The following is a 143,339-nucleotide window of genomic DNA, read 5'->3' as shown; positions in this document are numbered from 1 at the left end:
TGGGGAAGGATCCATGTCAGTTCACAAGCGAGTGTCTTTTAGCCTTGCCACAGACACAGATTTTTTCCTGTAACATACACCATTCCTTCTTTCTTCCTTTAGCCCAGGAGTGGGAAACTATGGCCCTTTTATGACTTGTGGGCTTCAACTCCCAGAATACCTGAGCCAGCCATGCTGAGCTGAGCCATGCTGGCTCAGGAATTCTGGGAGATGAAGTCCGCATGTCATAAAAGGGCCACAGTTCCCCAAGCCAGAAGGGAAGGACTTGAGAATCACATCGGGGTAATCTGTTGCTATCCTCCCCCACCCCTAATCAAAGTGAATGAAGTTGAATGAAGGAGAAAAACAGGCAAAGAGAAAAAGAGCAAAAAGCAGCAAAAAACTATCCAGAGAGACCTAAATGCAGGAAATATATAAGCTGCCACAGGAAGCTTGCCTAACATGGCACAATGGTATTCTCCACTCTGACAAGCAGCAGCAAAGGGACGGAGGAAAAAGGAAAATAAGTAGTGAAATTATATTATTTAGGAAGGAGGCTACAACATGAGACTGCCGGTTTTGCCAACAGGTGTGTTTCCTCCATTTTCAAGCGAGCAAGATCTTAAAAACGCACAAAGCAGGGGAGGGCTCTTCATTCAATCTGAGAACCCAACAAGTTAATATTAAATAGGAAGAGGAGATTCTCAGGCGCTCATAATCCCTTCACGTTCCTTCCAATCAACCAACCAAACACTTATGACATCCATTCTCTACGCTTTTCCTACTGCGGAAATAATATGGATAATACTGAAGAAATGAAAACGGATAGCATATCAAGACGGCAAGAGTTTCCAGTTAACACTGTGCACTGATAATGTTTTCCCCAGAATCATCTCCAATGGAAAAGGGAAAAAAACTATCTGGTAGTAGTAGTAGTTGTTGTTCTTGCTGCTTTTTTTTTTCTTTGAAAAACAAAATAAAACACAAAATCCTTTATTTTAAATGCTGCTCTGGAAAGTAACAACCTGAAACGCTGTCGATTTAAGATCTCCTGGTTTCCAGCAACCCCAAAAAATGCCAGAGGAAGCGTCCTTCTTTTTTAAGTCAACTCTATGGAAAAATATTCCCACCCCAATCTGGCACTGCACTTCCGAGAGGTAAATGATAGGCGAGGAGAGTTGTGGACAAATTTTAAAAAATAAAATAAAAGGGGAATGGGAAGAGTTTGTGGGGGGGGGAAATGTTTGACACAGATAAAACCACATCAGCTGCTGCCTCCAGTTATGAGGCTAGCAGTGAAAGAGGCCCCTTTTCTCCCCTATTCGGAGAATTCCGGGGTATGTCGATCACATCGTAAAAACAATGAAAATCCTGCACTGATTTCTACTATTATTTCTTTGCACATTCGTTATCTGGAAACCGGAGGGGAGATGGCCGCAGTTAGAGGAATCTGTGTGTCTGAAACCGAATTCTCCGAGGTCACATTCAGATCTACCGTGAGAATCTCATCTGGGATCAAGGGAAGGGGGTTTAAAAAAAAAAAGGAGGATTTGTCCATCCTCGTTCGTCAGCACTGACTGGCGCCACCGTGGTGGTCACTCCCACTCCGCAAGGAACCCCTGGGCGGCAGGGTTGGCGTTACCTCTGCACGTCCATGCTGTGTCCCCATTTTCGGAGGAGAATCTGCATGAGATCAAAGGTGGTGAAACTGATGCCCACGGCGATGGGACCCTTGACCCAGTTCATGCTGAGCCCTTTGTACAAGCCTCGGACGAGTCCCTCTTCCCGAATGATGTCCCTCATGGTGAGGAAGATAGACCCGTAGGAGTAGCCCAGCGCCCCTGCGGTCTGCATCCGTCGACGGACCACGTCCAGAGGGTAAGAGGCCGACTGCCCGATCAGGCCTGCACAAGCCCCAAACACAAGCCTTTCCAAGGGGTAGGGTTCTCTCCTCCCGCTGTGATCTGGAGAAGAGACAGAAAGAAAAGGAGGCAGGGTGGAGATGCTTAGAAAGACAACAAACAGATGCTTGTCTTTGTCTCTGTCTGTCTGTCTGTCTGTCTGTCTGTCATACCTAAGGCAGGACTAGAACTCACAGTCTCCTTGTTGTGGCTCCGACCCCCGAGCCCATTTTATCGGAGGAAGAAGGCTCCGAACATGAAGGAGAGGAGCCGGACAGGCCTCCCTCTCCAGGCCCCTCCTCTCTGGCAATGCCTCAGGTGTCTGCCGAGGGAGAGGAGATTGGCCAGGAGCCAGGTGTCTCCAATGACAGCGATGACGGTGATACGTCGTTCCTGGATCCACGCCAACGAAGGCGAGATAAACGTTTGCAGCAGATAAGGAAGCGTGCCAGGGATTAAGCTGAGTCACTGGACCACACCCCACAGGCTATATAAGAGAGTGTGGTGGCCATTTAGACTCTGATGGACAAAGCTAACTTCTGGCTAGTCACTTTGTACAACGCCTGAATCTGCTGAAGGTTTCTGTTTGAGCTGGACTGTTTTTGAAAACTGTGTGTATTTGTTGGTGTTTATCTGCTGGAGGAGAACTCCCTCTTCTTGAAGTAAAGCATTTGGCAGACAGTTATCGTATTGCTGCCAAGTTCCTGATAACGAACCTTGTGTGTGCCAAGTAATTCTTTAACCCCTGGCTGGCTGTTTGTGTGTGTGTGTGGGGACGGGGACAGAACACTCCTATAGTTTCCAGATTAGTGTCTTAACCACTAAACCCGTGATGGCGAACCTATGGCACACGTGACCGAAGTGGCACACGGAGCCCTGTCACCTCACACGTGTGGTGTTGCCCATTCCTCTTCCAGGTTTCTGGTGTGCATGTGCAAAGATCAGCTGGCCTGTTTGCATGTGGCAGTGCTAGAAACTAGAAGAGCTGGTTTTCCATTCTCCTACGTGAGCATGCGCGCCGTCCAGCTGATTGTCACGTGCGCACGCTCGTGAAACCCGGAAGAGTAGCTGGCTGAAACCGGAAGTTCAGTAGCTGAAACCGGAAGTTTATTTTCGGGAATGCGCATGCGCCCTGGGCAGCTCCTCCATTTTCGCGCATGCGCTTCTTTTTTGGCACTTGGTGCCGAAAAGATTTGCCATCACTGCCTTAGAATGTGCTTCTCCAGAAATAAAGAGCCAGCTTGGTTTAGTGCAGTGATGGCTAACCTTTTGGCCATCGCGTGCCAGAAGCGGGGGTGGGTCACGCGTGCGCGTGTCCACACCCATAATTCTATGCACCCCACCCCCTCACATGTGCACGCAACCCCCCCATGCTCTTCCCACCCCACCCCCCCACGCTCCTGGCACGCAATGGCCCAGTAGGCCAGTTTTTCCCACTAGGCTCCAGAGTCTTTCTAGGAGTCTGGGGAGGGCGAAAATGGCCTCCCCCACTTCCCCCGGAGGCCCTACGGAGTCCAAAAACGGCCTGTTTGCCAACTTCTGGTGAACCCAATGTTGTTAAATGAGACATTTTTTAAGTGAATTTTGCCCCATTTTACGACCTTTCTTGCCTCTGTTGTTGTTAGGTTAGTGTTATAGGTGTTAAGTGAATCTGGTTTTCCCATTCACTTTGCTTGTCGGAAGGTTGCAAAAAGTGAGCTTCCTATAATCTCCGCTGTCCTCACCACTCTCTGTATGGACTTTCTATCTGAGGCACTGTTGCCACCAAACAGTTTGTAAACACGCTCTCAATCGTGTCTCTGTAAAAAATGGCCAGGACAGAAGGAGAAAGATGTGCTGTCCTCATCCGACGCAGGAAATGCAAATGCTGGTTTGCATACTATGTTTTCATGTTTATGGGGATGCTGGGATGGCCATAAGTGCAAAGACTGGTTGTAAATCAATTTTTTTCCACTGCTGTTGTTAATTTTGAATGGACATTAAGACAAACGGTTGCAAGTTGAGGACTACGTGCATATATTAGTATCGGCTTGATTGTCCTTACCTGCATGCAGCTTCTTCAGTGTCTCATAAGTGAAAAAGCTCAATCCAGCATAAGGGATCACCCCTAAAATGGTAGGTGAGAAGCCCCTGTACAGGGTCTTCAATCCTTCCTCGTGAGATATCCGCATAAATACGTGAATTATGTTGCTGTACCTGCCAAGGAAAAATGGAATAGGTTGCATTGTGGACTAGAATCCTGACACCATCAAACAAAAGTTAGGAAGAAGTTTGCAGGGAGAATGTTAAGGCCGACTCGCTCTGCACTTTCGCTCACAGCCAGACAACAGAAACAAGGGAAGGTGGCAAAGGAATGATTGGGATGTATGGGAAGGAATTAAGGAATTCATGTGCACCGTCTATGGCCTGGGACAATCTCGACAATTCAAGGTCAAACGATGAGAAACTTTTGAGCCAAGCAGACTGTTTCCAAGGGGTGAAATGCTCCCGGTTCAGACCGGATCGCCCGATCTGGTAGCGATGGCGGCGGGTGGTTCGGAGAACCGGTAACAAAAATCCCTGAGCGCCCCACCACCACCACCATGCCCAGCTGAGCCGCACGATCATCAGAGGCTTTTTTTTAAAAAAAAATTTTGAAGCATTTTTTCTACAACCTCTTCCGAAAAAATGCTTTTAAAATTTTTTTTAAAAAAGCCTCTGATGATTGCGCGGCTCAACTGTGATCGTCAGAGGCTTTTCAAAGCATTTTTTTCTGCAACTTCTTTGGCCGAAGAGGTGGTAAAAAAAATGCTTTGAAAAGTCTCTGACGATCCCGATCCTGATCGGCAGAGGCTTTTCAAAGCATTAGAAAAAATGCTTTGAAAAGTTAAATAAAAAAAAAGTTGGCCACGCCCATCCAGTCACATTACCCCCACCACCCCCACCAAGCCACGCCCACAGAACCGGTAGTAACAAATTTTACATTTCACCCCTGCTGTTTCCCAAAGAGATGGCACTGGATTAGTGGACACACTGGACGGTGGGTGGCCCAGGGGGGAAAAGGGGGATTTTATCTATGCAGTTTTTCTCACTAAAAGTCAGGGCTGGCTTTGTTTTCTAGTGTGCCTATATGGATTTATCAGTAAAGTTATACTCTTGATAAAATAATGTCCTAGGACAGGGATGGTTAACCTTTTTGGTGCCAAGTGCCCAAAGTGCGCACCCGCTCACGCAAATGCGCATGCCGGAACTTCCAAAATACAATGCGAGTGCCCTCCGCACATGTGCCCCCCCTGCCAATTTTTGGTTGGTTCAGGAGGCTTTCCAGGCCCAAATCGGAGCGTGGGGGGGCCTTGCGCGGCATTCCTGTGCCCCGTTTGGCTTCCAGGTTGGTGCAGGAGGCCTTCCAGGCCCAAAATGAGGCACAGGGGGATACATGCACGCGCACCTTCCCCCAAAATACAATGCGAGCACCCCCACGCATGCGCTCCATCCCCCCTGCATCCGCGGCAGAGACCCAAAGACCAGCTAGCCGGCGGGAGGAGCGTGGCCATCAGTGGTGGGTTCCTTCCGGTTCAGCCTGGTTTGGCCGAGCCGGTAGCGGTGATGATATGACATCACCGAACCGGTTCTCTTTGTTCGGGAGGTGGGCCCTCCTGCCCCCCTGTTATTCTTACCTTTTATTCTATTCTATCTATTCGCTGCCTCCCAAGTCCCAGCTGATCAGCTAGAAGGAAAAAAACTGTTTAAATTCTTGCCGCGGGGCTTCAAAGGGCTGCCCTACAGCTGATCAGTGTTAAAAGGCAGTATGGTGGTAGACCAGGGCGCTCGAAAAACAAATGGGTAGACTGGTGCCTCCAAAAACAAATGAGTAGACTGGTGCCTCCAATAACAAATGAGTAGACCAGTGCCTCCAAAAACAAATGAGTAGACCGGTGCCTCCAAAAACAAATGAGTAGACCAGTGCCTCCAAAAACAAATGAGTAGACCGGTGCTTCCAAAAACAAATGAGTAGACCGGTGCCTCCAAAAACAAATGAGTAGACCAGTGCCTCCAAAAACAAATGAGTAGACCAGTGCCTCCAAAAACAAATGAGTAGACCGGTGCCTCCAAAAACAAATGAGTAGACCGGTGCTTCCAAAAACAAATGGGTAGAGCAGTGCCTCCAAAAACAAATGAGTAGACCGGTGCCTCCAAAAACAAATGGGTAGAGCAGTGCCTCCAAAAACAAATGGGTAGACCAGTGCCTCCAAAAACAAATGGGTAGACCAGTGCCTCCAAAAACAAATGAGTAGACCGGTGCCTCCAAAAACAAATGGGTAGAGCAGTGCCTCCAAAAACAAATGAGTAGACTGGTGCCTCCAATAACAAATGAGTAGACCGGTGCCTCCAAAAACAAATGAGTAGACCGGTGCCTCCAAAAACAAATGAGTAGACCGGTGCCTCCAAAAACAAATGAGTAGACCAGTGCCTCCAAAAACAAATGAGTAGACCAGTGCCTCCAAAAACAAATGAGTAGACCGGTGCCTCCAAAAACAAATGAGTAGACCGGTGCTTCCAAAAACAAATGGGTAGAGCAGTGCCTCCAAAAACAAATGAGTAGACCGGTGCCTCCAAAAACAAATGGGTAGAGCAGTGCCTCCAAAAACAAATGGGTAGACCAGTGCCTCCAAAAACAAATGGGTAGACCAGTGCCTCCAAAAACAAATGAGTAGACCGGTGCCTCCAAAAACAAATGGGTAGAGCAGTGCCTCCAAAAACAAATGAGTAGACTGGTGCCTCCAATAACAAATGAGTAGACCGGTGCCTCCAAAAACAAATGAGTAGACCGGTGCCTCCAAAAACAAATGAGTAGACCGGTGCCTCCAAAAACAAATGGGTAGAGCAGTGCCTCCAAAAACAAATGAGTAGACCGGTGCCTCCAAAAACAAATGAGTAGACCGGTGCCTCCAAAAACAAATGGGTAGAGCAGTGCCTCCAAAAACAAATGAGTAGACTGGTGCCTCCAATAACAAATGAGTAGACCGGTGCCTCCAATAACAAATGAGTAGACCGGTGCCTCCAAAAACAAATGAGTAGACCGGTGCCTCCAAAAACAAATGGGTAGAGCAGTGCCTCCAAAAACAAATGAGTAGACCGATGCCTCCAAAAACAAATGAGTAGACTGGTGCCTCCAAAAACAAATGGGTAGAGCAGTGCCTCCAAAAACAAATGAGTAGACTGGTGCCTCCAATAACAAATGAGTAGACCGGTGCCTCCAAAAACAAATGAGTAGACCGGTGCCTCCAAAAACAAATGAGTAGACCGGTGCCTCCAAAAACAAATGGGTAGAGCAGTGCCTCCAAAAACAAATGAGTAGACCGATGCCTCCAAAAACAAATGAGTAGACCGGTGCCTCCAAAAACAAATGGGTAGAGCAGTGCCTCCAAAAACAAATGAGTAGACCGATGCCTCCAAAAACAAATGAGTAGACTGGTGCCTCCAAAAACAAATGGGTAGAGCAGTGCCTCCAAAAACAAATGAGTAGACCGGTACAGCTCTGCAACCAGTTAAAAGCCTGGTAGACCAGTACCACTGCTAAATCCTAAAGAATTGTCACATGACCATCAAGCCATGCCCACAAAATAAGCCACTCCCACAGAACCGGTAGTAACAAAAATTTAGGACCCACCCCTGGTGGGCATGCGCGGTGGAGCTGGACTGGGGCGATGGCTGGCGTGCCCGCAGAGAGGTCTCTGTGTGCCACCTGTGGCACGCGTGCCATAGGTTCACCATCACAGTGATCTTCTTTTTCTGCATATGCCAATGGGACGGTTGACAGAGAAAGTCCTAAGGATCTATGGCTGTCCCAGGATATGTACCGCTATTTTAGGGAGTCTCCCAAGGGTGGGGAATTTAAATGTGTTGGCCATGTTTGTCATCTTCGTTTATATTGGGGTAGGCTGAATCTTTTGTGCGTACTCTCACAAGAGGTGGGGGATTGTGGTAAACCACAAAAGCATCCCTTATCCCGCCCTCCTGGGAATCCAGATTACATTCCACTACAGTCTTGTCAATTTTTTTTTTTTTTTGGGGTCACTGTGATTAGTAGATCCCCAAGGTATTTTATGGGTTCGCCAAAAGTAAACTATGCACAAGCAAACCATTTTATGGATGAATGCGTTATTGAACCAATTACAATCCTGGAGTGGAAGGATTTTTGTCATAACTTTGGCAAAACTTTCTTGGCTTCGAGAGTGATCAAAGCAAGTCTTCATTTGGATGAGGGTTTGTGCGCCAACCTGTAGGTTTTCAGGAACAATAATAGTTAAAGAATACACCTCACATGTCCCTGCCTAACTACTTACATTTCCTTCGGTGTTACTGCCATACGGGCACGGACCAGGTCCAGGGGGTATGTCAACATGGCAGCTGTGATCCCTGCCAGAGAGCCCGCGATAAATCTGGGCAGAGGGGTGAGCGCTCTAAAACAAAAGTAATATTTGAAAAGGAGAATTTCTTTGGTTGTTGGCTAACTACCCTGTTTTCCCCTAAAATAGCACCCAACCGGAAAATAAGTCCTAGCATGACTTTTCAGGCTGCTCATAATATAAGCCCTACCCCCCCAAAAATAAGCCCCCGTTAAGATTGTCAGCCAGATGGATGCATTTAGTACCGTATTTCCCCCAAAATAAGACCTAACCAGAAAATAAGCCCTAAAGTGTTATTTTGGAGCAAAAATTAAAACAAGACCCGGTTTTATTTTTGGGGAAACACGGTAGATCCTAAACATCTCTCAGACTGGGCAAAAGAGCTTCCAAACTGAACACTGTTCATTCCAAAACTCTGGCTGTGTTGCCTTGCCACAAAAGTACAGTTGGCAGGATTCCTACATCAGGCTAAGCAATGAATCAAGATTTATAAACCACAACGACCCAAGTCCATCCCCCTCTGAAGTCCTGTTGACGGTTCTCTGGCACAAATTTGCCTTGCGAGGAGTTCAGATTCTTGTGTAGAGGAAGCATGAAGTAAATCTGAACTCTTTTGAAAATTCTCCTGGTTCCTGGCTTCTGGCCCTTGACAGTGTCTTCCCCACATGCTCAGGTCGAGACTTTTAAGGGCCGAGCAGGGCCGGATTTTCCTATAGGCTAACTAGGCTTCAGCCTAGGGCCTCAAGATCAAGAGGGGCCTACATTCAAATTGTTAGTAAAATTAAAATTACACTTTCACTATAGGTGAAAGGGCCTCATAAGTGGAATAGCCTAGGGCCTCTTTTCATCTAAATCCGGCCCTGGGGCCGAGACTGAGTCAGATTGAGGCTCCATAGCAACTTACTTTCCCTGGAAGCCATAGTAGCTGCCCAAAAGGTGCTTATATTGCTCATGCGCGGAGAACTGGATGGCAGCGTAGGGGATCACCCGAACCATGGTGGCCGAGTTGCCTCGCCATAGGCTGAAGAAGCCTTCCCTGAGGTAGGTACGATAGATCAGCCGGTAGGCCTCCTAGGTAGAAGAGGGGCTGGATTAGATGCGACACAGTTGAAAGACAAAAGAGCTGTGAACCTTTTATGAGGGAATTTGGAGAGGGGAGGTTGGGGCTAGGGCAGGCAGGATGTAGGGCGTTTTCAGATTACAAACTCATGGGTGTCCCCTCAAAATGTTCCTGTTGATCCTAACCAAGCTTCCCACAGAATGGGTTGGTATCTGCCTTTCTTTCATTGATGGCAATACATGTGAGGCCCCCAGATGATGCAGAAACCGCAACAAGACTGTTGGGACCATGGTAAACCCAGAAACGCAGATGCCAAGACTGAGGGACCTTTCAGAAATAATTTGCTCCAGAAAGAATATGTCTCTGCTTTACTTCTTGCCCACAGTTCTCAAGAAGAGGAAGGAGGAGGAGGAGGAGGAGGAGGAGGAGGAGAAGGAGGAAGAGGAGGAGGAGGACAAGAAAAAGAAGCAGGAGGAGGAGGAGGAGGAAGAGGAGAAGAAGGCAAAGAAGAAGGAAGAAGAGAAGGAGGAGGAGGAGGAGGAGGAGAAGGAGGAGGAGAAGGAGAAGGAGGACGAGAAAAAGAAGCAGGAGGAGAAGGAGGAAGAGGAGAAGAAGGAGGAGGAGAAGAAGGAGGAGGAGAAGGAGGAGGAGAAGGAGAAGGAGGAGGAGGAGAAGGAGGAGGAGGAGAAGGAGGAGGAGAAAAAGAAGGAGGAGGAGGAGGAGGAGAAGAAGGAGGAGGAGAAGGAGGAGGAGGAGAAGGAGGAGGAGAAGGAGAAGGAAGAGGAGGAGAAAAAGAAGGAGGAGGAAGAAGAGGAGGAGAAGAAGAAGAAATATCTGACAATAAGTATTCCTTTAAACCACAGTGGAGAGAGAGAGAGAGAGCGTGTAAAACAGGAGAGTAGAACCCAGTGCCAGAGTCCAGCAGAAATATTGGGAACCATTGGGTTCCTTTCTTTTGATGGAAGAGGGGCAACTAAGCGAGAAGGAAAGATTTTTGCCCCAAAGACCCCTCAGATGCTACTATAGGATAAGTCAATGGCACACCCAACTATCTGCCTCCTTACACAGAACAAAGGCTACTTTTTCTCTGTGTTGGTGTTAGCAACCAGCTACACAGCCTCCTTATGAGGCTTGAGTTCCTCTTTGAATGTCTATTCTTTTGCTGGAATTTTGCCCCAGGATTATACTTCAATTGGCACATAGCAATAGCACTTAGACTTATATACCGCTTCATAGTGCTTTTACAGCCTTCTCTAAGCAATTTACAGAGTCAGCCTCTGGCCCTCCAACAATCCTGGTCCTCATTTTACCCACCTCGGAAGGATGGAAGGCTGAGTCAACCTTGAGCCGGTCAGACTCGAACTGCCAAACTGCTGGCAGCTGGCAGTCAGCAGAAGTAGCCTGCAGGGACTGCATTCTAACCACTGCGCCACCACGGCACATCCATGTGCCTACCATTTAAAAGTAGTTCTGTTTTGACTAATTTTCATTGGCTCTTAAGAGGTTAGAAGGAGGGACAAAGGAGAGGGGTGTTAAGGTGGTCTTTCGGGTGCGCTTCAAGGTGTTGGTCACCACCTTTAAAGCGCTCCATGGCATGGGACCTGGGTATTTGCAGGACCGCCTTCTGCCGCCGATAGCCTCCCACCCACCAGTACGCTCCCACAGAGAGGGACTCCTCAGGGTGCCGTCAGCCAGGCAATGTCGGCTGGCGACCCCCAGGGGGAGGGCCTTCTCTGTGGCAGCTCCTGCCCTCTGGAACTATTTGCCCCCGGAGATACGAAGGATATCGGATCTCCGGGTCTTTCGCCGTGCCCTAAAAACTTTTCTTTTCCATCAAGCAGGGCTGGCGTGAAAACCCCCCCCCCCTTTTTTTTTTTTAGTCTTTTTTAGCTTTTTAAATTGTCAAATGGTTTTTAGTTTTCAATGTTTTAAATTTTTGGGCCACAGTTATTTAATTCTTTTAATAATTTTAAATTTTGTATTGATATGTGTTTTAGTTCTGGCTGTGCACCGCCCTGAGTCCACTAGGAGAAGGGCGGGATATAAATTGAATAAATAATAATAATAATAATAATAATAAAGGTGAGAGCAACCCATGGGAGCAATTCAGTGAGATTAAATCCTTCCCTCAACCTGCAATGAAGCTTAGAAAAGAGAAGGAGGTTTCACTTTACCTTAGCAGAAAATCTATTCGACGACACTGAAAAGAGAGAGAGAAAAAAAAAAGAAGTCATACACACATCAGCACTGCAACTGAGAAATCTATGGGCAGACTAATCCATGCCACAAACCAGCATCTTTGCACTCAGGCAGTCTCTGGTTTGGGACACCCCAACCAAGGAAGAGAACCATCTTGGCTGCCTTTGCGAATTGGCACCTACTGTCTCAACAGGACCGCATTAGCCTGGAGGGAGGGATGGTGTAGGCCAGTGTTTCTCAACCTTGACAACTTTTAACATGTGTGGAGTTCAACTCCCAGAATGCTGGCTGGGGAATTCTGGGAATTGAAGCAGGGGTGGGCTTCAGATCCTTTAGCAACGGGTTCGCTGCCCCGTTGCTGGGTGGGTGTGGCCATGGTGGGCGTGGCTTAGTCAGCCGCCTGCACTATGGCGGGGTAGTGGTGACGTTTTTCACCCTCCCCAGGCTCCGGAGGCTTTCCTCGAGCCTCCAGGGGGGCAAAAACAGCTTTCCCTGGGGTCCAGAGGCCAGAAATAGGCCCGTTTCCGGACTTCCGGAACCTCCATTAGGCCTGTTTTTTGCCCTCCCAGACCCTCCACACGGCCCCTGCACTTACTTGGAATGATGAACGGGCCGCATGGAGACTCTTGGGAGGGGCAAGGTGGGGTGGGTATGGACAGCCAGGGGTGGCATTTGGGGGTTCTCCAAACTCCGGCAATCCTTGGCTAGAGGATTGCCCGAACCCTGCCGAACCCCCAGGAGCCCACCTGTGAACTGAAGTCCACACATCTTAAAGTTACCAAGGCTAAGTGTTGTGGCTCCGTTACCTGAGCCTGTATCATCAGCAGGAGAGGACTCCGAGAGTGAAGAAGAGGAGTTGGCAAGGCCTCCCTCTCCAGGACCCTCCTCTCTGGCAATGCCTTCGGTGTCCGCCAAAGGGCAAGAGATAGGGCCGGGGCCAAGCACGTCCACGCAGCCACAGATGGACAGTGATGAAGGTAATGAGTCTTGGCTGGATCCACGCCAGCGTCGCAGAGATAAGCGCGCGCAACAGAAGAAAAGGCGTGCCCGAGATTAGGCTGAGTCACTGGACCACACCCCACAGGATATAAAAGGGAGTGTGGTGGCCAGTCAAACCTTGTGACGAACAAAGCTGAAAGCTTCCACGCCATTCTGCATTGCCGGACTTTTGCTATAAGACTTAGCTGGATTATCTCTGGACTTGACTAACTCCGTAATTATTGAGCTGTTTCTTTTGATGTATCAGAAGTGGGGAGAAGTTATCTCTCCTCTTCATAAATAATAAACTCTTGGCAGGCAGCCACTAGGTTGTTGCCAAGTTCCGTTATCTTAAGGAAAAGGATTTTGCCGGCTGGTTTGGTCTTTAACTCTTGAACGTCTGTTGGTGTGTGTGCGTGTGGTTGGGGACAGAACACTAAGAAACATTGGTGTAGGCTGCAATAAGACCCAATCCTTAGCCCTGTGCTCTTCAACTTTTTTATTACGAGCCAAGATGAGAAGATGGAGGGACATGCTTATCAATGACGGGAGGAATTCAAATTTGTCTCTGTTCCACATTAATCAGAATCCCATCTCAAACAGTATGTCCAACTCTGGTTTCCATATTTTAAGGAGGAGTCAGACAACTAGAACAGATTGAGAGAATAGAAGAGATCAAAAACCAAGTCCTGCAAATAGATTGAAGGAAGTGAGAACATTTAGTCTTAAGAGGACATTCTTCAAATCCCTAAAAGGATGACATAAGAAGAGGTCTTTACTCCTTCTGTACCATCCCACAATGCAGGCTAGCGAATAATCGATTTAAGGTATAGGAAAGAAAGTTTTATCTGAATATTAGAAAAAAGAAACCAAAGAAGTGGATCCAAAGAAGACTGTGAAACAGGGGTGAGTTGCCCCCGGTTCGGACCCGGTAGTAGAACCGGCGGGAGGCTCCACCCACTGACCCGGACATCATCATAGGTGATCTGCGCATGTGTGATGTGATGCGAACCGGTAATAAAGGTAAGTAGAACCCATCCCTGCTGTGAATTATAAACTATCACCGCATGTCCAAAATAACAGGAAGCAACATTATTAGATATGCTCTAATGCAGGGGAACCATGCTGGCTCGGGAATTCTGGGAGTTGAAGTCTACAGGGTGGACCAAAGGGGCCAAGGTTCCCCACCTCGGCTCTCAAGCATTTGAATGAAGAATCTAAATGCCTTTAAAGAATATGCTGGCCTTGCTTCCACAAACCATTACACCTCAAATCTTCTTATTCCTGGCTTGTCAAAGGCCTTCTGCAAAGATGGTTGAACAAACTAATTACAAATTAGCCAGGATTTTAAAAAAAGAAAAAAGAAAAGCATGCAGACTTTCCAAATCCTGCCATTTAGTTTCATTATCAAGCCAGACTTCAGAGGCAGCAGTCAAATCTGGCTTCCAAGATGGTTAGAGCAATGACAAGCCAGGAATAAATGCGGTTGTTTGTCCAAATTTGGGTCCGTGCAGATCTACAGATTCCAAATCCCAGAATTCCTCAACCACCAGACTACCACTGAGAATTCTGGGAATTGAAGTCCATCCATCTACATCAGTGTTTTTCAAACTTGGCAACCTTAAGATGTGTGGACTTCAACTCCCAGAATTCCCTAGCCAGCATGATGGCTAGGGAATTATGGGAGTTGAAGTCCACACATCTTAAAGTTGTCAAATTTGAAAAACACTGACCTAGAGCAGGGGTGTCAAACTCGATTTAATTGAGGGCTGCATCAGGGTTGTGTTTAATCTCGGGGGCCAGGGTGGGTGTGGCCAGCTCGACGTCACTCATGTCGGGGGCGCCTGTGGTGGCCTGAGCACTTTGCCAATGAAAATGGGCTCCCGAGCTCTGTTTTCGGTTGCGACGGCCTCCTGCAACCCTCTGCCAGAGAATGCCTCCCAAGCTCCAATTTTGCTGGCAGAGGCACCACAGGCCGGTCCTTCGCTGTTTTCAGGGCGGTCCTGCGGGCCATATCTAAGCACCCCACAAGCCAGATCCGGCCACTGGGCCTTAAGTTTGACACCCCTGATCTACAGGAAACTGTTGTGGTCCGCCAGCAGCCTGTGGAGCTGGCAGCGGAGTCGGACAGCAATGAGGCTGAGGAAGAACATGGGCCAGTCCTGGAGGCTGGGGAAGGCCCGGATGAGGGCTCTGCGTCTGAGGCAGAGATGGGGCCAGGGACATCGGGGAGTGATGTGCGGACTTCGGAGCCTCCAGAGGCTGACAGTAGAGAGGCAGAGGAACAGGAGGAGCCTGTTCCTAGTGCACGTATGAGAAGAGCTGCCAGAAGGCAGGAGCAGATAAAGCAGAGAGGACGACTTGGGAGTAAGGCCAAGAGATGATTGGCCCCTCCCATAAGGCTTAAAAGACCAGCAATGGCTCTTGGCCTCTTTGCCGGAAAACAACGTTGAGAGAATTGCTTCTTGTTTCACTGTATTCATTTCTTGTCGGCGTCTTCTGCTTCTGAACTTTTGCCAAGAAAAGCCTTTGGCAGTTTGCCTAATTATCCCAAAGTCAGGTGATAAACTGTGGAAATGGTGTTTTGAAGAATTTGCTTTAATTTAGTTTGGACTATGCTGTTCTAATAAAGTCTGTTTGTTTTCGAACTGTTTATATTTAATACAACTACTTGGGCCTGGGTCACAACAGAAACTAGGATTGCTTCCATAAGTGAGAAAGATAGGGAGACTCCCCCATTTCTCCCCCCTACTCTCATGCCTACCTTGGAAAATGATTTTCGTCCTGTCCAACGGTGCCACGGCTGTTTTGGCCACAGCGCCAGCCAATGCCCCAGACACCAAGGAGTTGATCACACTTTTTCTCTCTTCAGGACTCTGGAAACAAAAAGCAGAACATTTTTAAGAGATCGAATCATGCAACAGAAAAAAATAGCAGCAGGGGCTTTTTCTCTCATAAGCAATGGTAGACAATTTTTTAAAATGGAAATAAGTGATAGGGTTTCCTTTGCGTTTACGCTGGTAAGAGAACTTCATGCAATATTTTCTAATGGGGGATACTTAATCATTTACACAAAGACTTCCCACTGGATTAATGAATTATAATGACACAGGCAAGTTTTGTTCAGCATGCTAAGCCACAAAATACCTAATCAAGGATAACCCAAACAAGCTTTGCATATGACATGAATGCAGCCAGTAAGTCTTCAACTGACCTGAGTCTGAGTCTTCAGCAGGATTGGGATGCACAACAACAACAACAAAAAAAGTGAGAACAAACTCAGAGAGTCATTCATATAGAACAGGGGTCTCCAAACTTGGCAACTTTAAGACTTGTGGACTTCAACTCCCAGAATTCCTTAGTCAGCTATGCTGGCTGGGGAATTCTGGGAATTGGAAGGCCACAAGTCTTAAAGTTGCTAAGGTTGGAGACCAGGGGTGAAATGTCAAATTTGTTACTACCGGTTCTGTGGGCGTGGCTTGGTGGGGGGGGGAATGTGACTGGGTGGGCATGGTCAACTTTTTTAAAAAAAAAAACTTTTCAAAGCATTTTTTCTAATGCTTTGAAAAGCCTCTGCCGATCAGGCAACTCAGCTGGGATCGTCAGAGGCTTTTCAAAGCATTTTTTTTACCACCTCTTCGGACAAGAGGTTGCAGAAAAAAATGCTTTCAAAAGCCTCTGACGATCCCAGCTGAGCCGCGCGATCATCAGAGGCTTTTTTGTTTTTACTTTTAAAAGCATTTTTTTTTGTCGGAAGAGGTTGTAGAAAAAATGCTTTTAAAAGTTAAAAAAAAAAGCCTCTGATGATCATGTGGCTCAGCTGGGCATGGTGGGGGGGGGGGGCCGCAGGGATTTTTGCTACCGGTTCTCCGAACCACCCGCCGCCATCTCTACCAGATCGGGTGGTCCAAACCAGGAGCATTTCACCCTTGTTGGAGACCCCAATGTAGAGTAAGTGTCAGATTCCAACTTGTTCCCATGTGATTCAACTCATAAGAGAGGAACAAGAGAAGAGGACATACAGGTAGGCCTTGACTTACAACAGTTCATTTAATGACCGTTGAAAATTACAATGGCACTGAAAAAAAGCCACTTATGATTGTTTTTCGTACTTAGGACCAATGAAGCGTCCCTATGGGTCACATGATAAAAATGTAGATACTTGGTAACTGATTCATATTTATGACAGTTGCAGTGTCCCCAGGTCCCGTGTTCACATTTTATAACCTTCCAACAAGCAAAGTCAGTGGGGAAGCCAGATTCATTTAATAACTGTGTTACTAACTTATCAACTGCAGTGATTCACTTAACAACTGTGGCAAGAAAGGTCATAAAATGGGGGCAAAACTCACTTAAGTAATGTCTCACTTAGCCACAGAAATGTTGGGCTCAATTGTGGTCATAAGTCGAGGACTACCTGTATAGGAGCTTTGGCTTTGGTAGTCTCTTTGTTCAGGAGCCATGTTCCATGTTGCAATGCTGCCTTTTGGATGTCAACACTATTAATTTCCACAAAGCCTTTTCAGTAATGAAAGCACTGAAACGTTTATTTCCCAAGGCATAAATTGCATAAAACACCTGTTTCTTTATGTGCTGTCTGTTAAGCAATGGTAATAAACCCTGCATATAGTATTAAGGGAGAAATACTGACTTTTTTATAAAAAAAAGTTATTTTGCTGCTACTTTTAAGCTTGTTGCTCATTTGACTTTTTACAAGGAATCCTTGAATTTACAATCACAATTGAGCACATAATTTCTGTTGCTAAGTGAGACATTTGTTAAATGAGTTTTGCCATATTTTACAACTTGCCTTTCCCATAGTTCTTACGCGAATCGCTGAAGTTGCTAGGCTACTAACACCATTGTGAAGTGAATCTGGCTTTCCCCATTGACTTTGCTTGTCAGAAGGTCGCAAAAGGTGGATCACAAGATCCTGGAGCACTGCAACTGTCATAAAGATGAGTCAATTGCCAAGGGTCTGAAATTTTGATCAGGTGACCATGGGGATGCTGCAATGGTCGTAAGTGTGAAAAACAGTCTTAAGTCAGTGATGGCAAACCTTTTCGGCACCGAGTGCCGAAAAGGGAGCACTGTGCGTGCTTGTCTGCGCCAAGACCAGGAACAGGAGGTGGGCGCGCAACAGAGAATGTACTTGCAGTTCAGTGGTGGGATTCAAAAACTTTTACTACCAGTTCTGTGGGCATGGCTTGGTGGGTGTGGCTTGCTGGGCATGGCAGGGGAAGGATATTGTAAAAACATTCATTCCCACCCCACTCTAGGGGAAGGTTACTGCAAAATCCCCATTTCCTCCTGATCAGCTGGGACTTGGGAGGCAGAGAATAGATGGGGGGGGGGCAATCCAGGGGTGGGTTCTCAAATTTTTTTTACTACTGGTTATGTGGGCGTGGCTTATTTTGTGGGCATGGCTTGATGGTCATGTGACAATTCTTTAGGATTTAGCAGAGGTACTGGTCTACCAGGCTTTCAACTGCTTGCAGAACTGTACCAGTCTACTCATTTGTTTTTGGAGGTACTGGTCTACTCATTTGCCTTTTAACACTGATCAGCTGTAGGGCGGCCCTTTGAAGCCCCGTGGCAAGAGTTTAAATAGTTTTTTTCCTTCTAGCCGATCAGCTGGGACTCGGGAGGCAGCAATAGATTGGGGGCGGGGCCAAATAAAAGGTAAGAATAACGCGGGGAGGGGGGGGCGGGAGGGCCCAGCTCCCGAACAAAGAGAACCGGTTCGGTGACGTCATATTGTCACCGCTACTGGTTTGGCCAAACCGGGAGGAACCCACCACTGGGCCAGTCAGAGGTGGTATTTACGGGTTCTCCGAACTACTCAAAATTTCTGCTACCAGTTCTGCAGAACTGGTCAGAACCTGCTGAATATCACACCTCTGTTGCAGTTTCTTCAGGATTCTTCTTCTTAACTGCGGTTTCTTATTCTTTACTCCTGGCAAGTCTTCAGATTACTGCTGCGCATTCACATGCACCGATCAGGTGGCGAAGCACGTGCTGGAAAATGTACTCTGGTTTCTGGCGTGCACTAGCCAGCAAGTCTTCAGGTTACTGCCATGCAGGCACTCGCGCCAATCAGTTGGCTGGCCAGCGCAGGTGCTCACGCTGGAAAATGGAAGACCAGTTCTTATGCAAGCACAAAGGCCAGCTGAACATCGTGCGCGCATGCATGCCAGAAACCCAGAAGAGGAACAGGTGCCGCCACACGTGCCAGGTGAGATGGCTCTGCATGCCATTTCGGGCATGCGCGCCATAGGTTCGCCATCATGGGTCTAAGTCATGTTTTCAGTGTCACTGTAACTTCGAATGGTTACCGAACAAATTGTTATAAGTCGAGGATTAGCTGCATTGTCTTGTTTCATGGCCAACTACCATTATGACACAGCAAGACACAAACTGCTCACCTCTGGAAGAATACGTCCATGGACTCTGATCTCCGCATCATTCTGTTTTAAGCCTACTTGACCTTCCACCGCTCTACCATTATCCATACCAAGCTCAGAAGCTAGCTAGGAAGAGAACTGAGCCTCCTGGGAAGAAGAAGAGGAGAGAAAGAAAACGTTAACATTCATTTTTCAAAATATGAAACTTTTAAAAAAAACCCAATCTGACTGATCTGTTTCAATTGCTCCATTTTTCACTGTCTCCTCCATCTGCTTATTTGCACTGTTAGCCCTCCGGTCTGTTTCCCCCCACCCTAAAAAAAGCACAATATTTATTAAATTTGCATAGTAACCCAAATGCATGTCTGAGTGGTAACAATTAAAAACAAAAGAAAAACAATACACTAAAACCATACAGGTAGTCCTCAGTTTACGGCCACAATTGAGCCCCAAATTGCTGTGTTGCTAAGTGAGACGTCTGTTAAATGAGTTTTGTCCCACGTTACAACCTTCCTTGCCACACTTGTTAGCTGAAGCGCTGCTGTGGTTCAGTTAGTCATATGGTTGTTAAGTGAATCTGGATTCCCCGTTGAGTTTGCTGGTCAGAGGGTCGTAAAAGGGAATCACATGACCTTGGGACATTGCAACCGTCATAAATAGGAGTCAGTTGCCAAGTGTCCGGATTTTGATTACAGGACACTGCAACGGTTGTAAGCGTGAAAAACACTTTATTCGGTGTAGTGTAACTTTGAATGGTCACTAAATGAACTGTTGTAAGTCGAGGACTACCTGTAATGTAAATTTAAGGAGAACTTTACATAATCATGGATGCAACCTAGCACACCTCAGGTTAGGTAGTTCTTTTTCGACCATTCACTTCTGTACTTGTAACTTGTTTTGCAACAAGGAATTTGACTGGAGAATTATCCCTTCTTCTGTATCCCTTTTTTTCATTCTAGTTTATTTCTGGCTATGAGGGATTTGGAATGAACAGCTGTCAGATTACAAATGTTCCTTTACGCCTTCCTCCATAAGGCAGGGCAAGGGAGAAATGTCTGGTAGGAATCTGTTAGGAAGTTCAAAGATAAGGAAAAAAAAACATAGCCAACCAAGCTAATTGCCCAACGTGACAAGTGACACTTGGGGGGAAGGGTTGTTGTCAGGGGTGAAATGTAAAGTTTGTTACTACCGGTTCTGTGGGCGTGGCTTGGTGGTGGTGGGTGTAATGTGACTGGGTGGGCGTGGCCAACTTTTTAAATTTTTTAAAACTTTTCAAAGCATTTTTTTCTAATGCTTTGAAAAGCCTCTGGCGATCAGGGAACTCAGCTGGGATCGTCAGAGATGCTCTTTAAAAAATGCCTCTGTGCCGATCAGGGAACTCAGCTGGGATCGTCAGAGGCTTTTCAAAGCATTTTTTTTAACCACCTCTTTGGCCGAAGAGGTTGCAGAAAAAAATGCTTTGAAAAGCCTCTGACGATCCCAGCTGAGCCGCGCGATCATCAGAGGCTTTTTTTTTTTTTTTTACTTTTAAAAGCATTTTTTCATCGGAAGGGGTTGTAGAAAAAATGCTTTTAAAAGTAAAAAAAAAAAAAGCCTCTGATGATCGTGCGGCTTAGCTGGGCAATGGGGGGGGGGGCGGCTGCGCAGGGATTTTTGCTACCGGTTCTCCGAACCACCCGCCGCCATCGCTACCGGATCGGGCGATCCGGTCTGAACCGGGAGCATTTCACCGCTGGTTGTTGCTGGTTTGAATTATGCTGAAACCACGCGAAAGAGTCAGAGTTGATTTTACACTAAGTGTGCTGAGACGATGTGCCCAATAAAGGAATTCTTTGAGGAAAACGAAAGCCTCGGAGTTCTGATTTACTTGGGCTGATAAGTCGGAGCCTTGACATGCCAAGCACCCACATTTTGATGATGTAATTGTGTGGATGCTATGAGGGTTACAAGTGTGAGGACCGGTTTTAAGCCACTTTTTTCATTTCGGATGGAGCTTCAAATGGTCGCTAAATGGTTGTAAGTCAAGGACTACCTGTATTCCAGGGGTGTCAAACTCAAGGCCTGTGGACCGGATCCGGCCTGTGGGGTGTTTAGATCTGGCTCACAGGGCCGCCCCGAAAACAGTGAAGAACCAGCCCGAGGTGTCTGTGCCAGTGAATATGGAGCTCGGGAGGACCACATGTGCCCCTCCCGAGCTCCATTTTTGCTGGCAGAGGATTGCAGGAGGCCGTCGCAGCCGAAAACAGAGCTTGGGAGCCCGTTTTCGCTGGCAAAGCGCTTGGACCGCCACAGGCGCCCCTGCCACGAGTGATGTCGAGCTGGCCACACCCACCCTGGCCATGCCCTCAGCAGCCACACACACACCCTGAAGTCAAACACAGCCCTGATGCGGCCCTCAATGAAATAGAGTTTGACACCTCTGCAGTGTATTCCCTCATTCATAACCAACAGTTCCCACATTCATAACCATTACGTTGGTGCTGGATCCATAAAGATAGATTTTCTCCAGGACAACCTGCTCCTTCAGGTTTTCCAAGGGCCTACCCATCACCATGGTAACCGAGTCCATTCACCTTGCGCTTCTTCTTCTTTTTCCTTCTACCTTTCCCAGCATTAGAAACTTCAGATAATGTGTCCAAAACATAATAATTAGAATAGAATAACAGAGTTGGAAGGGACCTTGGAGGTCTTCTAGTCCAACCCCCTGCCCAGGCACAACTTACACCTACACCACTTCAGACAAATGGTTATCCAACATCTTCTTAAAAGCTTCCAGTGTTGGAGCATCCACAACTTCTGGAGGCAAGTTGTTCCACTGATTAATTGTTCTAAGGAAATTTCTCCTTAGTTCTAAGTTGCTTCTCTCCTTGATTAGTTTCCACCCATTGCTTCTTGTCCTGCCCTCAGGTACTTTGGAGAACAGTTTGACTCCCTCTTCTTTGTGGCAGCCCCTGAGATACTGGAACACTGCCTGCATTTGATGCCTGCATCTAATCTTCAAGGAAAGGATATGGAAAGCCAAGGGAAATTTCTAACCATTTTTAAGGTTATCAAAGAATTCTCTCTGCCCTAAGGAGCAAAATGCTACAGGTAGTCCTTGACTTATGACCAGAACGGTGCCCAAAATGTCCGTTGCTACGCGAGACAGTTGTTAGGGGAGTTTTGCCCCATTTTACGACCTTTCTCGCCACAATTGTTAAGCGAATCCCTGCAGTTGTAAAGTTAGTCACACGGTTGTGAAGTGAATCTGGCTTCTGCATTGACTTTGCTTGTCAGAAGGTCGCAAAAAGGGATCACATGACCCCGGGATCAATAGTGGGTTCCTCCCGGTTCGGCCTGGTTCGGTCGAGCCGGTAGCGGTGACGATATGACATCACCGAACCGGTTCTCTTTGTTCAGGAGCTGGGCCCTCCCGCCCCCCCCTGCATTATTCTTACCTTTTATTTGGCCCCGCCCCCAATCTATTGCTGCCTTCCGAGTCCCAGCTGATCAGCTAGAAGGGAAAAAACTGTTTAAACTCTTGCCGCAGGGCTTCAAAAGGCCGCCCTACAGCTGATCAATGGTAAAAGGCAGTGTGGTGGTAGACCGGTGCCTCCAAAAACAAATGAGTAGACCGGTGCCTGCAAAAATAAATGGGTAGACCGGTACAGTTCTGCAAGCAGTTAAAAGCCTGGTAGACCAGTACCTCTGCTAAATCCTAAAGAATTGTCACATGACCATCAAGCCACACCCACAAAATAAGCCACACCCACAGAACCGGTAGTAAAAAATTTTAGAACCCACCCCTGCCTGCGACATAGCGACTATATTGCATATGAACCAGTTACCAAATATCTAAATTTTGATCTCGCGACCATGGGGATGCTACAATGGTTGTAAGTGTGAATAATGGTTGTAAGTCACTTTTTTCAATGCTGTTGTTACTTCGAACAATCACTATTTGTATGTTGAGGACTAGCTACACACACTTACCTCAACAGATCTTCCTCCTAAACCGGGCACTGGGAATGCTACCCGATCTACCAAAACAAAGCCCTTTAAATCAGTGATCTCCAACCTTGGCAACTTTAAGACTTGCGGACTTCAACTCCCAGAGTTCCTCAGCCAGCAAAGCTGGCTGAGGAATTCTGGGAGTTGAAGTCCGCAAGTCTTAAAGTTGCCAAGGTTGGAGACCCCTGCTTTAAATCAACCTCTGCCAAGGGAAGAAGAGAAATTTGGGTGAGAGTTGAATGCCCCTCAGAAATGAAAGACCAGCCCCACTGGCTTTTAAATTGTTTGCTGTTAATTTATTTCCCCTGTACTGTTTACTCCATAACAGGCAGGATATATATATATATATATATTTAACGTTTGTATTACATGTATTTTTATCGTTCGCTGTTCACTGCCCTGAGTCCCTCAGGAATAGGGCGGTATATAAAATAAATAAATAAATAAATAAATAAATAAACAAACAAACAAACAAACAAACAAACAAATAAAAAATAAATAAATAAATAAATAAATAAATAAATAAATAAATAAATAAATGAAGATAATAATTTAATGCATACAGAAAGTCCTAGATTTACAACATTTTAATTAATGGCCATGCAAAGTTACGTCATCGGAAAAAAGTGACTTATGACCAATTTTCCGACTTATGACTGTCGCAGCATCCCCACGGTCACATGATCAAAATTCAGAGACTTGGCAAATTACTCCTAATTAAGACGGTTGCAGTGTCCCGAGATAATGTGATTTACCTTTAGTGACTTTCTGACAAACGAAGTCAATGGGGGAAGCCAGATTTACTTCACAACCGTGTTACTAACTTAACAACTGCAGGCGATTCACTTAACAACTGCGGTGAGAAAGGTCGTAAAATGGGGCAAAACTCACTTAACAAATGTCTTGCTTAGCAAGATAAATGCTTTTGGGCTGGATTGTGGTCATAAGTCGAGGACTACCTGTATCATACATTAATGATTCCTTCCTATCCCAGAAGACAGGCACCTCCCAATAATTCAAGATGAAGAAACAAAATGTGAAAGCAAGCATAGGAATTTTTTAAAAATAAAATAAACATACCTTCCTTGCTTGAATGCAGCTTTGTACTGAGAGGTTTTTCAACCAACTTCTCCAAAGCGGAACCCCTCGTAAATCGCTCAGTGGTTTGACAAATCAACAAAGCGGCTCTTGTTACTTGAAGCTGGGCCAGTCCAAGTGGAGATTATAGAAGCTGTTTGTCTACGTCGGCCTGTCCCAGTGAGATTAGGCAAGCACTCCTGACCTAAAAAATAAAGTAACCCAAGAAGGCAGCTGCAATTAAACTTCAGAGGAAGGGTGGGAGGGGGCTGTTTAAATAGTGGTGTCTTAACAGCCCTTCCTTTAAATTGTATATTTTTGGTATTCTCTTCGTACGCACCCAAACTCTGCTGAATTTGCTCCTATCAGACAAAATAGGACTTTCATTCTCAGGTTTTGCACACGAAAATAATTTGGAAGTTTGGCCAGTCTAGAGAAAAGAAGGACTGGGGGGGATGGGACATGATAGCAGTATTTCAGTATTTGAGAGGTTGCCACAAAGAAGAGGGGGTCAACTTATTTTCCAAAGCACCAGAGAGGACAGGACAAGAAACAATGGATGGAGACTAATGCAGGAGAGAAGCAACCTGGAATTAAGGAGAAACTTCCTAACAGGGATGACAATTAACCAGTGGAAGAGATTGCCTTCAGAAGTTGTGGGTGCTTCATCACTGGAGGTTTTGAAGAAGAGACTGGATAGCCGTTTGTCTGAAATGGTATAGGGCAGGGGTGGGTTCTAACCGGCTTTACTACCGGTTCTCTTTGTGCGCGCGCTTTGCGCGCAATTGCCTTTTCGGTCGCGCGCTTTGCGTGTGATCACTGCACTCATGCTCACTTCGCTCACCTGCGCACCAAACTTGCACTTTGCGCAAGCACGTTGCGAATCTGCCCAGATGAGGTGTGGCAATCCGCTCTGCCGCACCTCTCAGCTGGGCGAAAAAAGAAGAAATATAAGGTCGGAATAGCGCGGGGGCGGGAGGGCCCAGCTCCCGAAGAAAGAGAACCGGTTCGGTGACATAATAGCATCACCGCTACTGGCTCGGCCGAACCGGGCCGAACCGGGAGCAACCCACCACTGGTATAGGGCCGTGGTGGCGAACCTATGGCATGCGTGCCACAGGTGGCACGCAGAGCCCTCTCTGTGGGCACGTGAGCCATCGCCCCAGCTCAGCTCTGCCACGCATGTGTGTATGCCGCCCGCCTGCTGGTCTTCAGGTCTCTGCCGCGCATGCGCGGGGGACAAGGTGAATGTGGAGGGGTTGCATGTGCATGCATGGGGCGGGGCACATGAGAAGGCCATGTGTGTATGCACAGGGGGTGGGTTCATGCGGGGGTCCGCGTGAGCATGTGTGGGGTGGGGCCACAGGGAAGACCATAAGCAGGACAAATACATGTAGTCCTCAACTTACGACCACAATTGAGCCCAAAATTTCTGTTGTTAAATGAGGCATTTGTTAAGTGAGCATTCCCCCATTTTATGACCTGTCTCGCCACAGTTGTTAAGTGAACCACTGCAGTTGTTAAGTTAGTAACACAGTGGTGGAGTGAATCTGGCTTCCCCATTGACTTTGCATGTCAGAAGGTCTCAAAAAGTGATTATATGACTCTGGGGACACAGCAAACGTCATAAATATGAACCAGTTGCCAAACATCTGAATTTCAATCACATGACTATAACTAAAGTCGTCACTATGAGAAAGGTCATAAGTCACTTTTTTCAGTGCCGTTGTAACCTTGAATGGTCACTAAATGAACTGTTGTAAGTTGAGGACTATCTATATACCATAACAGTACTCCTTAATTCAGTGTTTTTCAAACTTGGCAACTTTAAAGATGTACAGGTAGTCTCGACTTATGACCACAATTGGAATCGGAATTTCTGCCTTAAGCCAGTGTGGTCGTAAGTCAATTTTATTCCATTTTACCACGGTCGTAAAGCAATTCACTACACTCATTAAGTGAACCGTGTGGTTGTTAAGCGAAACCAGCTTTCTCAATTGATATATTTTGCAGGAAAACCAGTTGGGAAGGTTGCAAATCATGATCACATGACCACTGGGAGAAGGCTGCAACCAGTTGTAAGTGCAAGCTGGTTGCCAAGGGCTTGAACTGGGATCAAGTGACCGTAGGGGGTGTACGAGTCATATTTGCAAGGACAGGTTGTAATTTAATTTTTTTTGCTGCAACTATGAACCGCCATTAAACAAACGATTGTAAGTCCAGGACTAATTGTAAGGACTTGCTAGGAGCATGGCTAGGGAATTCTGGGATTTGAAGTCCACAAATGTCCATTCTGTCCACAAAGTCCATGCTGGCTGGGGAATTCTGGGAGTCGAAGTCCACAAATATATGGACTGCAGTAGATATTCACTTTGGTTTACAACCAGGTAATTTCCAATTCTCATTCTGATTTTTCTATCTACTATTACAAAAGAGGCCTTCTGGAAGATGCTGGCACAAAAATATAGTTTTGCAGCCATCCTGATGTCATCAAGCCTTTCATTATACAATGAACATCTTAATATATAAAGAATTAGTTGTTTCATTCCATTTTGTCAAGTTGCTGTTGAATTCTGACACTTCCTTCCAAGGCTGCCATTAGTGTTATTTAAACGTCCAATGCATTCCTGAAAGCTGACAACATAAGTTATTATCTCTTGCTATTTCTTGAAGAAAAAAAGCAGCGGCATGAGATGCTGAAAATAGAAAACGTTTTGAGTTTTGTTTCAAAGATCCAGATCCAAAATCAATGGAGTGACACTATTTACTGTCAAATGACAATATTTATTGTCATTTGACTCTTATTTCTCTAACCTGAGTTAGTTGGCTGTCAACCAGCTGTCTTCTTTAGGATAAAGAATGCCCTACCAGGAAAACAGCTGAGATATTTCCGCCCAACAATTTGTCGATAAAGTCATCCAGTGTCAGACCTTCCAAGCAGGCCAGGTCAGGAAGGCCTGGCCACCAAAAATATCAGGAAAACTGACAGTGTTTCCTCTTCCCTCCTTCTTATACCAAAGAGAATCAAGTTGGGGCAATCTTGAGTTTCCTTCTCACTTTTTCTTGTTTGTCCAGAACATAGGCCCAAGGTACAGAAGGATCTTGACAGACTTGAACATTGGGCGCTATCTAACAAAATGAAATTCAGTGGAGAAAAAAGTAAGGTTCTACATTTAGGGGTGGGCTTCAAAAATTTTAGCAAGGGGTTCTCTGCCTGGTTGCTGGGTGGGCATGACCATGGTGGGCATGGCCTAGTCGGCCTCCTGCACCACAGCGGGAGGGGAGCATTATTGCCCTCCCCAGGCTCTGGAGGCTTTCCTTGAGCCTCTGGGAGGGCAAAAACGCTCTCCCCAGGCTCCGGAGGCCCTCTGGAGGCCTTCCTGAACTTCTGGCAGACCCGTTTTTTGCCCTCCCCAAGTCTCCTCACGCGCCCTGCACTTACCTGCATCTAAAACGGGCTGCGTAGGAACTCCTGGGAGGGGCAGAGTGGGGTAGGAGGAGCCAGCCAGGAGCGGGATTTGGGGGTTCTCTGAACTGCACAGAATCTTAGCTAGAGGTTCTCCCGAACCCCTGCGAACACCCAGCAGCCCACCCGTGCATTTAGGCAAGAAAAACCAAATGCACAGGTACAGTATAGGTGTTACCTCCCTCAATAGTAGTAACTGTGAGAGGGATCATGGATTCCTAGTGGACAATCACATAAATATGAGCCAGCAATGTGCTGCAGCTGCCAAAAAAGCCAACGCAGTCCTAGGCTGCATTAACAGAGGTATAGAATCAAGATCATGTGAAGTGTTAAGACTGCTTTATAATGCCTTGGTAAAACCACACTTGTAATACTGCATTCAGTTTTGATTGCCATGTTATAAAAAATATATTGAGACTCTAGAAAGAGTGCAGAGAAGAGCAACAAAGACGATTAGGGGATTAATCGTCCCCTAATACCTATACCTCTCTGCCGATCAGGCAACTCAGCTGGGATCTGAAAAAATGCTTTATTTATTTATTTGTTTGTTTGTTTGTTCAATTTATATGCCGCCCTTCTCCGAAGACTCAGGGCGGCTTACAATGCACTTATAGCAATAGCCTTCATTCTTTTTGAATATACCTGCTTATTAGGGCTTTTGGCCCCCCCATAAGCGGTGTTTCTACAAAGTCAGCTTATTGCCCCCACAATCCGGGTCCTCAATTTACCTACCTCGGAAGGATGGAAGGCTGAAAAGTTTAACTTTGAAAAGTTAAAAAAAAAAAAAAAAGTTGGCCACGCCCACCCAGTCACATTACCCACCCACCCACCCCCATCAAGCCACGCCCACAGAACCGGTAGTAACAAATTTTACATTTCACCCCTGCCATGGCCCAGTCACTTTCTCTCAGCCCTAAAGAGGAAACAGTGACAATCCACTTCTGAAAAGCTTTGCCAAGAAAACCGCAGGGACTTACTTCTCCGGGCAGCCTCTGAGAATCAAACATTCGACTGAACGGAAGGTTTAAATACAAAAGTGTCTTTAAACATTGTCAGTAGCCCAGAGTTATGAATTTGAGATGGGCTGCCATGTAAATTGAGATAATAAACAGGCTGCCTGAAATTGCCGAGGACAGAAGGAAAACAGATTAATGTGGCTACGAGGAAGAGCCTCAGTAGAATTAGTTCTGTTCAGATTTTTGATGTGCTGGTTTTACTGCAAAGGTTTTCTTGCCTATCGACGCACATAAAAGCCATATTTCCTTTGCTCAGCTTCATCTGTTAAATGGCCTACATTTTGGGACTGTTTGTAAGTATTCTTAGGAAATAGCATATAGGTCATAACATGCAAAGGCAATTAAAAGAAGGTAGGATAGAAACAAACAAAAAAAAAAAAACAGAGGAAGAGAAAAATTAAATGTATTTCACAGCAAATCTTATCTTACACCCAAGTGGCCTCATCAACCTACTGGCAAAACGGACTTGGCTTGTTTCCAGATCCATTTTTTAAAAAAAAAATCAAATCAATCATCATGCCTCCATTGCAAATTCATAAAGCAACACATCATCTTCTACTTGTAAATCCTTCACTTTTAATTCGGTATATTCTTCTTAGGTATGTATATAGGGCAGTGATGGCGAACCTTTTTGCCGTCACGTGCCAAAAGCGAGGGGAGTGCGGAGAGGTCGCGCACACGTGTGCCCACACCCACAATTCAATGCGCCTCACCCCCCTGCGCATGCGTGCGTGACCCCCCTGTGCTCCAACTGCTTTTGGCATGGTGGGCCTGCCCAAGGCTGCAGAGCTTTTCTAGGAGCCTGGGGAGGGCGAAAACAGCCTTCCCCACCCTCCCGGAGGCCAGAAATGGCCCGTTTCCCAACTTCCGGTGGAACAGAAAATGATGTTTTTTGCCCTCCCCAGGCTCCAGAGCCTTTCTAGGAGCCTGGGGAGGGAGAAAACGGCTTTCCCTAAGGCCTGAAAATCAGCTGGCCAGTGCGCGCATGCGCGCTGGAGCTGAGCTAGGGCAACGCTCGTGTGCCCACAGATATGGTTCCATGTGCCACCTGTGGCACGTATGCCATAGGTTCACCATCCTGGATATAGGGACTCGGTTGCAGAGGAAAAGCCACAAGAAGTAGCCACGGCAAATAATTCCCTGAAGTTACCAGCCATCAAGAAATTGCTACATCTGCAAAAGGGATAAATATTCAGTGGCAGGACTTACAAAACATTCCGGGAAAAATTTGCTAGCCAGTGTAAACAGAGGTGTGCAACTCTTACTGGGTTAAGAATTACTCCAAATAGTTGAATTTGAAAAAGCAGGTACACATAGACCTCACCTAGTGACCATTCAAAGTTACAACACATGCATCAAAAGCTACTTATGACCTGATTCTGGAGTTCCGATGGCTACACAGGCCCCCCAAGATCATATGATTGCATTTCGGGTGCTTGACAACCAGCTCACTTTTATAACCGATTTATGACTTTTCAGCCAATTTCCGTCAAAAGACACTCAGTTACATTGATTTGCTTAATAACATCAGCATTCGCTTAACAACTGCAATGTTCTCTTAGTGGCCACTACAAAAGAATTAATGAAATCAGGTCCAGTTACGTGGCTGCCTTGACTTGATCATCATGACTTATGATAGAAATTCCAGGCTCCGTTACAGTCACAAATCAAGGACTACTTGTACAAGCCACATAAAAGTGGTTGGAGAACCCAAAGCTACAGTTGCAAGAAAAAGTATGTGAACCCCTTTGGGATTACGTGGAGTTTTGCATGAATTGGTCATAAAATGTGCTCTGATCTTCATCTAAGTCACAACAATAGAAAAACACAATCTGCTTAAAATAATACTACACAAACATTAGATGTTGCCATGGTTTAATTGAACATAACATGTAAACATTCACAGGGCAGGGAGGAAAAAGTATGTGAACCTTTGGACTTAATAACTGGTTGACCCTCCTTTGGCAGCAATAACCTCAACCAAACGTTTCCTGTAGTTGCAGATCAGACCTGCACAACGATCTGGAGTAATTTTGGACCACTCCTCTTCACAAAACTGTTTCAAGTGTAGCAATATTCTTGGGATGTCTGGTGGGAATCGCTCTCTTAAGGTCATGCCACAGCATTTCAATCGGGTTGAGGTCAGGACTCTGACTGGGCCACTCCAGAAGGCGTATTCTGTGCTGTTGAAGCCATTTTTTTTGTTGAATTACTTGTATGCTTTGGGTCATTGTCCTGTTGCATCACCCATCCTCTGCAGAGCTTCAGTTGGCGGACAGATGGTCGTACGTTCTCCTGCAAAATGTCTTGATAAACTCTGGAATTCATTTTCCCATCAATGACAACAATCCGTCCAGGCCCTGAGGCAGCAAAGCAGCCCCAAACCATGATGCTCCCTCCGCCATGTTTTACAGTGGGGATGAGGTTTTGATGTTGGTGTGCTGTGCCTTTTTTTCTCCACACATATTGTGTGTTCTTCCCAAACAACTCAATTTTGGTTTCATCTGTCCACAGTATATTTTGCCAGTAGTGCTGTGGAACATCCAGGTGCTCTTTTGCAAACTTCAAACGTGCTGCAATATGTTTTTTGGACAGCAATGGCTTACTCCGTGGTGTCCTCCCATGTACTCCATTCTTGTTTAATTTTTTCCTTATTGTAGATGTGTCAACAAAAATGTTAGCATGTGCCAGAGATTTCTGTAGGTCTTTAGCTGACACTCTAGGATTCTTCTTTACCTCATGAAGCATTCTGCGCTGTGCTCTTGCAGTCATTTTTACAGGACGACCACGCCTAGGGAGAGTAGCAACAGTGCTAAACTTTCTCCATTTGTAGATAGTCTGTCTTACCGTGGACACATAAACATCAAGGTTTTGGAGATACTTTTGTAACCCTTTCCAGCTTCATGCAAGTCAACAATTCTTGATCGTAGGTCTTCTGAGAGCTCTTTTCTGCAAGGCATGGTTCACATCAGACAGTGCTTCTTGAAACCAGTAAACCCAAAACAAGTGTGTGATTTTAAAGGGCAGGACAGCTGTCAGCAACACATCCAATATCATCACACTGATTGGAGTCATCAAGGTTGGCTCACTCCTGGCTCCAATTAGCTCTTGGAGAAGTCATTAGGCTAGGGGCTCACATACTTTTTCCTCCCTGCACTGTGAATGTTTACATGTTATGTTCAATTAAACCATGGCAACATCTAATGTTTGTGTAGTATTATTTTAAGCAGACTGTGTTTTTCTATTGTTGTGACTTAGATGAAGTTCAGAGCACATTTTATGACCAATTCATGCAAAACTCCACGTAATCCCAAAGGGGTTCACATACTTTTTCTTGCAACTGTAAGCTAATTAACATTATTACTTTTAATTCACTGCTAAAATTTAACATATATGCATACATGCATAATACATACATACATATTTTAGCGACCCCCAAATTTTCTATTTTCCCTTGTATGTACGTCCAAAACTCAGAAATAAGGGAAGCAGCAGATGGAAGACTTGCTGTTCCACAATCTGGAGAGACATAAGGTGTTACACTGTGCATCTGGTGATTTGCTGATTGTATAACTATACTGCAGGTAGTCCTCGACTTATGACCACGATTGAGCCCAACATTTCTGTTGTTAAGTGAGACATTTGTTAAGTGAGTTTTGCCCCATTGTATGACCTTTCTTGCCACAGTTGTTAAGTGAATCCCTGCAATTGTAAAGTTAGTAGCATGGTTTTTAAGTCAATCTGGCTTCCCCATTGACTTTGCTTGTCAGAAGGTTGCAAAGGGAGAATCCCATGATCCCAGGACACTGTGACCATCATAAATATGAGTCAACTGCCAAGTGTCTGAATTTTGACCACATAACTTATGGGGATACTGCAACTGTCATTAACTGTTGTAAGTCGTGGACTACCTGTATAACTTAATCCTGAATGGAAAGACAAATACAGGTAGTCCTCACTTAACAACTGGGACCAACAACTCTGTTGCCAAGCGATGTGATTGTTAAGCCAAACGTCACATGACCACAACTTTTCAATTTTACTTCTGCCTTCTCCATTGACTCAGCTTGCTTGATTTAGCTTGTAAAGCTTACAACATGCAAATGGTAATCACATGACTGCAGGACGCTGCGATGGACTTAGATGCGAGGACCAGTTGTAAAGTTACTTTTTTTTTAAAAAATTTTTTGATTTATATGCTGCCCTTCTCCGGAGACTCAGGGCGGCTTACAATGCGCTAAGCAATAGCCTTCATACTTTTGTATATTTATACAAAGTCAGCTTATTGCCCACACAAACTGGGTCCTCAATTTACCTACCTTAGAAAGGATGGAAGGCTGAGTCAACCTTGAGCCTGGTGAGATTCGAACTTACAGTAATTGCAGACAGCTGGTGTTAATCACAATGCTTTTAGTCTGCTGAGCCACCAGGCCCTACTGGTCCTACTGTAACTTTAAAATATTCATCAAGTGAGAATTGATGAACACTGACTGAATATTGATCGATCACCTGTGAGCGATCCAATAGAAAGCCATTCTTTTTGATTTCTGGCCAAAATCAACAGTCTAAAAATGATAAGTACCATAGCTCTTCTGAAATAATTCATCTTAGGTCGGTGATGGCGAATCTATGGCACGCGTGCCCAAAGTGGCACACGAAGCCATGTCGCTCAGCACGCATGGCCTTGCCTGTTTATCTTCTGGGTTTCTGGCACACATGCGTGGGCGATAATCAGCTGTCCTTCACGCGCGCGACAGTGCCGAAAACCAGTGTGTGCATGTACGTCTGCTAGCTGATTGTCGGGTGCGCATGCACACTAGACCCCAGAGGTTTGGCTTTTCTGGAGCGTGATCCATTCGCACACACGGCAGTGCTGAAACCCGGCCTGTGCATGCATGCCGGCCAGCTGATCATTGGCCGCGCATGCACACTAGAATCCGAGGTTTGGCTTTCCTGGAGTGTGGCCCCGACGAGCACGTGCGCGCGATATTTCTGCACCTTTTCAGCACCCAGTGTCGAAAAGGTTCGCCATCACTGTCCAAGGCAATTATTACAATGGATTGTTTATCACACTAATACATGATTTGCCATTAGTATAGAATAATATGGCTTCCAGTAAGAGAAAATCATGGCTTCCTGTCATAGGTGAAGATACAACAGGTTGAAACTGAGTCTTGTATAACTGGAGGGGGGGAAGGCCGTCCGTAGGCAAGTTACCTCAGACAATTCCAGGCTAGCAGGGAAGGGGAAGAGATACACCACAAACAAATCTTTTTCTCTGAGTGATGACACTTGTCATCACTCAGAGAAAAAGATTTGTTTGTTTTCAAACTTGTTCGGCAGGTTAACTGAAAAGCAACTCACCTGACCTGGATAATTCACCTTCGATTTGCTAATACCATATTACACAAATACACAAACCAGAGGCAAAGGGCAACAAAATATTCTGCTATAAAATAATGCAATGGTAAAAAGGATACTGGGGAAGAATCACAGGGATGAAGAAGCTGCAGTAAGAGAGATATTGAAGAGCTTTGCCTGAACATGTTTTCATGCTTCGACAGTTAAAGTTCTTACCCCGAAAGTCTTCTAATGTTACTTAAAACTATGGATAGAACATAGGTTTGGGGAATGTTTCTTCCTTGTTTTGCTAAATTTTTTTACTTTATCAAAAAAAGAGCCCAGCACTAAACACAATAGTCCTCGACTTATGACCATAATTGAGCCTGGAGTTAAGGTTATAAGTCATTAAGGTTATATGACATTATAAGGGGTCATTAAGCGGGTCATCATGTGACCACACCTGATTTTACAACAATTTTTGCAGCAGTTATTAAGTGAACATGGCGGTAAAACGAATGCCACGGATGTTAAGCAAACCCATTATCTGCAATGGGCATTTTTTGCTGGAAACCAGAAGTAAACAGTTTCTGGCAAAAAAATGTTGTAATTTTTGGTTGTGTGACCATGGGACACTGCAAACAGTTGTAATTGTTGCTCAGTGCCCAGAATAGAATTAATGAATGCGCCATGGGTGACACACGGTCACTGGAACTTCGAATCTCCGTCGTAAGTATATTTTTGGTGTCTGTTGAAACTTCAAGCAGTCGCTAAGTAACCAGTCTTAAGTCAAGGACTACCTGTAAGCTCCTAACAGTACAGCCAAACTACACCCCAGAAACCATTCAATGAATGATTCCCATCTACACAAACCATTGTGAGCATCATATTAGGGACTGCCTCTAAATAAATAAAAACTCCCTGTAGTCCCTATTTGGGATACAGTCAGGGCAACTGGATGGAGCCGAGTCTTTACTGGCCGGATGCCCTTCCTGATGCCTACTCGGAGTTCTCAGCAGATGTTTTTTGTCTGTGCTCTAGGAGATAAAGGTCTCTCACTACCTAGGATTGAACTCTCAACCTTTCATAGTGAACTTTCATCACTAGGCTACCACGCTGCACAGGGACTGCCTCTAAATGCTCTTCTAAAAAGCACAGTGCAGAGCAAAAGCAACACCTTATTACAATCTCATATTTATGCATCAATCTGATAACGGCAAATGACAAGACTTGCAGAAGACAGATTACACTTACACCAGCTGAGACATAGATTCTAGGATAAAATTGAGCACAGAAACAGAATGGCCTGACACATTCTTCAAATCAGCTCAGAACATCAAAGAGGAAAGGTTATTTATATTTCACTACTAGTTGCAGAAAACCTACCAATTTACTATGGATCCGTGATGGCGAACCTATGGCACACGTGTGCCTGAAGTGGCACGCGGAGCCATGTCGCCTGGCACACACGGCGTCGCCTGTCCCTCTTCCGGGTTTCTGGTGCGCATGCGCGTGTGATGATCAGCTGGCCTTTTTGCATGCGGCAGTGCTGGAAACTGGAAGAGCTGGTCTTTCGTTTTCCTATATGAACATGTGTGCCAGCCAGCTGATCGTCTTGCATGCATGCGCGCCAGAAACCCGGAAGAGTAGCTGGCTGAAACTGGAAGTTCATTTTTGGGCACGCCATGCATCTTAACCAGTAGTGGGTTTCAAATCCCGTCGCTACCAGTTCGCTCGTGGACAACGCGCTCGCACGCAACACTTCTGCGCATGTGCAGAGATGTCCGGGCGAGTGGGCGGAGCCTCCTGCCACCGCCGCTATCGGTTCCCCTGATCCGGTGCGAACCGGTAGCAACCCACCACTGATCTTAACGTTCCCGAGATTGAAAAACACTGCCGTAGATTGCCATAAAATCCTGGTGAACTTCATGCTATCTCAGATTTTCAAGAAAAAAAGAACGTTTCTGCAATCATAAATAGATATTGCTTTATACCTAACAGCCTGCAGGCTCTGACATCACAATCTTTCGGTCTATACTACAGCTCAGGTTTGAGTAAATCCAGCAACCTAGAATTGAAAAGAGCCATTTAGGCCACTGTTTTTTGTTTTTTTTTTCAAATTTGGCAACTTTAGAATATGTGGACTTCAAGTCTCAGAATTCCCCAACATGGGGAATTCCCCAACATGGGGAATTCTGGTAGTTGAAGTCCACATACTTTAAACTTGCCAGTTTGAAAGCCACCGATCTAAACTTTGAATCCAATACATTGCTCAGATGAGTAACCCAAATTCAAGAATCCTTAGCAGATGGTTCTACCCTTCGCCTGAATACTTCCAGTGAAAGTAAGCCCACTCTCTATGATTCATTGGTTCCACTGCCAACATGCTCTTCCTGTTTTTTTTCAAACCATCAATTTCTATAACTTGGGATCCCAGTTCTGAATCCTATACTTTAGAATGAGAAAGAATAAATTTTCATCTTTTTTTGGGGGGGGGGGTGTCAAATATTTTTCAAATACAGGTAGCCCTGGACTTACAACCGTTCGTTTAATAACTGTTTGAAGTTACAACGGCACTGAAGAAAGTGACTTATGACTGTTTTTCACACTTATGACCGCTGTAGCATCCCCATGGTCACATGGTCAAAATTCAGATGCTTGGCAACTGACTTATATTTATGATGGTTGCCGTGTTCGGGGTATATATGATCCCCTTTTATGAACTTTTGACCAGCAAACTCAACGGGGAAGCCAGATTCACTTCAAACAACTGTGTTGCTAACTTAACAACTGCAGTGCTTCACTTAACAACCGTGGCAAGAAAGGTCTTAAAACAGGGCACTTAACAACTGTCTCGCTTAGCAACAGAAATTTTGGCCTCAATAGTGGTTGTAAGTCAAGGAGTGCTTGTACCTCAAGGGAAAATGCATGTTTTGTGGGAGACTGCATCCTCGCTTTGCATCTGTTGAGTTGTTTGACCTGAAAGCAAATTAGTGAAAAAAAAATAAGGAGAAGGGTCTTTACACACTTCCTGTATTGTTTTTCACTACTATAAATGAATGTGTTTAAAAAACAAAAGACGACTATCCTATCCTTCACACTCTCTCTTGTGAGTCCCTCTCTTTAAAATGAGGTTTAGATAAAAGAAAAACTTTTCTATTCTTATAAACGTCTTAATATACTACTTCAACTTCAAATTCAATGAAAGTCTGTTAGCGTTCAGGGCCTACAGTAGTCTGTATCCAAGACGTGTTATCTTTATAATGGGACGTTCCAGGGGTGAAATCCAGCAGGATCTGACAGGTTCTGGAGAACTGGTAGCAGAAATTTTGAGTGGTTCGGAGAACCAGCAAATGCCACCTCTGGCTGGTCCCAGAGTGGGGTGGGAATGGAGATTTTGCAATATCCTTCCCCCAGGAGTGGGGAAGGAATGGGGATTTTGCAATATCCTTCCCCTGGAGTGGGGTGGGAATGGAGATTTTGCAGTATCCTTCCCCTGCCACGCCCACCAAGCCACGCCCACAGAACAGGCAGGAAAAAAAAATTGAATTCCACCACTGGGACGTTCTGCTAACCATTCAGTATTCTTTCAGCACACTATTGATATTTAGGGGCACATCCCTACGACAGAGGTGGGGAACTATGGCCCCTTTATGACTTGTGGACTTCAACTCCCAGAATTCATCAGCCAACATGGCTGGCTCAGGAATCCCGAGAGTTGAAGTCCACAAGTCATAAAAAGGCCATAGGTTTCCCCACTCCTGCCCTACGAGAATGAATTCAAAATTCCAACAATTTTACCCATCTTTTAAAATGCCATATGTAAACAATTATGTTGAAGAGAATGCCAGGGGATTGGTAAATATTGAAGGACTGGATTAGGTCCAAGTTAAGGTCTACCCTTAGCTATGGAAGTTCATTAAGTGAGCACGGGTCATGCACTAACTCTTAGTCTAATTAATTACTACATGGGGAAGTAATTGTGGGGGGGGGGGAGAATTGGGAGGAAAGAATTATATTTAAACTCACAGAATTCCTAATCAGTGGAAGACGGCACTAACTGAGGGTTGCCCCAAGGATCTAAAGCTTGGTTTAGAACAGGGGTGTCAAACTCAAGGCCCGGGGGCAGGATTTGGCCCACGGGGTGCTTAGATCTGGCCTGTGGGGCCACCCTGGAAACAGCAGAGGACTGGCCTGCGGTGCCTCTGTCAGCGAAAACGGAGCTCCTCTATTTTCACTGGCAGAGTTGCAGGAAGCCGTTGCAGCCAAAAACGGAGCTTGGGAGCCCGTTTTCTCTGGCAGACTGCTCGGGCCATGAGGAGTGTGCTATTCACAAAAAAGTGCTCCAGTTTGGTCTAGTACAGGGCTGTCAAACTCAAGGCCTGCAGGCCAGATCTGGCCCGTGGGGTGTTTAGAACTGGCCTGCGGGGCCACACTGGAGACAGTGAAGGACAAGCCCACGGCGCCTCTGTCAGCGAAAATGGAGCTCTGGAGGGCCACGCGCAGCCCTCCTGAACTCCGTTTTAACTAGCAGAAGGTTGCAGGAGGCCGTCACAGCCGAAAATGGAGCTTGGGAGCCCGTTTTCGCTGGTACAGCACTAAGGCCATCACATGCGCACCCAACACAAGTGAGGTCGAGCTGGCCAGGTCCACCCTGGGCCCCCCCGAGGTCAAACACAACCCTGATGCGGCCCTCAATGAAATCGAGTTTGACACTCTTGGTTTAGAACAATATTCCTCAACCTTAGCAACTTTCAGATTTACAGTTGCCAAGGGTGAAACACCCTGCTTTAGAATCAGTTTATCCACCCCATTCCTTAAGCAAACATGTTATTGTTCACAGATTTTTATTGTTCATGTTATTGCTGGTTCTCCACAGCACTGCAAGTGTCCCAAAGTTTTCTTTTAAAAAAAAAAAAAAATCAGAATTCAAATTCACCTGAGGAGATTAAAGGCAGGACTTGCTCTGCCCAGTATCTAGTAACCCCAGTCTTGGTTTTAACCTGGTTACATAGGAGTTACACAACGTGAAGGTGGGAGGGAACTCAGATAAAGATCAACACAGGAATAAAGAAATCCAAGCACGTGAATAAATGAAGTACCAAATTATTTATGTCCCACCTTTATTATTTTTACAAGGTGGTGAATATATCCCACACACCTTCCTTCTCCTATTTTCCCCACAACAACAACCCTGTGGAGGTGGGTTGGGCTGAGAGAGAGGGACTGGCGCATAATTTCTCAAGAAGCTTTCGTGCCTAAGGCAAGCCTAGAACTCTCATTTTTCCTAGAATGATTGGCCTAAAGTCATCCAGCGCCTTTTATGCCCATGGCAGGACTAGAAGTCCAAGTCTCCCGATGATTGGCCCAAAGTCACCCAACTGGTTTTCACGGCTAAGGCAGGACTTGAACTCACAGTCTCCCACTTTTTAGCCTGGTGTCTTAACTACTAGACCAGGAATGTCAAACTCGATTTCATTGAGGGCCACATCAGTGTTGTGTTTGACCTCAGGGGCCGGGGTGCACATGGCCAGGGTAGGCATGGCCAGCTCAACGTCACCCGTGTCGGGGATGCCTGTGGTGGCCTGAGCATTTTGTCAGCGAAAATGGGTTCACGAGCTCCATTTTCGGCTGTGACGGCTTCCTGCAACCCTCTGCTGGGGAAAATGGAGCTCAGGAGGGCTGTGCGCGGCCCTCCTGAGCTCCATTTTTGCTGGCAGGGGCACCGCAGGCTGGTCCTTCGCTGCCTCCAGTGTGGCCCCACGGGCCAGATCTAAGCACCCCAAGGGCCAGATGCAGCCTGCAGGCTTTGAGTTTGATAGCTCTGCACTAAACCAAACTGCAGCACTTTGCTTTTTTGTGGATAGCATACTAGCTTGGAAGAAGAGTGTCCTGCCTTCATTCCGCTTAGAAGGGGATGCAGGCCTGAGCTGGTAAGTATTTCTGTAGATGAGTAATTTTTGCAAGCTCATTTTCAACATTAGTTACACATTCTGGTAAATATTCAATACGATCTGTAATTTTTTTTTTTCTTACATGCTGGAATTCTTGCAGAGAGTCCAGCTGCTAAATGCTCCAGTTGGCACCTCTTTTCCCACCCCAACCCAAATTTTTGCTAGTTGAGAAAATTTTTCCATTTCACCTCTCAGTGTGGAAATAACCTTTGCTTCCACAACATCTATATAAACTTTCAGGACAAGAACAGTTTGTTTGACATTCGAATCGTTTGAAAGTTTTGGGAAGAGGTATGTAGAAATCGCTCCCCGAGAATCAACAACTGAAAGCAATCAAAAGGCACAGAACAGTCGCACCTAGAAAACAGGAAAGATAAATAAACCTTCCTGAAGTCAGGAACACAAAAAGAATTAACCTGGTATGGTTACGAAATCAATGCCTAAACCAGACAAGCCAACATGGTAATAAAGAAAACTGAGAATGAACTGAAAAGGGGAGAAGTAAGCCTTTTCAATAGCTGCAATTCCTAGAAAAGATAAGTGTAAATTCCTATATATAGTTCTTGTCAGTCAGTTCATCAGAAGTGCAATTTATACCCTCTGGATGTTTATTAGAATCCGCTTTTCATCACTCCGGTTTACAACGGGAAAGCTAGACAGTACAGGTAATCCACAACTAACCACAGTTAATTTAGTGACCATTCAAAGTTACAAAGAACTGAAAAATGTGACTTATGACTGTTTTTCACATGACCATTGCAACATCCCCATGGTCACCTGATCAAAATTAAGACACTTGGCAACTGACACATATTTATGACGGTTGCAGTGTCCCAGCGTCACGTGATCCTTTTTTGCAACCTTCTGACAAGCAAAGTCAATGGGGAAGCCACATTCACTTAACAACCGTGTTGCTAACTTTACAATTGTAGTGATTCACTTAAGAACTGTGGTAAGAAGGGTCATAAAATGGGGCAAAATTCACTAAATGTCCTTCTTACTTGGCAACAGAAATTTTGAGCTCAATTGTAGTTGTAAATCAAGGACTACCTGTACATCAAATGGATTGGCAATTATCAGTGATTTAACTAAGGCTTAATTAATGCTCTTGCTAGATCTTATATTTGAGGCTGATTTTAACTCTGTTATTATAATACTGTTATTGTAATACTGGTGAGTCAATACAAAACACTTGCATCTACCTCTATTAGTTGTTTGGCTGTATTGTTTAAATTATTAAAAGGAACTGTTTTAAATTATCAGTGAGCTAATTATTAGAGAAATAATGGGATTTTCTTTCCTGACTAGATAGAAATTGGCTGGGAATGCTCAAGATCTGGATTTCCCACAACAAGCAATACAGGTAGTCCTCGACTTATGACCACAATTGAGCCAAACAATTCTGTTGCTAAGTAAAACATTTGTTAAATAAATCTTGTCCCATTTTACGGCCTTTCTTACCACATTTACTAAGTGTACCACTGCAGTTAGGGACATGGTTAAGTGAATCTGGTTTCCCCCTTGACTTTGCTTCTCAGAAATTTGCAAAAGCTGATCACATGACCCCATGCGAGCCAGTTGCCAAGCATCTGAATTTTGATCACATGGCCACAGGGATGCTGCAACAGTCATTAAGTGTGAAAAATGGGTCACAAGTCACTTTTTTCAGTCGGATTGCAACTTTGAATGGTCACTAAATGAACGGTGGTAAGTCGAGGACTACCAGTAGTAGAATTAGTGGAATGTTGCAATGCGGCTCAACAAGTTAATTCATAATTCAGATGCGAAAGGCAAATTAATTCAAAACACTGCTCAAAAATTGTGTTCATCATCGTGCAGCTAAGCATATTTTGCTCTCAGTTTGTCCCATGAACAATACAAGAAGACTAAGAGTTTAGTCAGGTCTAACTACCCCACCTCTGTGAAAATCAAAGCCTTTAAAATAACCTGTTTCTACTGAATACAATTGCGGGAGAGATATAAAACATTGTACAAGAGGAAAACAATGTTTCAGAATGTTACCCATGTAGGAATAATTTTTAAAACATCTGCAGATTCTCAGTATTGAAAATCTAAACCATGCAACCAAAATGCACACGACAACAGAAAAGTTTCCCAGAAGGTTTTAAACCTCTGTAGCTAATTAAAACATATCGTTTTCAAGCATTGTTGACTGAGGCTTATATCAATGTCAGTCATGAAGACTTCCTTGACAGCCAAATCACCAACAACAATCTGAAAATTAAACACAAGGATTTCTGCAGAAAATAAAAATTGCATTTGTGTGTGTCAACCCCTAAACCTAGCAAGTTAGATTTTTATCACATGCCAACTAAAGTCAAAGTCGTAACACCAGAGCTTCATCAGCTGATTCAGCTACCAGCTTTATCTCCAACAATAGAGGGAATAGCATTCCTTATCTTCTCTACGCTTAAGAAAGTACATACATACACACCCCTGTCACACTGTGACAGAAAAGAAGAAAAATGTCTAGGCCAATGCAAGATAGCCTGAAGAGGGAGATGGGAAAGGAGGAAATTTTCCCTAAATTTGATTTGTCGCAGCCCCATTTTACTAAGCTCCGTTGTACCCTAACCTCTTTTCTGAAATACAGGAAGGTGCTTTATACCAGGGGTCTCCAACCTTGGCAACTTTAAGACTTATGGACTTCAACTCCCAGAATTCCTCAGCCAGCTTTGTCAAGGTTGGAGACCCCTGTTTTATACAAGTGGCCACTCATGCAGCTGTTTTTTATGGTTGGCAATAACTCTCAGCATTACCAATGGGAGCTAACGGCCCTAGCTAAAAGAAAGTTTTACAAAAAACACCAGGGCTGCGGCTGCTGTATTCATGTATTCTTTGCCGTTCTTTTCAGCAGCCAAAAAACCAATTTTCACTGAATAACCATTGGTCTTTCTATTCCAGTGCTGCAGGCTCCGATTGGTGTAAATTTTATCTTTGACAGAGGGAAGGGAGGATACCAGAATTACTAAGAGCAAACCTGTACAAATAAAAACCGATGTTTCACCAACTGAATACACGGTATCTTTTCCTGCCTTAAAAACAGAAAATTCAAACGGTTTCACATGGATGGAGGGAAGGGGAGAGACATAGAGAGAAGAGAAGGAAAAACTTATTCCAAATTTGTAGGCTTCATTCTTGGTTTGTCAAGTCAAGATTCCCCTATCAACAGGTTTAAGAGAGCCCCAAGCCTCTTTCTCACTATTCTGAGATAACTGGGACAACTTTATTCACTATTCGCTTCTTCCAATCGTTATGACAATAATTCATCCAAAAATAATTTCAATAAAATAAAAAAAAAGTCAGCATGATGTAAAGATTAATCACCTCTGAAGCTCACTGTGATCAAACTAGCTACTCTTATTCACCCTAACTTCAGATGATCGATTCAAAAAATGAAATACTGAACTCTTCTGAGGGAAAAAAAAAAACAGAGAGAAGGGAAGCTACAGATAAGAATACTTCTGTTCACAAAATACCACTGAAGGATAGACTAATTCTCCACTGAGGGGGGTATACTAATATGGATTTTAGGAGTGGTGGTGAATTGCAACACTGAAAAAGAAAGCCAATATAATAGGATTCCACCAAAACTTACAAAAGCAGTTGTTTTAATTTTATGTACTTCAACAACCACTTTCTTAAAACTATGTGGAAAGTGCTATACAGTGTGTTATTATTTATTTATTTTACAGAATTTATATGCCCCCCTTCTCCCGAAGGACTCAGGGCGGCGAACACAGGTTAAAAACATACAATAATAAAACCCCACTAAAACCAGATTAAAATAATAAATAATAAAAACCCTAGGATCAGAATCAGCCCATTCATTGGAATAACCAAGTCTTCAGGCCTTGACGGAAGGAGCGGAGATCCGGGGCTGTCCGGAGCTCGGTGGGTAGTTCGTTCCAGAGGGTAGGGGCGCCTACGGAGAACGCCCTACCCCTGGGCGTCGCCAGATAGCATTGCCTGGTCTACGGTACCCTGAGGAGAGCAACCCTATGGGAGCGGACAGGACGGTGGGAAGCAGGGTTAGTGCAGATTTCTCTATTTAGGGATTGGGGTACTTTCTTTATCCTCAAATGTTTGGAGCGGGTGCTTTTAAAAAAATGACAGGAAGATTAACCATCTTTCCCGACTCAATCTTCCAGCTGTTCTTCTAAACAAGAGGTCAATTAACCTTAAGCTTTTCCCAACCACAAAGAATGGGGAATTAAACTTTGATCCTTCATCTCCTTCTCAAATGAATGCGGTCAGATTTAAGCTTTTCAACCCTCTATCCCTTCAACTAAGGGAGGAGCTAACCTGCAGCCTCCACTGGTTTTTTAGCCAAAGGAACAAGACAATAGAAACCCTTTTAATTCTTAACCCCCACACAAAACCCCATTAAGAAGGGAAAGAGGTGGGAAGGACCCCACATTTTAAACATTTGTTGTCATCCCCCCACCTTTCAAATCAAGTATACTAAGTCAAGAAGGAAAGAGGGGAAGTTATCTATTGCACTGCAGTTCAACAAGTTCATTCCTTCTCTGCCTTATTTTTGGGGTGCGTGTGAAAGAAGATACAGGATAATTGTCCCCCTAATTTAGTTATATATTGTTTAGATTGAACTCTCTATCCTGGATGGGAATGTGGGGCATAAGGAAAGTGGCTTGTTGCAGACACAAAGGTCAACTTTCAACAACACATACAGCAAAACACACAAGTTTAGAAACCATAAATTCAAGCCCCCTTCCCCAACTCAACTCAAGAGGAGGAAAAAGAGGGGAGCAATTCACCTTCAGCCTTGACCCCCTTCCTCTCTCAAGGCAGAGGAGTGACTATTAACCCTTTCTCTAACTGGTAAATACGAAGAAGGGAGAAACTCAAAAGCTCTCCGCCATGCTATCAGATGAAGCAATATTTGAATTAAAACCACCGGCATATTAGAACCAGGGGGTACATTTTGCTTTTCTCCCCCTCCATATCTTTTGGACCCCTCCTCTAAAAAGAAGGAAGAGAAGAATTTGAGCCCCCCTTTAAATCCAAGGGGGGAGGTGATGATCCCTCTATAGTCCCCTCCTTGTCAAGGGATGGGGGTGGGGGGCAATTCAGCCTTTATTTTCACCCCTAGTCTCTTTGGGAAGCAGGGAAATTAGCCTTTATTCTCTCTCATCTGATCCAAGTAAGTCTGAAGGTTTCCCTTCCCTTTTAGGAGAGTACAAATTAGCCACTGTCACATCAAGACGGGGTGGGGTGGGGGATTTGGCTTTTAAGTTACATGCCTCCCCCCCCCACCCCCAGGCACAGCTTAGCAGTCTTGAAGTCCCCCATTTCTGTAGAATGAGAATGACTTTAAAAACTTCCCTTCCCACTTGCCTTAATATCACCCCCCCCAAACTTGTCCCTAAAGAGGGGAGAAACACTCAGACGACCCCCCTCTCATTTATTTATTTATTTATTTATTTTGGAGGAAAGGGGAGCAACTGCATATCGCACATGCGCACTCACCCCTCCCTTCAGGTGCGCTCGATCTTCCAGCTGCTGTCGCCACTGTCGTCTAGCCTCGTCTAGCCTCGTCCCTCCGGGACACGCCCCTTATGCTCTCCTCTTGGCCAATCAGCGCGGCCCGTTTCAAAAAGAGGCGGAGGAGGGAGGGGGACGAGGAGCGAGGCGAAAACTAAGGGGAAGGAGGAAGGTCATCGCAGAGGAGGAGGGAGCTTCGGTTTGCGTGATTGGCTGCTGCTCTCGCCAATAGCGATAGAGAAAACTGATGCGGGCGGGTAGGGAAAGAAGGCTCAGAGCAGTCCTGGAGGAAGGTGCTCAACCGGGGTGGGCGGGGTTTGGTGATGGGAGGCCACGCCTACAGGAAGATGGGAGGTGCGTAAATTAGATGTCTGGTATTTTGTTTTGTTATGCCTTTTTATCACTCTAATTTAAATCTGTGTGTATGTATGTGTATACACTCACACATATATTAATGAATTAAGTATTGAGTTAATTTATGCATTGTTTAAGCTTTATTTGACGTTATTAATGCGTTGGTACTCATTACGAAAACACTTAACATCAGAATATAGTGTGGCATGATAAATAATTTCACTAGGCATTTTACAAAGTAAATCCATATCTTGCCCAATAATTGAGTATCACTAATAAAATAGTATACATTTGTAATTAGACATGACACCACATATATGCATATATATATGTGTGTGATGTGATTTCACTGAGCTATGGCTGCAAACTGGATTACGTAGGAAAATACCCGGTTGAAAAAAAATACACACAAAACCTACGATAAAAGAAGAAAGCATACATATATACATATATACATATATATACATGCATACACATACATACATACATACACACACACACATTTGTGATATTGTCAAGGCCATTTATTGATTAGCTTTTTACCCTGCCTTTATTTTTAGTGGATACAAGATGGCATACAAACTCCTGCCTTGTTATTTCTCCACAATAACAATCCTGTGAGGTAGGTTGGAGAGAGAGGGGGAGGGAGGGAGAGAGGGAGGGAGGGAGAGGGGGGAGGGAGGGAGAGGGAGGGAGGGAGAGAGAGGAGAAAGAGACAAGAGAGACTAGTTCAAAGTCTCTGCTGGCTTTTATGTTTAGGAGTGAACTAGAACTCACAATAGCCTGTAAATCTACACAAAATTGTGTGCAATGGTACTATTTATGTATTTATTAGATGTATATGCCCTCCATCTCACTCTGTGTTAATATATTCCTGTAAATGCTGGACCATCTGGCTGAATTAAAAAAAAAATGATGTCTTTGAATTGTTGTGATAGACAAAATTGTTGAGAATATCTTAGACCAATAGTCATTCAATACAAGATAAAATAGTTGGAAGCATTAATATAAAACCTCAATCTTAAATATTTTGGATGCATAATGTGCAGGCAGGAGTCATTAGAGAACATCCTGATGTTTGGAAAAATCAGGCAGTCCAGACACAATAACGAAATGCAAAGGCAACACACTGGCAATATATTGTCAAGGCTGTTATTTTCATGGTGACATTAAAACCATACCAATGTGGTGCTGTAGAAAATTGTATCAGAAATCATTACACAAATATATAAGATTAGAAATATTGTGATAACATCATCTTGTGTTTCACATTACCTCAGGATTATACTGACTGGGTGTGGATGCTGCTCCCTGAACCACAAGAATTAATAATTCATTATAGATGTAGAAAAACGGGCTGATGACTGGAAACACTTAAGAATAAAGCTATTATGGACTGAGGCGAGAATCGATGGATCCTGACGCTTGAAATTATTAAAGGCAACTGAAAAAGAGGTAAATCAAAGTTTAGATATTTTCACTGGTGTCACAGGATATTGTGTAGGTCAGGGGTGAAATGCTCCCCGTTTGGACTGGATCTCCGGTAGCGATGGCAGCGGGTGGTTTGGAGAACCAGTAGCAAAAATCCCTGCCCCCCCCATGCCCAGCTGAGCCACGCGATCATCAGAGGCTTTTTTTTTTTTACTTTTAAAAGCATTTTTTCTACAACCTCTTCAGCCGAAAAAATGCTTTTAAAAGTTAAAAAAAAAAAAGTTGGCCACACCCACCCAGTCACATTACACCCCCCCAAGCCACACCCACAGAACCGGTAGTAACAAATTTTACATTTCACCACTGGTAGGTGCTTACAAACACCTTCCTGTAACCAAGAACTGATAAACCAGTAAATTGTGACTAACAAATAATCCTGGCAAATTATTATCCATTAACTCACAGAAATAACTGAGCCATAAGTACCCACATGTTGTCAAGCACACACAAGTTTGGATCATGTGACTATAGGGATGCTACAACAATTCCAAGTTTGAGGACCAATTGCAAGTCACTTTTTCTCAGTGCTGTTATAACTTCAAAAGATCATTAAATGAATGATTATAAATTCAAAATTACCCGTAGTAGTTTCAGAGTATCATGCCCTTCAGTGGTGGGTTCCTCCTGGTTCGGCCCGGTTCTCCCGAGCCGGTAGAGGTGACGATATGACGTCACCGAACCGGTTCTGCTAGTCAGAACAATCAACCAATGGAACAGAAGTTGCCTTTAGAAGTTATGGGAGCTTCATCACTGGAAGCTTTCAAGAAGACACTGGACTGCCATCTGTCAGAAATGGTGTAGGGTCTCCTGCTTGGCCGGCGGTTTGGACTAGATGACCTACAAGGTCCCTTCCAACCCTTTTAATCTGATAATCTGTTATTAAACATTCTCCCTTCGGAGATTACAATCATCCCAACCCTTTTAGCCTTTTGTAAGGCCCTTAAAACCCTGCCTATCTTCCTGTGTCTGGGGTACTGAATGTGTTAAGGGCCCCATTTTCTCGGTTATATTGCTAACTGGTCAAGTATCCTGCCCCTGTGCATATTTAATCTGGATGTTTTTAATGTTTAAAATGTTTTTAGTATTTTTAATTGTAATGTAGTTTTTGAATTGTAAGCCACCCAGCGTCATTGACTGAGATGGCTGACTATAGAAATAATAAAATAAAATAAAATAAAATAAAATAAAATAAAATAATAAAATTAAAATAAAATAAAATAAAATAAAATAAAATAAAATAAAATAAAATAAAATAAAATAAAATAAAATAAATAAATGTGTAACATGTTTTCCCATGCTTGAATGACCTTTGCTTTTACTCAAGCAAGTCAGTTATTTAGGATTACACAATACATTGGACCTTAAACCAATGGATTCCCTGAATGCTACATTACATTAACTTAGCTCATTTTGTATGTTTAATGATTAAGATGTTGGCCTATGATTGGAGACATGGAGGCTTGGTCAGTTTCCTGGATGATTTTAGGACAGTCCCTGTCCTAAATGGCCAAAGGGCCAGGAGGATGTGATGATAGGGGTGCTGGTTTAATATCAAGGAAAACCGATTTCCAGCTCACCCTTAGCTATGGAATATCGCTGGATGATTTTGGATCAGTCACCCTCTCCATCCAAACTATTTCACAATCCTTGTGCAGGAAGAATTGGAGCAGGGAGTACTGAGCATAGCTCTGCCTGGATAAATATATTATTATATACCATAAAAGTATAATTATGTGTGTCATGCAACCCCATCAAATTGGGTCGATTGAATAAGTTATGTTTATACATGCTGTGCCCTGGGAATCACACGTTGCTTTAACACAAGTTGGGCCAAACATGATTTCTTCAACCCTGGATTATTGAGAAAAGCGCAATTTGTTGAGATTACCTCAGGGGTGAAATGCTCCCGGTTCGGACCAGATCACCCGATCCGGTAGCGATGGCGGCAGGTGGTTTGGAGAACCGGTAGCAAAAATCCCTGTGCCCCCCCACCATGCCCAGCTGAACCGCACGATCATCAGAGGTTTTTTTTTACTTTTAAAAGCATTTTTTCTACAACTTCTTTCGATGAAAAAATGCTTTTAAAAGTAAAAAAAAAAAGCCTCTGATGATCACGTGGCTCAGCTGGGATCATCAGAGGCTTTTCAGAGCATTTTTTTCTGCAACCTCTTGGCCAAAGAGGTGGTTAAAAAAATGCTTTGAAAAGTCTCTGACGTTCCCAGCTGAGTTCCCTGATTGGCAGAGAGGCATTTTTTAAAGAGCCTCTCTGACAATCCCAGCTGAGTTGCCTGATCGGCAGAAAGGCTTTTCAAAGTATTAGAAAAAATGCTTTGAAAAGTTTTTTTTAAAAAAAAGTTGGCCACGCCCACCCAATCACATTACCCCCACCATCAAGCCATGCCCACAGAACCGGTAGTAACAGATTTTACATTTCACCCCTGGATTACCTAACATGCTAAACTGTGAATTTAACAGAAGGAAAGGTACTGAAGACATGAGCAAAACAAGAGGTAGAAATTAGAAGATAAAAGTTTATTGTTATGTAAAAGTAAATGATGAAAGATAATTATTACATATAAGCAAGCATTACTATTACTATGACTATTATGACTTACCGCTTAGGGGGGGCCGAAAGCCCTACTAAGCAGGTATATACAAAAGTATCCGGAGTCTCCGGAGAAAGGCGGCATATAAATTGAACCAACAAATAAATAAATAAATTACTAACATGACTATTGTTATTTTGTAAATGTAAATGGACTCAGACAATATACTGTTGACTAAGCACTTTTGTATAATAACGGAAAAATGTATAAATAATTTTTAAAAAAGACATGAGAAAAACACAGCATATGGAATTTTTTCAACCACTCTCTCTCTCTCAGCCCCATTCAACTCAGAGGGTTGTTGTGGAGAAAACAGGAGGAGGAAGGTGTGTTAGATATGTCTGCCACCTTGAGTTAGGATGGAGGAGTGGGGAAAAATGGAAACTGGAGTAAAACCCTAAACACAGTTGTAGTCACGTGATTTTTCCACTCAGTGACCAAGACTACTAATCTCAATAGTAGTCGCTAAATGAGAACTACCTGTATGTATAACACGGAACAGAATGTGAATGGAATCTCTACAAACGATAAGAGCAATTAGTTCACTAAAACAAGATCTGAAATAACTCTCCTCCATTATTCCTTCAATTCTAGATAAGTGCTTAGATTTGCAACTGAGCTATATAACTCAGTCTTTCTCAGATCTGTTGAGATTGCTGACTAGGAATTCTGACGTTATCGTCCAAATGTTCCTGGAATGCACCAGACTAGGAAAGACAGCTATTATTAGAACCATTACCCGTTATTGACGCCGTTTCCTGATTGCCAGTTGGTGCCCTCCACCTATTCTTGAGTTGGCAGAAAGTTAGACCAACAAGAACTGTGGTGTCCCCACTGCCAGTCCCTATCCTGCCTTATCACTGCAGACATTTGGGTTCCCTCCTTATTAATTTAACTACTGCAGTGATTTAATAACAGATTAACAACGGTGGCAAGAAAGGTCGTAAAATGGGGCAAAAACTCACTTAACAAATGTCTCGCTTAGCAACATAAATTTTGGACTTAATTATGGTTGTAAGTTGAGGACTATCTATAGTATCAACCTTGTAAATTCTCAAGACTCTCTTTTCCACTATATATTCAAGATGGACTGTGATTAATATACATAGATGTGTTTTGAGAGTGATGCATCAGAATTTCATTTTAATGTATGCCTTTATGTATAAAGGAAAATGACAATAAAGGTTAATTCTATTCCTATTTCTATTTCTATTTCTGTTTCTGTTTCTGTTTCTATTTCTATTTCTATTTCTATTTCTATTTCTATTTCTATTTCTATTCTATTCTATTCTATTCTATTCTATTCTATTCTATTCTATTCTATTCTATTCTATTCTATTCACCGAGGTGGTACAGTGGTTAAAGTGCAGCATTGCAGGCTACTTCAGCTGACTGCTAGCCGCAGTTCGGCAGTTCAAATCTCACTGGCTCAAGGTTGACTCAGCCTTCCATCCTTCCGAGGTGGGTAAAATGAGGACCCTGATTGTTGGGGGCAATATGCTGATTCTAAGCCACTTAGAGAGGCCTGTAAAAGCACTATAAAGCAATATATAGGTCTAAGTGCTATTGCTATTCTATTCTATTCTATTGTGATACACTTGTGTCCTGTTCAGGTGCAACTGGAAAAGATATTGAAGAAATATGAAGGCTTTTCATCTCTGCTGGCTATGCAGGTTTCTATGGTGACTCCATCAGGTATGGATTCTTGGCTAGTGAATCAATCTAGAGCCTGTCTGTGACACCAATCTAGAACTTTGTCTTACTCTTCAGTTGGGAGCCCAGCCTAAGTCAACAGTAGGTGGTGGCTTGGCTTTGATGGGCCAGAATCTAACAGTGGGGATCCCATGGAAAGGGGGTAAAACAAGCAAACGAATCCCGCCACGAAAGACAAAGAAGAGAAGTAATCATATCATTTCAAAAACGCTAGGAAAAATCCAGGGATTGTGTAGAAAATTATGGCTGGGAAATTGGTAAGGAAATATCTTTTTGCAAACGTAATTGAAAGTTGTTCCCTTTCTCCTTTCAAAACTCTTCTTGAAGCTCCACCTAATTTGTTTGGCCTTGATCCCAAGCCCAGCTGAAGCCAGACTAGATTTGTAGACTCCCTATCTTTTCTTCTCTGCCATCTTCCATCTTGTTGATTTACCTATGACACTACCTAGAAAGTGTCATTGTCTAGGTGCTACCTTCCTTAAATTTATTTCTTTTATCCCTTCTTTTATTTCTTTTATTTATTTATTTCATCAAGCATGTATTAGATAACAGATATAAGTATAGACATAATTATGAATAAATAAGATGGATACAAATAAAAGGGACATTGGTGCGCTTATGCACGCCCCTTTATTTAATTTAATGGAAGCAGGGGTGAAATTCAGCAGGTTCTGATAGGTTCTGGAGAGCCGGTAGCGGAAATTTTGAGTTGTTTGGAGAACTGGCAAATACCACCTCTGGCTGGCCCCAGAGTGGGGTGGGAATGGAGATTTTGCAATATCTTTCTCCCAGGAGTGGGGAGGGAATGGGGATTTTGCAGTATCCTTCCCCTGTCACGCCCACCAAGTCACGCCCACCAAGCCACGCCCACAGAACCCGTAGTAAAAAAAATTGAATTCCACCACTGAATGGAAGGTGAATGGATGTAGGACCACATCCTGAAACTTCAGACTTCCAATTCAGGACTGGAAGGCTTTAGAATAATTTTTTTCCTCTGAAAAAGAAAGGCATTGAGTTCCACCTTAAAGATGGATCATGTTCAACCACAGTTGAGCTCAAAATTAATGTTGTTAAGCGAGACATTTGTTAAGTGAGTTTTGCCCTTATTACGACCTTTCTTGACACAGTTGTTCAGTGAATCACTCCAGTTAAGTTAGTATCACGGTTGTTAAGTGAATCTGGTTTTCCCATTGACTTTGCTTGTCAGAATTCACAACAGGGGATCACATGACCCCGGGACCCTGTAACCGTCATAAATACATGCCAGTTGCCAAGCATCTGAATTTTGATCATGGGACCATGGGACTGCTGCAATGGTCATAAGCGTGAAAAATGGCCCATAACTCACTTTTTTCAATGATGTTGTAACTTTGAGCGGTCACTAAATGAACTGTTATAAGTCGAGGACTACCTGTATGGAATGCCTTTTAATGTCTGAAGCAGATCAAGTAAAAACTCTTGTTTCCACATAAGATTAATGTCAGGGGTGAAATGTAAAATTTGTTACTACCGGTTCTGTGGGCGTGGCTTGGTGGGGGGGGGTGTAATGTGACTAGGTGGGCGTGGCCAACCTTTTTTTTAAAAACTTTTCAAAGCATTTTTTCTAATGCTTTGAAAAGCCTCTGCTGATCAGGCAACTCAGCTGGGATCGTCAGAGAGGCTTTTTAAAAAATGCCTCTCTGACAATCAGGCAACTCAGCTGGGATCATCAGAGACTTTTCAAAGCATTTTTTTTACCACCTCTTTGGCCAAGAGGTTGCAGAAAAAAATGCTTTGAAAAGTCTCTGACGATCCCAGCTGAGCCGCACGATCATCAGAGGCTTTTTTTTTTTACTTTTAAAAGCATTTTTTCGTCGGAAGAGGTTGTAGAAAAAATGCTTTTAAAAGTAAAAAAAAAAAAACCTCTGATGATCGTGCGGCTCAGCTGGACATGGTAAGGGGGGGGGCGCAGGGATTTTTGCTACCGGTTCTCCGAACCACCCGCCGCCATCGCTACCGGATCAGGCGATCCGGTCCGAACTGGGAGCATTTCACCCCTGATTATTGTGCTGAAGAACTAACAAATCCCATTTTCAGTTTTCTCCCAAATGCCTAACAACCTCTCAAATTTGCCTGATCACGGATCACTAGCAACGGTAGAATCAGATCCCAAATGTCATTCAAAGATTCCGTGAACATAATCTTTAGCATGCTGCTGACATAGCCTTTTCCTCTGTATCTTCCCCACAGTTTCCTGAAACGTATATCGGCGATTCCGAGGAAGCGTGTAGAAAAAATCTGTCTGGAAAGAAGCATTACATCCCCCAAAGAGACATCAAGTCTGCAAGCCTCTTGAGCTTTGATAACATATCTCATGACAGTGAAAATTTGGTGGATTCTGGAGAACTCAAGGAGGTACAGCAGAGGACAAGGATCACAGGGGGATGGAGTTGCATAGGCAGCCACTTTGAGGGGAATGCAGGTAGTCCTCGACTTACAACAGTTCGTTTAGCGACTGTTCAAACTTACAACGGCACTGAAAAAAAATTATGACCGCTTTTCACACATAAGACCTTTGCAGCATCTCCATGGTGTTGTGACCTAGGTTCACTGAGTCATTAAAACACACGAGTAGTCCCAAAAAACTCTTTTATTGCAACATTATTGTGAATTACATTCATTCACAGCTGAGTCCCAATTAGTTGCAAAAAGTCCTTCGGGAGAAGGATAATGGGATAATCACCAACCTTTATCTCCTTTGACATGCTGCCAAAGACCTACTTAGCAAAGCCACATGGAGTCCAGAATCAAACAGAGATGCCGACTGGGAACAGAATTAACAACGTTGCTTTCCTGCAAAGGCCCCACGTGCCTTTGATGCTCTTTTAAGCCTTATGGGAGGGGCCAATCATCTCCAGGCCTTACTCCTGAGTCGTCCCTTTTGTTTTAACTGTTTGTGCCTTGTGGCAGCTCTGCACATGTGCGCACTAGGAACAGGCTCCTCCTGTTCCTCTGCCTCTCTGCTATCCGACTCTGGAGGCTCCGGAGTCTCTGCATCACTCCCAGATGGCCCTGGCCCCATCTCTGCCTCCGACACAGAGCCCTCCCCAGACTCCAGGACTGGCCCATGTTCCTCCTCAGCCTCCTCCGCTGTCCGATTCCGCTGTCAACTCTGTAGACTGCTGGCGGACCACAACACATGGTCATGTAATCGAACTTCAGACGCTGGTTCATATATATGACGGTTGCAGTGTCCCAGGATCATGTTATCATCTTTTGCCACCTTCTGACAAACAAAGTCAATGGGGAAGCCGGACTCACTTCACAACCCCTGTTCCTAACCTAACAACTGCCATGATTCACTTAACAAACGTAAAAGGGGGAAATTCACTTAACAAATGTCTCACTTAGCAACATTGTGAACAGGTCGTAAGTGTGAAAAATGGTCATAAGTCACTTTTTCCAGTCCCGTTGCAACTTTGAACGGTCACTAAATGAACTGTCGTAAGTCAAGAACTATCTTGTAGGATGAAGCCAAAGATCTATCGACATGCCAAATCTCTCTTAATTTCTATGCAATGGTATTTTCTAGGATTCAATAAACACCCTAAAACAAAAGGTTGGTTGCTCATTGTAAGTAAGCCATGAAGAATAAATGAACAGTAGTTTAGCATGTTCTGTGGAATGCAGCTAGTATTTAAGAGCTTTGGTGGAATAGAGCTGCATGCTGAACTCTGCATTAAGCACTGACTCATGATAATCACGTATCTCAAGGATAGCATCAGAGGTGGGATTCAGCAGGTTCTGACCAGTTCTGGAGAACCAGTAGTGGAAGTTTTGAATAGTTCGGAGAACTGGTAAATACCACCTCTGACTGGCCCCGCCCCTGTCCTCTGCCTTCCGAGTCCCAGCTGATCGGGAGGAAATGGGGATTTTGCAGTATCCTTCCCCTGGAGTGGGGTGTTGTGGCCCATCAGCGGCCTGTGCAGATTATAGCTGATTCCGACAACGAGGAGGCTGGTGTACTGCACCAGCAGCCTGTGCAGCTGGCGCTCAAGTCGGACAGTGAGGAGGCTGGAGAAGATGTGGTGCCAGAGGCAGGGATTCAGCCAGGGCCTTCAGAACCTCCAGAAGCTCCTTTAAGTGAAGAGGACGAAGAGGAGGAGCCTCTTCTCAATGCACGGGCGCGCAGAACTGCCAAAAGGCAGGAGTGGCTCCTCAGGAGGAGGTCTCCTCGAGAGTAAGGCTTGGGGCTAATTGGTCATTCCCTTAGCCTATTTAAGGAGGAATGCCGATTGCAGCAAGTTGTAGGGAACAACTTTAGTTCACTCTCCTTTGGATTCTCTGCAAAATTGCTTCTGGACTTTCTGCCAACTCTAGTAAGACTGTGATTACCTTATCTTAGAATTCTGGTAGGCTGTTAAGACAGTTTATTAACAGCCTTTGGTTGATAAAGATTGGATTATTTGAGTAAAATAAGCTTTGTATAGAGTTTGTGTGTGCTGCGTTCTTTGGGGTCCGTAGCTGGGGCAGAACATGGGGTGGGAATATAGATTTTACAGTATCCTTTCCCTGCCATGCCCACCAAGCCACGCCCACCATGTCACGCCCACAGAACTGGTAGTAAAAAATGTTGAATCCCACCACTGGACCACATGTAATCATCACAGTATAAAACATGGATTTCCTCAGATTTGGATCTTTCTATCTGGCAAGTCATTGCCACTATCAATTCTCCATCGGTGTAATTGGAGTGTTTGTCAAACTTAAATCACAGTTTGTTGGCAAGCCTACCGTAGTTAATCGTAGCCTGGCTTTGTTGGCTTTGGGAAGTGTAGCCATTAATCAGAATCGAGCAGTTAATCAAATCCAGAGTTTCTGAACCTCTTGTGCTGGCTGTGCTGGAGGAGTGGGCAAGACAGAGACATCTAACTATCAAAATAGTCGACACACAAATATACAACTAAAGCCACAATTGATTGGTGGCTTTTTTGTTTGCTATCATTCTTGCAAATTTTCTAATTGGTTTTAACATTTTTGTTAAATGTTAATTTAACAAAATTAACATTTTGTTAATTTTGTTAAATTAACATTTAACAAAAATTAATTTTTGTTTTAATTTTTCTTTATATAGCAATAGCACTTAGACTTATATACCGCTTCACAGTGCTTTACAGCCCTCTCTAAGCAGTTAACAGAGACAGCATATTGTCCCCAACAATCTGGGTCCTCATTTTACCCACCTCGGAAGGATGGAAAGCTGAGTCAACCTTGAGCCTGGTGGGATTTGATCTGCCAAACTGCTGGCAGCCGATGATCAGCAGAAGTAGCCTGCAATACTTCACTCTAACCCCTGCTCCATATAGCCCTGTACAGTGAGCTACTGAGAATCATTGGGATTGTGGCAGGGCAGAAATGGAATACAAGTAGTCCTCAACTTACAACAGTTCATTTAGTGATGGTCCAAAGTTACAACGGCACTGAAAAAATTGACTTATGACCATTTTTCATACTTATGACTGTTGTAGCATCCCTATGGTCATGTGATCAAAATTCGGACACTTGGCAACTGGCAGGTATTTATGATGGTTGAAATTTCTCAGAGTCATGTGATGATCCTTGGCGACCTTCTAACATGGAAAGTCAATGGGGAAACCAGATTCACTTAATGACCATGTTACTAACTTAACAGCTGCCATGATTCACTTAACAAATGTGGCAAGAAAGGTAGTAAAATGGGACAAAACTCACTTAACAACTGTCTCACTTAGCAACATAAATTTTGGGCTCAACTGTAAGTTAAGGACTACCTGTACATATATAAACATACATACATACATACATATCTACATACATACATACTGTACTCAGGGAAAATTACTTATAATTTCACACATTCATAAATGTGTTTGTTAAGATATTCTTGGCTCATAACCGATGTTATGGGTTATTGAGCAGAGTACCCCTTGAGTATGCACATGAAAGCGGCTGAGAGTGAATAAACACAGTTAATATACTGACACACTGAGTTGTGGTAGTCTTTTACTTTTTAGAAAAAAGTAAAGCAAAGTCCAATAACAATCCAAGTCATACACAGATAAGGCGATACTTAAAATATCAATTCAGGGATATTCCAAGTACAAAGTCTTCTTACCAGTTGTTGTCATTACACAATAAAACAGTTCTTCTTGAGTTTCAAACAGGAACAAGTTCAGTATTAAAACATTCAATAAATAGTAGAAAACAACAAGTAGCAATGATCAAACAACGATCATACAGAAAGAACAGGTAGAGAGTAACAGCAAATAAGCAGATAAAATGGTGTAGTGTTCACAAGCCATGATTCAGGCTTCCCCTTAAGTACATTGGCTATAGAGCTTAGCCAATCAGGATACAGGATAATGCAATACAGTCTTAAAGCAATATAATACCTTTTGACAAACATTTATTGATAGTTTATATATTGCCTGACCAACTAGTTAGACAATAGCCATTTCCTAACAGTGTTGTTCTTTCTTTATTTTTTAATCTTTTTTCTCTATTCTTATTTTCTCTTTTTTATTCTTTTTATCCCCCCTGTGTCTACCAGCAATTGACTTCTGAAGGAATTCCCCACAATGAAGAGGTGTATGTTGGCAAAGACAAAGAGACAGAGCAAGTGCCCAGTAGTTATCAGAAGGAAGAACAGGAAGGAACTCAAGAGCAACAGAAATCACAATATACCAATTTGCTTGATTTTAGATGGGTAAGTGACAGCTCTTTCTTGCGGGGTGGGGGGGGGGGAGTGGACTTAAGTGTCCAGCAGAAGCTATGATGACAGACATCATAAATGTCTGTCATCATAATACCATCAGGCAAAGTATACTCTTTGTATAATGTAAACAATGTTGTCATGATATGCATGATGTCACTTGACCAGCGGTGAAATCCTCTGAAGTCTGCTACCGGTTCTGTGAGTCTGGTACCGAGCACGCACTTTGCGCGCATGCATGGTTTAGGTGCGCCCGCGCAGCGCTAAAAAAAGAAACATTTTGAAGCCTTCCGAGTCTGCAAAGAACAGTGGGGGGGGGATCCGCTGTGTCATGCGATTTAGATTAGCTAGAAAGCAGGAAATCCGACGATTCTAGCTAATATAAATCTCACGTCACAGCTGATCGTCGCCCAGCTGATCATCGAAAATACTGGGCAGCGCTAAAAAAGGAACATTTTGAAGCCTTCCGAGTCTGCAAAGGTAAGTAGAACAGCGGGGGGGGGGTGGAATCTGCTGTGCCATGTGATTTAGATTAGCTAGAAAGAAGGAAATCTGACAATTCTAGCTAATATAAATCTCACGTCACAGCTGATCGTCGCCTAGCTGATCATCGAAAATACTGGTTTGCCCGAACCAGTAGCATTTTTTATTACCGGTTCAGGAGAACCGGTCCGAACCGATAGCATTTCACCCCTGCACTTGACCCTTGAGAATGTCCAGAGTGGTAGGGGTCAAAAAAGTCAAGATCGAGACGTTTATGGCTTTCTTGTTTTACCAAGAACTACTAGTCACGACAGTTAAGGGTGGCTTCCAAGCTCATGAGATGCTATCATAGGTCTAATTAGAAGAGAACTTGTTCCTTCAAGCTTGGTTTTGAGGTTTCCCTTTGATCAACTGATTACCTATTATCAGAATCAAATAAAAGCAAGTGCTACATGGACTTTTTGGTCAGATAAAGCACCTCCTGAGGTTATCTTATGAGAACAAAAGTAGACCATTCGTGCATGAGAAGAGTCTCTTGAAATTAGTAAATGCTGAAGTCATAGAACACAGGAAAGAGATCGCTATTTTTTCCTGTCTAGCTGAGCTCAGAAGCATCTGAACAGCTCAGGTTGGAAGCGAGAAAATAGGGTATCTATTTGACCTGATTTGGTGGGGTTGTTCCCAAGGTTAGGATCATGAGACTATCTTGGTGGTATCTTAATCACTTCTATTCCTGAATGTTCTCCATACATGTAGTTCTCGATTTACGACTGTAATTGAGCCCAGATTTTTCGTTGCTAAGTGAGAAATTTGTTAAGTGAGTTTTGCCCCATTTTACGACTTTTCTTGCCACATTTGTTAAGTCAGTCATGGCAGTTGTTATATTAGTAACATGGTTGTGAATCTGGCTTCCCTGTTGACTTTGCTTGTCAGAAGGTCGCAAAAGGGGATCCCGGGGACATTGCAACCGTCATAAATATGAATCAGTTGTCAGGCATCCGGATGTAAATCATGTGACCATGGGGTTGCTACAATGATCCTAAGTGTGAAAAATGGTCATAAGTCACTTTTTTTCAGTGCCTTTGTAACTCTGAACAGTCTCTAAATCAGAGGTGTCAAACTCAAGGTGCTTAAATCTGGCCCGCAGGGCCGGCCTGGAAATTTCGAAGGACCAGGCTGCAGTGCCTCTGCCGGCTGAAACAGCCCATGGGGGGCCCCTGTGCGGCCTGTTTTCAGCCACCCCAGCCTCCAGGAGCACTCTGCCAGCTAAAAAAGGGTTGCACGGAGGCCTTCTGGGGCCTCCGTGTGGCCCATTTTTGGCAGGCAGAGTGCTGCTGGAGGCTGGGGAGGCCGAAAATGGGCCATGTGGGGGCCTCCTGGGGGGCGTTTTTGGCTGGCAGAGTGCTTCTGGAGGCCAGGGAGGCCGAAAATGGACTGTGCATAGGCCGCACAGGGCCTCCACATGGCCCATTTTTGGCCAGCAGAGTGCTTCTGGAGGCCGGGGTGTACTGTGTGAAGAAAAAAGATAAGGGAAAAAGCACATATTGAGTCAAACGCCCACTCTGGCCATGCGCACCATGACCATGACCACGACGATGTCCACACCCACCTACCCACCCTCCACCCCAGGCCCTCCAAAATCAAACATAACCCTGATGCGGCCCTCAGTGAAATCGAGTTTGACACCCCTGCTCTAAATAAACTGTTGTAAGTCGAGATTGCCTGTATAGTATTTATTTTTTTAAAAAGTATTATTCGTCCTGCAGCTACAGGAGAAGGAGGAGGAAGAGGCATCTCACCAGGATGACTCTAGTAGCATGCTGGAGGATCTTAACAGCCAAGGGCTATTTGCGAAACATTCATCCTGTGATGTTCAGGAAGGGCTTTGGCCTCCACCTGGGGACAATACTGAAGAACATCTGGAGACCAGAGTGAATGAGGTAAGAAACGTATCCCTGTTTATGGACTTCTCAGCTACAAGATGTCAGCAGTGATTACTAATATGAACACGCTAGGTAACATGCACTCAGCCCATGTTTCACTTAGCAACAGAAATGTTGGGCTCCATGGTCGTAAGTTCAGAATTACCTGTACTTCTAAGGTGCCTTAGTTTGCATGTTGGACCTGTAAACCTATTCAGATCAAAGGGCAAATAATTATTCCCATGCCAACAATTTCCAATTTAGCTGACCTACCCAAAGTCAGATGGAGTTATAATGGTCCGAGTCAAATAATATTTATTTAAAACAAGGTGTCTTTCTTTCAGGTATCTTTGTTAGATAGTTTTGAATCTGATGGAAAACTCCTGACAAACGCCAATCTTTCCAAGTCCAGCTGCCTGGACAGCAGTTCCGTGGACCACGAGGGCTACTATCTGTGTGATGAGGAAGCCCTTTTAAAAGAATCCAGTGCTTCCACCGGCTATTATCCCTGCTATCGAACGTATGTGGAGTTCCCCCGGTACCAGCCTTCCAACACAAGTGACCTCAGGGAGCAGAAAGGAAGTCCCTGTGATGCCAGTGTCCAATGCGATGGATGTCTGGAGGAAGAAGCTATCAGCAGAGACAAAAAAGTAGTGGAACTTAATAATAACTTCAAAGAGCTTAAGGTATCAGTGGCTGTCCAGGATTCTCCCCACGGTAAACCAACTGGGGGCTCCAGGCCTGGATCTGGTGGGAGAAAGCTGGAAGGACCTGGAGGGAGGCGTTTGAGGCCATCCAGCAGTGATCAAGAGTCAGGTAGCGCTCGGAAGGAACCAGAGGGAATTCTGAAGCCCCGCACCCCAGGGAGCTCCCCATACAAGTCGAGTGCAAGGCTCAAAACCTCCAAAGAGCCACCAGCCTCAATACCACGGAACAACCTCCTGCTGCCCACAGCCAACATCAGCAGGAAATCTCCCCAGAAACGGAAGCACAGAAGCGGCCAAGCAGATGAGAAGGAGCAAGCCACTGTTATGGAACTAAAGCCACTGCTCCAAGACCAGCGCTCACTGCCCCCGAGTCCGGAGGCCAAGGCGGGATCTCCAGGAATCCGCTGCTATCGCACAGAGCAATCAGGGGAGAATAGCCAGGTCCGTATGAACCTCAGGGAGCCAAACGTAGTGGAGCCTTGGTAGTACAGTGGTCTAAAGCACCCTGTTATTAAGAACAGCTGCCTGCAATTACTGCAGGTTCGAATCTCGCCAAGGCTCAAGGTTGACTCAGCCTTCCATCCTTTCTAAGGTAGGTAAATTGAGGACCCAGTTGTGGGGGCAATAATATAAATATACAAAAGAATGAAGGCTATTGCTTAGCGCATTGTAAGCCGCCCTGAGTCTCCGGAGAAGGGCGGCATATAAATCAAATTTAAAAAAAACAAACAAAAACGTAGAGATTCTGGAAGGGGGTCTAGTAAGTTTAATTGATGCCTGGCATTTAACAGATAAACAGAGTTGGAAGGGACCTTGGAGGTCTTCTAGTCCAACCCCATGCACAAGCAGGAGGCCCTATACCCGTGATGGCGAACCTATGGCATGCGTGCCCGAAGTGGCCCGTGGAGCCCTGTCGCCTGGCACGCGTGGCATTGCCCGTTCCTCTTCCAGGTTTCTGCCGTGCATGTGCAAAGATCAGCTGGCCTTTTTGCATGCGGCAGTGCCAGAAACTAGAAGAGCTGGTCTTCCCTTTTCCTGCGTGAGCATGTGCACTGGCCAACTGATCGTCGTGTGCGCATCTGCGCCAGAAACCCAGAAGAGTAGCTGAAACCGGAAGTTCAGTAGCTGAAACCGGAAGTTTATTTTCGGGCACGCGCATGCACCCTGGGCAGCTCCTCCATTTTCGCACGTGCGTTCCCTTTTCGGCACCAAGTGCCGAAAAGGTTTGCCATCACTGCCCCATACCATTTCAGATAAATGGTTGTCAAATCTCTTCTTAAAAACCTCCAGTGTTGGAGCACCCACAGCTTCTGTAGGCAATCCGTTCCACTGATTAATAGTTTTGTTTTGTTTTTTTAATTTGATTTATATGCCGCCCTTCTCCGGGGACTCAGGGCGGCTTACAATGCGTTAAGCAAAAGCCTTCATACTTTTGTATATTTATACAAAGTCAGCTTATTGCCCCCACAATCTGGGTCCTCAATTTACCTACCTTAGAAAGGATGGAAGGCTGAGTCAACCTTGAGCCTGGTGGGATTCGAACTTACAGTAATTGCAGGCAGCTGGTGTTAATCAGGACATTTCTCCTTATTTCTAGGTTGGTTCTCTCCTTGATTAGTTTCCATCCATTGCTTCTTGTCCTGCCTTCAGGTGCTCCTTGGAAAATAAGTTGACCCCTTCTTCTTTGTGGCAGCCACTCAAATATTGGAACACTGCAATCATGTCACCCCTAGTCCTTTTCACTGGACTAGACATAGCCAATTCCTGCAACCGTTCGTCATATATTTCAGCCTCCATTTCCCTAATCATCTTTGTTACTCTTCTCTGCACTCTTTGCAGAGTCTCAACATCTTATTTTTATTGTGGTGACTAAAACTGGATGCAGTATTCCAAGTATGGCCTTACCAAGGCATTATAAAGTGGTATTAGCACTTCACGTGATCTTGAGTCTATCCTTCTGTTAATTCAGCCTAGGACTGCTTTGGCTTTTTTGGCAGCTGCAGCACACGGCTGGCTCCTATTTAAGTGATTGTCCACTAGGACTCCAAGATCCCTCTCACAGTTACTACTATTGAGCCAGGTACCACCTATACTATACCTGTGCATTTGGTTTTTCTTGCCTAAATGTAGAACTTTTTTCATCATTGAATTTCATTTTGTTAGAAAGCACCCAATGTTCAAGTCTGTCAAGATCCTTCTGTATCTTAAGCCTATCTTCTGGAGCAGGGCTGTCGAACTCGCTGCCCACGGGCTGGATGCATCACATGCTGGCCACACCCACGCCTGGTTTAGCAAAGGAGGAAAAAGTTGCGATATATCACGTGATGATGCTGTGACGACACGAGTTTGACACCCCTGTTCTGGAGTGTTGGCTATTCTTGCCAGCTTGGTGTTGTCCTGATAACATTGTGAAAATCTTTGAAGACCAGGCTCTTTTCCCAGGTCTTGGCTAGGATAAATATTGAGGGTTTTCCCCCCCCCTTCTATTATATAGTCTGTTTTCTGGATGTATAGTTCTTTTTTGCTTAGTGTAATAATCCTGTCTTACTTTTAATTGTAGCTTGCCCTGAGTCATACATGTATTTATTTAGAAGACAGCTAAGAAAAATGTTCATTTCCTCATCCCACCTGTAAAGGATCAGTTTTTGCTTTTGTTTCATTCGGGATCTGTTGAGAAACTTTATATTGCTATCTCTAGACCCAGAACATCCAATTAGTGATGATGATGTTATCCCTTCAGTCGTGTTCAACTCTAGCAAGGAATTATGAAGCTTAGTTGGATGTACTTCTAGACCCAGAACATCCAACTAGCTTCACAATTCTTTCATGGAGTTGCCCTTTTCCGGAATTCCTTGAATAGAATAAGAATGAGAATAATTTTATTTCTATACCGCCCTTCTCCCGAAGGACTCAGGGCGGTGTACAGCCTATTAAAAGCACGAAGACAGACATCAATCAATTAAAAATAATTAAAATTATTAAATAATTTCGGCTCAGATTTAAAACCCCCAAAATTTAAAACACCCAATTTAAAATCATTACATTGATAGCCCGGCCTGGCGGAACAGTAGGGTCTTGAGGGCACAGCGAAATACACGGAGGTTGGAGATCTTACGCATTTCCGGGGGCAGTTCATTCCACAGGGCAGGGGCTCCCACAGAGAAGGCCCTCCCCCTGGGTGTCGCCAGCCGACATAACTTGGCCGATGGCACCCTGAGGAGACCCTCTCTGTGGGAGCGGACTGGCCTGTGGGAGGCTATTGGTGGCAGAAGTCGGTCTCGAAGTTACCCGGGTCCTATGCCATGGAGCGCTTTAAAGGTGGTGACCAACACCTTGAATCGCACCCGGAAGACCACTGGGAGCCAGTGCAGCTTGCGCAGGAGGGGTGTCACGTGGGCACAACGAGGTGCGCCCATAACCACCCGCTTGAGGAGAAAGTTGGAAGGAGGTTTCAGTGGAGAGGTGTAACAGATAGTCTTTGAAGAAAACCCACTGTTGTGTAGTTCATCTGTGAACACAGAAGTAGCTGTGGAAGTGCAGAGTCTAACTCTGGAAAGCCATTGTTACAATAGCAATGAGTGTTATTCTGTGATGCCCCTCATAGTTTTCCATCAGTTTTTTGGCGGCATCTGTCTTCAAAGTTGGTGCAGGCTTCATAACATACTGTGTGTCTCGCCAGTGGGTTCTGTCAGCTGATGAAGCATCTAGTTTCCCTGGCTGGGTATCAACAGTAATGTAGAGTTTCCTTCACAGCACATTTGTAGAATTTGGGTGGATGACCTTGAGGTCTTTGTCAGTGGTGGGTTGCTCCCGGTTCGCACCGGTTCGCAAGAACCGGTAGTAAAAATTTGTAGTAGTTCAGAGAACCGGTAATAACATTGGCTGGCCACGCCCCCGAACCGGTCCCCGACCCGGTTGCCGCTCGCTTACCCCGCCCACCTTATCAGAGGCTTTTTTTTTTTTACTTTTAAGAGCATTTTTCCTACAACCTCTTCGAAAAAATGCTTTTAAAAGTTAAAAAAAAAAAGCCTCTGATGATCGCACGACGAAGCTGGTATTGTCAGAGGCTTTTAAAAGCATTTTTTCCGAAGAGGTTGTAGGGAAAAAAAATGCCTTTAAAAGCCTCTGATGATATCAGCCGAGTTGCCTGATCGTCAGAGGCTTCTAAAAGCATTTTTTTCTGCAACCTCTTAAGGTTGTAGAAAAAAATGCTTTTAAAAGCAAAAAAAAAAAAAAGTTGGCCACGCCCACCCAGTCACATTATCCCCCCCACCAAGCCACACCCACAAAATAAGCCATGCCCACAGAACCAGTAGTAAAAAAATTTAGAACCCACCCCTGGTCTTTTTCTTATGTCCCCACCACAGAACAACTGGTGAGGCGGCCATCCATTCTGAGGCTGTGTCCCACCCATTTCATCTGGGCTCAAAGCTGGTGGACACCACACAATTGAGGTTGGAGACACGGTCTTGCCAAGAAATGCCATGGATGGAGCAGAAGACAGATTCGTGATTTTAATGGACGGATATTGAAAGTGGATTTTTCGTTGTCTTGCAGGTCCAACCTACAAAAGACAAAAAAAGCCCCAGCCCTCGGCAGCTGCCTCCTGCTGTGGCCTCCGCCATAGCAGCTGAGTCTCCCCTGAGTTCTGAAATGCCCCACACCGCTTCCTCCCGTCTCAGCTTCCACACCATCGTCTCCTGGGTCTGGAATATCTTCAAGAGACCACCATCGGCGCAACCGCAGCCTAGTACCAGCGGTGAAACGGAAATAGGAGGCAGCAGGCAGTCGCTGACCTCTCGGCTAAGATTGTGGCTCACTCAACGCAGCAGCCGCATTCACCCCAGGCCACCGTGATATCGGTCATCCATCTCTGGGGAGAGTCAGCTCCTTGGGGGATGTGAAATATTTTTCAGAAACTGATGGTTTCCATTAAAAACTTCTGCTTTCCTCTTTTGTGCCAAAAAGAGAGAGGGAGAGTGGAAAAAGTGGAATATATTTGCTGTCCCTGTGATGAAGGCACTGAAGGTTGGGTGTTGGTGGAGCGACCCGGCTACTTAATTGTTATGCTGCCCCACAAGGCAAAGAGGCTATAGCAATCTCAAAGGTGTTTTTTCAAAGGGCAACTGAATTGTTTTTTTCAAGAAGCTTCATTGGAAGCTCATTAGAGCTTCCTCAAGGAAAAAACAGTTCAATTGCCTTTTGAAAAAGCATCTTTGAGACAACTGTGGTCTAGATCAGGGGTCTCCAACCTTGGCAACTTTAAGACTTGTGGACTTCAACTCCCAGACTTGAACTCTGGGAGTTGAAGTCCACAAGTCTTAAAGTTGCCAAGGTGGGAGACCCCTAGTCTGGATGATTTAAGGATTTCCACAGATTAAAACAATGTTACTCAACCTCAGCAAGTTTAAGATCTGTGGACTTCAACTCCCAGAATTCCTCAGCCAACCATGTGGAAAAAAAAATCTGTCTGAGGAATTCTGGGAGTTGAAATCCACACATATTAAACTGAGGTTGAGAAACACTGGGCTACAGGAAGAGTCTAGTTGGGAAATTCTGGGAGTGCTTCTTCTTCCGTATCTAGTTCGAACTTTAAACTGCCAGAATGAAGCTATCTTCTTGGCTGTGTCGTTGGGTCAAAAATAAGTCATTATTGATATGTTTCTGGTAGTAGACAACATACCAGCAGATGTCTCTAGGATTTGAATTCTGGGAATTGAAGTCCACACATCTTAAACTTGGTGATGTTGAGATACATTGGACTACAGCAGGGGTGTCAAACTGGCGGCCTGCGATCCGGATGTGTCACGCGCAGGCCACGGCCATCCAGCTCCGCGAAGGGAAAAAACATCACGAAACGTCACATGATGCCAACGTGACGATGCGAGTTTTGACACCCGTGGGCCAGTGGTGGGTTTCAAATTTTTTTACTACCGGTTCTGTGGGTGTAGCTTGGGTGTGGCATGGTGGGCGTGGCAGGGGAAGGATACTGTAAAATCTCCATGCCCACCCCACTCCAGGGGAAGGTTACTGCAAAATCCCCATTTCCTCCCGATCAGCTGGGACTCGGAAGGCAGAGAATAGATGAGGTCAGGGCCAGTCAGAGATAGTATTTACCAGTTCCCCAAACTACTCAAACTTTCCGCTATTGGTTCTCCGAACTACTCAAAATTTCCACCATCGGTTCTCCAGAACTGGTCAGAACCTGCTGAAACCCACGTCTGCCATGGGCTACAGGAAGAGGAGAGGATCCTGTCTTTTTCAGGCTGAGGAACCTATCAAAGTACAAAAGGTGCTGCTTTCAAATGGTGGGTTTTGGTTTCTTTGAAGGCATAGCAAAATATGTACAGCATCATGTACCAGATTTGTCTTTTCTAGGTTTAAGGATCAAAGGCAGCAAACTGATATTTATTGGAAGTTATTCAGACTTCAGCAGTCCATCCGTTAATACAGACTGCCAGAACCTGGTGCCCTCCCAATTGTGATTAATTTCAAGGGTTTCTTTTGCTGGTGCAGCCAGAGTGTAAGGACCTGCCTCAGCTGTCTTCTCAGGGAAGCATGACTCTTGAAAGAAGTGGCATTTCAAAAGGAACTTTTACCAAGAGAAAGGGATTGAAGAGAAGCCAGGCGAAGTCTGAAAATTCCCGTGGGAAGCATTTTAAGCTAATTTTCTTGAATATTTCACTTTTTGGCAGTGATGGATGGCCTTTTGCAATGTCTGGAGGGAGCTAAGTTAGATGAATCACATTAAGAAATAGGTTAATTGACTTGATAGGACCATGAACAGTTGGGTAGCATTTATGGAAACATTCTTTAGAGAAATGTTTATCAAAACTGCATTGCATGCTACATTATTTTTTAAAAAAATCCCCCCTCTTCCTTTTACAAGAGAGCTCTGTTTTAAGATGGTGTTTGCTAGGATTAGGGCTGTGAAAAATATAGATTTGAAGAGGAGAGGCTAATTTAGAGTACATATGGGAAAACTCTGTAAACCACATGTTTTTCTAAGATTACACAACCACTACCCTTCAATTGCCTTTCAAACCCAGCTTTCAGCACAACCCACCATGTTTCATGTCTAAGAAAGGACTATTCATGGCTCAGAAATAATTTTTTACCTATATGTCAGGAGTGTCAAACTCAATATCATTGAGGGCCCCATCAGGGTTGTGTTTGACTTTGGGGACCTAGGGTGGGCATGGCCAGGGTAAGCATGGCCAGCTCAACATCATTCGTGTCGGGGGCGCCTGTGGTGGCCCAAGTACTCTGCCAGCGAAAACAGGCTCCCGAGCTCTGTTTTCAGCTGTGACAGCCTCCTGCAATCCTCTGCCAGCAAAAACGGAGCTAGAGAGGGCCACATGGAGTCTTCCCGAGCCCCGTTTTCATTGGCAGAGGCACTGCGGGCTGGTTCTTCACTATTTCCAGGGGGCCCCGTGGGACAGATCTGGCCCCCAGGCCTTGAGTTTGACCCCCTGCTATATGCGCGGAGGCTTGGGGAGGGTAAAAACGGGCCTACCAGAAGTTCGGGAAGGCTGGAAATGGGGCCATTTCCGGCCTCCAGAGGACATCTGGAGCCTGGGGAGCCTGTTTTGGCCCTCCTGGAGGCTCGAGGAAAGCCTCCAGAGCCTGGGGAGGGCAAAAACGCCCCCCACCCAATTGTGGTGCAGGAGGCTGACTAGGCCACACCCACCATGGCCACGCCCACCCAGCAACCAGGCAGAGAATGCCTTGCTAAAATTTTTGAAGCCCACCCGCTTCCCAGATAGAAAACATTTGGGGTTCTCAATTAGAAGGCAATGTTACCTGCTGAACCAATTTTTACAGAATGCCTCAGTAATTCCAGTGATAACATTTAATAAGGCCAAGAACATCTGGAAAGTCTTTTATGTATCTTCCTAATGGAGAAAAAGGTTGGTTTTATATCTTTCTAGGACTGACCTGCCCAATCTTTTTATCATCTGAAGTATGTCCTGCAGTCTATACAACCTATAGCTAGACTTTCTCATCGGATGCCCACAAGGCGTGATCAAAGAACTTCTTCCTCTTAAAATGCTACGAATCCCGTTTCCATGTTACCTTTATGAACAAGACAGCATATGGGTCCTACAGGCCTTCTCAGGTAATTAAAAAAAAGATTGGGAGATGCAACTCAACCATTTGCCCTTGCCGGGAGAAAGCATGAAGATATGATGGCAGAGACCATGCGCGACTAGAGAAGTGGAATAGGTGAAACGCCAGCAAGCAACTTCATAAATTTGCCTTCTGGTAAAAGGGCAATTTGGGATTAGCCATGTCCCCTGCCCTTTTATGTAGAAATGCCTTTGTAAGTGTCCATAATAAACCCAAAATTCCAGAACTAGACACTCCCCATTCAAAGATGACAAATATATCCCTTTGGAATCATCAAAAATTGCTAAAGGCTCTTCCTAGAAGCAGGTTAGCATTATCAGCCACGGGAAAGGAAAAGAACTAGAATCTTGACCCACTCGATTGTTTTGCATTATAGGTAGTCCACAATTCAGCCCAAAATTTCTGTTGCAAAGTGAGACATTAAGTGAATTTTGGCCCGTTTTATGACCTTTTTTTTGCCACAGTTGTTAAGTGAATCACTGCAGTTGTTAAATTAGTAATATGGTTGTGAAAGTGAATCTGGCTTTGCTTGTCAGAAGGTTGCAAAAGAGGATCACGACCCCGGGACACTGCAACCTTCATAAATATGAGTCAGCTGCCAAGCATCTGAATTTTAACCACTTGACCATCAATAAGCTGCAACAATCATAAGTGTGAAAAATGGTCATAAATCCCTTTTTTCAGTGCTGTTGTAACTTTGAATGGTTACTAAACGAACTCTTGTAAATCGAGGATTACCTGTACCTTCTTCATATGCTCTGGCATATCAAAACTGGAGCCAATTCCTTTACTTTAAGGATGAAAAGAAAGATAAATTACATACTTGAATGATGCTAGCAGACGTTGTGCAATTAACTACAGGCAGTCCTCGACATATGACCCAAATGGAGCCTGCCCATTATGGGCATATGTTGTGACACTTGCATATTGGGTTGGTCCATCAACCTGATTTTATAAACGTTTTTTGTGGTGGTCATAAAACAGCACGCTTGTTTTAAGCAATCGGTCACTATGGTGTGGTTTTGTTGAAAACTGGAGGTTGCTTCCAGTTTTCAACAAAACTGTCATAAAATGCAGTCATGTGACCAGAGAACACTGCAAATACCCATAAATGTTGTGTTGTTGAGTGCACAAAGTATGGTCATTTGACCTCAAACACCCCCCCCCAAAAAACCTATTAAAACTTCAGAACCAGGTCATAGCTCCCGTTTTGCAGGTCAGTTGTCATTTTGGACAGTTGCTAAGTGATTCGTCGTAAGACAAGGACCAGCTCTATGCTTACATACTGATTCCTGCAGGCCTCATTTCAGAAAAAAGATTACAGGAAATCTCCATGTCGAAGCCCTGGATCCTCCAGTTAAGGGGATCAGGCAAAGAGCCACTGGAAGAAAATGAACTGCCACAATAAACAATATTGACCTAGTTACAGCTGATGAAAGATACTTTCCTGTTTAAATCAGGCCTTTGATTAGAAGCACTGGGAAGATGATGATCTTTAGGAAAAGGAATATAATTCAATGTGATAGTCATTCTTTCCTTGCAGAATTGATTGATCCTGAATATCACTAATTCATGAGGATCAGAGAATAGGGAAGACCTTGAGAATCTAGGAAATCACTGTTGGGAGTTTGCAACATTGGGCTATAACAATCATTTCACCCGTCTATCTGGTTAAATAATGTCCAGAATGAAGTATATGTACAGTATATCACTCTAGTAGTTTATGAGCAAAAGAAAACAAACAAAAGCTAGGTCACAATAGAAGCAACCTGGCTACAAATAGGGTCATGTATATTTTTATATAACATATCTGGCAATTTTTGCACAGGCAACCCAAACTACATCAAGGAAAGTTAAAACATTTCCATTTGCATAAATTACACTGGTTTATTTAAACAGTCCCATTTTGGAGAACTAATTCATCCTGGATTTTAATAATCACAGGGAGAGGAAGGCAGAAAAAGGAAAAGAAAATAATTTTTTTTTAAAAAAGGTCATTCTTTTCGGACCTCTTGGAGCACACACCAACCACAGCCCTCGTGGGCTAGAAATCTGATTTAAATACATATTCAAAAGGAGTACAGATATTTACGAAGTGCACAATGCTAGGATCCCACACTGTTCAACCTCTCTTGCCCCTACCAGGTGACACTTTTACTATTATTAAAAAAAAAAATTGAGGGCAGGGAGGGAACAATTAAAGAGAAAAATAAAAAGGCAGCATGCATTGGTTGAACAGCATGACAACACATGGAAACAACTGGAATGGCTGAGGATAAAAAGTAGATCAGGACATTAGGCAGCACATTCAAACAAATGGAAGCATTATAGCAGGAAGCTGGTAAGCTTAACGGTTGTCATAGTAACGAAGGCCTAGTTGAGTAACAGAATCCTGCAGGGCAGGAGAGGGAAGTGTTCAGAGACATTAGCAAAACGTGGGTCCCACCACCTGCTCTTCCACCCTCTCTTTTGTTGCTAAAATCTTTTGAGACAATTTGTACAGACGCTAGAGTTTCGTACACGCACCGCAAGCGTCTCCCTTTCTTGAGCATGGCAGCATTGCTGCACGGCGGCATCGTTGGCACAGCACTGCCACCCTGCTTGGTTTTTTTTTTTGAGAGAAGGGCTGCTTCATGGACGCTACCAACAAAACACAGCAGAAAGGGAGCCTGAGCCAAGAAGCTGAACGCAAGAGAGTATGGAGTACGGGTTGCTCCTGCTGTAGCAACCAAGTCCTATCCAACTCCAGAAGCATCAATACACTCGTTTCCCCTCTCAACTGCTCAGTCTGGATTTATTCCAATCTTTTTGCTTCCCTCTCCTACTCCGCATCCACAGGTGCTGCCCAAATGGAAGGGTTTGAGACTTCAACGCGCCAGGCTTCCTTTCTGGCCAGTCCAGAGTTCCCGCAGCTCCACCTTGCAGCCCAGGTCCCTCAAGGCAGCTTTGGCCACGTCATCACAGTCCCGGTGGGCAGCCCGAGCTTCGGTGATCAAGTCCTCAGCTCCCATCTCCAGGATGGGCTGGGAGAAGTCCTGAGTATGCGAGACCAAGTTGCGAATCAGCATGCAAGCTTGCTTCTGGAGAGAAAAGGGAGGAGGAGGAAAAAGACAGATGTGATCATCCAGGACTAATCGAGCCTTATAATAAACTTTATTTTTTTAGAAAGCCAGTTTGGTCTCCTGGCTAAGGCACCTGGCTAGAAACTGGGAGGTCGTGAGTTCTAGTCCCTCCTTAAACATGAAAACCAGCTGAGTGACTTTGGGCTAGCCATGAGGAGAGTGTGTGTTCTAGTCTCACTATAGGCATGAAAGCTGGCTGGGTGATTTTGGGCCAATCACTAGGAAGCTGTGTGTTCTAATCCTGCCTTAGGCATGAAAGTTGGCCAGGTGACTTTGAGCCAATCACCAGAGGTTCGTGAGTTCTAGTTCTACTTTAGGCATGAACGTCGGCTGGGTGATTTGAGCCCAAGTCCCCCCCTCTCTCTTAGCCCAACCCCATCTCACAGGGATGTCGTCGTGGGGAAAAATAGGAGAAGGAAAGAGCATAAGCATAAATCTCTGATCTCCGTGTATTTCGCTGTACCCTCAAAACCTTGTTGTTCCGCCAGGCTGGGCTATCAAGGTAAAGATTTTAATTGGGTTTTAAAAATGGGATTTTAAATTTGGAGTTTTAAATTGAGCCTATCATTTAATAATTTTAATTTATTTCAAATTCTGTCTGTCTTTGTGCTTTTAATCAGGCTGTACACCGCCCTGAGTCCTCCGGGAGAGGGGTGGTATAGAAATAAAATAAATAAATAAATAATAAATAAATAAATAAGATATGATTGCCACCTTGAGTTGTTTGTAAGAAATACCGGTAATAAAGGTGGGATAAAAATAAAATAAATTTTATAACAGGGTAGAGGTTTTCCTCCAAGATTAGCCTCCCCCCCCCCCCCCCGCTAGGATCTTTTCAGCTTGGTGTTCTCCAAGTTAAGTTCAGGACAGTCAATCAATGTATATTATTACAGCCAGAAGGCCAAAGGATGTTTCCATGGCAAACGTGTTCTGTATTATTGCCAAGAAAATGGCATGGTTGTGTCCATGTAGTTACAAGGTCAAATATGTGCTGTCACTGCTCAGGCCTTGATAATGGACTGCAAGTCACCTGGGAATCTAGCTGTAGACTCTTGTCTAGCCCTGCTTTTTTTCTGCACTCCACTCCTCTGATTCTCCAAATCACTTCCCACCCTAAAAAAAAAAAAAAGTTTAAACCCTCTATATGTCTAATAGCAGAATTCTTGCAATGACCTGTTGTATAATTTCTGTTTTGGGCTCCTTTTCTTTTATGCTTCAACATTAAAGTCTAACCCTCTTAACAGAATAGAATAGAATAACAGAGTTGGAAGGGACCTTGGAGGACTTCTAGTCCAAACCCCTGCCCAGGCAGGAAACCGTACACCACTTCAGACAAATGGTTATCCAACATCTTCTTAAAAATTTCCAGTGTTGGGGCATTCACAACTTCTGCAGGCAAGTTGTTCCACTTATTAATTTTATTAATTCACTTATTAATTTTTTTAAAAAAAATTGATTTATATGCCGCCCTTCTCCGGAGACTCAGGGCGGCTTACAATGCGTTAAGCAATAGCCTTCATACTTTTGTATATTTATACAAAGTCAGCTTATTGCCCCCACAAACTGGGTCCTCATTTAACCTACCTTAGAAAGGATGGAAGGCTGAGTCAACCTTGAGCCTTGGAGAGATTCGAACCAGCAGTAATTGCAGCTGTGTTAATAACAGGGTGCTTAGACCACTGTACCATCAAGGCTCTAATTATTAATCTAGAGATCCACTAGAGCTTGACAACTTGTGGACTTCAACTCTCAGAATTCTCCAGCCAACATGGCTGGCTGAGGAATTCTGGGAGTTGAAGTTCACAAGTCTTCAAATTGCCAAGTTTGGGGACCCCTGCTCTAAAGGATCTATTGGTTTTGCTGCTGCCACAAAACTCTTTCCTGCTATGGATTTTTATTTTCATCCATTATTTCTTGTGTATGATGTAACATGACTTGGTGGAATTTAGAGAAGATACAGAACAGTACAATCCCTTACTAGAATTCTAGCTTTCATTAAGTAACGTTTAAAGAGTTGTATACAAGTTCCCTTACTATTACAGTTCAAGTTAACTTTCTTTAATATATTTATCAGTCTATCACCATGATGGCGAACCTATGGCACCAGTGCCACAGGTGGCACGCGGAGCCATATCTGTGGGCACGCAAGTGTTGCCTTAGCTCAGCTCCAGCATGCATGCGCACGCCAGCTGGAGAAACGGGCTGTTTCTGGCCTCCAGAGGGCCTCTGGGGAGGTGGGTAAGGCTGTTTTCACCCTTCCCAAGCTCCAAGAAAGCCTCTGGTGAAAAATGGGCCTACCGGGCCCACTGGGCCATCGCCTGCCAAAAGTGGGAGGAAGCACATACGCATGCGTGGGAGGGCAGGGCGCAGAGGGGTATTGAGTGTGGGCACGCGTACACGTGAAACCCCCGCCCTCCCCCCGCTTTTGGCACGCGACAGCAAAAAGGTTAGCCATCAGTGGTCTATCATCTTCACAGAGGCTACCCTGGGATTAGACTGCCAGCTTCTTTTAGATCTATTCTTTTATCCACACTGCCCAAATCCATCTCCCTGTCAGCACTTCAAACTACATTCGTTCCAGTGCTGACATAAGGAGGAGAAGAGGGGGCAGCTGGCAAGAGGACGCTTGACTTTTCACCTACTTATTTTCCCTGAAGATAATATCCCCTAGGAGATGAGATGGGAGGGGGGACATTCCTGGGAGCTGAAATAGTAGATATGGGGAGAGTGATTTGGAAGATGGCCAATGAGACGCAGAGAATTGGGGAACGGAAAGGGAAGGTTTGGGGTCAGGAAGTCAGTGTTGGCTACGACGTAGTAGGGAACAGATTGTCGTGCTTAATAAATGAAAGATTTCATCAGACTATTTGTTTGGAAATGCAATTTATTTGAGACGACACCGAAACACTCCCCTTGTTTCGTCCATCTCTTAACTATATAAACTGGCAGGAGGGGCCCCATATTGCAACAAATTAAGTCAGTGTTTCTCAATCTTGGTAACTTTAAGACATATGGATTTCAACTCCCAAAATTCTCCAGCCATCCATGGAATTTTGAGAGTGGGAAATTCAGGAATCCTAGGAGTTGAAAATGCATGTCTTAAAAGTTGCCCAGGTTGGGAAACACTTTTTAAATGATATTCATATATTTGACCATCACATTGGCTGAAATTAATTTCCCTGTAAGATCTTTTGTGATGCTTTTTTGAAGGGTTGCAAGATACACCAATTACCTTTTTAATATATTTTATATTTCCTTAGAGTAGGTACAGTACTGCTTTGGTATCACAAATAATGCCATCATATCATTAATCAACTAATTCCCACAATACTGTCAAATTATTTACTAAGACTGTATTAATATTATTCTCATCCTTCCTAGTACCTATTTCTTCTCGCTTATAACCATGTTGCTTGTATCTTTACAATTTATTGTTTTATTTGTTTCCTAGTATGATTTGATTGCTTATAGTAACCTATGACTATCACTGTTGTATCTTATGATTCTTGATGAATGTATTTTATTTTTCTTTATGTACACTGAGAGCATATGAACCAAAGACAAATTCCTTGTGTGTCCAATCAAGAATTCTATTCTATTCTATTCTATTCTATTCTATTCTATTCTATTCTATTCTATTCTATTCTATTCTATTCTATTCTATTCCATTCCATTCCATTCCATTCCATTCCATGTACTAGTTACAATCTGAACACTTAATTCATTTATTTATATTTCATATTTCTAGACTGCCCATCTTCAAGTAAACTTACAGTACTCTGAATTTTAATCACTCTTCTTCGATATATAATGCAGTCCCCGATGGGTTTTCAAATGTTATTAAACTTGATTTTTCCCACAAGTTTCAAATGGCTATGCTCAGAATTGTTTTCTTGCAGTCCAGGGGTTCATTTAAATAGAGTTCTTATTTTGTTCCCAGGCAACAGTAAGTATTTATATATTAAATCTTACTGACAGAACAAGGCCTCCAAGACTTCAGAATATAAGCTCAGCAAAATTTTTTTTTTTTTTTAAAATTAAAAATAGATTGACACATTGGTTTTGAAGAGAAAAAAATTCCAGTAAAATTGGCAGGGGAAGGACAGAGGTCTTGCAATTATCTAGTGCAGTGTTTCTCAACCTTGACAACTTTAAGATGAGTGGACTTCAAGTCCCAGAATTCCCCAGACAGCATTGACTACTGATCTAGTGATCAAGAATTAACTGGTGTTTCCTATTTCCTTTTGCAATCTCAAGCTATTTGCAGTCCTACATATCCATTCCCATGGGACAGTTCTGCCACGAGGCTTTCTCAGGTCAGGCTAATCAGAAAGGCTGCGCAGGTCTAACAGAAAGAAGATGAGAGGTCTAACAGAAAGAAGGCCTGGCCTTAACCAAAACCCATAAAAGTTATTTGGCAGCACACTGGAAATGGGAAAGGAAAAGAGAAATGCCTTTCATGGGAAAAACAGAAAGGCAGATATTTCTATGAGGGAAAAATAGAGACTGTTGCCATAGCTACAGATCAGTTCTATAGCATGATTTTTCTGTTTTGCCAAAGAAGCACTCCCTTTCTCTGTGTGTTTATCTATTATCTGTCTGTCTGTCTGTCTGTCTACCTACCTTCCTACATTCATTCATAATTCATAATTAATAATCTGTCTATCACTTTTTTCTGTGGTAGGTCATCCCTGGAAATAAAAAAGAAAGAATAATTCCTTTGGCCTTATAGTTTTAACAGGGAAATATTTATTTCAAAGGAAGAAAGAAAAGAAAAAAAAAAGAAAAGAAAAATCAATCTGTCTGTCTGTCTGTCCGTCCTATCTATCTATCTATCTATCTATCTATCTATCTATCTATCTATCTATCTACCTACCTACCTACCTACCTACCTACCTACCTACCTACCTATCTATCTTAATGGACTGGCTGAAAAGCATGAAAGGAGCTGTGGTCCCAATAGGAGAACAATGACATCACCTGCACGGCAACTTCTCTGGGGTGCGTCTTCATGGCCTGCAAAGCTGCCAAGGCTCCCCCGCCTTCCATGATGACTCGGCAGTTCTCTGGCTTGCGCAACGCTAGCATACACAATGCCGCACAACTCTGTTCACACACCTAACAGTAAGAACAAGTAGAGCCATTAGCAAAATCCTACCCAGCTTCCAAATACTGAAATATTCAATGTCTGAGCTCACACCCATGCTAAGCCAGGATCTTTTAAACCATGGATAGAAACAAGCTGGGATGGCCCTAAACTATGGGTGGGGTACTATGGCCCTTCTATGACTTGTGGACTTTAACTCACAAAACTTCTGAGTTGCTCCTGTTAGTTTTTCAGCAGATGAACTTTATGGCAATAGAGTAGAGTAGAGTAGAGTAGAGTAGAATAGAATAGAAATAGAAATAGAAATAGAGAATAGAATAATAACTTTGTCACTTTGAATCAGGGTGGATAAAAATCAATGATTTTTTTAAAAAAATCAAAAAAATCAGATTTTTTTGATTTAAATCAGATTTTTTTTATTTTTATCGAATTTATTTTAATAAAAAACTTTTGGAGTAAAAATCTATCGTAAGATAGTTTTCTATTTAAGATACATAAATAATTTAGTTTATTCAGCATGAAATGGAGCTTAATTATGTAGCATGAGGCTGTATATTCTGCAACACTGGGACTATCGGTGAGTCAACAGTGGGTCAAAGGAGTAGCAGAGATGACGGTTGCTCTTTAAAAATTATGATTTAAATCGAGTTGATTTAAATCAAGCCTTTTTACTGGTGATTTAAATCATGATTTAAATCGTGATTTAAATCAACTCGATTTAAATCAAATCCACCCTCCTGCTTTGAATGTACACTAATCGGCATTAAAATGAAAATCTGTTGCATACAGCTCTCAAAAGGTTGCCACCTCCAATATACACTACATAAACATGACAAAATAAATAAATAAATAAATAAATAAATATGTATATACCCACATATATTATATGAAACAAAGAAGCAACAGTCTAGTTTGGATGTATGCAAGCAAAACCTCCTACCAACACTAGCAGAGATGCCAAGTAAGGGAAGAGATCTAGCAGCAGCTAATTAGACCACCTAAAACAGAGCTACTTTCTCCAGGTACAAACACTCCCATGTTCTCAACCTACCTGTGGGTTGCCAAGATGGCGACTCATGGCCAAAATAATGAGATCAGTCCCTCCTGCATTGACAATGGCATCTTTTACATCATCGTTGCCTGCAATGGCCCGGATGGCACTGAGCACCTGTTTCACCAGTTCCTACAATTTGTAACAGAATGAGAAAGAGTCCTAAGGAACCCAGAATATGTATGAGAGTTTAAAAAAGAAAATAAACCAAGAGCTACAGATTTGCAATAGATAAAAGCCATCGCAAGATCCCTCCCTCCACCTTCAGTCTCTGATAAAAGTGAAATACTCAACAGAACAATCAAGAATGTGGATAGTCCTTTATTACTACCACTGAAAAAGCTATCTATAAATTATTCCTGTTTATATAAAGTCAGATGTGCAACTTGTGGGACACACATGAGAACTCCCTGCCCCTATTTTTTTTTTTTTTAATTAGATTTATATGCCGCCCTTCTCCGGAGACTCAGGGCGGCTTACAATGCGTTAAGCAATAGCCTTCATACTTTTGTATATTTTATACAAAGTCAGCTTATTGCCCCCACAAACTGGGTCCTCAATTTACCTACCTTAGAAAGGATGGAAGGCTGAGTCAACCTTGAGCCTGGGGAGATTCGAACTTGCAATAATTGCAGACAGCTGAATGTTAATAACAGGCTTTTAGTCTGTTGAGCTATCCAGGCTCCTGGTATAAATGACTTTTATATCAGAGGTAACCTCGGCCAATATTCTTTATTCCCCTCACCACTTCCAAAACAGACAGAAAATATGACAGACCAACAAAGACAAATTGGATCATTTCAAAAATACAGAGATGTAAACTAGTCAGTTAGTCAAGTTGTCCTTTAGGTAGGGCAAAATGAAAAGGTAAATGCACCAAAGCTTGAACCTATTCTCTTTAAAATGAACTTGTTCTAGATTGACTACAGTTGCCTATGGAGATTCTCAGTCATCCAGATCATGGTTGTCCCAAAGGTGCTTTTTCAAAAGGCAACTGGACCGCCTTGTTTTTCACTGAAGACGTTTCGCTTCTCGTCCCAGAAGCTTCTTTAGTTCAGCGCTTCGGAAGTGAAGAAGCTTCTTGAATGAGAAGCGAAACATCTTCAATGAAAAACAAGGAAGTCAAGTTGCCTCTTGAAAAAGCACCTTTTGAGATTAACTACAGTTGCGAAGATTCTTTTGGTTAGGGCAAATTTTGTTCGATATGCATTATTCATTCTTGATTCATGGCTTTTCTTGTGAACTTATCTAAATGGTTTCAGCCTTGCTGAAGGGGGTGATTGCTGACAGTTAGGGGCCTTGAAAACCATGACATCACTCGTTCCTGAGTCATAAGCAGAGTTTATTAAGCAGCATGAGGTATGAAGGATCCTCCTCTGTTTGAAGACATGGATAACTACTGTACTGACCATTAGTGTTCACTATGCTGGGCTAAAGGAAGGAAATAATCTGTTGCAGTCATGGTGTTTATTGCTATCTTAGTACCTGGTGGTCAATGCAGTCTGCCAACAGTGCCACTATGAAGTTTAAGCCTCCAAGGTCCATGATCTCCTGGCAAAATTCATTCCGAACTGACAAGCGTGCCAGAGTGGCACAAATTTCACTCAAAACACTACAGTCATCAGTGAAGGCTGAGGAGGTGAGAAAAAAGACAAAGCATCAGTACGGTTGCCTGTGCAGTACAGGTAGTCCTTGATTTATGGTAATAACAGAGCGTGTCCATCGTGGTTTAAGTTGTGACTGTTTTATAAAAAGAGTTGGACAAGTAACCGACCTGATTCAGAACGGTTTTTTTGTAGTTGTTATTAAGCATTTGTGATGGTTCTAAAGTGGCAGTCATTAAGCAAATCCTGCAGTTGTTAAGCAAAACCAATAGTTTTCACTATGAGTGTGGTTTTGCCAAAAACCAGAAGCAAACGGTAAGTTTGTGGCAAAACTGTTGTAACACATGGTCACATGATCGCAGGACATTGCAAACAGCCATAAATGCGGTTGTGTTGCCAAGTGCCCAATGTTCAGTCATGGACTGCAAGGGGGAAGAGGGTCATGACCCATCAGAACTTCAAATCCAGGTCGTTACGTAGCCCCATCAGAACTCTGCACCGTCACTGGGTGAGCAGTCATATGTTGAGGACTATCTGTACAGTACCACAGAAGTGACAATAAAGCATGGTGCATGAGAAGGGCTTCAGAATCCGGGTCCCTGAAGTGCTCATTAACAAATACAAATAAAAGTCATGCTTTTTTAGCACCCATGGCTTTAGCTACATGAAAACAAGTGGTAGCATTAAAAAAACTGATATGAATTAAATTTACGATATGAATTTATTTACGGGACCGCCTGCTACCACCAATAGCCTCCCATCGGCCGGTACGCTCTCATAGGGAGGAGCTCCTCTGGGTGCTGTCGGCCAAACAATGTCGACTGGCGACCCCCAGGGGAGGATCCCGGATTTATGCACCTTCCGTCACACTCTCAAGACTTTTTTATTCCATCAAGCCGGCCTGGCCTAAATCTTTCCCCTTTAAAATGTAAATTTTAATTTGTTTTTTAAATTATTGGGTGTTTTAAATTGTCTCGGCCAAATTGTTTAATTCGGTTTTATTCTGTTTTTAAATTTTGTATTTATGTGTTTTATTCTGTAGCTGTTCACCGCCCTGAGTCCTTCGGGAGTAGGGCGGTATACAAATCCAATAAATGAAATGAAAAATGAAATGAAATGGTGGTGTAGATCTGTCAAACAATATGGAGATAGAAAGCTAAATGTGCCCAACTAATAAAATTTCTCATGGCTTTGGGGGGGGGGGTCCGACAACAACAGCGAGGGGTCTTTGTCCGCTCAGCAACTTGCAAAAAGCAGTTTAATGTCAGGTGCCAAGGAACCAGAACGACACCGTGACATGATCAGAGTTACCTCTTTTTTTGCTGCTAACCTATTTAACAAGAATCTCACCGGATTGCTGCCTTCTCTTGGGGGCAGCCAGATAAGGGCTTCAGGAATTTGTCGGGGGTGGGTGGGTGGGGGAAGAGTCAGGTCTGCGTCTCTGCAAGGGCTCTTAGCTTTGCCAGCTTCCTCCCTTCTCCTCCCACCACAGCTGGAGATTACAGCACATTTAAGGGGGAGGGGGGAAAATCACACAGAAAGAGAAATAGTGGGTCTGTATTATGCAATTGACGTCCCTGTCCTGGAGCATAAAAAAACAGAGAGAGGGAAAGAGAGAGAGCGTGTCAGCAGGGATATGTTTTTACCTTTGGCTGCCTCTATCAGGATTCCCAAGCCGTTATGCTCAGTCACAATCATCCTGGCATGGTCATGGGCATGGCCAAAGGGCACCCGGATGTCATCATCAAAGGTCATGATGCGGAGCCCTGAACATGCCTCCCGGACCACATCTGCCCGGTCCCCGTGCCGGACTATAGCCTCAGATAGTAGGGTAAGGATGCCCCCTTTCACAAGATCCTGACGATTCTGCTCATGTTTCAGGCAAGCATATCGGATGCAACGGACTCCAGCTAAAGTGAGGTCAGCGTCATCTCGGCTCTCCTGCAGCACTCGCAGCAACAGCTCCTGCCCGGGCACATCGAGGAGGTCAGGTTGGCCATCCAGGAGGGCAGAAAGAGCTTGGAGGGCTTTTAAAAGGGAGCATCGTTCTTCCGATGCCAGCCGACAAGCAGCCAGGACCGCAGGATAGGCACCTTTCTGGGCAGCGAGGTAACGGATCGACAGCTCCTGCCTGCACTGCTTGGCAAAGTTCACCAAAGATTCATCCACCTTGCTCGAATCCGCATCGATGACGGCTTTCTGGAGACAGTCCAATATCTATAGAAGACAAAGGGGAAAAAAAGAGAGTGGAATCTTGCCTTATTCTCTGCACTGCATCTTCCTCCTCTTCGATTCTGCAGTCATTCGGAAAAACATCTAAAATCCTTTCCAGAATTGGAGGATGCACAGATGGCAGCGGCTTCAGTCCCTTCTGTTCATTTGCATCTTTTCTCTCCATGTTTTGCATGCTTCCTCACCACAATGCTCCTCTGTTTTCCTTTAAACCCTAGGATTTCTAAAGCAGCTTTTAAAATGTTCCATTATATGCCCTTTTTTAAAACTCTAGATATTGTTGCTTATTATTTTACTGATCTTACGCAAACAACTTTATGAGGTCTGTCAGAAAAAAGGTACTTGGTAATATTTTTCATAAATATATAAGCAACGTAGAACATCAGGTTAAAGAAGGCTAGCTCACAGACCTTCTACATTTTAAGGCAATTTATACCAAGATCTAGCTTCCAACGAGTCCCAAAGGTGCTTTTTTCAAGAGGCAACTGGACTTTCTGGTTTCTTTCCCAGAAACTCCAGCTGCCTCTTGAAAAAAGCACCTTCGGGACAGCCATGACCTGAATGACTGAAAATCTCCAGAGACATTTAGCTTCCAATGAGCAAGCAATAAATGAAAGAAAAGAGCCTTGGTAGTACAGTGGTCTAAAGCACCCTGTTATTAAGACCAGCTGCCTGCAATTACTGCAGGTTCGAATCTCTCCAGGCTCAAGGTTGACTCAGCCTTCCATCCTTTCTAAGGTAGGTAAATTGAGGACCCAGTTGTGGGGGCAATAAGCTGACTTTGTATAAATTGCTTATTTATACAAGGCTATTGCTTAGTGCATTGTAAGCCACCCTGAGTCTCCGGAGAAGGGCGGCATATAAATCAAATTTAAAAAAAAAAAACTGTATCCACAAGGCTATGTCTATGAGTCCCTAGAGCTACCTGGAAAACGAAAGGTGAGCTAATTACATCTATGTATTGGTTCTGATGGACAATCCCTGGCCTAGCCCTTTCCTGAAGAGCATCATCTCACTCACCTGTAAAACCATGTGCTTCAGTTCTTGACCATTCTCTGAAGCTGGATTGGGTACCTCCTTTACTATATTACTTAAATCTACACCTAAAGGAGAGAGAAAATGATGTATCAGCCTGAGTATTTCCAAAGCAATTCTCCTACTGTGCCCCTCTAATTGCATTGGATTTTAGGTCCCATAAGCTAGCCAAGATCCCAATCTGATCAAAGCTGTGCTGAAGACTGACCATGATGGGCAAAAGCTTTTTTTAAAATTAGGAAAACTTGTCCACCACCTAAAAAAAGTTCACTGAGGAATTTCTTGACAATTAAGATATTTGGTATTATCAATTACTGTAATAACTTATTTTCTTTTTGGGGTGACTATATGGACAAGGCAAATGACTTTTGTAAAATGGTGCTCAAATTATTCCAGCCGTTTGGGGAATGGCCATACTGTATTCACACAATAACATATTGATATACTGAGACTATGTTAACAATACTTATTTTAAGAATAAAAATTCAGATCATTTTCATACTGGGGATTATTTTTCCTGATTGCCATAAGCCACACCAATTTTCTTGGGAAGTCAAGTGACTGCTGGAACTAAGCTGCCTATGTCTAAAAAGATGACATTCCATGTAGGTCAATATTCCCATCCCCTTCATACCATACCTTGAGATTCAAACTGCTGGATGGCTTCATTCAATGCCTCTTCCGGCTCCATTCCAAACTCAATGATATTTTCCTGTACCACATCATCAAATGTCTCTTGGGAAATCCGCTTGGCTGTCATGTTGGCCTGCAGACAAGAAAGTTAGCTAGATATTTTATATAGAGGTATAATTTAAATTGTCTAACTTTGCTATAGGGAGGAAACCTATGGCAAAGTTAGACAGCATACTAACAAGCAGAGACATCACTCTGCCAACAAAAGTGCATATAGTCAAGGCTATGGTCTTCCCAGTTGCAATGTATGGCTGTGAAAGTTGGACCATAAGAAAGGCTGAGTGCCAAAGAATTGAGGCCTTTGAAGGATGGTGCTGGAGAATACACCTGCAAGTCCTTGGACTGCAAGGCAATCAAACCGGTCAGTCCTAGAGATCAACCCTGACTGCTCTTTAGAAGGCCAGATCCTAAAGATGAAACTCAAATACTTTGGCCACCTAATGAGAAGGAAGGACTCATTGGAGAAGAGCCTAATGCTGGGAATGATTGAGGGCAAAAGAACAAAGGGATGACAGAGAATGAGGTGGCTGGATGGAGTCAGTGAAGCAGTTGACGTGAGCTTAAATGGTCTCCGGGGGATGGTAGAGGACAGGAAGGCCTGGAGGAAAATTGTCTATGGGGTTGCGATGGGTCAGACACAACTTTGCAACTAATAACAACATAATTTTTAAAAAAGTAAAAGGAAACCTGGCATAATAAAGTAAATTAAGCCAGGAAAGTAGGAGCAGAGAAGTATGGATAGTTACTCCCCTCTCTCCCAAAAGCCAAAATTCAAGGCCATGCAATGCTGTAGGAAGAAAACAAACCTTATTTTTATACAAATCATAATGAATAAATGGAATTCCTCACCACAAGGTAAGGCAAGGGCCCTATCCTTTTAGAAATCAGAACATATTTATTGCAGATATTAGCAACTCTAGAATAATAGAAATTCCAGATACAGGGTCATAGCTCGGCTGTTGGGCGCAACAGAAGGGAACAGACAGACTCCATACCCAAGGTCCTTGGTACTCTCTAAGCTTGCTTTCTTGCAGACATCTCATTACCCAAATTAGGTATCATCAGTGCTAGTCCATAATCCATATTTAGCTACTGGAAACTATGATGGGTGGGAAGATACTGGACTAGATGACCTATAGGCAATCTTATGATTACCGTGAATTGAGAGGCCATTTATATTTTCCTAATAAATTAATAAAAATCTTTCTCATTTTTTTTTCAAGTATGGAAACTGAACATCTTCCCCAACTATAACATTTCCACAGTGTTCCTCCCTTGGTGTCTCATTGTCTCCAAAACTATGTCTACCACCTAATATGACAACACATAAATTCACACAACTTACTGGTTACTGAATTAACCCTTGTTTTTTTTTTTTGGATACACATAATAGACAAAAATAAACAAAATAAACAAAATAAACAAAAATAAACAAAAAATAAACAAAAAAGGTTAGTACTAGCCTAAATTACCATGCTAGGAATAATATTTATTTATTATATTTCTATACCGCCTTTCTCCCGTAGGACTCAAGGCGGTGTACAGCCAAGAAAAATATAGACACACAAACATCATAAAATTGCTAATTAAAATTATTACTTAGTTTGGCCAATTAAATAAAACCCAGAATTAGATAACATTTTAAAAAATCATTCACATGTTCATATGTTTAGCCCCGCCTGTTGGAACATCAGGGTCTTGAGGGCACGGCGGAAAGCACGGAGATCAGGGATATTCCGTATCTCCTGGGGCAGTTCATTCCAAAGGGTTGGAGCCCTCACAGAGAAGGCCCTCCCCCTGGGAGTCGCCAGTCGGCATAATTTGACTGACGGTACCCTGAGTAGTCCCTCCCTGTGAGAACGAACTGGTCGGTGGGAGGCTATTGGTGGCAAAAGATGGTCTCGTAGGTACCCAGGTCCTAAGCCATGGAGCGCTTTAAAGGTGATGACTAACACCTTGAATCGCACCCGGAAGACCACCGGGAGCCAGTGCAGCTCACGCAGGAGAGGTGTTACATGGGCACAACGATAACACCTTCTATAGAGGTGATTTCCATAAAAGAGGGATTGGGGGGGGGGGGGAGAGAAAGGGAGAGAACATGACATCATCATGACATCATCTTCAACCCTGCACCTGGTGGCGCAGCAGACTAATAGCCTGTTATTATCATTATCATTCAGCTGCCTGCAATTACTGCTAGTTCGAATCTCCCCAGGCTCAAGGTTGACTCAGCCTTCCATCCTTTCTAAGGTAGGTAAATTGAGGACCCAGTTTGTGGGGGCAATAAGCTGACTTTGTATAAATATACAAAAGTATGAAGGCTATTGCTTAACGCATTGTAAGCTGCCCTGAGTCTCCGGAGAAGGGCGGCATATAAATCAAATTTTTTAAAAAAACCAAACCCATCTAGTCATCCCCACTCATTGAGCACTTTGTTCCAAAAGCTCTACAGAAAAAGAATATGTTGACATCCTTCTTAAACGTTTTTTTTTGGGGGGGAAGCTATCATATTTAGGGTGGAGGGAACTGTTGCATAATGAGGAACTGCAACTGAGCTCTGCCTCTTGGCCCACAATTCTTAAATCTCTGGGCAGGGGATCAAAATATGCCTTTCCAGCCGTGTGTACAGGATAGGCAGATTCTACTTGAAGAAGACAGTTCCAGAAGCAGCGAAGGCCCAGCGTATGATCAATAAAAAATTGATTTTTTTCCCCCCACTGGTTTTGAATCTGGAAAAAAAAAGAAGACACGAGCGCAGTAAAAAGGAGCTGGGGACAGAGAAATATAAAATAAACACTTCTGAAAGTTAAATAATACAATGGAAGAGCTGGAAAGGAAACAAGTTTGGGTTCCTCACCTTATCTTTTTGCTGCAGTTTGATTTAATGGCTGCTAGTTGGGAAAAAGGCTGAGAAGGAGAAAGCCCAGAGCAGCTGATCTTTCATTTGAACGGAGGAGACAGGATCATGCTTGGGAGAGCACTGATTTCAGCTGATGCAAGGAAGCAAAGCACCTCTGTATTTCAACGCTGACCTCTGGCAACAGGGAATGGATTTTCTTTCGCGGAAACACAAAGATGCTTTTCTCCAGAATAGCCTCCCACAAAAAAAAAAAAAAGAAGGTGCAAGAGAAACAGGCTAAGCTATGCCAAAAGTGGGTTTGGCAGAATGCCCAAGGTGGTTATCCCTGTGAGAAGGACCATCCTGGAAATTTCCTCCCCCAAATATGGCTTAACGTCCACCATGCTACTAGCATTGCTAAACGATCTGTATTTCAGCACAACCATGATTTATAACACAGTCAAGGAAAGACATCCGTTTATACTACAAATTACAATGAAAAATTGTAATCCATCCATAAGCTGCTGTTCAAATGTATACTGCTTGCTGTAATGCTGAAGAAATACCAAACAAGACCTTTATGATTCGCTTCTAATTTTGCTGCCCCCACACATTTTCTGGACTTCAGATCTGCATTGCACTCATGAATACTGTGAATTAAGTACTTCTGTCCTGATCTTGTTGCATACATATGCTTTAAGGAAAAGCAGTCACATACCACAGAAACCAGTATTACATGTGTTATTCTTTACAACATTTTTACTATAAGCTATGGGAAATGCTGTAGTCTACTCACGCAAGGATGTAAGCATTACCACCATCGCCTGTCTTTGCAAATAGCCACTATTAATAATGCAGCTATTATTGTTTGCCTTACTGCATTTCATTTCTCTGACCTCACTTTTTATTATTCTTTTTTCCATTCACACATACACACTTATAGCAAGACATTTCATGCATCTGATAAGCTAGGCTGTAATCCTCATAAGACATTTGCCCCAAAGATATATGCTTATTTTTTTACAGATCACAGCAATCCACATTTATCTATTTGCAAAGATGACCCAGGTAAATTAAGCTACTTATAAATATTTGGGAATCAACCTTCATGAATGGAATTAAACGCTTCTGAAATTCACTGTGCGCCACTGACATGCTCAGAAAGACAAGGTCATCCCTCAGAATACAGTAGCTAAATGACAAGCTGTCAATATACCACCCTGACATTATTTTTTAAAACTGCTCTTGTTGTGTTCACACTCAGTTCTCCTCTCTGTGTACTGGATATTTATTTTATACAGTTTTTAAGAAGAGATTAGATAACCATTCCCTACTTGAGCAGGAAATTAGACTAGAATACCTCCAAGATCCCTTCCAACTGTTATTCTGATATTAAGTAAATGTAACATGAAAAACAGATATTCTAAAAAGCAGGTATTGTGTTTGATTGTGGCTTTGCAAATCAGCTCAGGTTCACCTTACTTCTCACTCCTCACTGCAGCTCCAGAAAAGACTGTTGCAGAGTGTTGGCGAGCCTCTAGAACTGGAGATATGCTATGGAATGTCATAATGTCATAAAAATACCTACTTTGCAATAATGGCAGCATATATTTGAAATATTAGCCTCTGCTTATTAAATGAAACCATTGTGGTTCCTTGCAATATTTAAAATACAACAAAATGCAGGAATGAATGGGAAACTGCAAAAATATACATCCCAGCTGTTAATTTCCTGAACGTTAGGCAAATGTTTTTCTGTAATGCATTGCTAGAGGAAAAGCAAGCATCACATCTTCTAATATTGCTACTGAGACCCTTCCTAAGTCTTATCTGAGTGAAGATTTGATTCCAAAGATAATTACTAAGCAATAAAAGTTTGTGATCTCCTATTTGTTAGAATTTAGATTTGTATCGCCTCCAAAGGAATGCTTAATCTAAACTGATCATGTACCATCAAGTCGCTATCGACTTTTAGCAACCAACACAGGTTCTCTCCATGATTTGCCTAAATAGCTGTAGTGTTTTTTTCCCCTAATCCAAACGTTGTATTGGTAAACGAACGATACTTTATTTTCATCCTACTGCTAGCTGTCAGAAATCTCACATACAATGCTGATTAATCCTTGACCACACAGGCTTACAAAAATCAAATTATGAAGTTTACATACACTACAAATCACTCTGTGGCCTAGGAAGCCATCGCCTCCCCAGGATCTTTTTTAAGATTCAGTGGAGGGTTCAAAACAGAGAAGACTCTGAGGTTGTTAGGGAAGATAAGGAGGGAAGGAGCCGAATTAGGTTTTCAAAAATAAAAAAGGGATGTACAGGTAGCCCTTGACTTACAACAATTCATTTAGTGACAGTTCAAAGTTACAGCGGCATTGAAAAAAGTGACTCACAACCATTCTTCACACTTACAACCATTGCAGCATCCCTTTCGGTGACGCGATTTACATTTGGATGTGCTTGACAACCGGTTCACACCGGGAGATACGGAAGATCCCGGATTTGCGCTCTTTCCGCTGTGCCCTCAAAACATTCTTATTCCAGCAGGCTGGTCTGGCCTAACCTCCCTTTTAAATTGTTTTGTTTTATAAATTGGGGTGTTTTAAATTTGTTTGCGGGCCAAAGTATTTAATGTATTTTTAAATGGTTTTTTAACGTTTGTACTATGTGTATTTTATCTCTTGGCTGTTCATCACCCTGAGTCCTTCAGGTGTAGGGCGGTATATAAATTGAGTTAACAACAACAACAACAACAACAACAACGGTTGCAGTGTCCCGCAGGTCATGTGATTCCCCCTCCCCTTTGTGACCTAGTCAATGGGATAGCCGGATTCACTTAACAGCTCAAGGTTGACTCAGCCTTCCATCCTTTCTAAGGTAGGTAAAATGAGGACCCAGTTTGTGGGGGCAATAAGCTGACTTTGTATAAATATACAAAAGGATGAAGGCTATTGCTTAGCACATTGTAAGCCGCCCTGAGTCTCCGGAGAAGGGCGGCATATAAATCAAATAAAAAAAACCAAAACTGCGTTACTAACTTAACAACCGCAAGTGATTCACTTAACAACCAGGACCAGAAAGGTCGCAAAGTGAGGCAAAAACTCACTTAACCCATTTCTCACTTAGTATATTAATTTAATTAATTCAATTTAATTTAATTAATTCGATGTATATGCCGCCCCTCTCCGAAGACTCAGGGTGGCTAAATTGGGGTGTGTGGGGGGGCTCCCTTGGGGTCGTAAATCGAGGACCACCTGCTGTAGATGTGGTGTGGTACCTCAAGGTCAGCAGCCCTCGAGGCTGGTAGGGAAAAAGAAGAAGCGAAATAATACAAGGCATGCAAACAGCATCCACCCTTTCCTCGTTTTTTGACGTTAAGCCTGTGGCTTATCACCATTCCGACTGGAATAAAGAACCCTGCCCAAGCACGCCTGCAAACGTTACGGTATTCCTTCCCGTTAGGGTCCTCTCGGAGGAATAGCAAAGGAGACCCCTCATCCTCCAGCCTCGCTTACCTGCTTACCTGCCCCTCGTCCTTGCTCGCCACAAACCCGGCGCTGATGCCAGGGAACCAAAAGCCGCCGGTGCGGGGAGAAAAAGAAAAAAAAAAAAAGACGCGTTAAGCGCAGCAACTGCGGCGGCGCGTTCTTTTTGGCCGCAGCTCGCCACCGTACAATTTAGGCCACGTGGTGCAAGGGAAAAAAAAAAGCGATTTCGCCAATGGCAGCGCAGGGAAAGGGGAATTTGAACTACGCATGCGTACGCTCAGCACGTTTCCTTCTACCCCCCCCCCCAGGGATTTTAAAGGAAGGTGGGGACGGACGTTAATGGAGGCCTCTCAGAACTGAACTGTAAAAAATAATAATAATAATAAAAAAAAAACCAAACCGGTGGACCTTTAGGAGACAGCGAACCTCTCTCTCTCTCTCTTTGCTGCCACCTAGTGGTTGTCCCAATTTTTGCAAGCCAGATATGATGGGCTTAAAGTTGTTAAAATTGACGAAATAACTGTGTTTGCACGTTGGAAAGCATCGGCTCCAATTTCTTTTTTAAAACGGGCTGAGGAAGATGACTTGATTTTTTTTTTTTTTTTAATGAAAGATTACCTTATTTTTCCCACCCACGGAGTTTCTCGGAATAAAAATTTTCCCCTCCGGTCAGTGCTTTGGCGCATGCGCATGGGAGCGGCGTCTTAACTCGCGAAGCCTTTTTTGCGCATGCGCTTATTGGAGAGAGAGAGCGCGCGTCACTTCGCAGCCATTAACGAGCGCCTCTTGTTTCGCGCGTGCGCACCAAGTCGAGCCTGAATTGAAGAAGGAAGGGGGGAGTTTATTTTTATATTTTTTTAAAATAAAAAAGGGCCCGGGCGAGTTAGAACAAACCTTGATCGATGCTATCTCCGCGTGCAAAAGAGAAAGTGCAAATCCGACGCCGCAGCAGAGAAGAAGCAGCTCCGGCGCGCGAGGAGGAGGAGGCCAGGCCGGCGCGAGGGTAGAGGGCGCTCGGCGCGTGCGCAGAAGGAACCAGCGGCTGGTTAATGGAGGTTGCTTTATGCTAGACGGAGGTTAGACGAGGCTGCTTCTCTACTTCCCCGTCGCTTGGTAAGCTGTTGGGGGGGGGGCGGTTTAAAGCAACAGCTGAAATCGGAGCTTTGAGGAGGAAATGGCAGAAAAAGCCTTCTTATTTTTCTCCCCCCCACCCCCACCCCCCCCCTTTCCAAAGAACCCCATTGGAGATCTCTTTAAATTCTGAAATTAATTCTCAGAAATTAGTTCTTTATTCAACCTTTTTTTTAGTTTTAAAAGCACAATTTCCATTTTTACAGCTTTCAGCCATCGGCAACAATTCCAAATCTCACAATTCCAATCTATGGCCTATCGTTTTATACATTATGTACATCTTTAAATCTATAGAGAGCAATTCCCGGATTGCTTATTTGTACCCTCTGACTATCATTAAGTGTTGTACCTTCTGATTCTTGATGAATGTATTTTATTCTCCTTATGTACATTGAGGGCATATGCACCAAAGACAAATTCCTTGTGTGTCCAATCACACTTGGTCAATAAAAAAATCCAATTCTAAATATATAGTATCTTTTACTATATTTTTGTTCTCCGTTAACATCAATTTAATCTATTCTTCATATATGTAGTATATTATTATTATTATTATTATTATTATTATTATTATTATTATTATTATTGGTTAATCTTTAGTGAGATTCACAGCCTTTGAGGCTGGTTAATAGCTCAGCAGCTCGAGTCCTAACCAAGGACCTAGGAACTGTTAAGGTATCGTCGGAGGATGTAAGCTGTTCCGAGTAAGGTGGTTTTTTGTAGAGTCAAAATGTTCAAGTCCGGCAAATTTAGAATTTCTAAATAGCCGGGTAGCCCTTTGGGTATTGCTCCAAGGGCTCCAATTACAATCGGGACAACACACAATTTCTTTTTCCACAGTCGCTCAACTTCAATTTGTAAGTCCCGGTACTTTGTGATTTTTTCTTGCTGCTTATCTTCAATTCGTGCATCACCAGGTATTGCAATGTCAATGAACCATACTTTTTTCTTTTCAACTATTGTTATGTCAGGTGTGTTGTGGACCAAGTGCCTGTCAGTCTGAATCCTAAAGTCCCACAAGATCTTGAGTTTCTCATTCTCTAAAACTTTCTCAACCTGATGTTCCCAGTGGTTTTTGCTGTACTCAAATCCAAACTTCTGGCACAATTTCCAGTGAATGATTTTAGCAACACGGTCATGGCGTTGTAGGTAGTCAGTTTGTGAAATTTTGCTGCACCCACTGATCAGGTGGTCATTATTATTATTATTATTATTATTATTATTATTATTTATTGAATTTCTATACCGCCCTTCTCCTGAAGGACTCACGGCGGTGAACAGAATAAGATTTATATTATTATATACATATAATAATTTTTTTTTATAAACAGTAAATAATAAATTGAGTCAACTTAGTGTATCTGCTGAGACCTTGGCATAGAATTTAGATGTTTATGCTAGCCCTGATTGTTGAAACAGAAAGGTCTTCAGGGCACGTAAAGTGCGAAGATCTGGGATTATTCGTATTCGTATTATTTTGTATATCTATATGTATTTACATATTCCTTTTATCCTTTAACAAGTTTTATCGTATTTATTTATTGATTGATTCGATTTATATGCCGCCCTTCTCCAGAGACTCAGGGCGGCTTACATTGCGTTAAGCAATACTTTTGTATATACCTGCTTAGTAGGGCTTTCGCCCGCCCCCCCCCAAGCAGTGTTCTTTTTTATACAAAGTCAGCTTATTGCCCCCACAATCTGGGTCCCCATTTTACTTACCTCGGAAGGATGGAAGGCTGAGTCAACCTTCCATTTATAAATATATATATATAATTTTCAATGTAACGTGCTTTCTGTCTCATCTTTATGCATCAATTTTACATCTCGTTTCAAGCCACATATTCCAACTCTTGTAATACACTGTGATTCCTCTCTGTCTTTAAGCTCCATGGTTAATTTATCCATTTCCTCACAATCGAGGACTTTTTTTTTTAATTATCATTGTGTTTGTTGGCATGTTTTTTTGTTTCCAATTCTGGGCAAATAAGATTCTTGCTGCTGTTGTCATATGGAATATAATATATTGAGCCCTTTTGTTTACATTTCCTTTTATATAATACCCAATAAGAACAAATCTGGCTTCATCTCAATTTTTTGTTCTGTGATTTCTTCTAACCATTTTTTAATTTTCATCCAATATTTCTGGGCTTTCCAGCAGGTTCACCATATGCGATAGAATGTCCCTTGTTGGTGGTTACATCGCCAACACTTTGGCGATCTATTGGGATACGTTTTGGCTAACCTTGCCAATGATAAAACATTTTATGAATATTCTCTTTATATGATGCCGACATCGTTAATTTATAATTTTTCTCCCATATTTTTTCCCAATATCCCAAATCTATATTATATCCAAAATTTTTGGCCCAGGATATCATCGTTTCTTTCACAGTTTCCTCCTCCATTTTGAATCTTAAAAGACAATTGTAAGTTTTAGAAATCATTTTTTCCTCTGTCTGAAGTGACATTATTATTAGCAGCGTTATCAGTCCCAGAATGCTTTTTTTTTTTTACTTTAATAAGAAGAAATTTACTGTAAAATTTAAAGTAATGGCATTTAATGTAGAATTTGGGATGCGGTGGGATTTGAACCTAACTGTCATTGTCTTGTATATTCTCTACATTGCTGAATTTTATAGCTTTGGGAAAAAAGAATTCCTGGCATTGATGTTATAATTATAAAGTTTAATCAATATTAAATTTCAGATGGGACTCAATAAAATCTGTTTAAGGGAAAAGCCTCTTTTCTAGGAACCCTGCTTCTTAATAAATATCGACTTAAAGTGCTACAGGGAGGGTGAGGAAATGGTATCTCCTCATACAGGATTATCAACCGACCAAGAAGAAAAAACAAAAAACCCAGCCTGGCCTGGCCTTCTGCTCCTCTCTCTGCCTTTGGGAGGATTTTTCAGAAAATGCTCTTTTACAAGTCTTCCAGTCGGTGGTTAGTTTGGAAGGATAAATATTTTTTTTTAAAAAAAAAGGTAGGGTCTGTTCGTGGGGAATTCAGTTGTTCTTAAAGGGGCCGAAAATTAGCCTACACAGGAAGTCCTCAGCTTGCAGCCATTCGTTTAGTGACCGTTCAAAGCTACAAAGGCACTGAAAAAAAAATAGGACTTATGACCGCGTTTCATACTTAACCACTTTTGCAGCATCCCCATGGGTCAAGTAATCAAAATGCAGACACTTGGCAACTGGTTCATATTTACGACCGATCGTGTGATCCCCCTTTTGCAACCTTCTCACAAACAAAGTCAGTGGGGAAGCCGGATTCACTTAACAACTGGGTTGCTAACTTTATCAACTGTAGCAATTCACTTAACGGCTGCGAGAAAGGTGGTAAAATGGGGCAAACTTCTCACTTAACAAATGTCTCACTTAACCACAGAAATTTTGGCCTCAGTTGTGGTTGTAAGTTGAGGACTATTTGTATTTAACATTTGTCTGGCTTTGTGGTTCTTCTCAGCGCCCGCCAATGTTTGCCTCTCACCATTGGACCTAACACCGGTGTCGATCTGAGAGGAAAATGTTTAAGGATATGGCTTTTTAAAGAAAGCTTTCTATTATATTGCAGATGCTCCTCCCCTCCAACCTAGCATCGGTTGGATGTACCGTATATAACCCTCATCACTTCTAGCATGCTTATTCATTCTTTCTTAAATTTCTTCTTTAGTTTCTTGGTAACATTGCTGAAGACTAATTTAGAATCTTTTTGAACAAGATTCTAAATTAGACAGTTTACATGGAGGACTGTCCCCTCCATGTAAACTGTTTTTGAACAGTTTGCATGGAAGGGACTTGTCCTCAGTCCCTGTTCACTTTCTCTGAAAAGAGACCTAATATATGTTGTGGGGGTAACTTTGCCGGTGAGAATATTTTTTTTAGCAAAGGGAGTGAACTTGAAATTGCAAAAAAATGAGAAATCTCACTTTCCCTGTTCACTTTCTCTGAATTTTGACAAAAGCCGGTACTTCTGTGGATCGATTAAATTTCAACGGCATTTTACTCAAGTCTAAATAAAAACGCCTTTCTGAAATACTGAAAGAAAGGATGTAAGAAAATGATGTGGTGACCTAGGACTCTCAAAAGGGGCTGCATGAAAACGTCCACATTCACAAATGATTTTTGCATGGTCAGGATTCAAAATACAATATAATTGTAATTGCTAATCTGACACCTAAACTAATCAAAGATTCAAAATACCCATGATATATATGATATATAGCGTGTCTGTTAAAAGTAAGGGTAAATGTCATTTTTAGTTGGAATACCTTATTCATGGCCATAGGAAAAGCCATTAATTAATAATTGAACTCTTATTATTTATATCCTTGAAAATAATATGACATTTGACCCTCTTTGTTAGTCATTGTTTTCATACATGAGGGTATGATATATCCTCTCTTTTCAATGCTGAGGTACTGAGAGAAGTACTGGCCCCAGGTCACCCAGCTGGCTTTGTGCCTAAGGCAGGGCTAGAACTCACAGTCTCCCAGTTTCTAGCCTGGTGCCTTCATCACTACACCAAGGTGGTTCTTAGTTGATCATCCGGGCTCAAAATCAGAAAAAGGAGCAGAGTGCCAGTGGTTCTTCTTTGACTTGGTCTGAGTCCCCAGTTCTGGAAGAATCATGATTTCAGAAAGCCAAGAAGTACATTGAGTTGATCTGCACATTAGAAATTTCTCTCCTTTGCTGTGGCAAGAAGCCTCATTTTTTCTCCCTTTCTTTGTAGTGGCAAGAATCTCTTTCCTCTTTCTGTCTTGCCTGTAATGAAACATCGTGTAAAGTAAATTGGTTCTTGATATGTTCCCACTTCTCTGAACTTGTTTTATGTGTCTGTTTCTGATTGAATTAAATGTGCTAAATGTTTAACCATTTATTATTTGATGGTCACATATTCAAATATTAATGTTATTGATGGGTTATTATTTTGGATTTCTGCAATTTATATGCTTGTTTAATATCCTGTAGTGTTATGGTCCTGACAGAATTGGTTCTGTGGGAAGCCTCAGTTTGTAACCCACATTGATCATGCTAAATATAATGGCATCATCAATCATACGACAATGACGTTATATTTAGCATGATCGAGGTGGGTTAAAAACTGAGGCTTCCCACAGAACCACATGTATAACATATATTCACAATTCTTGTGAGAAAATAATTTGGTTGCACTGGGATTTGGGGGGGGGGGAAATTAAATGCCTTTCTACATGTTTTCTTCCTCTAATCTTCCTCTACTGATCTTGATGCAGTCAAGAGCAATGTTACTGAATTTAGATTTAGAGTTCGCTCTAAGATAGATTGTTTATTCAGTGTAAACCAGAGCTCCTACAACTCTTACTTTTTATTCCATGTGGTTGATTCTTCCCACATAAAAAACAGCTCTGCTGAATTTAAGCAAGTCTGAACTTGAGTGGCTGATGATTTAGAAATCTTACTTAGATCTGTCTTTTGTGAAAGCTATAGGATAAAGAGATGTCACTGGTGAGCGCATATTCTTAACTTTCCTCACTTTTAGTTCCAGAGTTAAGATGGCCTCCCAACGGTTGACACGGGAGTCTTTCGATGCAATCATGCAGGTCAAGGCAAAACGATATCTGGACCGAAGTGATCCAATCGATGAGGCGCTTCATCAACTTAGAGGTAGCACTGATTGTACAAATTATTTATTTGCTAAATTTATTTGCCGCCTAACTCCTCATGGGACTACTCTAGAGAGCTTATAATAATAAAAAGGAAGAAAATAAAAGGAGTGGAAACAGAACCGAAGTAAAATAATAGAACCATAAAATAAATAATGAAAAAGGAACACAATGAGAACACATTGATATGATAACCAAAAAAATGGACACTTGTAAAATATAAAGTCTCCAAAAGCAAGGAAGGGAGGACAAAATAGAATTTAAGCCAGAATTATTTCTATTAGGCATTATAACAGGTGGCTATAGCAAAGGGTCAATATACCTAATACTATACATCCTGACAGCAGCAAGAATGGTTTATGCACAGCAATGGAAATGTGAAAACACCCTTTCAGAAAAGGAGATAATAAGGAAATACTAGTATGCGCAGTGATGGATAGATTAACGTTAGAATTAAAAAACAAAGAGTCAGAATATTATGACACATGGAACAGATTTTATCAATGGCTGGAAGCACGAAGTGGGAGTTGAAACACGAAAAAATTAGGCTAAGTAGACCCGGAATGAGATATTACATATGTATTAGAATGAATACGTTGGTCAAAAATAATTGTACAAGACTAGCACTGTGTAAGTAACATATATGTTATTTGTCTTTTATTTTGATTTTCATGGCAGATGAAACACCAGGATGGTCACACTGTTTGATATACTTATATGTAAATAATAAAAATATTTTTTAAAAAAAAAACCAAAAAGATGGAAGAGGTGGAGAGCAGAGCGCAAGAGGGAGGGAGGTGGAGTCTGCCACCAATTTAACAGCCACCTCCAGTATAGAATTCCTTCATCTGGTCTCCAGGCCAACTGGCAGAGTCAGGTCTTTTAGGCTCTTGTGGAAAGATAGGAGGGTGGGGGCAGGTTTTACCTTAGAGCAGGGGTGTCAAATTCAATTTTCATTGAAGGCCGCATCAGGGTTTTGTTTGACCTCGGAGGGCTGGTGTGGGTGTGGCCAGGATGGGCGTGGCCAGCTCGACATCACTCGTGTCGGGGGCACCTGTGGTGGCCTGAGTGCTTGCCAGCAGAAGTGGGCTCCCGAGCTCCGTTTTCGGCTGCCTTGGCCTCCTGCAACCCTCTGCCAGCAAAACCAGAGCTCGGGCGGGGCGCATGCATTTTCGCTGGCAGAAGCACCACAGGCCGGTCCTTGCTGTTTCCAGGGAGGCCCTACGGGCCAGATTCGGCCCCCAGGGCCTTGAGTTTGACACCCTTGCCTTAGAGGTAAGATATTCCAAGGGGTGAGCATTGCAGTAGAGAAGGCTCTTCTTCTGGGTCCTGATAGTTGGAGTTCTTTGACTGATGGGATTGGAAGTAGACCTTTCCAATCTTTATAAATCAACTATTGCCACGTATTTGAGACTTTGAGTAAAAGTGTGATCTTGCTCTCCTCCTGATTGTGCATTTTCATAGGCATCTTATTTATTCAGATTTATATAGCTGTCCATCTTACATGCACAAATACAGAAAGAGAAAAATGTGCGTATGAAAGAAAGAGACTCTGGCCAGTTTACAAACAAAATAAATTCAACAATTTAAGAATTAGAAAGCTGTATTAAAAATAGTACCCTGTTTCCCCCAAAATAAGACATCCCCTGATAATAAGCCCAATTGAGCTTTTGAGTGCATGGCAATAAGGCCAAGAGCTTATTTCAGGGTTCAAAAAAAAAATATAAGACGGTCTTATTTTTGGGGAAACACAGGTAATTACATAATACAGCCATAATCTCATTCACCAAGACAATCAGCACAGCCGCTGCACTGGCTCCACCCACACTCCCATGTCCCCTGTTGACAAAACCATGTCTTCAAGGCTTTGTGAAATGATTATTCCCCAGTAGCAACGGAATTCAGGTTTTTTTTTATCTGATGAAGTGATGCTGCTTTTACGTTTTTGTATAGCACTGTTTCACTGTCATGCAATAGTGATGCTTACTTACATTGTATGCAACTCAATCTCAACTCAGATTGTGGCTTTTACTGTGGCTTTTCTTTGCTGTTCTTTTGCCCTTTTTTAAAAACCTTCCTTAAATTCTGCTTAGCTGTTGTATATATACAAAATAACTTCAAGCCAGCTGTCAGTTTCCGAAGTTGAGTAAGGACTGTGAAGAAGGATCTGTCTTTTAATCTGTTATCTCCCTTTGAAGCCATTCAACATAGCCTACTGTAGAATTTTTAAAAAAACCTCTTCCTCAGTGTGTTTCCTATTTTAATTACCCCCCCCCCAAGAAAATATAAATTCCGAAGATATTTACCTCAAGAGGCTTCATGGAAACAACAAGAAGGGGGAGATGGAAGCATGTGTGCAATAGCATAATCTGATTTTTTTTTGGTAATTGGGAAACATGCCCACATTTTTTAAAGAAAGCATGCATTTTGAGAAGTAAGGAGAAGTGTTGGGTGGAGGTATTTTGGAGGCAATTTCAGATGCAAAAGACTCAGAGAAGGCGCTTGGGCTTGGTTAGTGGTAGAATGGGGCTAGATAGGAAAGTAAAAAAAAAAAATCGCCCTAGGAAAAAAGCAGTGACAAACCACCCCTATAAGAACCCCATCCATGTGGAACAGTCTGCCAGTGGAGATGAGAACTGCCCCCTTCGTTTTTGCTTTCCAGAAGGGTATTAAAATCAGCTTTGCTGGTTAGTCTGGGAGCCTGAGGGGACGCTCAGCACCCAAGGTGGCTGATGGGGTAAGAAGACCTCTTCCCCGTTCCCGTCAGTCTCTTGGCTTCTTAGTTTCAGTTTTAGTACAGTTTTTAATGATATTGTAATCTGTGTAGTTGTTAATGTTTCAATATTTTAATTATTTTTTTTACTTGCTTTATAACTTGTAAGCCTCTCAGAGTCACCTTGGAAGGGAGATGGATGGCATAAAAATTTAATAAATAAGAACTTTGGGGAATATGAGATGACAGAGTTAGGCAACTGGGGATCAGTCTAGACCAGTGTAACCTTTTAAGATGTGGATTTCAACTCCCAGAATGATCCAGCCAGTATGCTGGCTGGGGAATTTTGGGAGTTGAAGTCCATGCATCTTAAAGTTGCCATGGTTTGAGAAACACTGCTTTTGAACCTTATGGAAGAGGAAAGGTGATGAAAGGCATTGAAAGAAAACCAACATTTGCACAGAATTTAGAAGCAGACAAGGAACCAATTAAGGATAATTTAAGCAGTGACTTTAGCAGGTGGCAGCCTAAGTAATATATATTGTTGCCAGCAAAGCTATATGGAATAGTCCCTGAGGTTCCCAGGAATTGAATGTGACTCCAGGTAACTCTATGGAATTCAGTGAGACTTTGGTGTAATAATTCTTTCCATTTGTCAAAAAGACTCATCAGTGAAATGTGTGAAAGTGAAAACAACAAAAAATGTTCAATTTCAGCCACCCGCAGCTGTTACGGAAGACATAGATCTGAGTAGACTTTTTTGCTTAGTCATAAAGTATCCTGATTTACTAAACAGGTGGTTTTACCTTCATTGGGTAATATTTAATGTTCCAGTAGAATACAGAGCTGCATGATGTGGTGGCTCATCCTTTTTCAACTCTTCCAAATAGGGTGGTTGTATTAAAGTTCAGTACCTCTGTGAACAGCGGCTGTCTTTTGTTTCTTCATGCAGTTCACTCGCGGCCAGTCACACGGACCCAGTACAACGAGGAGGAGGAGGAATTTCAAGACGGTGGGAAGTTCATGCGGGGTGACTGGAGGAAAGATACTAGAAATGAATATTCACTGCCTTCCTATAGGTCCAGCACCCACGTCACAGAGGAGGAGGATTACTTTTCCAAAAGTAGCACCAAACTCTCCTCACGGACTCAGGACTACAGCCAGCTGTCTTCATACGAACAAGACTATAGAAATCCGTCTGCCGTGGAAAGAGATTATGCTGGTCCATCTTCCCGAGATCGGGACTATGACAAGGCTGCCTCACGGGAACAGAAATATAGCCACACTCCTATTCGAGACACTACCAGACGCCGTGAGACTGACTATGATTCGTCAGAACTGTTAGGGGACTTCAGATCAGCACGGCTTCTGGAAGAGAATTATAGGACGGCGTGTAGTCAGAATTATGATCTGGATCAGGGTCTCGAGACCGAGGGAGAATTCAGCTCCACTTTGAATGCTGGGAGGGGAAGAGCTCTCCAAGGGAAACGTGGGATGGCCACTAGAGGCCTGGTCAGAAGTAAGGAGGAGTTGGCTGCTCATCTCAAGAAATGGGCCACTAAAGCTTTGTCCCCAGCAGATGATCTTCTGTTAAATCCTCTAGGTCTCACCAAGCAAAGAACGATAACTTCTCCTCACCCCCAGCAAAGCCAAAGGCCGGCTCTGGCCACTCCGAAGGGACTACTGCTGCAAGAGGCAACTCTGAAACCTACAGGGTACATCCGGATCAAAGAGCCAGACTTGGGACTTCTAGATTCTTCTGATATTTTTGCAAATTTTGGGGTTGAAATAATCAAATGGGCTGGGTTCTATGAAATTAAGAACGACCCGGAGTACGCAGAACTTTTCCGTTTGCTCTTCACGTTAGAGACGGAGACCTGTGCCAAAATGCTGGCCTCGTTTAAGTGCTTACTGAAAACCGAGCACCAAGATTTCTGTATGAACAGCGTCAAGACGCTGCAACACCCGGCTCTGAGAACCCCTAAAGTGGACAGCCAGTTTCTGAATCTGCTGTTGGAGAAAAGGGTGATGGTGACCAAGAATAGTTTTTTTGAGGTCATTAAGCCTTTCGACCGGTATATGATGCGGCTCCAGGACTACCTGCTCAGGAGCACTACGCCTCTGCTGATGGCCTGTAATGCCTATGAGCTCAGAATCAAAACTAACAGCTTCAGTAATTCAGGGAAGATGGCCACCGCTTTTCAGACTACAATGTCCCTCTGCCGAAAATCCTTGGCCCTCCTGGGGCAAACATTCGCTCTGGCCTCTGCTTTCAGGCAGGAAAAAATCCTTGAGGCCCTCAGCGTCCAAGATTCGGCCCCTCCTCCTACCTTGTTTCCCAATTTTGATACCTCTGCCTTGTTTGGGAAAGAATATATAGAAACCTTGCAAAATTGGTTGGAGAAAAGTGGCTGCCAGATGCAGTTAAAGAGACCAGCTGTCAGTCCTCCAGCTCAGGGTCAGTGAAATGTCATGTAAATCACACTTAAAATTTAGTGTTAAGGAGATCTTTTTGGTATATGAGCAATTAGGAATGATGTTCTGCCTTTCATTTTATCTCTGTGAAAATACAGTAGGTTGAGGGACAAAGCCTATTTCAAAATGAGTGGAAATTAAAACTCAGATCTTCTCAGAAAACCTCAGAAATACACTACCACTGTGTGCTGGGAAGTAGCTGATAATCTCGGTGTACTGGGAAGTAGGTTAGCTGAGTAAACATGAGGGGAGGTCTAAAAAAATGTGACAAAATAAACTTATTGTTGAGGAATCCCCCCCCCCCCCGCAGTTCAAAATATGATTACATGGAGACTTCTCTTAACTTACTTGTTAAACGTACTATGCTATCCAGGAGTCTGTGCTGAAGAATGTATAAATAGCTGGATTATTTTTTTAAAAAAGACTAAAAAGATTAGTCAGGGAACATTCTAAGTAAAGTTTTTTGAGTCTCTGTAAGTACAAATGATAAGCTTTATATATTGAGGCTATGACCTGTGGCACAAAGTCAAACTCTTCTGTGCACTCATAACCCACCCATTTTTATGATACAGAGTTAAATGGAATACATAAAAACAGCCTTGCTCGCTTACCGTTGAGAATCGCAATGAGCACATTTTATTAGCAGGAAGACAATCAAGTTGCCATTTCAAATCGTTATTGTAACTTTTATTTATTTTTTTTCTTCCTTCCTTGTTTGGAACTTGTTTTTTATTTGCATAGCCCCACAACGTGCTGACAGGAAAGTCGTTGAGGCGATTGAAAAGCTAGTGAATGCGATGGTCTCTGGCGTGTTAACAGGGAAAGAGAAGGCTGAACTGAAACACAACCCGGAGTATTGGTATTTATCTCGCTTGTTTCTTGTCTTTGGACCCTTCAAAGTGCTTGGAGGCAATATCTAGCTCCAATTTTATCATGTCTTTGTGGTATTCTACAAGGTAAGTTAGAAAATTGTGGGGGCAATAAGCTGACTTTGTATAAATATACAAAAGAATGAAGGCTATTGCTTAACGCATTGTAAGCCGCCCTGAGTCTCCGGAGAAGGGTGGCATATAAATCAAAGTAAAAAAAAAATAAAAAAATGGCTGGTTTAAGATGCCCTGTTCTATTCAGGAACCCACTGATATATGAGTATGCTTAAATAAGCAAATAAATAGAGCTGGAACTTAGAACCCGAAGGCGTAGTTTTCAACTTGCTGATTGGGAAATTATAGGATGTGAAGTACATAGATCTTAAAAGTTGGCCAAGGTTGAGAAACACTGATTTTTGTAGTCACCCAATGAAAATGCTGTAGTTGGGGAACAATGAAGTCATTGTTGAACAATGACTCTGCTTTGTGACCATGTCTGCATCTGATAGCATTTTCTCGGAGGATTAATCGCTGTTAACTACTCATCTGAATTCAGGCAAATGCTAAGCCACAACTGGTGGTTTACCCTTTTACACAGCATGGGTCAGCATGTTGTGCATAGGTTGTTTCTCTTTCTTAAATCTAACAATCTTATTTTTGAGTGCTGCCTGCACTGTTAAGGAAACTGGCTTCAGGGAAATGAAGTCCCTGATCACCAAGGGTGATTTGTTTAAAAAAAAAAAAAAAAAGTGTCCTCTTGGGGAAGGCTAGTTGATGTGTCTACAGACCCGAGTAGTTGAAGGAGTTGTTCTCTGTCTCAAGTGGCAAATTTCTCTTTTGGGAAGTTACAAATTCTGATTGGAATTGTGAATTATACTGTTTTCCCTTGTTTGTGAAAAGTAAGAAGAATTGAAGCCACTGATATCTCCAAGGAGAGGGAGCTCCATAAAATGGAGGCTACCGCAAAATAGGTTTTATTCATGCCCATGTGCCTTGCAAGAAATGGGGCATTCTCAGTAGGTTTCAGATAGAACCAATTTGTTTTCATGGTATCTCAGCTACTTTTGTGCGAGGTAACTGTTGGTGTTACCTAGTTTGTTATAAAACATCTGTAAGAAAACAATCCAGCTCAGAGAGCACCAAGGACTCCACAGTTTTGAGATAGCAGAGGAGTCCATGCTTGATTATGAAGACCCTTAGATCAGGGGTGTCAAACTCAATTTCATTGAGGGCCGCATCAGGGTTGTGTTTGACCTTGGAGGGCTGGGGGGTGGGCATGGCCGGGGGTGGCGTGGCCATGGTGGGCATGACACAGGACTCGTGTCAGAGGCACCTGTGGTGGTCAAGTGCTAATGTAGGACTTCCCTGAGACCCTCCTTCACTCTCATTATAATCTCCCTCCCTTCCTTCCTTCCTTCTCCCCCCGCATCCCATTTTTGCTGGCAGAGAGCTGCAGGAGCACCCCCCCCAGCTCCATTTTCACTGGCAGAGGCACCGCAGGCCGGTCCTTTGCTGTTCAGGCCAGCCCCATGGATCCAGCCCACAGGCTTTGAGTTTGACACCCCTGCCTTAGATGAAAAAGCTGTGGTGGCGCAGTGCTTAGAATGCAGTATGGCAAGTTAACTCACTGTACACTGCCATCAGTTTTGATTCTGACCAGCTCAAGGTTGACTCAGCCTTCCATCCTTCTGAAGTTGGTAAAATGAGGACCCAGATTGTTGGGGGCAATAGCACCCAATAGCATCACTCTAAACCCGTGATGGCGAACCTATGGCACACGTGCCACAGGTGGGACGCGGAGCCATATTAGTGGGCACGCCAGCTCAGTTCTGAGGCGCATGCGTGCACCGGCCAGCTGATTTTCGGGCCTTCTGGGCACACCAGAAGTAGGAAAACGGGGGGGGGGGAGGCCCGTTTTTTTTTTCTTACCTGGCTCCAGATCCTCTCTCTGCATCTGGGAAGGGCGAAAACAGCCTTTCCCACTCCCTTGGAGGCCCTACGGAGGCTGAAAGGGCCCATTTCCCGACTCCCGGTGGGACAGGAAGTGACATTTTTTTCCTGTCTCCAGCCTCCAGAAACTCCTAGAGAGCTTCTGGAGGCTGGAGACAGCAAAAAATGTCACTTCCTGTCCCACCGAGAGTTGGGAAATGGGCCCTTTCGGCCTCCGTAGGGCCTCCAAGGGAGTGGGAAAGGCTGTTTTCGCCCTTCCCAGATGCAGAGAGAGGATGTGGAACCAGGTAAGAAAGAAAAATGGGCCTACCAGGCCATCATGTGCCAGGAGCGGGGGTGGGTGGGGTTGTGTGCTCATGTGCATGGGCACGTGCATGCTTGACCCTCCCCCGCCACCTCTCTCCTGGCACGTGATGGCAAAAAGGTTAGCCATCACTGCTCTAAACCATTGAGAGGGCTGTAAAGCGCTCAAGCGGTATATAAATCTAAGTGCTATTGCTGGATGAGCCTTTGGAGGACCGGTGAGAGTTTTCTTTCCATATACAAGTGAGAGAAGCAGGAACAGCAAAGAGCAATGAGGGAAAGTGTTTGCAACAGGAGGGACAGAAGGGGAAGGGGGCAGAAAGGAGAGGCAAAAGGTCCGGTTGGTGGGTGGGAATTTGGAGAACATTTTGCAGCTTTGTTTGAGTATTTTTCCATCATCTCATAAAACAGGTTTCTCCTTGATGAGGAAAGCCTCGAATACAAGTATTACAAGCTGAAGCTGAATGAGACAGAGAGGCTGATGTCTGCAGCCAAGGAAGAAGAAACCAAAGAGAAGAAGACCTCCGAGCGGCAAATCTCAGAAGCTGTGAGGATTCTTTTGTACAGGAGGAAAGTAGCAAGGATCAAGAAGAAGCTCTTTCAGAGGAGAAGGCCAGGGATCCTGCAAAGGGCTACGAGGGGCAGAAGAGGCAAGAAATCCACAACTGGGACCCAGACACTCTTATCTGCCGGGTCGGTGCTGAAGCAGCAAACAACATGCACACCGATGTCCAGTCCCAAAAGTGACAAATCCAGTGGTGATGAGGCAGAGGCGCTGTCTCTAAAAGAAACTTCAAGAGAAACGGACTTGCTGGGGCTTTCCGAAAATTCCCCGTCTTTGATGAGCCAATTCCCTGATGGTAGGTGAAACCAAAGAGGAGCAATGCTCTTAAGAAATGCCACAAACAATTTCAGTCAATGTTTCTCACATCTTGGCCACTTGAAGATGTGTGGACTTCAAATCCCAGAATTCCCCCAGCCAGCTAAGAATTCTGGGATTTGAAGGCCACACATCTTCATGGGGCCATGGTTGAGAAACACTGATTTAAGTGATTTTTCTGTCTAGTGCATACAGGGGTCTCAGGGTTATGTGTAGTTGCCAGCAGCTTTCAGTGTGATCCCAAGGCCTTCGGAAGTTCTTACAAATTGTCATCTTTAATGTGAGAAAATTGTGAAATAGAATTCTTGCATTAATGGCCATTTGCGACTTTCCATGGTCACATGGCTAAAAATTGTCAGTGTTTTTTAACCGGTTTCCCACAGTTACTTCCAGTTTCCAGCAAAAAAACACCCACTGAAGAAAATATGTTTATTTAATGACTGCAGCATTCACTTCATAAGACTCCTGGTCTAGACCATCTTCATTCTCCTCCAGCTGATGGTAGTTCTGTCAACAGAAGTATTTTCATGATAGCTGATAGTTGAAGTCCACAAGTCTTAAAGTTGCCAAGGTTGGGGACCCCTGCTTTGTAGAACATAACCCCAGAAATTCCGTTTAACATCAACGGCGATGGCCTCCCATGAGGAATTGGAAACATCCGCTGTTTTGCAGGCTGGGATATTTAGGGAGCTTGTTTTTCAAGGGGATGTGCCTTAGTAGGATGCCTTCTTATCGTTGTTGTTGTTATTGCTGATATTAATTTTGCTTGCATTTCATGGCTCGAGATCACATGCTGAGTGGGCCCCTTAAATAGTGAATGCATATAAAATAAATCAATGGCTTCCCTCTCAAGCCATTCAAGGATCCCGTATCAGGCTTGTGCTCCAGCAGTTTGATGTGTCCTCTTGACAGGCAGTGGAGGGAAATCGTGCCCCTCACTGACCCTGCAAAGCAGAGCAACCCAAGAGAACACGGCTGGAACATTTGCTCCTGTGTGGATTCTCCACTTAAGGTGGTGGAAGTGCTGGGCCGTTGGTCAAGTGTTTTATTGCCTCAGCAAAGGTTTGCCCAGCTTTCTTGGGCAGCATCTACAGCTCCACTGGGTAAAAGGACAGCATAGTTACCCTGTTTCCCCCAAAATAAGACATCCCCTGATAATAAGCCCAATCGGGCTTTTGAGCACATGGCAATAAGGCCAAGCGCTTATTTCAGGGTTCAAAAAAATATAAGACAGGGTCTTATTTTTGGGGAAACACGGTAAGTAGAGCCCTTTGCAGAATGCCTACAGAGCCAGTAGGGCAAATGCATTCAGCATTGCAGTTCACTATTGCTCTGATAGTGAAATACAGGTAGCCCTCAATTTATGACCTCAGTGGAGCCCCAATTATTTGTTGCTAAATGAGACATTTTGCCCCATTTTACGACCTTTCATTGTCACAGTTGTTAAGTGAATCATTGCAGTTGCTACGTTAGTAGCATGGTTGTTAAGATATCATTCACCTATGGCTTGAATGATAAATTATGATAATATTGTACGTTATAATGTTCAGCCAGTGATCTCTTCCCAAGAGGAAACACATCCAGCTAGGTATTAGTGCTAATATTATATTTATAAGCTGCTTAGAAGTTTTCACTTTCATTTTTACTGCTTGCCCTTCCTCCTCAATTTAGAGCCTGGTGGTACAGATGCATTTCTCTTCAAACAATCATACAGTTTGTAGTGTACATAGATTTGCAAAACAATAAGATAAAGGAATATTCCTGAACTTTGTTTTATGATTTATCTCATGGTTACTGTGAAATTGAGTGAATGCATCAGCGCAGTGCATGTTATCTCAGCTTGCAGAGCTTGGATTCATTGAATGAGCTTACAAAAAACATAAATATTGCAGAATATACAGCCTCATGCTACATAACTTAAGTTCCATTTCATGCTGAATAAACTAAATTATTAATGCATCTTAAATAGAAAACTATCTTTAGTTAGATTTTTACTCCAAAAGCATTATATTAAAATAAATTTGATTTAAATAAAAAAAAAATTCTATTTAAAATGTAAAATATCTGATTTTTAAAAAACCATTGATTTTTATCCACCCTGATACCAGGTCACATAAAATTAACTTGCCCACTAAAAAAGGGCCATATTTATTTATTATTTATTAAACATATGGCCACCCAACTCACACATAGGTGACTCCAATATTAAAAATCCACAATGTTCACAAGAGCACAAGAGCGAGGTGGAATATCCAGCGGTACTAAATGTAAGAGTGAAACTGCCAGTGTTCTTAAGTTACTAAGAATGCTTTCAGGAAATCATCAGGTAGGCCAGGTCTGAACCAATGAAGGGAGTGGCTAAAGGCCCGCCAGCATTCTGTACTTTTTTTCCTGTCAACTGATAATCCACAAATAATAATATATCTTCAAAACCAATTATACAGAACGTTTCCTAAATCGTTACTCCACTATTCATCTGAAGTAGAAATGTTAATGTCGTGTCTAATTAATTTTCATACTTCCTGCTGCTGTCAGTTGAATCACTCTGCAGTGACTTTGCTCACTTGTTCCATGTCACGGAGCTTCTTTCAGGATTGACTGTGCTCAAGAGAATAGCCTGCTGACTGCCTGCTGACTCCGCTTCAGATGATCATGTTATGCCCACATTTTCTTCTAGTAAACAGAGAATAGAATAGAATAGAATAGAATAGAATAGAATAGAATAGAATAGAATAGAATAGAATAGAATAGAATAGCAGAGTTGGAAGGGACCTTGGAGGTCTTCTAGTCCAACCCCCTGCTTAGGCAGGAAACCCTACACCACTTCAGACAAATGGTTGTCCAATCTCTTCTTAAAAACCTCCAGTGTTGGAGCATTCACAACTTCTGGAGGCAAGTCGTTCCACTGGTTAATTGTTCTAACTGTCAGGAAATTTCTAACTGTCCTTGACTCGTGACCAGTCAGTTAGTGACTATTCAAAGTGACAATGGACCCCCCAAAAAGCTATTACAACCTGATTTCAAGTTAGGATACCTCCTCCCCCCCCCACACACACATACATACATACATACATATATATGTCACAGTCATGCAATCACATTTTGAGGGCTTGGCAATCAGCTCACCTTTGCAGCATCCCATGATCATCTGAATAATTTTTTTTCTATTTTTTGCTGGTTTTGCTGTTTTTCTTGCAGCTTCCGGCACAAACATCCATTTGGTAAAAGGGATTCCCTTAATGACTGCCACAAACAATGTGGTAAAATCAGGTTGGGTCACATGGTGAAATGCTTTAACAACTGCAGTGTTTTACAACGATAACTCGGGGCTCACTTACAGTCATAAGTCATGGACCACTTGTACACAGTTGCGTTATGTACCTCCATTTTTTTTCCCTTTCAACTTGAAGAAATTGAGACAAAACCAGTCAGGCTGAAGTTGCCAGGCATAGAGTGAGTGACAGATGAATCTCCTCCACTTTCATGATTGTGATTAACCCACTAGATGCCCACAGAAGATGCAAAAAAGAGCAGGAGGTGTGGCGATCACAATTGCAGATGAGCTTTTGCTCTGTTACTGTTCAACCAGTTCAGCTGTTTGCCTTTTTTGTCCAAAACACATCTGGCTGCAGTAAGCAATCAGATGGTAGATCAGGGTTTGAATGATGTACCAAAACATACTGAAGGGATGATAGCCATAGTAATAGATTGTAGTTAAGATTACGGTTTGATTGATCGGGTGATAAATAGACTACAGTGGTACTGCATACCAAACCCTTTCATAGCTTGGTGTCTGGTGGAAATGCAGTCCACGTTTTCTGGTGCAGCTGTGCATTTAACATAATTTTTTTTTTAGAACCATTAGATTCTAATTGGCTCTCATTCTCAATCATCTCAACATAATTGTTAATCTGTTCTTTAGAAATTTACATTTATATTATTGGTGCACCATTTGAATCACATTTCTCCACATATTGTGGAAATGGGGAGCCACTGAATCTCGGAGAAATATTTTTTCCCCCAATAGCCTTGCACTAAGTGCGGAATAGGAATGGAATGGAATGGAATGGAATGGAATGGAATGGAATGGAATGGAATGGAATGGAATGGAATAGAATAGAATAGAATAGAATAGAATAGAATAGAATAGAATAGAATAGAATAGAATAGAATAGAATAGAATAGAATAGAATAGAATTCTTTATTGCCCAAGTGTGATTGGACACACAAGGAATTTGTCTTTGATGTATATGCTCTCAGCGTACATAAAGGGACAAGATACATTCGTCAAGAATCATAAGGCACAGCAATGATAGTCATAGGGTACAAATAAACAATCAAATCATATTAGGAAACAATATAAATCATAAGGATACAAGCAACAAAGTTACAGTCATGCAGTCATAAGTGGGAGGAGATGGGTGATAGGAACGATGAGAAGATTAATAGTAATGCAGACTTAATGAATAATTTGACAATGTTGAGGGAATTATTTGTTTAGCAGAGTGATGGCGTTGGGGAAAAAACTGTTCTTGTGTCTAGTTGTTCAGGTGTGCAGTGCTCTATAGCGTCGTTTTGAGGGTAGGAGTTGAAACAGTTTATGTCCAGGATGCGAGGGGTCTGTAAATACTTTCACAGCCCTCTTTTTGACTCCTGCAGTATACATGTCCTCAGTGGAAGGCAGGTTGGTTGGTAGTAATTTTTTTTTCTGCAGTTCTAATTATCCTCTGAAGTCTGTGTCTGTCTTGTTGGGTTGCAGAGCCAAAGCAGACTGTTATCGAGGTGCAGATGACAGATCAATAATTCCTCTGTAGAACTGGATCAGCAGCTCCTTGGGCAGTTTGAGCTTTCTGAGTTGGCGCAGAAAGAACATTCTTTCTTGTGCTTTTTTGATGACGTTTTTGATGTTAGGTGTCCATTTTAGATCTTGCGATATGATAGAACCTAGAAAGGTTCTAGGTTCTACTGTTGATACTGTGCTGTCTAGTATTGTAAGAGGTGGTAGTATGGGAGGGTTTCTCCTAAAGTCCACCACCATTTCTACGGTTTTGAGTGTGTTCAGTTCCAGATTGTTTCGGTTGCACCACAAGGACAAGATCCTGATGAAGGAAGAGTCACAGCTGAGTAGTACAGCAGAGGTTCTTCATGCAGGTTTTCCCAAACTCAGTCTTTGGCATTTTTTATATCAGGGAGTAACGATTAAAAACAGATGAATGTGATTTATTGATTTTGCCTTTTGCTGACATTCAAAATAAAACTCTGTTGACAGTGCCTCTACATGTACTGCTTCCTTGCAAAAAAAAACTTTTCTGGATGGTTTCTTTCTCTTGCCTTTCAGTGGACCCTAAAGTCATGGTAACCGCTCAGAAGCTGGCTGAATTTGTTGCTGAAGTTGGGCCGGAAATCGAGCAGTTCAGCATTGATAACAGTGCCGATAACCCAGACCTATTGTGAGTCCTTCGTTGTTTATCCCCCCTCCCCCTCAGTCTTGCTTGTCAATGAAAAATGCAAATGGGTAAGAGAAATACTTTGAAATTATTCAATAATAGTTTAGAGAATCGAGAGGTACTTGCTGTTTTTGCTGAAATCCTTTGCAAGACACTTGCAAAAGGATTGACCGCTGTCTCATTTTTCAGACTGGGAAGGGGAAACTGAGGTGGAGAGCAAGTCGTTTGCCTTATTTGATCAACATAGAGGTGGGATTTAATTTGCTGATCAGTTGTATTGCCACCACACTATAGCAATAGCACTTAGACTTATATACTGCTTCACAGTGCTTTACAGCCCTCTCTAAGCGGTTTACAGAGTCAGCATCTTGCCCCCAACAATCTGGGTCCTCATTTTACCAACCTTAGAAGAATGGGAGGCCGAGTCAAGCTTGAGCCAGTCAGAATTGAATTTCTGGCAGTGGGCAGAGTTAGCCTGCAATAGCGATAGCACTTAAACTTATATACCGCTTCGCAATGCTTTTACAGCCCTTTCTAAGCAGTTTACAGAGTCAGCCTATTGCCCCCAACAATCTGGATCCTCATTTTACCCATCTCGGAAGGATGGAAGGCTGAGTCAACCTTGAGCCTGGTGAGATTCGAACTGCCAAACTGCAGGCAGCCGGCAGTCAGCAGATTTAGCCTGCAATTCTGCATTCTAACCACTGTGCCACCACTGCTCCCTGTATTTACAAAAGTAGTAAATACAATTTTCTTTGATGTGAGGCCATCCATTTTTAAACCGTTGGGTCATAAGTTACTCGAGGGAGGAAGCTGAAACAATTTTTTGCAAAGCTGATCAGTTTGGTGCAGACAGGGCAACAGCTTGCAGTAGACGATTTGCTGAAATTTGGCTGCTTGGTTTCCACCCCATCTGGGGGCTGCAGATTAGAATCGAGGGCCTCATATACCTGCAAAGTGCAGATTTAGCACGCTTTATCAAGCCTAATTTAAGAGTTCTTTTAAGAAGAAAATTCTATGAGGAAGAAGGCTGCTTTGTCTGCCTTCCCCCCCAGTTCATTCCATTTTTCTTGGAGGAAAAGTGAAATGAACTTGTAATAATAAATAACACTGTCCTAACCCTCCCCCCCTCCGCCAACAGATTTCTGCAGGATCCAGAGAGTTCTGCCTTCAAGTTTTATCGCATGAAAGTCCACGAATTATGCCCCTCTATCAGCTTCAGTGGTGGGCAGGAATCTGGTGACCTCCATGAAAGGTCGGAACCAAAGGAAAGCGAATGGGGGAACCTGGAGGAAGAGGAGGAGGAGGAAGAAGACGAGGAAGAGGACGAGGAAGAAGACGCTCCCCAAGCTGAAATGGAAGATGAAGAGGGAGATGAAGAGGAGGAAGCTACAGGGCCAACCGAGGAGCCAGAAGAAGCCATGTTGGAAGAGGGGCTTATGAAAATAGAGCATTTAGAGGCAGCTGAAGAAGAAGGAGAGACCAGCAGCACAGCCGCGGGGGCCCTTTCAGAGGCACCGGCACAGGCAACCACGCACGGCGCCCCCTTCGGGCGCAAGAGAATGAGTAGCAAATCCCTGAAAGTGGGCTTGATCCCAGCATCAAAGAGAGTGTGTCTCATCGATGAACCAACAGGTGAGCTGGGAAAGTGTTTTGTGTGCTGCTGCTAGGCTATAGTGTCTTTGACCTTGTTCCCATATTGTGCCAAACTGTAAGTGTGAGGTCCTTGGTTAGGGTTAGGGTTAGGGTTAGGGTTAGGGTTAGGGTTAGGGTTAGGGTTATGAGCTCGGTTCATACAGATGTATCATTATCCAGCTGGGGTTATTACAGTGGTGGGTTCCAAATTTTTTTACTACCGGTTCTGTGGGCGTGGCTTGGTTGGTTGGCGTGGCTTGGTGGTTATGTGACTGTGGGCGTCGCTTGGTGGTCATGTGACAGTGGGCGTGGCCAACTCAATGTTACTCATGTTAAGGAGTGCCTCACCTGGCCCCTCCCCTCCCAGCCATTCCTTGTCACACCCAGCCTCAAGGTATCTATAGTTCTGTAAAAATGTTGTTCCCCTTTTTTCAACTTTATTATCTACATACTGTAGATGCACTTTCATAGACCACTGAAAGGAGGAAATGGCTCACGTGCTTTGCCCAAGAGTGTGATAGGCAACAGGCTTTTAAGGAGCTGCCAGAAAGAAGGGAGGGGGGCAATGTATTTTCCAAAGCACCAGAAGGCAAAACAAGTTTCTCTCAGTTTTAAGGAATGTCTCCGTGCACCCTCAGCAGGCCCCTCTCCTATGCCAAAGAACAAGACAATTAATACCCACGTGTTCTTCTCCAAGCATATCACCATAGGCATGGAAAGAAATTTCCACAAAGCATATAATCTAACTACATTGTAAAACTCAGTAATATACCCTAACTTAGATCGACATCCCGCTGCAACAGACAGATTCCTTCCTTTTGTCTTCCTAATTGGCCACTGATTGGTCCCCTATTAACCGCACAAAAGGTGTGTGGATTGTTCTTGTAGTTTGAGTTCCTGGGGAATTCCTGGGGAAAGGGGGTGGCATTTAAGAAAGAAAAAGGATTTATGAAGGATTTAGATCTTAATGCAGGAAGGATACAATTGATTTCATACATATGTTTTACATAGGTACATGTATTATAAATGCTTAACAAATAAATGCTTAAAAGGAAAATACTTTTATAGCAGCATAACATATATTATACAATAGAATAACAAGTTTATTACTATTTCCTTCATTACTATTTTATTTTTGAATTCCCTTATTCCCTACAAGGATAGTGTAAAATATTAACACATGATAAATAATGGGACAATTAAAAATAATAGCACAGTTTTCTCTCTCTCTCCCTTCCTTCCTTCCTTTCTTTTTCTTTTTCATCTCTCTATCTCCTTTCTTTCTTTCTTTCTTTCTTTCTTTCTTTCTTTCTTTCTTTCTTTCTTTCTTTTTCTTCCTTCCTTCCTCTTTCTTTCTTGTCTCTCTTTCTTTCTTTCTTTTTTTCTTTCTTGTATCTCTCTTTTCTCTCTGTCTCACACACACACACTTCCTCTTTCTTTCTCTTTCTTTGTCACTTTCTTTCTTCTCTCTCTCTCTCTCTCTCTCTCACACACACACACACACACACACACACACACACACACACAAACACTCTCTCAAACAGACACCTAGTCTGGGACGAAGTGATCTGGCGAGCTCCAGAGGAGCAGCAGCGGCGGGAGAAGGAAGAAAGTGTTGCGACGCCCAAGGCTGAGGGCGCGAGGCCCAAAAGGCGAGTGACCCTCGCCATGTCCCCTTGGCTTTTTGGCTGAGCACAGCGGGTCTCCCTCCCTCCACTGCCAATGTCGGCAAGGTAGATATTCCATGCGCTTCCTAAGGAAAGGCTGACAGTGGCGGGCCCTTTGGGGAGACACTGCAGCCACTGAGCTAGGGCTGAGAGGGGTGGCGGTGGCAGCAGGAGACGGTAGCAGTGGCCTCAGCAGGAGACAGTAATGGCGGGGAGGGCAAAACTGCCACCCCGTCCCCACTGCTGCTGCAAAAGGGGCTGCTTCAGGAGCTGCTGGCCAGCAAAAAGAGTGCTGTCCAGCCCAGCAAGCTTTGTAGCATGCGGCTGCTGTGAAGCTTACCGGGCTGCTCCCATCCTGTCCCACCCCCACTGCTGCTACAGAAGGGGCTGCTTCAGGAGCCACTAGCCAGCAAAAAGAGGGCTGCCCAGCCCGGCAAGCTTTGTAGCCACGTGACGTCCCCCGAAGCCGAGCGCAGCAGGCCCAAAAGGTGAGTGAGCCCTCACTATGTCCTCCTGAGGCGGCTCTTCAGCCGAGCACAGCGGGTCTCCCTCCTCCTGCCGCCAGCATTGACCTTAACTTCTAGATCTTCCACGCGCCTCTGGAGGAAAGGCAGTGGCGGCAGGAGATGATAGCGGCCGCCTCAGCAGGAGAGGTCAGTGGCGGCAGGGAGGGCAAAGCTGCCCCCACACCGTCCCCACCGCTGCTGCAAAAGGGGCTGCTTCAGGAGCCTAAAAGGGGGCTGTCCAGCCCAGCAAGCTTTGTAGCACACGGCTGCTGTGGAGCTTACCGGGCTGCCCCCATCCCGTCCTACCCCCACCACTGCTGCAAAGGGGGCTGCTTCAGGAGCTGCTGGCCAGCGAAAAGGGGGCTGCCTAGCCCAGCAAGCTTCGTAGCATGCGGCTGCTGTGAAGCTTACCGGGCTTCCCTCGTCCCGTCCGACCCCCACCGCTGCTGCAAAAGGGGCTACTTCAGGAGCCGCTGGCCTTCGAAAAGGGGGCTGCCCAGCCCAGCAAGCTTTGTAGCCATGTGACGTCCCCCAAAGCCGAGTGCGGCAGGCCCAAAAGGCGAGTGAGCCTCACTATGTCCCCCAGAGGCAGCTCTTCGGCCGAGCACAGCGGGTCTCCCTCCCCCTGTCGCCAGCATCGACCTTACCTTCTAGATCTTCCACACGCCTCTGGAGGAAAGGCGGTGGCGGCAGGAGACGGTAGGGCGGCCTCGGCAGGAGAGGGCAGTGGCAGTGAGGAGGGTGAAGCTGCCCCCACACCGCCCCCACCGCTGCTGCAAAAGGGGCTGCTTCAGGAGCCGCTGGCCAGCGAAAAGGGGGCTTTGTAGCATGCGGCTGCTGTGAAGCTTACCGGGCTGCCCCCATTTGTAGCCACGTGACATCTCCTGAAGCTGAGCATGGCAGGCCCAAAAGGTGAGTGAGCCTCACTATGTCCCCCCGAGGCGGCTCTTCAGCCGAGCACAGTGGGTCTCCCTCCCTCTGCCGCCAGCATCGACCTTACCTTCTAGATCTTCCACGCGCCTCCGGAAGAAAGGTGGTGGCGGCAGGAGACGGTAGTGGCAGCCTCGGCAGGAGAGGGCAGTGGCGGCCGGGAGGGTGGAGCCAGCGGCCCAGCAAGCTGAACGCTCCATCCCCCCCCACACCGCAGCTGCAATGGCGGTGGATTCAGGAGCTACTGGCAGGCGGGGAGGGGGCCACCCGAGCTGGCAAGCTTTGCAGCCATGGGAAAAGCTGTTGCTGTCGCCCCCATGTTCTTCACGCATGTGCATCCCATTGGACTTGTAAAGCAGTGGGATGCGTATGCGGGAAGAACAAGGCGCCAACGAACATGGCAGATGGGGCGAGTGAGCGGCAACCGGGGGACCGGTTCGGGGGCGTGGCCAGCCAGCCATTACTACCAGTTCTGCGACCGACAAAAAATTTTTACTACCAGTTCTCCCAAACCGGGAGTAACCCACCACTGGGTTATTACCATATTTTTCAGACTATAAAACACAGTGTAGTATAAGACGCACCAACATTTCGAAGAGGTAAACAAGAAAAAAAAACTTTTTGCCCTCCCCAGCCCCCAGGAGGACTCTGCAGGCCTCCCAAACCTTCTGCGCATCCCTTTTTTGCGGAAAACGGACCCCATTTTGGCCTCCCAAACCTCCCACGCATCATGCTTTTGCCCTCTCCAGCCCGCAGGAGCACTCTGCAGGCCTCCCAAACCCTCTGTGCATCCCGTTTTTGCGAAAAATGGGCCTGATTTGGCTAAAACGGGACGTGCGGGGTGGGATTTCAGGAGCCTAAAAATGGCTGTATTCAGTCTATAAGATGCACCAACATTTCCACCCTCTTTTAGGGGGTGAAAAAGTGTGTCTTATACTCCGTAAAGTACGGTACTTGGAACCCTGACACTAGCTAGACAACATGATCAGTGCTAGGAAGTTGGGGGAGGCAGGGTTTGCTAGCACCAACAACGTTACCTAGTCGGGTAATGAAACGTCTGAGAGAAAAAAATCAAGCTCAGAGATCACCAAGGATGCCACCGTTCAACCCTGGGCTACAAACATTCTCTTATATTGGTGCCTTGCGAATGGTTTGGGCCTTTGGGCCCACGGTCTAAACTTAGCAACCAATTTTGTGGCTTACTCAGTGTCAGGTTTCGATGTCATCTCAAATAAAATAAATTGCATTTCCAAATGAATAGTCTTTGACGAAATCTTTCATTTTATTAAGCATGACAATCTGTCCCCGATTGTGGCGTAGCCAACACTGACTTCCTGACCCCAAACCTTCCCTTTCCGTTCCCCAATTCTCTGCGTCTCATTGGCCCTCTTCCAAATCACTCTCCCCATATCTACTATTTCAGCTCCCAGGAATGTCCCCCCCTCCCATCTCATCTCCTAGGGGATATTATCTTCAGGGAAAATAAGTAGGTGAGAAGTCAAGCGTCCTCTTGCCAGCTGCCCCCTCTTCTCCTTCTTATGTCAGCACTAGAGTAAATGCAGGTTGAAGTGCTGACACTCAGTGTGTAAACCCAGTTTCTTTTAAATCATGAGCTGCATGCTTTCTAATTTCATTGCGAACGTACCAGTCTGTGCTGGTGTCAGGCAGAAGAAAGAGGAAAATCCTTGAAATTCTTCCAGAATTCCTAATTGCGACATGGGTGTGAGCGATAGGAAATTTGTACAGTGAGGTTCCTAACAGCGTATTGCTTGTTCATCCATTGGTTCGGTTCTGCAGTAAAATGTGCCCTTCTCTCCAAATCTCAGGGCTTATAAAACATTTTTCCACAATATTTTTTGCAGGGCTGCGCTTAGCCTCCATCTCTCTTGTTGAAGATGAGACAGGTGTCAGAAGCATTGGAAAACAGCTAGCAAATGGTGCAGTTAATTGCAGTTGGCAGTTCTGACTGATTTTGTGCTATATTCAGACTGGTTTTGCACAACACAGCTAATTGAACAAACGCAATCCATTAAATTCACCGAATTGTCCAAACAGGCTTTGGATTTGCAAAACTAGCGAAGGCAAAAAAAATATATATGTTTAAATGCTATATTTAAAAAAACTAATCAAACGTAGTATGTCCTGCAAATGTAGCCATTATAGCCGATCTGGTAATATTTATATATGGATCCAGCCTTATTTGAGGGTATGTGTTGCCTGTGAGTCTTCACCATATTGATTTGTGATGATTGCGAAACTTTAGCTGACTTAGCACCAGGAAGCCCACATTGAGGGGTCCTTGGTTTTTGCTCTCTGAGCTTGGTTGTTTCCTTGCAGAAATTTCACTACCCAAACTAGATAACCTCATCAGTGCTAGTGATATAACCTGGTTATAGGAGATGACAGGGCTGAGTCCAAGGGAGAGGTCAAAAGTGTCATCAGTCGTGAGTCCCTTCGCACCCACAAGTGTTCTAAATTCAGCCCACCTTGAATTGCTTTCTGTTCTCCTGCTAATTTCCCTTGACCGTTAGTGGTTCAGATTCTTGTAGGGAGCTTAAGCTTACAATAAATCTTTATACACATTTGAACTGCCTGGATTTCCTGATTTCCCTGGTACTTGACGCTAGTTTGGGTAATGAAACGCCTGCAAGAAAACAACCAAGCTCAGAGAGCACCAAGGATCCCTCATTTCAACCCTGAACTACAAATACAGGTAGTCCTCGACTTACAGCGGTTCATTTAGTGACCGTTCCAAAGTTACAGCGGCACTTTAAAAAACTGACTTATGACCGTTTTTCGCGCTTACAACTGTTGCAGCCTCCCCATGGTCACGTGATCAAAATTCAGACGCTTGGCAGCTGACTCATATTTATGACGGCTGCAGTGTCCCGAGGTCATGTGATCCCCTTTTGAGACCTTCTGACAAGCAAAGTCAGTGGGGAAGCCGGATCCATTTAACCATTGTGTTACCATGTTAACAACTTCACTGATCCACTTAACAACTGTGGCAAGAAAAGTCGTAGAATGGGGCAAAACTCACTTAACAAATGTCTTGGTTAGTAACAGGCATGATGGGTCCAATTATGGTCGTAAGTCGAGGACTACCTGTATTCTCCTTTATTGGAGTCCACATTGCATATAGTCACTTCAGACTAATACGTGCTGCCCTTTCAGATCATGTTGCCTCTGTCCCAAGAAGAAAAACAGATCTAGTAAGTGTCAAACTCAAAGCCTGCTGGCCACATCTGGTCCACGGGGCTGCCACGGAAACAGCAAAGGCCCGCAGTGCCTCTGCCAGCGAAAATGGGGCTTGGGAGGGTCGTGTGTGTGCCCCCCCCACCCCGAGCCCTGTTTTCATTGGCAGAGAGCTAGCAAAACTAACTAAAAACAAAAAAAAGGAGAAATATTTCCCCTTTTGCATTTGAGCATCCAAGAAGGGATAGGAAAGGAGAAAGGGAAAGAGGAAAGACAAAGAAAAAGAAGGAAAGAGGGGAAGGAAGATGAAAGGAGAATGAAGAGGGAAGGAAAAAGAAGAGAAGGAAGATTATAATGAGAGTGAGGAAGGGTCTGAGGGAAGTCCTGCCTTAGCACTTGGCCACCACAAGTGCCCCTGACACGCTTACCCCGGCCATGCCCCCTCCCCCCCTCGAGGTCAAACACAACCCTGATGCGGCCCTCAACGAAATCGAGTTTGACACCCTTGTAGTAAGTGATCTCTCAAATGTGTTAGGCTCTCGGCTGAGGTAAATTTCTGGTGGCCGTCGCAGCCATTTTTCTGGGTTGTTTGAAGTCCTGCACCACCTCAGCAATCAAACTGAGGGCAGGGATGCCACCCTGCAGCCAGCTCAACTACCTCTTCCGCAGGGTAGCACTGCTTAATGGCAACAGAGTCTTGCCGGTAACCAAGCCACAGAAACCTCCCCTCCCCTTCCCTGTCCAAAGAACGTGGCTGGTGTCAAATATGAAACATGAGCAGATTTCCGAGACAGGAACTTCCCCGTCCTCCTGGCTTCCATCCTCTTCCTAGGGTTCCTGAAAGCAGAATTATATTTCAGTGACGAAAAACAGGATCCTCAATTACATTGTAAATTGAGGCTATCCAGTGCTTCAGCACTACCTATTGTTAATCTAATGATACCTTGTTTGGAGGCCATCCGCCTCTGATGCTGGAGACAAGGGAGAACTGTTTCCATCATAGTCTGCCTCGGCTTCCTGAAAGCATCTCTCCGGACGCAGCAGTACTGATCTATATGGATTCCTGCTGTAAAGCCCCAAAGTGCAATTACGTGACAGTATTTATTTGACCTAGGATTGATTTTAGCCTCTAATTTTGCTTTTTAGTACATGATCCGGTGCGTATCTCTTATGACCGACCTCGTGGCTATCCTGCATATAAAAATAAGAAGGTGAGGCAAAAATGATTCTCTTTTAAGACTTGAGGTTTTTATATCATAATTTTTCTCCAAGTAATGCAAAACAGAATATTCTTCTTTTTAATCTTTGTTGCTACTCTGTCACCTGTGCTTGTATTTAACTTCAGCTGTCTACACAGTACCGTATTGGGTCACAAATTAGAATTTGCATGCTGGAATGTCTTCTGCATAGAACTAGTCCTTGACTTACGACTGCAATTGGGACCAGAATTTCTTTTGCTAAGCAGGACAGTTGTTAAATGAGACACACCCATGGTTCTTAAGTGAATCCATTTGTTCGTACCACAATGCAGTTACAATGGCACTGAAAAAAATGACATGCAACCAGTGCTTGCACTTACAACTATCACAGCATCCCAGTTACAATGCCGTTGTAACCTTGAACAGGTGCTAAACAAGTGGTTATAAGTCTACAGGTAGTCTCCGACTTACAACAGGTTCATTGTTCAAAGTTACAACAACACTGAAAAAAGTTATGACTTTTTTTCACAGTGATGACTTTTGCAGCATCCCCATGATAATGTGATCAAAATTCAGATGCTTGGCAGCTGGTTCGTACATTCTTACGACCATTGCTGTGTCTTTTGTGACCTTCTGACCATCAAAATGGGGAAGCCAGATTCATTAAACAACCGGGTTACTAACTTATCAACTGCGGCGATTCCCTTAACAACCGTGGCAGGAAAGGTCGTAAAATGGGGCAAAGCTCATTAGCAAACGTCCTCGCTTAACAACAGGCCTTTTGGGCTCAATCGTAAGTTGAGGACTACCTGTACTTGTGTATCCCTGCACAATTTCCCTGCACCCAAGTTAGTTGGCATGGAATAGTTAAAACTCCCAGTTATCACAGATCAACTTTCCAGTCCCCCGTCAGCATTAATAGTAGCTGTGTGTTCTGCCTGACAAGGAATGGCGGGTGAAGCAAACTCCCTAGAGTTGGAAGGAGACAGTTTAGCCTCGTTTCACAATTATTTATTTATGTATTTATTTATTGGTTCGATTTATATACCGCCCTACTCCGGAGACTCAGGGCAGCTTACAATGCGTTAAGCAATAGCCTTCATACTTTTGTATATACCTGCTTAGTAGGGCTTTCGGTTCCCCCCCCAAGCGGTGTTCTTTTTTATACAAAGTCAGCTTATTGCCCCCACAAACCGGGTCCTCATTTTACCTACCTCAAAAGGATGGAAGGCTGAGTCCACCTTGAGCCTGGTGAGATTTGAACTCGCAGTAATTGCAGGCAGCTGGCAGCTAAGTGCTACTTAACAGCACTTTAGTCCGCTGCGCCACCAAGGCTCCTAAATGTCCTCCTTCCTAGTTACATGAGGCCTGATTCTTAGTAACCTTTCATTGATCGCTTCATTGATCAATGTGCCTTGATAAATGAGGCACAGAAAGGGCACTTTGCCAATTCCTGGACAGTAAAAGTATACATTTCATTATCAGCAAAATAAAGCACTAATGTCTGGGTTTAAATTCAGCAGTCTTACAAAGGAAACACAAGCTATTTAAAGGCGCAAGGGAGGAAAACATTTTTACATCATTCTTTGGAATAGGATTTCTGGGACCCCTTAGCCTTTCTCAACCTTAGCAACTTTCAGATAGGTGGACTTCAACTCCCAGAATTCCCCAGCCAGCATGGCTGGCTGGGGAATTTTGGGAGTTGAAGGCTACTTACCTGAGAGTTGCCAAGATTGAGAAGCACTACTCCTGAGTTCTGCATTGTAGATCCTGGGAGTGTGTGTGTGTGTGTGTGTGTGTTATATTTCTATGCCACCACCTCGCTAAGCAACACTGGATGGCTTGCAATATAATATTAAAAACACTAAAAAACAATCAAAATTAGAATAAGAAGTTAAGAATGGAGGGGGAAAAAGGATGGGCGACCTGGAGGTGAGAATTTGCTGTACCCCATCAACCACTCCCAATATAGCAGGCCCTTTTTGAGGTTCCAGGCTACGTCAAGTTTATAAGCTCTTCTAGAAGGGCTGGAAAGTGGAGGTGGATCTCACCTCCGATGGGAGAATATTCCAGAGAGCGGGGGCCATAACAGGAAAGGCTCTTTTCAAAGGCTCTGCCAGCCGAAATTCTTTGGCTTGACGGGATCTGAAATAGGCACTTTCCGCTGGAACGAGTGGGGCAGGTTAGTCCTATCAGGATAAGGCAGTTCCTCAGATACCCAGGACCTGTTCAACAAAGGGTTTTAATGATAATGACCAACACTTTGAATTGGACCCAGAAGCAAACTGGCAACCAGTGCAGCTCCCGTAACAGTGGCATCACATGTGCCACCCGAGGGGTCTACAGAACTATAGAACTGTCCATACAGCTGCAATTTATACCAGTTGTAGCTACAAGGGTTGCCCCATGTAGAGAGCATTACAGTAATTCAACCCAGGAGTATTAAGTCACAAGCACTAAGATGGGGAACTTAGTTATCTCTTTAATTCGTTTAGTTAAGATTTATATGATTGCCCAACTCATGCAATAGCAACTCTGGGTAGCATACATCAATAAAATCAAAGGAAAACCCACATTATGTTCTGCCCCAGCTACGCACCCCAAAGAACGCAGCATACACAAAGTCCATACAAACCTTAGTTTACTAATTAAGGACTACCAATGAGCTTTCTTAGTAGTTGTCAAACACAAGTACAATTTAAATCAGTCTTTTCTGAACAAGGGCTGTTAATTTAACTTCATTAACAGCCGACAAGAATCCAAAGAATAATAACTCAATTCTGAGGCACAGTATTTCAGATAACCATAATCTTACTGTGGTTGGCAGAATGCCCAGAAGCAATTTGTAGGAAAACTGACAAGAGAGAAACGAGCCGAATCAAACGTTTCTGGAATCAAGACGCGAAGGAATATGAACTAAGTTGTTCCCTGCAAATTGCATCAGTCGTCGTCCTTCCTTAAATAGGCTAGGGGAGTGGCCAGTTAGCCCTAAGCCTTACTCTCGCGGAGACCTCCTCCTGAGGAGCCACTCCTGCCTTTTAATAGCTCTGCGCGCTCGTGCAGCAAGAAGAGGCTCTTCCTCTTCACTTATGGGAGCTTCTGGAGGTTCTGAAGGCCCTGGCTGAATCCCCACCTCTGGCACCACATCTTCTCCAGCCTCCTCATTGTCTGACTCGAGCGCCTGCTGCACAGGCTGCTGGCGCAGCACCACACCAGCCTCTTCGCTGTCAGAATCAGCTACTAACTGCACAGGCCACTGACGGGCCACAACACATTACAATTAAAAGTAAACAGTATCAGCAGGAGCAAAGCAAAAAAAAATAATAACATAGCATATAGTTGAGGGCCATCAGACATTTTCTTCACTTCCTAACCCTCACATCTGGGAGAAAGCCAAGTTTTTGAAACTTTCTAACAATTAACCAGGTTAAGACCAGCCAAACTTCAAGGAGAAGCTCAATAGAGACACGGCAGCAGAGAAGGCATCCCTCTGAAATTCCATCAGACAACATTGTTTCGGGGAAGGGACCAGAGATAATCCAGTCTTCAATTTACAGCTATTCATTTAGTGACCATTCGAAGTTACAATAGCAATGAAAAAAAGTTACTTGCAACTGGTCCTCATGCTTAATGACTGCTGCAGCATCCCCTTGGGCGTGTGATTGAAATTTGGCTGCTTGGCAACTGGCCTATATTTACGACGATTGCAACATTCCCTGGAATCGTGTGATCACCACTTGCAACCTTCCCAGACTGCTTCTAACAAGCAAAGTCAATGGGGGAAGCTGGATCTGTTTAATGACCATGCGATTCACCTCAACAACTACGGTGACTCGCTTAACAACCATAGTAAAAAAAGGTCGTAAAATCAGACACAACTCAATTTAACAATTGCTTTGCTTAACAACAGAAATTCTTGAGCCCCATTTGTGATCGTAAGTCGAGGACTACCTATGCTAAGTAGACCTTTGTAAATAAAAATACTGAATTTTTTCCAGAAGCTTATAGAAAGCTAATGCAGCTTATGAAGTCATGTTACGTGAGCCTACTACTATAGCGTACCAATAACTACCTGTACCTCTGCATTCTAGACAAATGACAGTTTCTGAATAGTCTTACTTGTTTATTAAATTTATATGACGCCTACCTCACCACTAAGTTGGCTTAAGTTACATAAGAGCTGACCAAGGAGATGAATTGCACAGGGGTGAGGTCATCATCTTATCCATCCACCATCTCCAGCAAGGAGTGCCCTCATTGGGACCCCCAAGCCAACCAACAAAACCAGGTTTAAGGCCTCTCCGAGAGGCCATGGTGGGAGCAGATCTCGCCCCTGATAGTAGAACGTTCCACAAGGCGGGGGCCACAACAGAAAAGGCTCTTGTCATCAACCCCGCCAGCCGAAATTTCTTAACCAATGGAGTCTGCAGAAAGTCCGTCCCACTGGAGCAAGGGGTGGCGAGTTAATCCCACTGGGGCAAGATGACTCCCTGGACCCATGCCATAAAGGCTTCTTCAAGCAGCCACATGTGGCGTGTATTGCAACAGTTCAGCCAATCGGTGGCTTAAGTTCTGAAAGGCTGATCCAGGCACAGGCACTGCAGATGCATAAGCTGGTATTGTACAAAGGCTTTCCTGGCTAACCCCTGTCCTTTGGAATGGACCTGGAGAGAGAAGGAGAAAACTCTGCAGCACCCTGAGTCTGACTTCCAGGTCCCTGAGGTAGTGCAGAAGAATACTGCGGTCAAAGGGGTTGAAAGCCATTGAGAGAGGAAGGAGGGCCAGGATGGATGCCTCCCAAGCTTGTCATCAATGTGCAACCAATATCTTCTCAATACTGTAGCCCGGCTTGACCGTTCCTTCTGGAGCTACAGGTTTTCTCAACAGCCTCTCCTAAAAAGGAAGGTTGGAGACAGGATGAAAATTGCCCAGCTCTTTTGGATCCAGTGATGACCTCCTGAGGGGGAAGGCAGATCACTTCTTTAGAATCGGCAGAACCAACGCCTCTCTCAAGGATGCACCACTCCCACAACCACTCCCTGGAGGACCTAATCGGCTCGGAGTAGCGTAGATCTCGAGGATGGGTGATCGCATTGACATCCCCAAGGACCTTGTCCACTTCTTTAGGACTGTCTCTAACTCATGGTGGGTAACCAAATAAGCCTGTGTCTCACTCGACCCCCTAGGACGTACATAGCCGGAATTCAACTCGGAGTGAATCCAAGCCACTTTATCTGCCAGATGCTGAAAGTACTCCTCACAGCACCTCTCCAGATGCTCTCCCGGCCTTTCCTTGCCCTCAGAGGGACTACGTCACCCTGAACAAGGCCACCAGCTAGCATTCAGCAAACACAATAAAAGTGGAGAAATTTTAGTTAACATTTCATCAATGTTATTGACACAAGGTAGTCCTTAAGGCAGGCTCTTTCCTGTGCTGGTCAAAGTTGCTTTTCGTCTGCCTCAGTGATGCTCTTGGCATCTCTTCTGCCTCTTTGTCATTTGGAGATCCCTTGGAGAACCTGGGGTGTAGGTGTGTGTCACTGGAATCCACAAGCAAAGAGTTTGCAGAGGCATATACTTCAACCCAGGGTCATCTTTACCCTCTCGTTCCAAGCAGCAATTTCTAATTGCCTCCTCTGACCACTGACATGGCCCTCCAAATCTATTTTTTAAAGAAAATTTAAGCAAAAAGAAGCTGTTACAGCACAAAGCACTAACTTGTAGAATAATCATGATTTCCAAGCATATCCTAGAGTTGTTCCTAAAGATGTAGAAAATTCATTGATCAGGAAATGGAATGTTTATTTCCCTCGATTTTGGGAGTGGTTGAGTAGTTTTGCAAAAGTAAATTCTCTGAACCCTAAAACCAAAGTTCATCTTGATCAAGTGGAATATTGGTCCATTCCTTATTCTCCAGAATGGTCAGTTTCAGAATTTTGTACATCCCTACATTGTTCTTAAGATTTATTTTTTTAGAAGATTAAAAAATGAAGAATGGCTGGAATTTTGGAGCTTTGTTTCTAAATATGCCCACCTGCCCCCAAAATAGAGAGAAAATCTGGAACTTGTGTACAGGTCATCCTCGATTTATGACGGTAATTGAGCCTGGAATTACAGTTGCAAGTCATGCTGGTCGTTAAGCAGATCACCATGTGATTTTAAGACCTTTTTTGCGGTGGCCACTAAGTGAATCATTACAGTTAAATGAATCCATTGTCTGCAATAGGGGTTTGTTTGTTTTTTGCCGGTCATCAAAAGTAAACACTGGTTTCCAGCAAAAAAACATTGTAAATCATGGTAACATGACCGCAAGTCGTTGCAAGTGGCTATAAATGCAGGCCTGTTGCTGAGTGCCAAAAATGTGATCACATGACCATGCAGGACGGGCCATCAAAAACTTTGATAAGTAGCCTTGGAGAGATCAGTTGTAAATTTGAATGGTCGCTAAGTGACTGGTCGTAAGTCGAGGAGTACCTGTACAGTGAGTTTCTAGGGAGGCTAAAGGGAAAGGATGTAAAGAGCATCATTGCAGATTTATCCTGAGGTAAGTTTATGTTTTAGGATGGACTACAACCATTGGTGGCCGATTTGATGAATATGTAAAGATCATGTCAGCCATCTTGTCTCGCCATCTGTCATATGATTTTAAAATGTCCCAATTTCCCCCCTCCCCCAAACATTGGGGATCTCTGCTTATGGTTGTGTTTAACATCTCCTTATTATGTTCCCCTCTGTTGAATCTTATTTTTATTTGTCAGCAACAGAAAACAAAGGATTTGGAATTCTATAATAAGAGACTAAATGAGAAGAACATTGGCTTCCAAATACTTCAAAAAATGGGTTGGCAAGAAGGGCGTGGCCTCGGGTTACATGGCAAAGGCATCCAGGAACCTGTCGACGTGTATGTATAAAGGGGGCAAGAGAAGCATTTAAGCACTCACGCATTTGGATTTGACTCTTTTCCAAATGCCCAGTTTCCACTTATTCCCTAGTATTAATTTTAAGCTTTTCCATTTGTTGCTGCTTCAATAGCTTTTGTAACTCGAGATGCAACAAATTCCAAGCTTCTTTGGAGTTTCTCTCCCAAGCTCAGGATAAAGGGAATTTTGATTGTCTTAATTAAATTTCCACCCACAAATAGTGGAAGGAACTGAATATATATTTTGCTATCTGCCTGTACAATTTTTAAAAAAAATATATCATCCCCTTATCCAATTTTTCTGTGATTGGTGATAGGATAGCACCAAGCATGGAATACCACCCTTCTATTTGTGTACTGTAGCCTAATGCAAAAAAGGAGAAAACAAAGATTTATTTTGCATCCCTGTTGTTCTATACAGGGTAACATCTAGAATGTTCCAAAGGGATTGATTTATTTCAGCTCAGAAAATATTTACTTACTTACTACATTTATATCATTTCCCATCCTCTGATCTACTCTGGGTAGCTCTAACAACATTTAAACTATAAAACCCAACACATTAAAACAAAAACGGCAAAAATGCTTGTTTTGCGTGCATAGAAGGATAGGCCAGAGCTGCGATGGCGAACCTGTGGCACACGTGCCAGAGGTAGCATGCAGAGCCCTTTCTCCTGGCATGTGCACCATCGCCCCAGATCAGATCTCTGTGGCGTCTCTTTCGTGAGCTTGTTTCCCTGCGAATAACGAAACAGAAGCCCACGAAAGAAAAAGATCTTATCTCTTGCCATGCTGCTGGTATTGGGATGCCCTGCCTCCCACTGGCAAGCTGGTCTATGGGTCTCTGCTGCGCATGAACGCATGCCCATGCATGCACGCATGTCCACGCACATTTGTACATGTCTGTGCACGCACTTGCTCACCTTTCAGTTTTGGCGTGCGCGCAGTTTGGGCACTCAGTGTCCAAAAGGTTCGCCATCACTGGGCCAGAGGCTATTTTGCCTGAATCACAACTCTTTGAATGTAGAATAAGATTATTTATTTACTTATTTCTTTATTTTAAATATTTGCACATCGCCTTAAGCACAGGAGGAAATAAAAAAACATATCCTGCTACTGGTAAAACACTTATTCCGCTAAACCAGTGGCCATCTCCAATTTTATTAAAGGCCAATGATAGATTGGAATAAGTCCTTAATGGCCTTCTGGAATGAGGGTTTAGGACAAATACGTCTTGTGGTGGTGCATTCCACAGTATGGAAGCTATTGCTGAAAAGATCTGCCATCAGACCAGCCAATTCCTATTTTTGTGTGCCTATTGCGCCAATCTGTAAGACTCGGAGTAATGAATGTCCCACGGTTCAGTTAAAAAAAAAACAAGGCCACAAATGCAACAATAATAAAAGTAAATGCATCCCAACCAACATTGCAATGTATCTCCACCAAACCTTGGAGCTATATTTATTATCTGTATCCTCAGAAGACAGTCCACACCCATAAAGGATCTCTGGAAGATCTAGTTTTGAAGTAGACCTCCAAAATGCTAGCAGGGAAGTTACTACTTTTCTCTCCTCGAGTAGACTCCTTCAGAGGGGATCAGATCCTGGGAAGAGGTGCTTTCAGGATCCCTGCTCTCGGGGGGGGGGGGTGTCGTCAAGACTTTGCAGCAAGCCCTCCAGCTTGATCTTGTTGAATGAACAGAGTTTACCTAGAAAAGCTAGACCTGTTAGATATCCAGGTTCTTATTCATGTAGCCTCATACCACACTTGAGGTAGCACCCTCGGCAGACTTCTAGATGATGAAGTTGGATGGGCAGAATCAGGTTTGATGAGGTAGTTTCTGATACATCCCCATGTTGCATCATATAGGGCAGTGATGACGAACCTTTTTCCCCTTGGGTGCCGAAAGCGTGGATGCACGCCGACACCCATAATGCAATGCCCACCCACAGGCTCTGCGCATGCGCGTGTGACTCCCCCCGTGCTCCCCCCCGCCCCGTGTATGTGCGTGCAACCCCCCCCACACATGCGCACACAATCCCCATTTTGGTGCTGGCATGCCTCCCTGATGCCTCCTGGACCCAAATACAGGGTACAGGAGGGGTGCCGCACCACCCACACACACACCCTTTTGATGCTAGCAGGCCTCCCTGAAGCCTCCTAGAACCAAAAATGGGGTGCACAGGGGGCGCTGCAGCCCCACCCCTGTGCATGTTTAAGGTTTATTCGGATTTATATACTGCCCTTCTCCCGAAGATGTGTGCACGTCTCCCGGCAGAGACCTGAAAACCAGCTGGCTGGCGGGAGGTGTGCAGGCATGCGCGGTGGAGCTGACCTGGGCGTCGGCTCGCGTGTTCGCCATCACGGATATAGGGCTTTATAAATAACAATCAGCACTTTGTCTTCAAAGGTAGCCACACACTGAGCATGCAGTACTCTGCAATAGTAGTGACCAGGATGTCAATCAACATCAGCAAAGTCACTGATCCAGTGTGTGCCCTCTTATGTATGTCAGACAAGCCCATGGGGACTCCGTAGCCCCAGCTGATATTTTTAATTTTATGCACCGGCATCTGCAACAGCCTGCCTCCAGGGCAGCCTTTCCCAGTAACTCCAATGGTTCTGCGTATAGTAATGTCCACTCTTCCTTCCCAAGCTGTACATCATGGCTGCTACGCTACTGAAACCCAAAGGGATAGATGTCCCACAGGGCTCCTCACGGTGCCCACCCAAATCTCAATCATATGTGCCAGGTTTGTAACTCCAAACTCCGTTCATCTAACTCCGTGTCAAGTCTTATTCCACACAGACCTGATGATTGAGACAAGGAACGTGACTATTCAGCCACCCAGGGCTGGGACAGCTGGCCTAGAAGGACCTGCGCTGGTGTGGAGGTTCTCCTTCTTGTGCATTAACCTCCTCCGTGCCACTGCTGTACCTTCTCTGCTTCAACCTCACTCCCAGAGAGCGAATATGAACCCATTTTCTACCTATCCTTGCCATATGCACCTCTTGCCAGCGTCCGCCACTATGCACGGGGCATTCCTGCAGGTCTAGCTGGACATCAAACACTCCAGTTTATACCTGCTGACCAGTCAATCTCACCTTTCACACATAAATTAGTATACAGTATATGAAATCCACTTCCTAATAAGGAACCGCTAAGACCACTCCCTCCCACACTGACAGGGCAAGCCGCTAGTATATATAATGGAAGTCAGCCCCCACTCCTTTGTGTCACTGATGATGTTACCTAGTTGGGTAATGAAATGTCTGGAAGAAAACAAAGCAGCTCAAAGAGCACCGAAGACACCCCCCACACACACTTTCTAACTAAATTCAGGATCCCTATTCTTATCTATCTACCACATCCACCATCTCCCAAAGCCCCTTCCCAAGCTAATGAGTGCTAACTGCTGAGGGCTCGAAGACATATTTCTTACCTTATGAACAAGATCCATAAATCCTTGGCAATCTGATTCTGATTCTTCCAGACCCTTCAGCTCCACCATGGCTTCTAGCGACCTTGATCTATTCTCCAGAGATTGTTCAGCATGGCTTTTATCATTTTCTCAGCCATTAGCCTGGGCAAGCCACTCCTTCCCTCCCTTCTCAGATCTCTGGTTCTGTTGCCATTTCTTTCACATATCTGGCCAGAGACCATGAGTTCATGAGCACAGACCTGAACTTCATAGACTGTTGCCTCACTTGTTTCCACATGCTCTGGCCATCGTGTTCGTTACTGATCTTTTGCAGCCCTCTGCCTAAAAAAACACCACAAACAAGGATTCCGGCAACTCCTGTTTCAGCTCTTTGACAGATCTCCATCATTGTCTATTGCTGGGTTTCCCAACCTTGGCAACTTTTAGGATGCGTGTATTTCAACTCCCAGAATTCCCCAGCCAGCCATGCCTTGGTCTGTTCCTACCAATCTGAGCCGTCCATTTACTCGCAACATCCTGCCCCTCCCCCCCAGACATTTTTCCAGTACAAACATCACCACTTAGCACTTTCATCCTTGTAGGTCTTCCCAGTTTTCCCTCTTGGTCTAACAGTCCGCTACTCCAAAGCAAAATCCTCAGGCACATAACTAAACAACAGCATTTAGTTATGTGCCTGAGCGTTTCCTAGCGTTTTCCCTCTAAACAGTGGCCAAGCTAAACTCTCTAACCCAGGAACCATCTTCAAACATTCTGGTTACCATACATAAGTTATTGAATTATATATTTTATATATAGACACAGGTGCACATCCCTGAATGAACACACATTACCTTTGTATGTGCACGTGTGTTGAGATTAGCAAGTAGCAAGATAGCTTTTTCTGGGTTATTGGTCTCTGCCTCTGATTCTTTAAAACAAACTGAGAAAACCATAGCACACGCTTGACTTGGGAACTATCAGAGGCCGCAGTCTTCTGAGAACCATTTCCCAGAAATCCAAGATCCTATTGTACTCTTGTTCCATTTGCATCATCAAATAGTCGTTATTTGAATAGGAGATTAGATTATAGGCTTTCTGGTCTATTTTAACAATGTGGTTCTTCTTACATCAGCATGAACTCTAGAGGTCGTGGTAATAATGTACTTGCGCTAAACTCAAGGTTTTACTTCCTTTGGAAATGTGCTTGAGGTGAAAGTGGCATTTATTGCCTCAGTGCTGGTCTTTTTGTGAAGAAGCATTTCTGTAATTCCCCATTTTTTCTCTCCCATATGCTCTTGAAGCCAATCTAATGTCCTTGGGTTGAATATTATTGTACTCTAGCTCAAGTACAGTATCTCCATGGTAAAGGATGTTGTATTTGGTATCTGAAGCAGGGGTGGGCTGCTGGGGGTTCGCAGGGGTTTGGGAGAACCTCTACCTAAGATTCTGTGCAGTTTGAAGAACCCTCAAATCCCACTCCTGGCTGGCCCCGCCCACCCACCTGCCCCTCCCAGGAGTCCCCACGGGGCCAGTTTTGGATGCAGGTAAGTGCAGGGCGCGCGTGGAGGCTTGGGGAGGGCGAAAAACAGGCCTACTGGAAGTTCAGGAAAGTTTCTGGCCTCCAGGGGGCCTCTGGAGCCTGGGGAGGCCGTTTTCGTCCTCCCGGAGGCTAGAGGAAAGCCTCTGGAGCCCGGGGAGGCCAAAAATGCCCCCCCTGCTGCTGTGGTGCAGGAGGCCGACTAGGCCACTTCCACCATGGCCATGCTTACCCAGCAACCAGGCAGAGAACCCCTTGCTAAAAATTTTGAACTCCACCCCTGATGAAGGATTGCAGTTCCTCAACTCTCAAAAGAGTGTCTTTGAAGTTGTCCAGTCTTCCTTCATTATGTATCCGATTCCTGCCATCTTTTCCCTTGCCTTACCTGATGCTAATATGTTCTTGGGTTTTTCTTTAACTTTCCATTACCTTGAAAGCATTTTTAATCTGTCTTCCGAATAAATGAGAAAGAAGTATCTGACTCCTCCTCCGTCCTTCAATCCTTTTGAAAATAGTAATTTAATCCCGAGCTGTATACTGTAGCTTCTGCTCACCACATACAAAGTCTCGGTGTCAGCCCACAGTAACTTCCAATTTTATAGCAAGAATTTGTAACTGAAATATAAATAACTGCCTTACAACACATTAGAGCATTGGTTCATCTAACTAGTTGTTTATTGGAAGGATGAGAGGTCCTGTATCTCTCCAGATGATGATGGACTCTTAATTTCTATTATTTCTGGTGTAATCTTGGCCTGGATTTAGAACCCAGCAACAGCTAGTGATTGTTAGTTGTGAAGTCATGTCCGATCCATCACGACCCCATGGACAACGTTCCTCCAGGCCTTTCTGTCCTCTACCATCCTCTGGACTCCATTTAAACTCACCGACTGCTTCAGTGACTCCATCCAACCACCTCGTTCTCTGCCATCTCGTTCTTCTTTTGCCCTCAAGCATTAGGCTCTTCTCCAGTGAGTCCTTCCTTCTCATTAGGTGGCCAAAGTATTTGAGTTTCATCTTTAGGATCTGGCCTTTGAAAGAGCAATCAGGGTTGATCTCTTCTAGGACTGACCGGTTTGATCGCTTTGCAGTTCAAGGGACTCGCAGGAGTCTTCTCTAGCACCATAGTTCAAAGGCCTCAATTCTTTGGCGCTCAACCTTTCTGATTAAACATCTGTAAATCTTGCTTTCTCAGGGCCTTTACAATTTATTTCTGGAAATGCTAAGGATTGAGATAGGGATTTTCCATGAGAAGTAGGTGACCATAAGCTCATCAGGGCATTAATAGATTGCCTCTGCTTTCCACACACAGGCCTGAATTTTTATATTCCAGTTTAAAAAATATCAGAGTTGTTAAAAAGACATCCAGAAAAACTGTCAGCCTGTCAGGACATTGTTGGGCTGGATGAATTAAGGATGTACAGATAGTCCTCGATTTACGTCCACAATTGCTGTTGTTAAGAGAGACATTTGTCAAGTGACTTTTACAACCTTTCTTCCCACAGTTATTAAGTGAATCGCTGCAGTTGTTAAATTAGGAACACGGTTGTTAAGTGAATCAGGCTTCCTCATTGACTTTCTTTGTCAGAAGTTTGCAAAAGGGGATCATATGACCCCGGTACACTGCAACCGTCACAAATATGAGTCAGTTGCCCAGGGTCTGAATTTTGATCACTGTAACGGTCTTAACTGTGAAATACGGTCTTAACTTGTAACTTTGAACTGTCACTAAACGAACTGTTATAAGTGGAGGACTACCGTATTTTTCAGACTAAAAGACACACTTTTTTGCCTCCCAAAAGGGGGCAAAAATGTCTGTTCTTCTTATAGACCGAATATTGCTGAAGCCCCGCCCACCCACCAACCATTTTTGGGCCTCCACATGCCTTGTTTTCGGGCCTTTTTTCAGCCTTTTTCAGGCCTTTTTTGGCCCATTTTTTAGTGTTTTTTTGGCCTGTTTTGGTGGCTTTTCTGCCTGTTTTTGGCCTGTTTTTTCTGAAAAAATGGGCCTCAAAAACAGGCCAAAAAAGCCCCTAAAATGGACCCAAAATGCCTCAAAAATGGGCTGAAAAAAGCCCCCAAAAAGGGCCAAAAAAAGCCTCGAATATGAGCCAAAAAAAAAAGCTCCAGAAACAGGCCAAAAAAAGACTGAAAAAGGCCCGAAAAAAGGTAGGCCAAAAATTTTGTTGTTGTTTTCCTCTTCTAAATTTAGGTACATTTTATAGTCCAGTGCGTCTTATACTCTGAAAAATACAGTACCTGTATTGGTATGTGGTAATTGAGTAGGTTCAACTGGGCATCCACAACTGTACAGTAGAGTAGGCCGTCTCCAACCTTAGCAACTTTAAGACTTGTGGACTTCAACTCCCAGAATTCCCCAGCCAGCCATACTGCAGTAATCTATCCTGTATGCACAAAGTTGCTAGATTTAATTCATCTCCTTCCTGTTGTTGTCAGAAACTAGTTGTTTACAAACTCTGTCCTTCAGATTACAGTAACCCCAAGATCCCTCAGCAACAAGATCACTGACAAAACTTTCTGAACCATGTCTGACTTCCCTACCAGTCTTTCTCTTTGTGCTGAAGTGGGTTCAGTGCCTTCTAAATAATCTCTGTAAAAGAAAGTATTGCTATTGTATGCCATGATGCGATAATTGAGCACTAGACAGAGGAGCTGAATTGTTTTGTTCCATGGCAGAATTGCCCATTTCCCTTTTGTATTTTTCTCTTTCGTCTCCTACTTTAGTAATCTTCCAGTACAGAGAGTCAGGAGGACTAATCGCTGCTGAATCTTTTCCAATTTACCATCATTCCCAAGGCACAGAACACCATAGCTTTAAATCTGGATACCTTTTGCTTTCATCTGAGCTGCCTTTTGATCCCATGTTTATGGAGATTCTCAGTTATCCAAGTCACCGTTGTCCCAAAGATGCTTTTTTGAAGACTTTCTGGTTTTTCTTTGAAGACATTTCGCTTCTCATCCAAGAAGCTTCTTCAGCTCTGACTGGATGGTGGGGAATGGAAGGATGTGGAAGGAGAAAATGGAAGGAGAGATACTTAGAACGGAAGAAACTTCTTTGGATGAGAAGCGAAACGTCTTCAAAGAAAAACCAGAAGGTCCAGTTGCCTCTTGAAAAAGCACCTTTGATCCCACATTGCATTAATCACCACCACCCAAATATTGGCAATGTTTTATTAATTTCTATATTATAAGTTAGAGCAGGGAGCCTCAGCCACTAGTTAAATGAGGCCAGTTTTCATGTTCTTCGCCACTAGGGGTGTCTAGGAAAAATTGCATTGCAGCCGTGGTCTCAGGATGGCAGTGCTCAACACAAGGAATCAACTGCATGTTTTCTGTTTCTTAAGATGCTGACCTACTTCAATGCATCCTTTCTGAGCAGCTTTCTCAAAATGATTTGGAAGTATTCCATATCTTCCTATGCTGCTCTGGCTTTTTTTTTATTCAAACCAGATCGAACCATTTTTTATTCTTGCTCTCTCTTGACCAGAGAGAATTGAATTGAATTGAATTTCATTTTTCATTTTATTTTCATTTTATTAAATTTGTATACCGCCCTACTCCCGAAGGACTCAGGGCGGTGAACAGGCACAAAATAAAACACATAAATACAAAAGTTAAAACATGATTAAAACCCAATTAAATAATTTTTGCCCGAGACAATTTAAAACTCCCAATAATTTAAAACGAATTAAAATTTGAGTTTAAAAATTTAAAAGAAGGGGGAAAAAATTAGGCCATGCCGGCCTGCTGGAATAGGAGTGTCTTCAAAGCACGGCGGAAAGTGCGCAGATTCGGGATCCTCTGTATCTCCGGGGGGAGCTCGTTCCAGATAGTAGGTGCCCCCACAGAGAAGGCCCTCCCACTAGGGGCTGCCATTCGACATTGTTTGGCTGACGGCACCTGGAGGAGCCCCTCTCTATGAGAGCATACCGGCCGGTGGGAGGCTGTTTGTGGTAGTAGGCGGTCCCGTAAGTAGCCAGGTCCTAAGCCATGGAGCGCTCTAAAGGTGGTAACCAAAACCTTGAAGCGCACCCGGAAGACCACCGGGAGCCAGTGCAGAATTGAATTGAATTGAATTCTTTATTGGCCAAATGTGATTGTCTTTGGTGCATATGCTCACAGTGTACATAAAAGAAAAGATACATTCGTCAAGAATCATAAGGTACAACACTTAATGATAGTCATAGGGAACAAATAAGCTGTCAAATCATATTAGGAAACAGTCAATGTAAATCTTAAGGATACCAGCAACAAGGTTACAGTCATACAGTCAAATAGGAGGAGATGGGTGATAGGAACGATGAGATTTAATAGTAATGCAGACGTAGTAACTAGTTTGACAGTGTTGAGGGAATTATTTGTTCCCTCAACACTGAGGGAGTGTTGAATGCCATCACAGAGTGATGCCGTTCAGGAAATCTAATCAGTAGGAGCTTCCAATTCTTCGTTTTCCATCTGCTTGGATTGCATCAAAGATGGAGATAGGACTGAGTGGAAGAACAGTCTATAGGCAGCAGACCTTCTATCTCACAATCCAAAAGGCTCGTGATGATAAGAATTAGTTTATCTGAAATCTCTCTTTGATTTGTGCAGTGCTTACCTCTTCCCATATGAAATTTGGCACAGTTGTTTCTCAATAAGTGGGCTAGGATTGTTTCAGCTTTCTGAAGGTCAGATCATGTACCTGAGCTTTTCTATTTTGTCCTCCTACTCTGCGAGTCCCTTAAATATCAAGACTGCTTCAATCCTAATGGACCATTCATCCATGTGAACTGATCCCTTTATGTAACCGCCAACCATGCGTAAGACACAGGTCAGAATCCCAGAGCTTTATAGCAGTACCAAAAAAAAAAATAATGCCGAATTGAATATTGCAAAGACAAAATGACCCCCAAATAGTCTGTTCCTGTTCACACCCAATACAAGTAGTCTTCAACATACGACCACAATGGAGCCCAAAATTGCTAAATGAGAAATCTGTTAAGTGAGTTTTGCCCCATTTTACGACTTTTTCTCACCACATTTGTTAAGTGAATCGCTGCAGTTCTTAAATTAGTAACATGGTTGTTAAGTGAATCTACTTCCCCATTGACTTTGCTTGTCAGAAGGTTGCAAAAGGGGATCACATGACTCCGCTGTCATAAAGGTGAATCTGAAGCATCTGAATGTAAATCACGTGACCATGGAGATGCTGCAATGGTCATAAATCGCTTTTTTCAGTGCCGTTGTAACTTCAAATGGTCACTAAATGAACGATTGTAAGTCGAGGACTACCTGTATTTATTTATCATATTTTGGAACAGGGGGAACTCTGGGCAGCGTATAATTTAAAAATATCTCTGGATTGATAAAATCTCTACATTTGGCCCAGAAGATGCCACTGGGAATTCTTAATAAGAATACAACTCCTATATCTTCCTGCCCCCTTCCCATCAATTATAATTGGCTCCCCCTGTTGGATGGTGCCTTATTAGATACATGGTTGATTAATATTTCATGACAGAGCCAAAACAGATCCAAATGATTTTTCCATATGAGGATTATTGTCGTTGTTAGTTGCAAAGTCGTGTCCGACCCATCGTGACCCCATGGACAATGTTCCTCCAGGCCTTCCTGTCCTCTACCATCCTATGGAGTCCATTTAAGCTCACACCGACTGCTTCAGTGACTCCATCCAGCCACCTCGTTCTCTGCCGTCCCTTCTTCTTTTGCCCTCCGTCTTTCCCACCATTAGGCTCTTCTCCAGTGAGTCCTTCCTTCTCATTAGGTGGCCAAAGTATTTGAGTTTCATCTTCAGGATCTGGCCTTCCCATATCAGAATAATTAATATAAAAGCCTTGAATCTTGCTTTTACAAGTTGGCTGTTTATTTCACCATGATCTACACATTTGGAAATATTGTTCTAAGAGAAAAGTTAATCTCAAGGGTATTGAGAAAACCCTTACTCTTTATATCTCATTTATATCTCAACCAATTTGACTTTGGTCTTCTCTTCTCCTTCTTCATAGTTTATACAGGACTGTTGTTGTTTTTTTAAAAAGGCATCACTCTCATTGCTTCTATTCCAAATTAATTTTACTCATTTGTTTATATATTCTGCATGTAACTCAGAACATTTTTTTCCAAGTTGCAAACCTAAAAAAAGCATCGCATTCAAAATCTTTTGCCGAGGTTCATATACTGGTTCATAAAAACAGGCATCCAGCAAATTGCTTTGCACCAGAGTCTTAACAGTGCATTTGCTGCTTATTTTGGAGAAGGCGGAAGAATAAAAGGAAAATGAAGAGAGCATATTGCTGATCATCGTTAAGAGTTATCTACATCTTTGAGGTTCATTATTTTCAATGGTAGAAGACCTTTAATTCCACTGAGTGACGCCCATGGAAAGAAGCCGGGAAGGCCATTTCTTTTTCCTGGCCTTCGTGGCAGCTCCTTCTGTTTTTTGTAACCATGAATATCTTCTGTTTGCTTGGTAGCGGATAAGTGGTTGCTTTAGACCTCGGGAAGAGCCGCCAAGTTCTAATCCCTGTTTGATCACGAAGTTTACTGGAGGATTCTCTAGCTTCTTTCTTTGCTAAACCTTCCTTGAGAATCTTATTCGCGTCACTCGGCTCCTTGGGGAGAAAGAGGAGGACAGGAGATTATTTTTCTGGGAACGAAAGTCTTACAGATTAGCAATCTGGGATACTGCTTAACTAGTGAAAGTTAATGCCTTCTAACAGGTCTTGTAAATAACTCTAGCAGGCTCAGTTCCTTTGGGAAGGTGATCGGGTACTTTTTGCAAGCCTCTGAGATTTGACACCGCAGCTGATTTTAGGCTCCCAATAACTCACAGATCAACAACTTCAAACTTGATTATCTTTTTGAAAGTTTGGCAGCTAGGTTTCTCACACACACACACACACACACACTCACACGCACACACTTTATTCATCCTGCACTTTGTCATTGGAGCGGACAGTAAAGAAATTGAGCTGTCTCCATATTTACTTCAATTTTGTTTTTTGCCTCCCATAGGGGCTCTACCTCAGCAGGGGAGGGCCTGGGTGTTGCAGGGAAGAACAAAGAAGATACCTTTGCTACGTTCCGTCAGAGAATGATCCAGATGTACTATATGAAAAGAGCCAATAAATAGGTAGGTGTGTAAAATGGAGCCAGCTGTTTTCATTTGAAATTGTTGCAAGAGTCAATAATAATAATAATAATAATAATAATAATAATAATAATAATAATAATAATAATAATCCACAGAGATTGTCTACTTTTCACATTGTTGGTTCATATTGAAAATCCAGAGTGACATTACTGATATTATATTCTGATGGCTAGGATGCCTTTATTGCTGTTTAGTCTTGCAAGAAATTGCTTTCAATTTTGGATCTTTCCCGGTTCCCTCCCAGCATGCAAAAAGTTGTCAAATTAAACACCTCCAGTATCCTAAGAGAAGATACCTGGTCTTCAGAAGCAGAAGCAGTTCTCCTTTTCATCAAAAATCACCTATGGCTAAGCAACAATTTAGAACGATCTCCCCAATCAAATCCCCTTCAAACATTTGAAGCTGTAATTCCTAGCAACCTCAATTGGCATAGATAATGTCCCCGCTGGCTAATTTATGGTCAGAATTGTGGGCCAATACTTCCTATTGGGACCTAGTAGGAGAAGCCCACTCTATTTATTTTGAACAAAGTAGACTGGATTAAACCTAGTGTGAATAGGTGAAATCCCTCCATTTTTTTCCCCTCAAGGTCAGCATAACAATTTTACCATTTTTAATATGAACTCCTGGTAATGCATTGCCTCTGGGAGTAAAATTAAATTTGGCAAATTGTGCTGTTTTCATCAGTTCTGGGGTCCGGGAAGTTGCTTATGAAAAATTCAACGGCAGACCAAACCGTTATCTAAGCATAAATTTCGTTTTGGGGACCTTTACCAACAATCTGTGTCTCAGCCCTCCTCCCCAAATATGTGTAGTATTTAAGCCAGCCTGAATGTCTTTTGTTCACATTCTTGGATTGTTTTTTCTTAACTTTCATGATGGTACCTGGGTATTCTCAGGAAGCTCTCTTTGTATGTTAGGAGATAAAACTGTTTGGAATTTGCTTGTCTATTTTATATCCTGTTAAATAAATATGATTATAGTTTGTTGAAGGTGGCGATTGGACCTCTTCAAGGTAACATCTTTTTTCCTTGAGTCTACCAAAGCAGCCATAAATATGACAAAGACTTACGTTAATCAAATAACATCTTGTACCATAAAGACTCTTCTGTGTAAAATCCAGCTTAAAAACTGATTATCCACAGCATCCTGATTAGAATTTAGAATTCTTGCAGATTAATCATACCTCTTAATTCATATCACCTGGAGTTCCAGGTAGCATGTTTGCCATCAAATTTGTCCAGTCTTTCAGTTTTTCTATGATTGTCTCCAGAAGATGTCTTCATCTTGTTGGTATTACTTTTTTTTTTTTTTGTTTTTTTTGTATTTCAATTCTCAGAGCCATGGAAGTTTCTTTTCCCACCACATTCCATTTTGGGGTGGGGTTTGAAATATGCATGATTCCCCCACACCTGTTTTCATTTTAAAAAAACTTGTGATAGCATATATTGCAGTACCTTGTTTGGTATTCTCCTAGCTGCTTTCTTGAGACAAGCTTTAGAGCTCCAGGAAATGCCAAATAAAATCATGGCGCAGAATAAAAGCTTTGAAGATCATGCTAGCAAGCAACTAATGACCTGTTTCATCACTTTCTAAGATGTTCAGAAGCCATTGATACAAACCAGCTGCTTTGTTGCTTGAATCAAAAGATTTGCAAGTGCATTTGAATTCTTGAAGAATTCTAAGTAATTCCCATCCTTCAGGCTTTTGGGATCCAACCCTATCAAATGGACACTGCCTTGAAGCCTAGACACCATCCTGATATCTTTTTTCTGTTCTAGCTCCTTATTTTTAGGGCTGTTGGTTTCTCTTTCCTGTACATAGCAGATCATTGCCTATGTTTGCCTGCTATCAAAACAACTAGTTTGATCTGTAAGCTTGAAATACTCTAGATGTGCAACTTCTATTGGGCTAAACCATCGTATTTTTTAAAAAAAATTATGTTTTGTTTAATGGTCAACTTTCCTATTCTTTCAAGTTGCTTAGAAGCATTTTCTCTCTCAACTTCCACCATTGAGATGAATTTACACTCGGGCGGGGGGGCACTTTCTCAATCCAGTTTTTCTATGCCCTTTGTGGGCCAAAACTGAACTGTCATTTCTTGGGAGGGCATCAACTGAAGGCTTTATAAAATCTCCAGACAGGGAAAATGATGGTTTCTTTGAACTCAGTTTTGATGGGGGTGACCCTGCTGATTTCAGCTTGCTTCAGAGCTGCCCGAGTATATAATGAACGCTTGAACATTTTAAAATATGAACTCTCTTACTTGGGTTGGCGACAAGGAGGAAAACGTTTACCTCCAACCCTCCCAGATTATTGCGATTCTAATCAGTCTTCCTTGTATGAAGATTTGATATGGGACAAAAACGATACAGCAGCAGCACTGGTGCTTCTGAAGTGTTGCTTTTCAATCGATCCTATGTTGGATATTTGGGTTTCTTACAAAGCTTCGCTTTTTTGTTTTTTGTTTTTTGTTTTTTTGTTTATCTGTTTTCAAACCTGCTTTTTAGCAGGCAACATCTACCAGCAAAACACTTGAATGCATTTGCAAAAAAATAAAAACAGTTAAAAAAAATTTCAGTTTCGATCTGTGTCAGTTCACTACCTTTTCTATTATTCTAGTTTTCCAGGCTCTCTGATACGAAGATCAGAAGCATCCAAGAACCTTTTTCACTCCCGTCACTCGGGGGTGTCTCTCTTCTGTGTCAATTTATGTTTGGAATGTTGCATTTTTGAAGTCCTCGGTCAGATATTTTTTTTCTTTTCTTCTTTGTGAAACTTATCAGTATTGACCGGTAATGAATAGCAAATTGTTAGCCAACAATTGATCTTAACATTTCTTTTCAAATATCTTAATGGCATGTAATCCTTTTATCAAGGTCTACAATAAAAAAAATCAGTAGAAAAAGCCAGCTTTGTTTCAATTCTTGCGTCTTGATTTATTCTACAAATGTGGGATAGTTACTGCAAATACCGTATTTTTTGGAGTATAAGACGCTCCGGAGTATAAGATGCACCTTAGTTTTGGGGGAGCAAAATAAGAGGAAAAAAAAATTCTGCCTCTGCCTACCAGCATCCATTGGTATTCATCTGGCTAGCGTCCTGTCAGTGTGTGAGACTGTTTGGAAACTGAAACAGTATTTG

The 143,339-nt window shown here is 43.6% G+C and overlaps 4 protein-coding genes across 23 annotated transcripts in view; 2 read left to right on the top strand and 2 right to left on the bottom strand.

The window, feature by feature from the left end:
* Positions 1 to 45,428, bottom strand: part of SLC25A42 (solute carrier family 25 member 42) — a 47,529-nt gene extending 2,101 nt beyond the window's left edge. The window contains exons 1-9 of one of the 3 annotated variants that reach the window (XM_034422585.3): positions 45,265 to 45,428; positions 23,981 to 24,182; positions 18,932 to 19,057; positions 15,271 to 15,382; positions 11,504 to 11,529; positions 9,174 to 9,340; positions 8,207 to 8,323; positions 3,925 to 4,076; positions 1 to 1,943 (exon numbers count right to left, since the gene is read on the bottom strand). The exon at positions 1 to 1,943 is cut by the window's left edge and continues 2,101 nt beyond it. In XM_034422585.3, the coding sequence (XP_034278476.1) occupies positions 1,618 to 1,943; positions 3,925 to 4,076; positions 8,207 to 8,323; positions 9,174 to 9,340; positions 11,504 to 11,529; positions 15,271 to 15,382; positions 18,932 to 19,018 (987 nt within the window). In that variant the 5' untranslated portion in view covers positions 19,019 to 19,057; positions 23,981 to 24,182; positions 45,265 to 45,428 and the 3' untranslated portion in view covers positions 1 to 1,617. Of the gene's footprint in view, positions 1,944 to 3,924; positions 4,077 to 8,206; positions 8,324 to 9,173; positions 9,341 to 11,503; positions 11,530 to 15,270; positions 15,383 to 18,931; positions 19,058 to 23,980; positions 24,183 to 36,712; positions 36,780 to 45,264 lie in introns of those variants that run through there. The other 2 variants (XM_060694744.2, XM_060694746.2) reach the window with 2 other exon arrangements.
* Positions 45,429 to 51,520: 6,092 nt separating this feature from the next.
* LOC117668590 (uncharacterized) lies at positions 51,521 to 66,283 on the top strand. Of its 2 annotated transcripts, none has more exons than XM_034422586.3 (6): positions 51,521 to 51,700; positions 53,673 to 53,837; positions 58,012 to 58,167; positions 60,423 to 60,596; positions 60,923 to 61,726; positions 65,843 to 66,283. In XM_034422586.3, exons 1-6 carry the CDS (start codon positions 51,686 to 51,688, stop codon positions 66,140 to 66,142), a joined length of 1,614 nt encoding a protein of 537 aa, XP_034278477.2. In that variant the 5' UTR covers positions 51,521 to 51,685; the 3' UTR covers positions 66,143 to 66,283. The 2 variants fall into 2 exon arrangements, with proteins under 2 accessions (XP_034278477.2, XP_034278478.2); XM_034422587.3 differs by having other exon boundaries at positions 65,653 to 66,283.
* A 4,831-nt stretch (positions 66,284 to 71,114) lies between these two features.
* On the bottom strand, positions 71,115 to 91,658 carry ARMC6 (armadillo repeat containing 6). 6 transcript variants are annotated; one of them, XM_034422594.3, is made up of 9 exons: positions 91,487 to 91,658; positions 90,620 to 90,661; positions 84,206 to 84,332; positions 83,552 to 83,634; positions 81,946 to 82,516; positions 80,181 to 80,326; positions 78,696 to 78,827; positions 77,518 to 77,655; positions 71,115 to 72,495 (listed from the first exon to the last, which is right to left on the bottom strand). In XM_034422594.3, exons 3-9 carry the CDS (start codon positions 84,324 to 84,326, stop codon positions 72,283 to 72,285), a joined length of 1,404 nt encoding a protein of 467 aa, XP_034278485.1. In that variant the 5' UTR covers positions 84,327 to 84,332; positions 90,620 to 90,661; positions 91,487 to 91,658; the 3' UTR covers positions 71,115 to 72,282. The 6 variants fall into 6 exon arrangements, with proteins under 6 accessions (XP_034278485.1, XP_087734141.1, XP_034278482.1 ...); XM_087878015.1 differs by having other exon boundaries at positions 90,628 to 90,661; positions 91,487 to 91,606; XM_034422591.2 differs by lacking the exon at positions 90,620 to 90,661 and having other exon boundaries at positions 91,487 to 91,613.
* On the top strand, positions 91,331 to 143,103 carry SUGP2 (SURP and G-patch domain containing 2). 12 transcript variants are annotated; one of them, XM_034422590.3, is made up of 11 exons: positions 91,331 to 91,705; positions 97,248 to 97,372; positions 101,037 to 102,542; positions 103,301 to 103,418; positions 106,093 to 106,541; positions 111,900 to 112,011; positions 113,150 to 113,643; positions 121,088 to 121,152; positions 127,905 to 128,041; positions 140,057 to 140,174; positions 142,818 to 143,103. In XM_034422590.3, the coding sequence occupies exons 2-10, from the start codon at positions 97,261 to 97,263 to the stop codon at positions 140,172 to 140,174; spliced, it is 3,111 nt and encodes a 1,036-aa protein (XP_034278481.2). In that variant the 5' UTR covers positions 91,331 to 91,705; positions 97,248 to 97,260; the 3' UTR covers positions 142,818 to 143,103. The 12 variants fall into 12 exon arrangements, with proteins under 12 accessions (XP_034278481.2, XP_087733658.1, XP_034278479.2 ...); XM_087877532.1 differs by having other exon boundaries at positions 141,179 to 143,103; XM_034422588.3 differs by having other exon boundaries at positions 127,899 to 128,041.
* The last annotated feature ends 236 nt before the right edge of the window (positions 143,104 to 143,339 follow it).

This window comes from Pantherophis guttatus, chromosome 1, assembly GCF_059756535.1.
Source record: "Pantherophis guttatus breed Tessera chromosome 1, ASM5975653v1, whole genome shotgun sequence".
Taxonomy (NCBI): Eukaryota; Metazoa; Chordata; class Lepidosauria; order Squamata; family Colubridae; genus Pantherophis; species Pantherophis guttatus.
The sequence above is the reverse complement of the archived record's forward strand: the minus strand, read 5'-3'. Positions and strand labels throughout refer to the sequence as shown.

What these genes read in the sequence shown, in the direction of transcription:
- SUGP2 (XM_034422588.3), top strand. Translation starts at nt 97,261, where the DNA reads ATGGCCTCCCAACGGTTGACACGGGAGTCTTTCGATGCAATCATGCAG. An exon ending in AAACACAACCCGGAGTATTG is followed by an intron (nt 103,419 to 106,092) that starts GTATTTATCTCG and finishes CTCATAAAACAG; the next exon opens with GTTTCTCCTTGATGAGGAAA. An exon ending in TCTCATCGATGAACCAACAG is followed by an intron (nt 113,644 to 121,087) that starts GTGAGCTGGGAA and finishes TTTGCTTTTTAG; the next exon opens with TACATGATCCGGTGCGTATC.
- ARMC6 (XM_034422594.3), bottom strand. Translation starts at nt 84,326, where the DNA reads ATGACAGCCAAGCGGATTTCCCAAGAGACATTTGATGATGTGGTACAG. An exon ending in TGAAGCACATGGTTTTACAG is followed by an intron (nt 82,517 to 83,551) that starts GTGAGTGAGATG and finishes TGTCTTCTATAG; the next exon opens with ATATTGGACTGTCTCCAGAA. An exon ending in CCTGATAGAGGCAGCCAAAG is followed by an intron (nt 80,327 to 81,945) that starts GTAAAAACATAT and finishes TCACCTCCTCAG; the next exon opens with CCTTCACTGATGACTGTAGT.
- LOC117668590 (XM_034422586.3), top strand. An exon ending in ATTCTGGAGAACTCAAGGAG is followed by an intron (nt 53,838 to 58,011) that starts GTACAGCAGAGG and finishes TGTGTCTACCAG; the next exon opens with CAATTGACTTCTGAAGGAAT. An exon ending in AATCAGGGGAGAATAGCCAG is followed by an intron (nt 61,727 to 65,842) that starts GTCCGTATGAAC and finishes GTTGTCTTGCAG; the next exon opens with GTCCAACCTACAAAAGACAA.